General features: G+C 39.9%; 7 protein-coding genes across 8 annotated transcripts; all 7 read left to right on the top strand.

The window, feature by feature from the left end:
* The first annotated feature begins 2821 nt into the window (after positions 1-2821).
* LOC132762906 (alpha-1-antitrypsin-like) lies at positions 2822-11435 on the top strand. Of its 2 annotated transcripts, none has more exons than XM_060756150.2 (5): positions 2822-2930; positions 5324-6013; positions 7678-7948; positions 9568-9715; positions 11004-11435. In XM_060756150.2, exons 2-5 carry the CDS (start codon positions 5344-5346, stop codon positions 11205-11207), a joined length of 1293 nt encoding a protein of 430 aa, XP_060612133.2. In that variant the 5' UTR covers positions 2822-2930; positions 5324-5343; the 3' UTR covers positions 11208-11435. The 2 variants fall into 2 exon arrangements, with proteins under 2 accessions (XP_060612133.2, XP_060612142.2); XM_060756159.2 differs by having other exon boundaries at positions 2844-2930; positions 5327-6013.
* A 2018-nt stretch (positions 11436-13453) lies between these two features.
* On the top strand, positions 13454-21028 carry LOC132762920 (alpha-1-antitrypsin-like). Its single transcript, XM_060756171.2, has 5 exons — positions 13454-13554; positions 14892-15564; positions 17165-17435; positions 18430-18577; positions 20765-21028. Exons 2-5 carry the CDS (start codon positions 14898-14900, stop codon positions 20960-20962), a joined length of 1284 nt encoding a protein of 427 aa, XP_060612154.2. The 5' UTR covers positions 13454-13554; positions 14892-14897; the 3' UTR covers positions 20963-21028.
* Positions 21029-22362: 1334 nt separating this feature from the next.
* Positions 22363-31521, top strand: LOC137095833 (alpha-1-antiproteinase-like). The gene is made up of 5 exons (XM_067462973.1): positions 22363-22457; positions 26002-26685; positions 27276-27546; positions 27920-28067; positions 29758-31521. Exons 2-5 carry the CDS (start codon positions 26022-26024, stop codon positions 29959-29961), a joined length of 1287 nt encoding a protein of 428 aa, XP_067319074.1. The 5' UTR covers positions 22363-22457; positions 26002-26021; the 3' UTR covers positions 29962-31521.
* Positions 31522-33385: 1864 nt separating this feature from the next.
* On the top strand, positions 33386-54272 carry LOC132762197 (alpha-1-antiproteinase-like). The gene is made up of 6 exons (XM_067462971.1): positions 33386-33473; positions 34776-35459; positions 35978-36248; positions 40101-40248; positions 41318-41667; positions 54202-54272. Exons 2-5 carry the CDS (start codon positions 34796-34798, stop codon positions 41519-41521), a joined length of 1287 nt encoding a protein of 428 aa, XP_067319072.1. The 5' UTR covers positions 33386-33473; positions 34776-34795; the 3' UTR covers positions 41522-41667; positions 54202-54272.
* Positions 45978-54272, top strand: LOC132762929 (alpha-1-antiproteinase-like). The gene is made up of 4 exons (XM_067462972.1): positions 45978-46690; positions 47222-47492; positions 49707-49854; positions 53262-54272. Exons 1-4 carry the CDS (start codon positions 46030-46032, stop codon positions 53466-53468), a joined length of 1287 nt encoding a protein of 428 aa, XP_067319073.1. The 5' UTR covers positions 45978-46029; the 3' UTR covers positions 53469-54272.
* Positions 54273-66658: 12386 nt separating this feature from the next.
* LOC132762949 (alpha-1-antitrypsin-like) lies at positions 66659-77862 on the top strand. Its single transcript, XM_060756216.2, has 5 exons — positions 66659-66677; positions 69443-70063; positions 72704-72971; positions 75077-75224; positions 77614-77862. Exons 1-5 carry the CDS (start codon positions 66674-66676, stop codon positions 77803-77805), a joined length of 1233 nt encoding a protein of 410 aa, XP_060612199.2. The 5' UTR covers positions 66659-66673; the 3' UTR covers positions 77806-77862.
* Positions 77863-88965: 11103 nt separating this feature from the next.
* SERPINA10 (serpin family A member 10) lies at positions 88966-102302 on the top strand. Its single transcript, XM_060756204.2, has 5 exons — positions 88966-89063; positions 93826-94551; positions 100867-101140; positions 101483-101630; positions 102090-102302. The coding sequence occupies exons 2-5, from the start codon at positions 93852-93854 to the stop codon at positions 102279-102281; spliced, it is 1314 nt and encodes a 437-aa protein (XP_060612187.2). The 5' UTR covers positions 88966-89063; positions 93826-93851; the 3' UTR covers positions 102282-102302.
* Positions 102303-102830: the final 528 nt, after the last annotated feature.

Below are 102830 nucleotides of genomic sequence, written 5' to 3'. Positions count from 1 at the left end.
GGAGAGGTAGCTGGATTGAAGATAAACAAGGATAAGACTCAAATTATTACTAAAAACATGGGAAAGGAAAAAAGAGATGAGCTTCAAGAGAGAACAGGAATCAAAGTAGTTTCAAAAGTAAAATATTTAGGAATAATAATTGCACCCAGCAACTCAAACCTGATAAAGAACAATTATGAAAAAAGTGGATAGAAATTAAAAATAAAGAAATTGGAACATCTAAACCTCTCCCTTCTGGGAAGAGTGGCAATCATTAAAATGAATGTCTTGCCGGACGTCTTATTCATCTTTCAGTCGCTCCCAATCTTAAGATCAAGCATAATGCTTCAGAGAGGGCAAAAAGAGATAATCAAATTTATATGGAGAGGAGAAAAACACAGGATAAGTGCTAAAAAACTAATTGACGATAAAAAAAGAGGAGGACTTGCCCTACCAGAATTACAACTGTATTATGAAGCAGCAGCCTTAAGTTGGATAAGAGATTGGGGAATGTTGGAAAAAAAGAAAATCCTTGTTCTGGAAGGCTTTGATATTGTTCAGGGTTGGCATGCTTATCTCTGGAGAGGGAAGGGAAAAAAAGAAAAAAAAACTTCAGAAACCACCCAATACGAGCAGCACTCATACAGACATGGAACAAGTATAAAGACAGATTTTACCAAAAGACACTAATGTGGTTCTCCCCCAATGAGGCCTATCATAAAAGAGAACTACCCAGAAAGAAATGGCTGACCTACAAACAAATAGTCAAGATCAAAAACCAAGAAGTAACACTTAAAACACAAGAAGAACTTACATCAATAGACCCCTCCATCTCATGGTTTCAGTACCATCAAATAAAAGAAAATTAATTAAAAATATACAACCTATTATTAGTGTGGATCAAGGAGACTGAACAAATAAAAGACAACATGATAAACTGGGCGAAAGATATTGGCCGATCTATACCTCTAATGAATTGGGAAGAGATTTGGCAAAAAAAAAAAAAAAACCCAAATATACCTATGCAACAGACCTCAAGGAGAGTTGGTATAAGATCTTCTTTAGATGGTATCTAACACCAGAAATTTTGGAAAAATTAACAAGGGCAAGATGAAAGACCTATGCTGGAAATGCGAAAAAGAAAAAGGCAACTTCGTTCACATGTGGTGGGGCTGCAGAAAAGTAAAAAATTATTGGCTACAAATACATAAAAAATGGAAAAGATTCTAAACATAAAATTTAACCCAAAGCCGGAGACACTACTGTTGTGAATATTAGATTCTAAAATAGAAAAAAAACAAAGATAAAATATTTTCCTATCTAATAGCAGCCTCTAGGATGACCTTAGCAAAAGTATGGAAAACAAAGGAAATCCCCACAATAGAGCAGTGGATAGTGAAAATAATGGATATAATTAGCATGGATATACTGACACAAAGAATTTCACATAGCTATACAAAACCTCAAAAAACTAACTGGAAAGCAGTTTTAGATTTTGTAAAGGAAGAGAACAAAAATATATATATTATGGACTTGTAATTGAAACCCAAGGAAAATATAATTAAGAAGATAAAAACAAAAACAAGCGAAGACAAAAATATGTTTGTGTGAGTAAAATAATCACCAATTCTTTCTTACTTGTTTTTAAATTCAGCTTCGTAGTGTCCATTAATAATGCTAACCTAGCATCCGGCGTAATATTTGATCTATAATGTTGTTTATTTCGATAAATATGTCCTTCCAAAAGCTTTTCACTTGGGGGCATTCCCACCATAAATGAAAATATGTCCCTTTGTGTTTGCCACATCTCCAGCAGAGGTTTCCAAGGAGAGTGCATGTGTGGCATGGTGTGCCAGCAGACACCGAAAAATGTATATGCCTGCCAGTGCCTACAGCCAAGCACCTCTTATTCAAGAGTAGAAACAGCAGGTGCCTGGTAAGAAGAATGGAAGCACACATCAGGAGGGGACTAAGTGGGTGTAGACACACCCCCTCCCATAATTGACTGATTTTCTGGGCCCCTAACCAAAAACAATTCTCTCGATTTTAAACAGATTGGAGTCCCCAACGTAAGCCAGGACGCGAAACTGTGCAATGATTGATTACCCTGAAAGAACATGTCTAAATACTAGTAGCTAGCATGGCCAGTGATAAGGAAAGATGGGAGCTGTAGTCCAACAACATTTAGCTACTAAACAATTTGACAGACTGTAACAACCAATATGAGGCAGTCCAGCCCTTGATATCCATAAGAGAGGTTCTTCTCTCAATCTCATCACAATCACAGGTATAACTGGTGGAAAGAGGGACTGCACAGTAGCTTTGGCTTTGAAGCTTCCTTCCTCTCCATTGGCAAATGAAGACTTTCTTATTTGTATTTTTAAAACTGAAAGCTTTAAACAATTTTTAATAACTGTTATACATAACAATGGTAATGTATAATTTTAGAGATCTTTTTGAAGTGTATGTGTTTAATATGATTAATCATTTAATTTGATTTCACTGTTTACTTTTTGTATCTTTTTTATGTGTAAGCCTTCTTGTGTTCCAGTCTCCAGGGGAAAGTGGATATAAATAAAATTAATAACATCAATAACATAAAACCATGTTTTCCATCCCAGCACAGTAGCTTCTCATCAGCAAAGTAAACTTAACATACAAAAAAGCTTCAGTGAGAAATTGGTTTACTGACAATGAAATGCTTAAGAGCCAAATCACTCAAATGTCTTTTTTTCCCCTTGATCTTATTGACTACCAATGTGCTACCATTGCACAAAGGTCAAAAGCAAGCTACAATTACATTGCATCACATTTTCCTCTGCCTCCCATTGGAAATCCCTATTTGCTCTGCTTAATAGTTAACAATGCATACTGAGTACAAACCTGGTACGTAAACTACAGAAGAGAGAGGGTTGTAGCCTATTTGTACCATAAGATTCCTCTAAAGATATGTAAGTATATTATTTTTCCCCCTTTTGCTCTGCAAGTATATATGTTTCTGTTGGGTACCTTAAAGTCCACTCCAGTTTTTGGTAATCTTTTAATATGATTTTCATTTTGAGATTTATTTGGAAGCTGTTCCTCTAAATCAGGAGTTGTCAAACTTTTTAAGCAGAGGGATGGTTTATGGTCCCTTATATTGTTGGGGGCCAGACTATAGTTTAAAAAAAATGAACCAATTCCTATGCACACTGCACATATCTTGTTTGTAGTGCAAAAAAAATGAAAGAAAAATACAATATTTAAAATGAAAAACAGTTTAAACCCTCATAAACATAACTATTTTAGTGGAAAGTGTGTGCCTGCTTTTGGTCGATGAGATCGTCAAATTGATTAGGATTGTTGTTGCTGTGTGCCTCCAAGTTGTTTCAGAATTAGAGAGACCTTAAGTCTAAAGTTTAGGGTGGGGGCAGTTAAATTACTTTGGAGGGCCACATCCGGCCCGTGGGACTTAGTTTGGGGTCCCCTGCTCTTAATATGGCCCATGGTACTTACTATTCCTTTGCAGTCTCCTTTCCAAGTACTACCCAGGCTTGACTATGCCTGGCTTTCAAGATCAGATGAAAGCTGACACCTATAACATATGTAGGCAGTACATTACTTTAGTGTAAGGGCCCTTCCACATAGCCCTATATTCCAGAATATCAAGGCAGAAAATCCCACATTATCTGCTTTGAAGTGGAATATATGGCAGTGTGGATTCAGATAACTCAGGGCCATTCCACACAGCCCTGTATCTCAGGATATCAAAGCAGAAAATCCCACAATATCTGCTTGGAACTGGGTTATCTGAGTCCCTTGAAATTCTGGGATATGGTACTGTGTAGAAGGGCCCCCAGTTCAAAGTACATATTGTGGGATTTTCCGCCTTGATTTTCTGGGATATAGGGTTGTGTGAAAGGGTCTTAAATCTTATTGCTAGCTCCTTGATAAAGTAGACAAATTCAATCAAAAGACTTTATGTTAATTCATCATTCAACAACAGATTTAATGGATCTATTGTGATTCACATTGTCCAGCAGAATTCATGTCAATGTGTATCTAGTCACAGTTAAATGAGACTTAGTTCAATGTATGTGGGTATAGGACTGCAGCTACTGTTATAGCAGTTGTTATTTGCCATGAAATTATTTTTGACTTATGGTGACTTTATGAATGGGAAACTTCCAAGAACCTTCATCAACAGCCTTGCTCAGATCTTGGAAACTCAAGGGTTTGACTTTATTTATTGAGTCAAGCCATCTGTAAAGTGGTGTTCTTCTTTTCCTACTGGGTTATGCTTTCCAAGCAGTCATGTTGTCTTGTGAAATGCCGAAAGCATGAGAGCCTGAGTTGAGTCATTTTGGCTTCTAGCAAGAGCTGAGATGTGATTGCTCTTAGACTTATTTATTTGTGTTTGTGGCAGCCCATGAAAACCATAGAGCTTTCCTCCAGTACCACATTTCAGAATTAATAGATTTTTTCCATATAATTTTTATTGCAAATATATGAGGAGTGGTGAAGGGTACAAGAGTGGATATAGTACAGTGGCATTTTTAACATATTACATCTTCATCTTCTTCCATTGTTATCTAATACAAAAAAGAGCATTTATTTTCTTATCTAAAATAGATAGAAAACCGGGTGTACGGTGTTTTGAAACAAAGGAGACAGAAAAGTTGAGAAATGGAAAACAGAAATCCCTAACCAGCACTTTCTATCCTGTCTCTGCTGTCTTCTTCACAATCAAAATAATCTATTCTTTTTTTCATAAAATTTTTATATCTTTGGCAGTTTAACTTTCAAAGTTTCCTTGAATATAATTGGGATCCTGAGAATTAATTGCAGATTTCCATTGGTTTTCTAACTGAGCTTCAATACACCGTATAGGCTTTATGCTTTTAAAAAAGAACACAGAGTTAGGAATTTTAAAGACAACACTGAAGCTTCTCAAAGGGCGCCTATTAAGCTTCCCATCAAAACTAATATGAAATAGTCTTGTTGTTGGAAGGTGGCTCCAAAATAATATCAAAATCATATTTTTGAAGAAAGTTTTGGCTAGAATATGTTTAAATATGTTTAAATGCCAAAGAATGTGTGAGTGCTTTAAGATCTAGAAAAACATTCTTATTTTGTGAGTTATGTAAACTGATATTAAAATACTGAGAAGCACAATTTGGATACAGTTTTATAGTCAATTTGTGATTTAATGTGACTAACTTCTAAAATTCTTTCTATGGCTCACAGAAAATGTAAATAATTTATGTTATATAAATGTATAGATCTAGGGCAGAATCCTCCATTATTGCAAAATTCCTATGTATTTCTGGATTGATCTTCTAATGTCTTCTATGGGGACTGTTAGCAGAAGAATTGCATATCCCAATGAAGTCCATCATCAACCTCCCCTTGTTACTGACTAGTCTTCAAGTCTGTTGTCATCATCTACCAGGACATGATGGTTTCCAAGATGATCATGGAGAAAACAATCCACATGAGCATCAGTACAGTCTTTCAAGAGAAGAGCAGGGAGAGAAATCTCCAGACTATCATAAGATAACTCCCAGTAATACTGACTTTGCATTCCGGTTCTACAGAAACATTGCTTCAGATCCAGATGGCAACAACATTTTTTTCTCTCCTCTCAGCATCTCCACTGCTTTTGCTTTGTTGGCATTAGGTGCCAAATCTGAAACCCATGACGAGATTTATAAAGGACTTTCTTTTGATCTGCTGGAAATTGAGGAGAAGGAGATCCATGAAGGGTTCCACCAGCTCCTTCATGTGCTTAACCAACCAAATAACAAAGCACAGGTGAATTTAGGGAATGGTTTATTCATAGAACCATCACTGAAATTCCTGCCAGCTTTTTTGGAGGATGCCAAAAACGTGTATGGTGCTGACGGTTTTTCTACCAACTTCAGCAGTCCCAGAGTGGCTAAAAAGCAAATTAATTATTATGTACAGAACAAAACAGATGGGAAAATAGCCTGTGCACTTGATGAACTGGACGCAAGCACTGTCATGGTTCTTGTAAATTACATATTCTTCAAAGGTAAGTGAACGGTAAAGATGTTCTTTTGTTCAGAGTTTTAGACAGTATGTCATCAGACTTGGTTGCCCAGGAATCTGCTCCTCCTCAACATTACCCCTTTGAACTGGAATATATGGCAGTGTGGACTCAGATAACTCAGGACCCTTCCACACAGCCCTGTATCCCATAATATCAAGGCAGAAAATCCTACAATATGTGCTTTGAACTGGGTTAGCTGAGTCCACACTAAAATAATGTGGGGTTTTCTGCCTTGATATTCCGGGATATAGGGCTGTGTGGAAGGGCCCTTAGTTACACATTCATATCTAAGGAGGAGAAATAGTATCTTATCCTTTATTTTTTCAGCTTTTCTTTCTTTGGGGTTTTGTAAAATTTAGTTTGGCACAAAATAATAGACAAAGTAAGATTTTGTACAAAATACCAGATTTTTTTTTTTAAAAAAAAATAACAAGCAAAATAAAAGTACCTTTGCCACCCTTGATTCATTCATACACACACACACACACACACACAATGTGGCCTTGCCCAGAATACATGCTCAGTAACCTATGGTGGTTCAGATGAGGCTAGACCAGGCATGGGCAAACTTTTTAGTCTTTGCTGCATTGCAGGCCCAGCTGGGAGGGCAGGGCCAGGTGGAGGGGAGCCTAGTACACGTTGGGTAGGGCGGGGCTGGAAGGGGGAGGGTCCAGGAGATGGCCAGGAAGGTGCAGGGCAGGGCCTGGGTCCTCCCAGAATAAGGACAGGGCTACTTGCCCTATCCTTATGTCAGGAGGAAGATGGAACACATGGAGACTGCCCCAGTCCTCCATCCTGATCCCCCTCCCCATCCTCCTCCCCATCCTCCTCCCCAGATCCTCAGGCTGTCCTCTTAGGTGTTATGCCAGGAGGAGGGAGAGACAGGTGGCAGTTGAGAGTGCTCCAGAGGGCTCTCAGACACTGTGTGCCTTCCTCAAGATGTCCTCCCAGTATAAAGATGGGGCTGCTTGCAGCATCCTTATAATGGGAGGAAGTTGAGACAAATTATGGCTGAAAATGTTTCAGAGGGCTTTCAGCTGCTATGTCCCTTCCTCCTCCGTCATCTTGGCATAAGGATGCTATGGGCCACTGTGTCCTTCTGCCAAGAGGACAGGAAAAATGAGGAGGGTCTGAGGTAAGCACCCAGGGTGCTGGATCCAGCCCCCAGGCCTTAGTTTGCCCTTGCCTGGGATAGACGTGTGGAATCGATGGGGTTTATCTTTTTCTTGACTCTCCAGTTGACTCACTGGACATACTTTAGTTGGAATAAAATGATAAAATTCTGGCCCACATTGTTGTAATAAATGTATTTTCCCTAGTAACCAAACTTTTTTTTGTGAAAATGTAACCTTTACAAGATTTTTGGAAATAACTCCTGAGATACAAAAAATATATTTTAAAATTACCCCTCCCACTCCCCAAAACTTTTAATTTCACTCAATGGGGGGGGGGGGGAATCTGGAGTGTAGGGGAGGAGTTGTTCTCAAATATATAAACTTACTAACTTTCATAAAGGTGGAATCCAGAACATTTTATTGGGAATGAACATGGCTGTCTTTGCTATATATGATAAACATATAACTATTGGGTACATTTTGGGTATTAAACATTCACATTGTTCTGATATCTAATCTTTTTCTTCCAAGCTTACTGGGAAAATCCTTTTGATACTCACTTTATCAGGGAAAGAGACTTCTTTGTGGATGCAAATACTACTGTGAAAGTCAACATGATGCATCGAAAAGGCTACTACAAATTTATCTATGATGGAGATCTTTTTTCCTGGGTAGTGGAACTTCCTTACAAAGGAGATGCTACAGCATTCTTCATTCTGCCAGATGAGGGTAAACTTGAGCATGTGGAAAATGCTTTGGCAAAAGAACATCTGAGCAAATGGACACAATCCTTTCGGCATGAGTAAGCCTCTTCTGTGTGCTCTTTTCTTTTAAACTGAATTGAATACATTTGTTTTAAAATAGGCACAAACACATACACGGAAATTCAACTGGAATAATTTGGGTTGGTGTTGATAAATCCAAAACAATACCCTCACCCCCCTTTAAAAAAACTGTTGCTTTCCAATTGATCCCAAACTTTTAGAAAAATATTTAGGGTGTTGAGGGCTAGATTTGTACAGATTGAATATTTCTTATCCAAAATTTCAGGGTGGTTGCTGTTTTTGAGATTTCTAAACATAACATTCCTTTATGTTTCATGTACACCTTATACACACGAGATAATTGTATAGACAATATTTTAAATAGTTTTGTGTGTGAAATTAAGTGTGTGTACATCTATCTATCTATCCGAAAATAAAGATGTCATTCTCTCAGCCGCCCATGTGAATGATTTTGGAGTACTTCCTATTTCTGAATTCCATATTTTGGATTTATTCATTCATTTATTTACTGCATTTATATATAACTTCCCCTGAGGGGACTCAAAGCAGTTTCCAACATAATCGAGGCAGAATTCAATGCCATACATATGTGTAGAAACCAAAATATAATTTCTATATACTATAAGTTAAGAACCTTAACTATATTACACATATCAGCATAAAAGAACATATACATTAAAATCACATCATTATTGAAAATCACACAATCCAGGAGCATAAGTCAGGAGCCATTCCAATTGTCATCTGTAATTGTTCATTATTGCACTGAGATATCAATTGTTGCCCTATCACTGTGCAACTCCAGTTAGGTAAAAAAAATAGACAAACAGACTGACATTTTAAGTTAAAATATAGTTATAACAAACAAGGCTCTGGGCACAGATGCACTGACACTATAATGCGGCTATCAACCGGTTTGGCAGAAATTAGTTTTGCTGTACAAGTGATTAGATTGCCATGCCAAGAACTGGTTCAAGGCCTGGATGATGATGACACTGCATTTGGAAGATCACTTCAAACCACTCTGCATTGTATTTTTTTTTCTTGCTTTGCAGAGATGCACATAGGCATACAGGGGGCAAAAGGGGGAAAGTGACATTTAGGAGCAGAGATAATTAATTACACCTCTTAGAGGGTCCATTAGCCCTCTGTTGTCCAGTCATATCCTTGGAGTGTTCTTTGACAGTTCCTCCATTTTTTAGTCTATAATATGCTGCCATAGAGCAGGTGTCAAAGCCCGTAGTCTGGGAGCAGCAACCAAAAGAGCCCTGTCCCATCTTCCCACCAAATAAGGAAGCAGTAAAACAGAATAAAGGACTGCTCTAATGGGCTAACCACAGAAAAAGTGGTCACAGTGCAGCATTTTCAGCATATAAAATAATATTTCTATGCAAGAATATTATTTTCTGGGCTGTATTTTCTGGGAAAATGCTGTTTCTTATGCAGAGAATGCTGTTTTTTGAAAACACACACACATTGTGAAAAGTCTTTGGAAAATGTGTTGTTTTTAAAGATTTTCTCGTGGTGAGATGAAAATTGCTAAAATAATTTGTTGCTTCCTTTGAAAAGAAATCCAGTAAAGAATTACGTCCATAATGATTAAATATTTGGGCTGTTTTTGCTTATTGTTAACTAGGAGTATACGTCTAATCATCCCCAAATTTTCCATTTCTGCTACTTATGATGTCAAGGACTTGTTGGAAAAAATGGGCATAACTGCTGTGTTTAATGATACTGCTGATCTGTCTGGAATTACTGGAGAACAGAATCTGAAGGTTTCAAAGGTAAGAATGGGAGTCTATTGCTTAATATTTTCATGCAGTTTCTCTCAGTTTAAATAAGTATTTATTGCTTTGTTCCAAGCATTGTTGGTGTGTTCACTGTCTGGTTTCACTTTACTTCCACATTGCGTATACCTGGGAACCTGGATTTTTAAAAAAAACAAATAAAGATGGAGAGCATTCTAAATAACAGTTGGATCTTTCATTTCCAAAACAAGAGGAATTAATCATTGTTTGTTTTTTCATCCTGACTGTCCTGGATGCAGTTTCAGGTGCCAATTGAAATTAATACAGCAAACCTTGTAGAACTTAATTTGAATGCCTACAACATCTTGCTTCCATATTTCCTCTTATAGACATTATCACACAGACTTTCCACCCAATATCCAATATACTTTAAGCTATGACAACAATCATGTTGGATCCGTTGAAACATTTGCATAAGACGTAGCCTTGGGCTCCTTGTTATATGATTGTCAATCAAATCTTCTCCCACCAAATTAATAAAGAAGAAGCAAAATATGATTATGTGTATACTTGGGTAATGATTAGATGCACTAGTGACTACACTTAGACAACCTATGAAAAAGTACAATTCTTAGTACATCTATTTTTATGCTTGTACAATGCCTCATCATTCTCTTTGCCATCGTCCATCAAAACTCCCTGCTGAAGACACCAAGAGATTTCAAAAGCTTGTACATTACCGCCTAAATCCTATTGTTAGCCTATATTTAGATTTACCATTCAAAAATTGATTCAGTTAGTCTCCTCTAGTTGGGGTTCACCAACAAAATACCAGAATTTTGCATTTTTGATCTTGGCCAATACATACATTGGGCTAAATCAACTGCTACTCCCAATCAGAACAGTCCCATTGAATTAATGGGATTTACATAAACATTGTCTGTTCTAAACCCCTGATTCAATTGACTGAATTTAGTTGGAATCAAGAAATTGGATTAAGGGCATATGGGGGCTATCCAGATATAGTTGGACCGCAGCTGCTAGGATTTCTCACAATTGGCCATCTACATCTTGGAGGCCACACTTTACTCAATCTTCTTTTGGGGCTGTTAGTGAATCTATTTGGGGATTAGTGTTTTGTGTGCTGGTTAGATCATTTACATTTACCTTAACCCCTGGAGAAAAAAAAATCACCGTCCCTGGACATGTAGTCCACCAACTACCACTATATACAAACAGCAATTATTACAAAGCTTTCACAGTTTCATCTGTGAAATATGGACAGATATGACCTGTGGGCAGTAAAAATATTATTTCCTTACAGGTTATTCATAAGGCTGTGTTGGATGTTAATGAGAGTGGCACAGAGGCAGCAGCTGTCACCACTATAGAGTTTATGCTCCGTTCTGCTCAGCTTCAACCTCCGCTTACCATCAGTTACAACAAACCGTTCCTGGTGATAATTGTTCATCAATCAACAGAGAGTATCCTCTTCATTGGGAAGATTATGGACCCTACCAAAAAATAAATAGCAAAAGAAAGTAAAACCTTGTTCAGGTGACTTTAAAATTGCTCACTTTTTTTAGCAGCTAGCTCAGGCATGGGCAACCTTCAGCCCTCCAGGTGTTTTGGACTTCAACTCCCACAATTCCTAACAGCCGGTAACTAGCTGCTATCACTCTGAACCTACTGTCGTCCCTTCCAACCTCTTATGTGATTATTCTCAAATGCATCATTAAACTGGTTTACCATCCAAGACCTATTGGAAGTGGCAGAACATTTTGGGAATGTCAGGGGAATATATTAAATTTCAAAATCTTGATACTCAACCTTCACCAGCATTTCTACCATCAGAGATAAATGCTCAAGTTGCTGTTAGCCCTTGATGATATCTTGATGATATTCTGTTTCAAGTCCTGAAACCATCTGATCAGTTTAGTATATATGTTTGTGGCCATTCCTCAGACTTAAATTGTCTCTGTTAAAATTGTTAGAAGATTTCCAGACAGCTAACTCCTACACCATATACATTGGATACTTTGAAGCTCGGGTCAGGGGGTGAGTGCCCGACCTTCAGCCCAGCTCACTGCCCACCTAACAGATCGAAAACAGCTGTGAATAGACTCATATGTACCACTTAAGCAGGGAAGTATTTTAATGACACCATAAGGAAATGCCAGAAAATGACAGAAATTCAATCAAACAGGAGGAAGTCTGTGAACAGGGCTCTTCGGCATGGAGGATGGAGCGACAGCATCCCCCCGTGGCTGAAATTGAGCACAGCATCCAAGATGCCAAAGATGGGAAAAGCCTATATACCTCTATCTGTACTGTTGTCTGTCCTGTCAGGGTATATCGGCATTGAATGTTTATATGTGGTCTGTGATCCACCCTGAGTCCCCTTCGGGGTGAGAAGGGTGGAATATAAATACTGTAAACAAACAAATAAATAAATAATACTTAATTAATGCTGTTTTGTAAACTGCCCTGAGTAGCCCTCGGGCTGAAAAGGGCAGTATAAAAATAGAGTAAATAAATAAATAAATAAAATTAACCATTATTAAGAACTCATCCCAGGTAGTTTTCAAAAACTGTATGTTTCTCTGTCAGATAAAACAGTAAAGCAAAATGTGTGCAAGGGGAACCGTGCTGGTGTTGAAATGGTGTGGAGGAACTGCTCTGCAGACTATCAAATCATGGGTCACATGTACTCCTCAAATTACCTTGAGCTCAGTGAGAATTGCAAAAACAATAAAGGAGAGGAATAAAATTTCTTTCTTCTTTTGGAAAGACAAAAAAAAGTTTCACATTTTAAATATCTCTATCCAGTGCAAAGTTCACATATGCAACAATGACAACACTCAGAAAAACTCAATGGCTTCCTTTGCTACTCACTTGAAACTAGTTAGCATTTCCTGCTTTTAGAGGAAGAGAGCAGGGATATCAACATCATTCCAAGACAACATGGAGATTATGTCTCTGTAACAACTTCAAACAAAACATGCTGTTAGGAGCCAAATTGGGTAGCCTTATCTTTGGTTGGAAAGAGTAATCTCTCAGAGAAATTACAGTTTTATATACACTTCTTTTCCTCGAACATGATGCTTATATGCGCTGAACAGACTGCGCTCTGACACCACGAGATGCAGAGGCAACCTTAAGAAATGGGGCCACAAAGTAGAGTCCATGACATGGGAGTGTGGAGAAGAGCAAACCACAGACCACCTATTACAGTGCAGTCTGAGCCCTGCCACATGCACAATGGAGGACCTTCTTATAGCAACACCAGAGGCACTCCAAGTGGTCAATTACTGATTGAATGGCATTTAATAGAATGCCAAGTTTCTAAACTTTGTGGGGTTTCTTTAATACATTACAACTGTACTCTTGGCTCACTCCAGATATGATAAATAAATAAATAACTATAAAATAGGAGAAACATGCTATCCAATATTTCAGCTCATCTTTGGCTTTGATAATGAGTACAACAGCTATTTCATTGTTCCCTAAATTCTTTGGAGATGCTCTTCATATCATACATATAAACCTGGGCCATTGGGTCTTCACAAGGATGTCCCTATTTTCATCTGTGAATGCTTGGAGGAAAAGCCCCACACTTTGAAATCATGAAACTGAAATCCCATACAAATGATTTCTTGCTTACATTGACTGTTGATGGCCTTGCAACAAAATGCGGGGATAAGTTACAAATCCATTGCAACACATTGTGCCCTTCTGTCCCCTTTGATAACCTATATTTGTTTTGTTTAATGATTAATACTAAATATTTGGTGCTATATAAGGCTAACACAAAAACAACGAAGCACGGAGTAGCATAGACCAGTGCGATACTATAAGATTCTTTTAGAGCATCTGTAAGTATGATCTACATTTTTCTTTACCTGTTTCAGTTTTTCTTGAATCCTCACCAAGTTTGTTCCATTCCCCCCAACACACCTCCCTAATGATTTCTCTCACTCCTCTCATTATAGTAACTTAAAATGTCATCAGAATATTTAGAAATACAATTTAAGCAGCCAAAGAAAATGGGGAAGGTAAAGTTATCGAGGGAATGTGAACATAACAAACAGAAGAATTCAAATTATTAATTAGTTTTAGAGTCTCACCATCTGCAATGCTAGAAATTTGTGGACTGAAGAAAATATCCAAGTGTGGACAGTCTTCCTGCATTTTGCCTCCCTTGCATCTATACTTTTGGCTCCACACTTCATTGGGTTTCTTTCTTTGGTTTTTTCTTTATTTTAGTAAAAAAAAATCCTAGGCTCTTGTTTCTTTTGATTTGACACATAAGGAGGAAAACAGATTAGATTGCTCTCTTCCTCATGTCATCACTGTGCTCACACAGATAGCAAGAGGTATGATAAGAGAGGCCCTTTGCTACATATGGAGGCTTTCCAGCCAGTTAGGATTCCCATTTATGTGCAGAGAGTGTCTACACATAGCATCAGCATGTTTTAAAGAACCACCAAATGGCTAGTTGCCTTTGTGGACCAATAATGATTTTTTAAGAACTTCTTTGGGGGTTTTGAGGGGAAAGGGGCTCACCTGCACTGCAGACAGCAGAAAGCGTTTTATTTGGTGGTTGCAAGTTCATTCAGTTATTTCAACCAATTTTGCAGAAAAGTATCAAACATTAGCAAAGTTTGGCAAGCCCCATGATGTACTTTTATGATCAGCTATAAGTGTAGCAGTTACTCAAAGCTATGTAATAAACAGGAGTGAACTGTGGGGCTCAAATAGGGTGGAAAGGCAAGAATAATAAAATCATAGAACCATAGAGTTGGAAGAGACCACAAGGGCCATCCAGTTGAACTCCTTGCCATGCAGGAAAAGCACCATCAAAGTACCCCTGACAGATGGTCATTCACATGTACTGTTGTCGCTCCAGGTGTCATCCATTCGACATCTGTGCAATTCATTTTTTTCTGCCTAAGTGTAGTATCCTACATTTCTCCTTGCTGAAATTCATTTTGTTAGCTTTGGCGTGGCTCTATAATCACTCATACTATGCTTTTTTATTTTATTTATCTTCGGAGGTCGAGAAGACCAGGTTATAAAAGCTCTAAATAAATAAATAAATAAATAAATAAATATTTCTAAGTCTCTTTCATAGTAACTTCACTTGAGAATAAAACCTTGCTCTTTAAAGAGGTTTAATGTCTGTAAGATTTTTTTGTTTTTGTTTTCACAGACCTCCATGAAGCCCATTTACCTTTCCTGGTTGCTTATTGTTCTTCAAGTATATTGTCAACACCACCCAAGACAAAACATTGGCCCAGATGGTCATGGAGATAAAATCATATTTGAGGATCAGGATTCTCCTCTGGAAGAAGAACAAGGAAAGAAGACTACATATTATGAAAAAATAGCTCCCAATAATGCTGATTTTGCATTCAGATTCTACAGGCACATAGCATCCAGCACAGCTACTAAAAATATTTTCTTCTCTCCCTTCAGTATCTCCACAACTTTTGCTATGCTGGCTCTGGGTGCCAGATCTGAAACCCAAAACCAGATTTATGAAGGTCTTGCTTTTAACCTGTCTGAGATTGAGGAGCATGAGATCCATAAAGGATTCCACCAGCTTATCTACACGCTTAACCACCCAAATAACAAAGCACAAGTGAAGATAGGGAATGCCATGTTCATAAATGAAACACTGAAAATACTGCCAAAGTTTCTGGAGGACATTGAAAGTTTATATACTGCTGAAGGGTTTTCTTCAAACTTTGGCAATTCAACAGCGGCTGAAAAGCAGATAAATGAGTATGTCCAAACCAAAACTCATGGGAAAATAGCCCAGGCAGTGGAAGATCTGGATCCATTGACTGTAATGGTTCTTGTAAACTATATTTTCTTCAAAGGTATATTGAAAACAAAACAAATGATTTGGGTCTGGTGAAACACCCAGGAATCCAGATAAATAAAGTTGACTTCAAGATCTCTTTATCTAGGATGGTGGTTCTTAACCTAGGGGGTCACCAGATCTTTTGGCCTTCAACTGCCAGAAATCCTAACAGCTGGTAAACTAGGAATATCTGGGAGTTGTAGGTCAAAACATCTGGGGATTCACAGGTTGAGAACCACTGATCTAGGGCCCTTCTATACTGATTAGTAAAGCAGGATCAATCTTGCATTCCAGACATTGGATTAGCCCCACACGTTGGCCCAATTTGGACTCCCTGAGCTGTCTCAGAAGCAGCAGAGAATCCTGCTTGCCCAGCCACACTGAACATGGTTGGGCACCACTAAGCAACCACCCTAGAGGACTCCTTTCACCTCTCATGTCACACCTCTCCCAGCTACAACACTCACCTCCGATGTTCCTGGGGATTCCGGCTGACATCAACCAGATCACCCAGGAACATGGTAGAAAGTGTAATTGCTGGGAATAGCCATGACACAGAAGGAGAGGACAACTGGAGGCTGCTACCCCACATCCCTCGGCTACGTGAGACAGGGGAGCACAGGATGGCTATCAAGACAACTGCTAGAGTTGCCCCAACTGTCTTGATAGTCTCTAACTAGAATCAAAATGAGCCCAGTCATTCACATCCCCCCACTTTCCCCCCCAAAGCATTCCATTAAGCCTTTCTTAACATGGGGGTAAAATCAGGATAGTCAAATCTACCTCATATTAGAGACCAGAAGTTCCTGGATGTTGCCCAGGAATGACTTGGGATATGTGAGATATGTGGCTAAGGTAAACAGGCTCTTGGTGAGGATCCAAATGAATGAAAGGGAGAATGTCAGCTTATAACAGAATACTGTATCTCAGAATTAAATTCAAAAAGTAGCATCTCAAATTTTCATTTTTTTAAAAAGGAGGAGGAACAGACCATTTTCAGTCTTTGCTGGTTGATGAGCCCAGTATTTCAAGAGTGATTTTTTTAAAATTTAAAAGACCGTGAGATAAGGAATGTTTCTTGCAGGATGTAAATTGGAGTCCCGTATACACAATATGGTGTTTACCCTAGTGTTCATCTGTTTTAACTACTAGTGCTGTTGCCACCTTGTTTTATATTTCCAAAGAAATTTCCACAGTTCATTTGATTAGATCTGGATTTTTAAAAAATGTACCATTTTATGTTTCTTGGAATTTTTTTTGCTTCAGGAGCGACTTGAGAAACTGCAAGTTGCTTCTGGTGTGAGAGAATTGACTGTCTGCAATGATGTTGCTCAGGGGATTCCTGGATGTTTGATGTTTTACCCTCTTTCTGGGAGGCTTCTCTCATGTCCCCGAATGGAGAGCTGGTGCTGACAAAGAGAGCTCAACCTGCTCTCCCCAGATTCAAACCACTGACCTGTCAGTCAGCCGTTCTGCTGGCACAAGGGTTTAACCCATTGCGCCACCGGGGGCTCTTTGGACTGACGTATATAAACACATAAATATCATAGATATAAATTTGCATTTTTGATCATTAATATTCACACTAACCTGTGACATTTCTCTATCCCACAAAGCTCACTGGGAAAACCCTTTTGATCCTTATTATACTAAAGAAGCAGACTTTTTCTTGGATGCCAACACCACTGTGAAAGTCTCTATGATGTATCGACAAGACTATTTCAATTTTCTCTACGACCGCAATCTGTCTTGCTGGGTGGTGGAAGTCCCATATAAAGGAGATGCTTCTGCGTTTTTCATTCTGCCAGACAAAGGGAAAATGGAGCAAGTGGAGAGCGCCTTATCAAGTGAAACTCTGGCTAAATGGCAAACATCCTTAACACTTAGGTAAGTCTTCTTATCAGTGTCTTCAGCACTTTTCTTTTCTTTATATTCAGACTTTTGTTTGTTGAATTATTTTGCGTCTTTATCCGAAAAACTGGATTCAAATTCAGTTGCTGTGAGTTTTCCGGGCTGTATGGCCATGTTTCAGAAGCATTACCCTCTGATGTTTCACCCACATCTATGACAGGCATCTTCAGTGGTTGTGAGATCTGCTGGAAACTAGGCAAGTGGAGTATATATATATATATATATATATATATATATATATGCTAATCAAGGTGCTTGATTGCAACATTCATACTTGTCTCGAACAGACAAAAGTTCTTTCTCCCACCCTGTACATTCTACAGATATATAAACCCCACTTGCCTTGTTTCCAACAAGCCTCACAACCTCTGAGGATGCCTGCCATAGATGTGAGTGAAATGTCAGGAGAAAATGCTTCTGGAACATGGCAATACAACCCGGAAAACTCAAAGCAATTCACAATCGTCTTCGGGCTGAAATGGGTGGTATAGAAATAATGTAAATAAATAAATAAATAAAACGTATCAGGCCACTGTTTCCTTTTTTTTCAAGCAAAGAAATCAGACCACCATAGGTATAAATCCTATAATGGTCTATGTCCAGATAAGGTAATTTGGCCAGCACACATCCACAGTGGCTGGGGAATAGGCAAGATCCAGTTGCAGTAGTGCAGCTGGGAAAACCCATCATCCACGGCAAGTATTGTTTGTTGATAGGGTGTGAGTTCATTGAGCTAGAAGATACTAGGTGGCTCCTACATCAGTGATTGAAACAGTACATATGCTGGTCTACTGAGAGGTTATATCAATTGATGTTACCAGAGGTTTTCAAGCAGATGGAGACATATTTATCTAATTACTCATGGCTCTGTCCAACTTTATGTGTATACCCTCAAGTTTTGACAACACCTGGATGTGATTTAATGAAAATTATTTAATATTTGGAATGTTGTTGTTTTTTTGTTAACCAGAGAAATTCATCTATTGATTCCAAAACTGTCAATTACTACATCTTACAATGTGAAAGATTTGCTGCAAAAAATGGGCATGACTGATGTCTTCAGTGAAAATGCTGACCTGTCTGGAATAACTGGGGAACCGAATCTGAAGGTTTCCAGAGTAAGTATGACATTCAGAATAATTATCAGTCTCTAATAACTAACAGCAAGCAGAATTTAGCAAGTTATAATGTGACTGAATCTAATGTTTCATCTGGAACAGTATTTGCAACTTTGCATTACCACACATATCTTCAGAGAGACTATATCCCAGGAAGTTATGAAGTATTAACAGGCATTACTGGCACAGTCTTGTATTTAAAAAAATATGGCAGAGCCTTGTCATAAGGTAGAAATAGTAAGCAACCACTTGCTTGTGTCCACTAACAACTGAAGTATATAATACCTTGGTGTTCCCTAGAACCCCAGAACTAGAACTAAGCCATGACTGTAGCTACAATCTGTCTATGACATATGCCAAATCTCTCAAAGTATGATACCTTTTAAAAATTAAGGCCTCATGCACACTGGACAATTTGGCCTAGTGTAAATCTGTCTCAGAGGAAACTTGGATTCTGAACATTCAATCTCTGCTCCTTCATGCAGGCAATGCCCCTCTTCCTTGCTAATGAAGCAGACACTCCATTCTGACATAAGGCAAAGGTGCCCCTGATGGCCAGGCATTTGCACTGAGCTCTGTGGTCAACTAGCATTGACAACAGTGGCATGGGCATTATCCATGGAAGAGTAATGGTGCTGGTGTCCAGTCTGAACAACAGATTCAGGCTAAGTCAGACTAAGTCCTGCTGTTTGTTATAGGTAACAAACAGCACTTCGTATTTAGCCCAGAAGCAGATCCTGCCTCCAAGGTGCAGGATACTCTAGGTGCAGGATACTCTAAAGTTTCTAACAAACCCTGAAGTATCCACTGACTTTGCTTATAGTAGGGCACTGACTTTGCTTATAGCAGGATACTCCAAGGTGCAGGATACTCTAAAGTTTCTAACAAACTCTGAAGTATCCACTGACTTTGCTTATAGAGGGCAAAAAAAGGACAAAGTTTGCCCCAGGCACAGTCAGGCCATTGTATGCTAATCAAGGTGGTCAGTTGAAACATTCACACCTAGCTCCAGCAGAGAAGAGTCCTTTGTCTCACCCTGGTCACTCCACAGTTATATAAACCTTTTTGCCTAGTTCCAACAGACCTCACTACCTCTGAGGATGTTTGCCATAGATGCAGGCGAAACGTCAGGAGAGAATGCCTCTAGACCATGGCCATATAGCCCGAAAAAACCTACAACAACCCAAAGTTGATTTAGAGTTTCTTCTCTCATTTCCACCAGCCATACTTGAGATGGGGGTGAGACCAAGAGCACGGCCTCCTCCGCAGATCTCAGTGCTCGAGCTGGTTTGTAAATGAAGATGAGAGTCTGCCAATAATCCGAACCTGAACTATTTAGGACTTTATAGGTAACAAACAGCACTTTGTATTTAGCCCAGAAGCAGATTGGCAGCCAGTGGGGTTGCCACAGCATGGGAGTCATCCTCTCACTATAAGGTGCTTTGATCAGAAACCTAGCCTCTGATCTCTGCACCAGTTGAAGCTTCTGAGCTATCTTCAAAGGCAGCCCCACACAGAGAGCATTGCAATAGTCCATACAGAAAATAACCAAGGCATGGACTACCATGGCCAGATCTGACACCTCAAGGTATAAGCACAGCTGGTGCACAAGTTTTAACTGTGCAAAGGTACTCCTGGCCACCGGCGACACCTGGGGTTCCAGGAGCACCCCCAGACTGTGAACCTCTGTCTTCAAGGGGAATGTGTCCCGTCCAACACAGGTTGTAATCCCACACCCTGATCCACCTTCTGACTGACCAGTAGTACCTCTGTTTTGTCTGGATTTACCTTCAACTTACCATCACTGAGGACAGGCACTAGTTTAGGGGCAGGATGGCATCCTTGGCATTATTTGGAAAGGAGTAATAGGTGTAAATAAGGTGAATAATTTAAGATATATATATATATATATATATATATATATATATATATATATATACACACACACACACACACACACACACACAACAACAACAACAACAACAACAACAACAACAACAATATTGGACTTCATTGACCTTTGGTTATATTCATTAGGAGTCACTATTGCAGCCCACCTCCTTTTATTATAATTTCATGGAACATAGAGATGCTTTATTCCTAGCACTAGAGGTAGAGTGCCAGATCCCAGGACATTCCTGTGCCTTCTGCATATGTAAACAATAAAATATCTTTATTTCCATACAGGCTGTTCACAAGGCTGTCGTGGATATTCATGAGAGTGGCACTGTGGCAGGGGCAGTCACTGCTATACAGATTACAGCAAGGTGTTGTCCTCCTGAAACTTACATCAAATGCAACCACCCTTTCCTCTTCCTAATTGTTAATAAAGCAACACATACCATCCTCTTTGCAGGGAAAATTCTAAATCCATCTGAAAAATGATCACTACCTGATCAGCTACCTGATCACATCTTACATCATAAATAAAAGTTGATGTAATTCCAATAAGATTTAAACTCAGTTTGTTTTGACATTAAATAAGAGGTGTCTAAAGCATCCATTGTGTGAATAACATTATTTGAAAATGTAAATTGATTTTCTCCACTACCATATGACTTATTAAACATTTGTTTCCATGAAGGAAGCTCATTACTCCATTGGTGAATGGTGAGGTCTGATAAAGTGATTGTTCTTCTGAAATGTAAACCTCATGGAGCAACATCAGTAGATGGATGTGCAATTCTCAAGGTATGCAATCAGGAAAACTTCTGGGAAGGGGTAACTAGAATAAACTAGTAGGCATCCAAAATATGAACATGGATTTTGGGACAAGACTTGGATAGATACCTCCACAAAACCCTAATCTAAACACAGCTTTAATGCTGCAGAGTGACAGCCATCCTATGCATGAAGGCCAACAGTTGCAGAATAATGTCTGTTGACGTTTTACCCAGTATGTACACATCCAGAAATGTTTTAGGGGGATTATTCTACACAAATCATATGGGTGAATGCTATGTTATAATCCTAGATTGCTCACTTAGGATGGTTCTACAGCGATAAATGTTGTCCTGTGTGTTGAGTTAAGCCCACTTGATGGCCTGATAGGGACTCCCTGAGCCATCTCAAAAGAAAGTCCCCATCTCCCCTGCCCAGCTTTCTTAGTGAGACTGCAGCCTGGCAAAAGCCTGGTGGACTGCCCTGGAAAAGATAGGTGAGGTGTCCTGCCTGGTAACAATAAGATGAGGGGATAGGAAGGCAAAGCCAGCCTGCATCCCTAGGCCACTTGAAACTAGGGATCATGAGATTACTGTCAAGACAGCTGCTGGTGGTTCTGTTTCAGAACTAGTCAAGCTATCTGGACACCTTCTAGTTCAGGGGACTATTTAAATCCCACCTCAGAATTTGAGATTTCCCCTGGATTAAGCTAAATCAGTCATTGTACAGTATACTATCATGGGGCTGATCAAGCCATAGAAGTCAGTAATATCCCCAAAAAACTGTTATTCCCTGAATAAGAGAAATTGATGTAAGAGTATCTGCATATCCCTCTGAGACATACTTGCCATGTGATGACTGTGGAAGAAAGCCCTGATTCTATGATAATGCCAACCTTACAATCTCTCTATCAATGTTTAAATAAGACTTCCTCCAAGAACAAAATATATTTAGCTGGGACCTAAAAGGGACTGTTGTAAGAGACAAATGTTATAAAACTGTGCACTTACCAAACGTGCAAAATCAGCACTACATACCATATCCATTGCATCATGGTTTACTTTCTGTCTCTCCTGTGCAATCCATATTTGCTCTGTTTAATGGTTAATAGGAAGTATTATAATCATTCATAGGGAGTACTATTTAAAGTTAGCATATAAGTGACAATGCACACACTGGTGTTTTCTATTTTGGAGCCATAGAAATTTGCTGAAACTCTGTAAGTATACTACATTTGCTTTGTTTATGAGCTATCTAAGTATACTGACCACCAGGTTCCTGTATTGGAAAACATATCCAACAGGCTGAACTATCAGATGTCCCCCTTTTACCCATCACAAAAAAGCCAAATTACCAGTTGGAGAGAGAGGAATCAGCAAAGAGACACCCAGCTCTGTCTGTATAGCTGGATGCACAGCTACTAGCATTATGCATAAGTCCATAGGCTTTCTCTAGACATCCTGGAGGATGATATTATTGTTTTTCATCCAGAGATAGGAAGTTGGATAGATGCTTTTCCATTTATTTGCCACTGATCTGTATTAGCTAGAAAATGTCCACTTTTGATGGGATTGCAGCAGCTAAGGGCTGGTCTTTGGAGAAGGTTTGGTTGCTGTGGCATTGGTAAATGTTTCCAACATCCACAATGACCAAAACAGGAGCTGCAAAGTTGTAAATTTGATTATAGCTACATAATTCATCAATAGGGGTTCTAGCCATTATTTTAATCACAACACAACATTTGAGATGGAGGATCACAAAGATTATTTTTGCATAGGAATGTCCACTCACATCAGTGGAGCACTCAGTGGCGCTCATAGATTGTACAAAGGACGGTACAGAGAAGAACAACAGAGTCTGATATCAAACATAGTTCATGGAGTCAGAGGGTAGATGAAACTTCTGATGTTAAATCAGGGCAGAGGGCAGATTAAACTTCTGATCTAAAAGAATGAAATAATTCCTTGATAAAAACAAACCCTAGGCGAAACTATTTAACTATTGGTAACTATTTGCCTTGGTAAAATTAGTTATTCAGCATTTGTCACTGCAATCCAATAATCACTGAAATTACTTTAGAAGATCTCATTGACTATAATAGTTAGGATCCATCAAGGCTGCATTCAAGAAAAAAAAAACCCAAGGCTGACGAGACATAAAAAGGTTAAGCACATTTCAAGGTAATTTTTAAGGAAAGAAAACCCTAGATTTGGCAAAAGCAAACTTGGTAGCCCATACACTACAGTTTGTTCATGCATGAACAGTTGAGATGGTAATATATCAGTGCATTTCTGTGTGAAAAATGCAGTTTCTTGGAGTAAAGACAAGAGTTCAGAAAGGGAGGTGGGTGTTGGGGAGATGACTTCTTTGTTCGTGAGTATGTATACCCTGCTCCTCCTCTAGAAGGGCCCCCTGGTGGCACAGCAGGTTAAACTGCTGAGCTGCTGAACTTGCTGACTGAAAGGTCAGTGGTTCGAATTTGGGAAGCGGGGTGAGCTCCTGCTGCTAGCCCCAGCTTCTGCCAACCTAGCAAGTTTGAAAACATGCAAATGTGAGTAGATCAATAGGTACCACTCCATGCAGTTATGCTGGCCACATGACCTAGGAGGTGTCTATGGACAATACCGGCTCTTTAGCTTAGAAATGGAGATGAGCACCAGCCCCCAGAGTAGGGCACAACTAGACTTAATGTCAAGGGAAACCTTTACCTTTATTACCTCCTCTAGAGCTGCCCTATTCCCCTATGATCTGGAACTACTTTGTCTGACATCTGGAAAGCAGGCAATACCTCTTCTGCTCAAAGGCAGTGAACTGTCACCCAACCTCAACAAGAACAATCTGTACATATGCCCACTTTAAATGAAACCCAAATACACTGGGGGGAAATGATTTAGGAGATTTGCTGCTTCTTTTTATTCCCAGAAATTTGGGCATATAATTGCAGTTGTAGGAGATATAAGTGAGCCTTGATATCTTCCATGTTTCAATGCAACCATTTTGAATTGGTTGGCTGCTTTCATTTGACTGGGCTATATTCTGCCTCAGTAAAGGATATGGATTCACTTCTTCTTGAATTTGGCCATCATGAGATTACACCATGAGCATTTATCTGCTGTTTCCAGTTATAAAACCATCCAACACAAGATTTAGATGCAAATGTGATCAGATTTTTTTTACTATACCTTCCTTAAATTGTACAGTGTATGCAGTAAATACAATTTGTGCAAAATTTCCAGTTGTTGGAAGAAAATATAGGCTGCATATTTTGAAGTTATTATGTTTTTTCCCCTAAAGAATGATGCAAGGATTAAGGATCCATCAAATACATTTAATCTTATGTAGTTATGCTTCTATCAATGCAAGAGTTTTCAATGGAGCTGATTTTACTAAATATACAAAGACATGGTGCAATACAAACACTTGCAGAAGAGGGGACAAGAGCGAGAGAAAGGAAAACATGACTTTTCACAAAGTTTACATAAATGTAACTAATTGGAATTTGCAACCATGCTAATTAAAAACATAATACTATAAAAACATATGCCTAAAACCAATTAAAATAAGATCCAATAAAATCCTCCTAAAATCATATTCAGTTAAACATATAACTATGTCAGAATATCTTAGTTTAGTACAACACAGGTTTGAATGAATGTCTACAGGTGAAGTAATAGGTTATGTCATTAAAAATCAGTTTTTCACTAATGCCAGGATTCAAAGTGGGCTCCCTAGTGGTGCAGCAGGTTAAACCACTAAGCTGCTGAACTTAATGAGCAAAACATTGGCGGTTTGAATCCAGGGAGTAGGGTGTGCTCCCACTATTAGGCCCAGTTTCTGCCAACCTAGCAGTTCAAAAATTTGCAAATGTGAGTAGATCAATAGGTACTGCTTCTGCAGGAAGGTAACGGCGCTCCATGCAGTCATGCTGGCCACATGACCTTGGAGGTGTCTACGGACAACACTGGTTCTTCGGCTTAGAAATGGAGATGAACACCAACCCCCAGAGTTGGACACAACTGGACTTAATGTCAGGGGAAAACTTTACCTTTATTTTAGCATCCAAACCATTGTTGTATTTCTAGCACTAGCATTCAGAGCCCAAAAAATGTAAGACCTTTCAAAGCTCTTCCTGCATGATCTTCAGTGGATTTTAAAACAATTTATTCCACAACCAACAGAATACTGTTGGCCAAAAACATCACAAAGTGTTTACTGAGGGAAAAAAAGTTAACCCAAAAATTCACCTATTTGTGCCAGCTTCCCTTAGCACATAATATTTATTTCCCTCTCTCATTTTGGATACATGCTGATATTCTTCACAAGGAGATGGAACAAGTTGGTGAATTGTGAATCAACACATGGGTAAATCCAGTTGAATAACTCTAGTGTCACTGAGGCTTACATTAGGATATAAAACCATACGGTGATATTGTCTAAACCACACTCCACCATTCTTGGACACATCTCATTAGACAAGAGTTGGACTCCTGAACTAAAGCAATGAGTGTGTGCAGAAGCTGTGCATTGGCTAAAATTCAGTTACTTGGGAGCAAGTATCATTGAAATAAATATATTATTCAATTACTTCTTAGTCCGATATAAACTAGGGCAACATTGATAACCTGCTTATGTCTGCTGTGGGATTCATTGAAATAAATCTATTAATTAATGATTTCTTAGTCATATAAAGACTAATATAGGACAACATTGATAACCTGCTTAAGTCTTCTATGGGATTCTGTCTATTTATCTACCTATTGTAGCAGAACAATTTCAAGAAATAATGAAGCACATCATCTACCTCTTCTTATTGTCAATTGGCCTTGTTGTCCATTGCCATCACCTCCCAGGACATCACAATGATCAGGAGACAGATGAAAATCCAGCAGAACATCAACATCAGCATTTGGAGGAAGGACAAGACAATAAGACAGCAAAATGCCATAAGATTGCCCCTAGTAATGCTGATTTTGCATTCACATTATACAGACAAATTGCTGCTGATGGGGCTGGAAGAAATGTGTTTTTCTCTCCGGTGAGCATTTCCACATGCATGGCGATGCTCAGCCTTGGTGCTAAATCAGAGACTCAGTCTCAGATTCATAAAGGACTTGCCTTTAACCTGTCAGAAATTGAAGAGAAGGAGATACATGAAGGCTTCCAGCATCTCATCCATATGCTCAACCGTCCAAAGAACAAAGCAGAGATCAACATAGGGAATGCCTTGTTCATAGAAGAATCCTTAAAAGTTCTGCCTAAGTTTTTAGAGGATGCCAAAACCCTTTACAAATCTGAAGGCTTCTCTTCCAACTTCCAGAATGCTACCCTTGCTGAAAAACAGATAAATGATTATGTAAAGAACAAAACCCATGGGAAAATACCCCAAGCAGTTGACGGTCTGGATCCAAGCACTGTGATGGTTCTGCTTAACTACATCTTCTTTAAAGGTACATCACAGATAAATAACTTAAGAAAAACATAAAACAATAACAATGTTCAGTCAGCAAAAGATAAATATTAAAAGAGTAGGCTGATAACAAGATATGGTTTGGATCCAGATTACACTTAAATTGATTCCTGATCCAAAATTGAGTCCAAATCAGAATCTGGATTCAGAAATTAAATCTTCAGGCCTTTTTTGCCTGGCATTGAGAACCAAATGTGTATATTTTTGCTGTTCTTATTATCAGAATTACATTAAAGTTGTAGCTATAGTAAAAAAAATAATTTCTAAATTCCATTTACTTATGATCCTACTTGATTTGGAGGGGCCCAAATCAAAATCTGGATTCAGAAATTCATGCCTCTTTTGATTGGCATTGGGAACCAAATGTGTGTATTTTATTGTTATTATTATCAGAATTAGTTGAAAGTTTAAGATATAGTAAACACTTAAGATCTCATTTTTAAGGATAATATGTCATATTTTTATTGCACTCATATGATTGTGTATGTCACATTTATTTATCTGAATACTGGACTTAATAGAAAACCCCAAAAAATAACCCCAGCCTTTGTCTTTTCTTTGTATGTTAAGGATTCTGGGAACACCCTTTCAACACCCGATCCATTAGGGAAGAAGATTTTTTTGTCAATGCAAACACAACTGTGAAAGTCAACCTGATGTTCCAAAACGGTCACTACAAATATCTCCATGATGATGACTTGTTTTGCACAGTGGTAGAAATCCCATACAAAGGAGATGCTTCAGCGTTCTTCATTCTTCCAGACGAAGGGAAAATGCAGCAAGTGGAGGATGGTTTGATGAAAGGGCATCTATCAAAATGGGGAAAAGCCTTTCAATACAAGTGAGCTTTTTCTTTATGCTGTTCCTAAATGTTGCTGCTGCTGCATTATTAATTCTTATAGCATTAAAGGCAGTTCGGGAAGTGCTGCACTTCCATTGTCAAAGGACTCCAATTTCATGTTATTGATGATGCTGAAAGTTCTTGCCTAACAAATTGAGGGTGGGGAACAAAGGTCCCAGCACATGAATGCTTTGCCAGCCCTTACCCCCCTCTATTTCTCCTGTTATTATGGTGTCATCCTCAATATCACAGGCTGGAATCATTACATATTAGATAGGCAAGAAGCACATAAGTCCTATACAACTCAGAAATTATGAATATTATTTACACTGTAGGATGAGTTCTAAACATTACATGTTTTTCTCTTAATCAGACAACTTGATGTGTACATTCCAAAATTCTCTCTGTCTAAATCCTATGATGTCAAAGTCTTGCTCCAGAGACTGGGTGTGACAAATGTCTTTGATCAAAATGCTGATCTATCTGGAATTGTTGAAGAAGGCGACCTGAGAGTTTCTAAAGTAAGTGCAGAGATGGAGTTCTTGTCCACTATTGCCATACAATTTCCTGAAACTCTATTTGGCCATGAAAACAAAGTAACTTCTTGGGAGACAAGTACCAATCTGACAATGAGTGTCCAACTCCCTCCCCCAAAGGACATGCATTTCATTCTTCCTTATTTAGCTTCCCCAATTTCATCTTCACTTGCCGATGTTTCCTCCTAGCTCTGCATTGGCCCTGCTGAACTGTCATTCCACATCACTGCTGCTGCTCCTTGCAAGCTCCATGCAAATGTCAGCCCTTGCCTCTCACATCTGCTAATGTCCCAGGACCCTTCCACATAGCCCTATATTCCAGAATATCAAATCAGAAAATCCCACATTATCTGAGTGTCAACTTAGATAACCCACTTTAAAGCAGATATTGTAGGATTTTCTGCCTTGATATTCTGGGATATAAGGCTGTGTGGAAGGGGCCTCAGTGGGATGCCTGTATTGTTAGTAATCATGACAGCAACGGCCAAGTGTTCACATGGTACTCCATGGCCAAAAGGGAAACAGCAATGTGGGGACTACAGTTCTGGGCATCACTATTCAAGAAGGATATTCACAAGCTAGAACATGTCCAGAGAAGGGTGACTAAAATGAACAAGGATTTGGAAACCAAATCAGGCTTAGGGAGTTGGATATGTTTAGTTTGGAGAAAAGAATGCTGAGAGGGCACATGACAGCCATTTTTAACTATTTGAAAAGAGGAGGCAGGCTTGTTTTCTGCTGCTCTGGAGATTGGGCTTAGAGCAATCAATTCAAATTACAGGAATAAGAATTCCATCTAAATATTTGAAAGAACTTCCTGACAGTAAGAGGCGTTAAGCAGCGGAATATGCTGCCTTGGATTGTGGGGGAGGTACTTTCTCTGGAGGCTTCTAAGCAGAGCTGGATAGCCATCTGTTGGGGATGCTTTGATTCCATATTCTTGCATGGCAAAGGGTTGAGTCCGTGGGGGTCTCTTCCAACTCTATGATCCTATTATTCTATGGGCCATCCCCCCCCCTCCCCTGCACTGATCAGTGCAGGGAAAGGCTGATGGCACAGTGTTTGTGTGGACAGGAGATTGGACTGAAGCTGATTCAATCAAGCTGTCCAGACTGCCACAAATCCCTGGGCCACTCCAGAGTTTCCTGTAAACTCATCCCCAACCATGCTTAAAGTGAGATAACTTCAAATTAAGGCAAGAAGTCAGAATATGATGATTATAATTTGAATGGTTTTATATGGATTTTATTATGTTATATTAAATGTTTTTAATTGATATGTATATATGTATGCTGTGGCATGAAATTGTTGCCAATCTGTATGCCACCTTGAGATACCTTCGGGCTGAGAAACGTGGCAAATAAATAAATAAGATAAGATAATCACCAGAAGACCTCCTGCATGAATTGAAGGTGAATCTGGATTCCTAGTGTTGACTCGCCCTTAGGGTCACCATATATGTGAAACAACAACTTGAAATACACAAGACAACATCGACCACAACAATATCAATAGGGTTGTGGGCCATGTTTAATATTTCCCTGGAAGTTTTACCACCATAACAACTGAAGGCCCAACTCAAAACTGATATCTATTCCCATTTAAGGGCTGGGGCATAGGCAGGCTTTTCTTCACATGGTATGAAGACAATGATTTTACTGTTCCTTCTTCCCAGGCAATCCATAAGGCTGTGGTGGATGTTCACGAGTCTGGAACTGAGGCAGCAGCAGTTACCGTGATACAGATTACACGCATGTCTGCTCACAGACCTCCTCCAACTGTCTTCAGATGTGACAAACCTTTCCTGTTTCTCATTTGTGATAAAATGACAAACAGTATTCTATTCTTTGGGAAAGTCATGAACCCAACTGAAAAATAAAAATAAAGCAAACAGCCAATCCTTCCAAGATACTCCCTCTCTAAATGTATGTTTCCATTACAATGTATTTCTGCTGAAAATATCTTCACTCCCACAGCTTTAAAAAAACTCTTTGTAGAAGGGGAGAACACCAACTCGAATCTAGTTAGGTAGCCCCTAAAGCGGGCACTGAATCCATTGCTAAATGGTTGAATCAACCTGTAGGCAAACTTAATTCATGCAAAGGCTCTATTTTGTCAAGACTATCAATAGGATCTAGGCTACTGATTGACTGCAAAAGCTTCACATAATAGCATATATGCACACACACATTCAAACATACATACATACACACATAATTCAGCCATTGGATCTTGAAGTGTAATTCCTTTCTCATCATTAACACAGGTGTAGTGATTGTGTGGCCCTCTACATATTGTAGAACTGCAACTCCTAGCATTATCTGATACTGGCTGTATGAGCAAGAGCTGCTGGGAGTTGTAGTCTAAAATCTGTGGAAGGCTCTTGCCCATTTCGTCTCCTTTGTGGGGCCTCACTGCTTCTTTGGTATATTACAAAGTGCTATACAAAGACTAGCATCTTGAAGAAGAAATTATGAAGAATGAAAACGAGTAAATGATCTTGTTTCAGGTGCTTTGGGTGAAATATTGTTAGTCAGCTCTAATGGAAATGCATACTTTGATATTAAAGATAAATCTTCCCCTTTGGCTGTAACGCAGCTCAGAATACTTAACATTCTGTATTAAGATGAACCCTTCAGAAAAGTATAATCCAACCCACCCCTTCTTAGGGAGATACATCTTCACTGACTGTTTCCTTCACACAAGAAATTGCAAGTATTCAAAACATTCCTTCCCAGCCAAAGCAACTGAGAGATTTTGCAAAGCTTGTAATGATTTTTCACACACTTTTTTCATGTCAGGAGTGACTTGAGAAACTGCAAGTCACTTCTGGTGCGAGAGAATTGGCTGTCTGCAAGGACGTTGCCCAGGGGATGCCTGGATGTTTTGATGTTTTACTATCCTTGTGGGAGGCTTCCCTCATGTCCCCAAATGGGGAGCTGGAGCTGACAGAGGGAGCTCAACCCACTCTCCCCAGATTCAAACCGCTGACAAATCGGTCAGCAGCCTTGCCAGCACAAGGGTTTAACCCATTGCTTCACCGGGGGCTCTAAAATTTTCACCCACAAATACTTTGGAATTGATAGATTTCTCCGTTTCTGCATTTTTCAGTTCCTTTTCATTTTCAATATTATATTTCCTTTATCCTAAAATTTAAAAGTTTTAACAGCCTGAATTGTGCACACAATATGAATAGCTTTATGTCTCATTATGCTGTTGCACAATGAAATTGCATGCCTTCCCACACAAACAACACAAAGCAACACATCAATTCCTCCACACCCTCACCATCACCACACAGCCCCCAATGCCGCATCAATGCGAAACCACAGAGTTCACCATAGCCTCAGCGGTGGGATAAAAACTATCCTTCAATCTGTTTATCCTTGTCTTTGTCACCCTGTTCCATCTGCCAAATTACAATAATTCAAAAAAAGAATATGGATCCCCAAGAATGCTCTGAGGTTTCTTAAGCCAGTGGGAATTATAAAGTTCTTCCAACAAGGGGAGAGGGCAGCCAATGATTCACTGTGCAGAAGTGGTGCCCCTTTGGTGGTGCCACTGTGCAGCAAGCAGGGGTGGCTTAACCCATTACGCAAAGTAAGCATTTGCAATATAGTTGATTTTGCCCAGGGACGCTCTTGAGGCACTCTTGGGGAAAAATAGACCTTGACATATGTGAGTTGTAGTTACTAGGATGTATAGTTCACCTAAAATCAAAGAGCATTCTGAACTCCACCAATGATGGAATTGAACTAAATATGGCACACAGAACTCCCACAATGAACAGAAAATATAAATCAGTGATTGGTTGGGGGGGGGGCATCAAATACTGTTTGCTTACCATTGAAAATTACCTAGGGCCACCTCTGGCAGCAACCAAACTATGTTCAGGTACACTAGGTTTTGACACTGCCTATAGTACAGTGTTAGAAAGTCTAATTCACAATTTTCCATGCAATCTACCTAAAAGAGTGCAATTCGGTGTGATATTGCCTCCAATATATACATTACTGAGTGGACTTTCCTTGAATATACTTATTAGTTTGGAGGCTATCAACTTTAACACTCATAAAAGTGCAAATTCCAAACAACAACTGATTTGCAATGCATTAATTTCTTCAAAAATGCTAGATCCAAAAGGGAACTGATAGACTTTGACCAACATCAGACCAATATGTTTTACAAATTGATGACAAACATGTATAGGGATTGGGAACTTATAAAGAAAATAAAAATTGAAAACAACACTTTATGTCTGTGTTTCTCAGTGTTTTATATATAGACCATTGCTTACATACATGTACATTTTGTCCCATACACTCACATATACATACGAACACAGATACAGAGAAAGAAGGAGATCAGTTCATGGTTGCCCTGTGAATCAATTCTTGAATCTATCCCATGGTGTAATATGAAGTTCTAATGTACTACCAAAGGTAATGAAAATATGTTAAAATAGAGTTCAGCACCAGTGAAAGGCCCCATAGAGTTCTGACTAAAACCAGGAAAGGGTGCACTATCTCATTGACACAGAACTCACTCGAAACCAGTATGTATGCATTTCTAGAAAGTATATCTCATATTCACAACAATTGTAGAATCCACCTTCCTTTCTATTCTCAACCCTATTTTCCTAAAAAGTTGGCCACATAATGGCTTACAAACTAAAACACAACACAGTCTGTCTACTGTATCCACAAATTCTTCATCACTAGAAACCAGGGTGCACCACACTTCTGTAAAACATATCTCATGCCAACAAGAGTTCTAGAATCGTTCTTCAGTTCTACCCTCAAACCTGTTTTCCTGAAAAGGAAGGGCACAAGATGACTTACAAATCAAAATACAACGCAATCTGCCTTCTGGGTCCATAGATTCCTTACCCAAAGAATTAACCATCAATGACTTGAAAATGGATTTTTTTAAAAAACCTGAAATATAAACCTTTATTTTTGTCCTTTTTATAGAGGGACAACATTTTACTATGCCATTGCATTGAATGGGTCTTGTGTGCATCCATGAATTATAACACTGGAGGACAAAAGATATTCCAACTGTACAATCTTTCTGTGAACATTTATATAAGATTTCCTCAAAGAGCACAGGATCAAACATTTAGCTGGAACTTAAAGCGTACAGTTCCTAGGAGAGCCCCAATTTTGGAAAACGGTATACTTGCCAATGTGTGCAAAAACAAGAGCAACATGTCTATTGCATCATGGTTTACCTTTTGTTCATCTTGCGTTATTCATATTTGATCTGATTAATGGTTAATAGGAAGCATTATAATGATTCATAGGGAGTATTATTTAAAGTTGTTGTGTAAGGGACAATGCAAGCATTAGTATTTCCCACTTTGGACCGGTAAGAATTTGCTGAAAAACTGTAAGTATAATACATTTGTTATCTATCATATTCTTTGTGAGATAGCTGTGTATAGTGGCCAGGTTTCTGGATTGGGAAATGTCTCATAAAGTTTCCAACAATGACATTTCTCCCCTTCACTCCCCACAAAAAACCCACATTATCCGCTGGAGAGAGGGACCAGGAAAAAAGAATCCACTTGTGCCTCTAAAACTGGATGCCCAGTTACTGGCATTCTCCATAAGCTCCTGGGCATCCTCTAGAAGAGTTGGAGAATTACATTATTGCTTTGCATTCAGCAATAGGGAGCACAGAGTCTATTTAATTTCTCTGCAACTGCTACTTATGAGCTAGTAAATGGCCATTTCGAAGAGACTGCAGCAGTTAAAAGCTGGTCTTTGGGGAAAATTAAAGTTTGGAGCTGCCGAAACTACAGCAGCATCTTCATGGGGTACAGACCCTTCCTCCCCTGCCTCCCTCACTACCCAGACTCTTCTCACTGCCCAGACCCTCCCCCGAAGCTTTCTTTGATTCCAAAATGCTATTGCCCTCCCACCTCTCTGGGAGTGCTTTGATTGTGCTTTTCCAGCATGACAGAAGGAATTTGGGTTGCTCCTATTATTATTATAATTATTATTACAAAGTCTGGATGACTATCTGTTGGGGTGCTTTGATTGTGCTTTTACTGAATGGAAGGAGGAGGTTGAACTGGATGGGCACAGGGATTTTCCACTGAAATACTGTTAAGTTTATGTTGGTAAGTTTCCTTCATTGTAAATATAGTGTTGTTCTTTGTTTATTTTTTTCTCTTTGCACTACAAATGAGGGTACATAGGAATTTGTTCATTTTTTTTCAATTAGTTAACACAAACACTATCAATTTGCCACTGGCCCAGTCCATCTGTCAAATTTTAAAACACAATGTGGTCCCTGTGTCCAAATGTTTATCCATGCCTGATATATATACATTTCTGATATAAACTATATGTATCTATAAAAATATTTCGTGGGGCTCCATGAGAAACTTTTGCTTCAAAAAGAGCTCTGAGGCTGAAAATATTTGAGATCCCCTGCTCTCAATCTTCCACCACACTTCGAAACATCTCATTACACAAGAGTGACACTCCTAAACTAAAGCAACAAGGCTGTAAAGAAGCTGTTCATTGGCTAACATTCAATTACCTGGAAATAAGTGTCTTTGAATTAAATAATCAATTATGTCTGAATAGTTCTATATCAGACAAACATTAATAACCCACTTATGTCTTCTATGTGATTCTACCTACCTACCTATCTATCTATCTATCTATCTATCTATTGTAGCTGAACAATTTCCAGGAATAATGAAGCCCATCATCTACCTCTTCTTCTTCCTGATTGGTCTTCATGTCCATTGCCATCACCTCCCAGGACATCACAATGATCAGGAGACAGATGAAAATCCAGTGGAACATCAACATCAGCATTTGGAGGAAGGACAAGACAATAAGACGGCAAAATGCCATAAGATTGCCCCTAGTAATGCTGATTTTGCGTTCACATTATACAGACAAATTGCTGCTGATGGGACTGGAAGAAATGTGTTTTTCTCTCCGGTGAGCATTTCCACATGCATGGCGATGCTCAGCCTTGGTGCTAAATCAGAGACTCAGTCTCAGATTCATAAAGGACTTGCCTTTAACCTTTCAGAAATTGAAGAGAAGGAGATACATGAAGGCTTCCACCATCTCATCCATATGCTTAACCGGCCAAACAACAAAGCAGTGGTCAACATAGGGAATGCCTTGTTCATAGAAGAATCCTTAAAACTTCTGCCTAAGTTTTTAGAGGATGCCAAAACCCTCTACGAATCTGAAGCCTTCTCTTCCAACTTTCAGAACACTGCAATTGCTGAAAAACAGATAAATGATTATGTAGAGAACAAGACCCATGGGAAAATACCCCAAGCAGTTGATGATCTGGATGCAAGCACTGTAATGGTTCTGCTTAACTACATCTTTTTTAAAGGTATATCGCAGATTAATAACTCAGAAAAATACCAAACAATAATAACAAAGATTAATAACAAAGACATAAAAGATTGACAATGTTAAGTCAGCCAGCCGAAAAATTTGTGGATAATTTACACTTCCAAAATGAGAACCTTATCTTTACAAAAGCGAAACATTTGTGTAAAGTGACCACAAGTTTTGATTTAGATTTAGCTAGAATTGATTGGGAGGTTCCCTGCGCTACCTTGGGTCCAAATCAGAATTTGCATTCTGAAATTGAATCTTCAGGACTCCATTAACTTAAATTGGGAACCAAATGTGTATACTTCTGTTGTTCTTAGTAACAGTAGTAGATATGAAAACACTAACTAATTTCCAAAGTCCATTTACTTAAGATCCCATTTTAAGGATAAATAATATGTATTATTTTTATTGCACTCAAAGAATTCCATATGTCACATCTATGTAATGGAATACTAGCCTTCATAGAACATTCAGAAAACAAGAACATTTGTCTTTTCATTGCATCCTAAGCATTCTGGGAAGACCCTTTCAGTACTTTATCAATGATGGAAGAAGATTTTTTTGTAAATGCCAACACAACAGTGAAAGTCAACCTGATGTCCAAAGAGTCCTATTACAAATATCTCCATGATGATGACCTGTTTTGCTCAGTGGTGGAAATCCCATACAAAGGAGATGCTTCAGCGCTCTTCATTCTTCCAGATGAAGGAAAAATGCAGCAAGTGGAGGATAGATTGGGAAAAGGACATCTGTCCAAATGGGCAAAGACCTTGGAATACCAGTAAGCCTTTTCTGTATGCTGTTCTGAGATGCTGTAGCTGTGTTATTAATTCTCATAGCATTAAAGAAAGTTCTGGACATGTTGCCCTTCCATTGTTGTTGGACTCCAAATACCATCAGTTCCATCCAGCACCCTTAGTGAACCTGGAACCCCGTAGTCCAGCAAATTGAGAATGGTGACAAACATTCCAAGCACTTGTATGCCTTGCTTTAGGGAAAGAATTTCATTCAAGTAACATTTTAAGGGAAATATTTGAATACTTTCAGATTCAATAGTGGAATAAGATAGTAGCTTAACCTAATCATCATCATCATCATCATCATCATCATCATCATCATCTTTATTTATACCCCACCACCATCTCCCCAATGGAGACTCGGAGTGGCTTACATGAGGCCAAGGCCAAACAACAAATTACAAAAAAAAAACCCTGAATACGCAAACAAACGCAAACCTTAGCAATTTATGGAATGACATAATGTTTGGTGGAGAAATTGGATTGCTTGTTCTATCCAGAGCAGGCATTTTAACCAACTTTACAAAAGTTTTTATTATAAAAAGGGAGACGGAGCAATTAAAAAACCAAGGAGTATGACAAACATAGGAAGTCACCAATAAGTAGCAGGCACTATTTCCATAAAGTATGTCACACTTGTTCTTTACATCTTCTATCTGTGTTCTAGTTGTTATGATATCAACAGAACACATCAGGATACTTTGGTAATTGTCAGAATGTTTTGTATTTGCTTAACCTAGCTTGAAATCTCTGCAACCTCCAACATTTTCTCTGTCAAAGCAAATAGTTTTCTTCCACATGTCTCTATGTCACTTAGGCCTTAGAGCAGTGGTTCTCAATCTGTGGGTCCCCAGGTGATTTGGTCTACAATCCCAGAAATGCCAGCCAGTTTACCAGCTTTTAGGATTTCTGGGAGTTGAAAACCAAAACATCTGGGGACCCGCAGGTTGAGCACCACTGTCTTAGAGTCACTTCTCTGATATTTCTCTTTGTGTTCCTTAGAACCTTTTTTTATGACTGTTGATGCTGGATATTTGCAGAACTTTGGAAATCTAAAGTAGTGATTCTGTAATGAAATATGAATGTCTGGAAACTGGCAATGTCCAGGACTACATTGTTTTGTTTTTAACATTGCTAGCCATTTTGAGTCTTTTTCAAGAGAGAAAACGGTGAGATAGTGACAAGAATAAATGGGTTGCTGTGAGTTTTCCAGACTGTATGGTCATGCTCCAGAAGTATTCTCTCCTGACGTTTCACCCACATCTTTGTCTCAGCCCTTAAAATATTTCAGAGTAAAGTTATAGCCCAGATTTTGTATGGTGCTGCTGTCTGGGGATGGGATGAGTCTCAGACAGCAAAACTGGAGGCTCTCCAGAACACATTTCTTAAGAAACTACTGAGACTCCCACCGGGCACCCTGGCAGCCTTGGTCCGGGCAGAGGTTGGTCTCCCCTCCATTAGATCACGTGTTCATTTTACCCTATTTAATTATTGGAGAAATGTAAAAGACTCCTCAGTTAGGGTTCTTCCCAAGGGATGTTTTGAACAACTAGCAAAATGCAAAGTCTGGAACACTAGATACCAGAAGCTGCTGGAATTTCACCCCACTCTGTCTGATAAGCCTTCTATCTTGAACTCAAGGGAGAAACTCCAGGAATATTTTTTTAATAATTGTGCCCACCATGATAGGCAGGCCATTAATAACTCCAAATTCTCCCACTGGTTTAGACTGTACAAACTTGACCATGATAGGGCTATCTACCTGACTAGGCTCACATTTCCAAAACTTAGACAAGCCTTCACTGCCCTTCGTTTTCAAAGTATGCCCACAGCAGTGATTGATGGCAGATATACGGGCACCCCTCTGGCTCTTCGTTTATGTGTTTGCGAGGCCCCGGAAATTGAGGATCTGCCTCACTATTTGCTTTTCTGCCCTTTGTATTTTGATCCAAGAACCAAAACACTTGGGTTTATTCTCCACCTCCTTCAGACCAACACTGTGTCCAAAAAGATTTTCTACCTCTTGGCTGACACTAACCCCGTGGTTACTCAAAAGGTGTCTCTTTTTGCCCTGGCAGCACAGAAAATCCAGGCAAAACTAATCTCTGATATTGTAGTTGACTGTGCAGGGGATGCTTTCAACTATTAGTGGCTGTTTATGTAGTTTTAATAATGCTGTATCTATTTGCTTTTACTTGGTTTTTAATTACGCAGGTATGTGTCTACACATTATGTAGTATTTTAAAGGTGCATCTTGCTATTGATATATGTAGCATTTTAATGATTTATAGGATCTTATTGTGTATGTTATATTGTATTTGATAATCTGGTGTTCATGTATTTATTTATTTGCCTTGACTTGTATGTGAAAGACCTATGGTCTAAGCATCGAATAAACAAACTTGGAAACAAACTAAAAGTTGAGCTGCTCCAGAAGTATTCTCTCCTGACGTTTCACCCACATCTTTGGCAGATATCCTCAGAGGTTGTGAGGTCTGTTGGAAACTAGGCAAGTGGAGTTTATATATCTGTGGAATGTCCAGAGTAGGAGAAGGAACTCTTCTCTATTTGAGGCATGTGTGAATGGTGCAATTGGCCAGCTTGATTAGCATTGAATGTCCTTTCAGTTTCAAACCTTGGCTGTCTCCTGCCTAGGGGAATCCTTTCTTGGGAGTTGTTAACTGGCTCTGATTCTTTATTTACTGTCCTAATTTTAGAGTTTATTAAAATACTGGCAGCCTGAATTTGTTCATTTCCATGTTTTTCTCCATTCCATTGAAATTGTCCACATGTTTGTGGATTTCAATGGCTTCCCTGTGTTAAAGTGATCTGGCATTTCTTTGTTCTGAAATAAAATACTGCGTCCAGGTTGGTTCATCAACTGCTCTGCTATGGCTGACCTCTCTGATTGAATTAATCTGCAGTGACTTTCATGTTCCTTGATTCATGTTTGGGCAATACTGCATTTGGTGTCCCTATGTAGACTTGTCCACAGATGAATGGAATATGGCAGACTGCTGCAGAGGTGAGAGCATCCCTCTTTTCTTTTGCTGAATGTAGCATTTGTTGAACCGCCTTGAGTCGCCAACTAACCAAGTTGAGTTGCTGTATACAAATACAGTAAATAAATGAATTTTCTTTGTAGGTCTGTAGATAGTTTGTAGGTTATGATTCTTCATCAGCTTTCCTATGCAGTCAGTGGTTTCTTTGATGTATGGTAAGAACACTTTTCATCTGGATGGATCTTTGTCTTTACTCTCATGGCCTGTTCTTGGTCTTGTAGCACTTCCGATGTCCTTGGTGAAGTATCCATTGGCCTGTAGAGCCAAGTTTAAGTGGTTCAGTTCAACATTTGAGGAGATGAGATTTGCAGATTCTTTCTGCACTGTCTTCCAGGGCTTTGATTGTGCTTCTTTTTTGACCTGGGTGATTGTTGGTGTTTTTATGTAGGTATCTATCTGTAAGTGTTGGTTTTCTGTAAACTGTGTGGCCCAATTGTTGATTGGAATAAGAATAATAAGAATAACAAACAGCAACTTCTACTACTATCACCAATGCATAATGTGACGAAAGGAATATGCATGGGATCTCTGCTCCTTTGAGTCTCTAATAAGAGAGAAAAGAGCATAATAATAATAATAATAATAATAATAATAATAATAATAATAATCAGCAACAGCTACTACTCCTACTGCCACCAATGGAAAATGTACCTAAAGGAATGTGCATGGAATCCCCATCCTTGTTCCCCTCTATTCAACAGCTCAGAATTTTAAAATATCATTTACACTGTTAGATGAGAACTAAATAACACAACATGTTTTTCTCTTGGTCAGAAAAGTAGATCTCTATATTCCAAAATTTTCTCTGTCTACATCCTATGATGTCACAAGCTTCCTCCAGACAATGGGTGTGAAAAATGTCTTTGGTGACAATGCTGATCTGTCTGGAATTGTTGAAGAAGGCGACCTGAAGGTTTCTAGAGTAAGTTCAAAGGTGTTAATACGTCTATCCCATTTCTTGAAAATCCATTTAGCTTTGAAACCGAATTACTTTTGAGGGATAAGCCCAATTTCAGCAATGAGCATCAAAACGCCTTCCAAAGAACGTATTTGTCTTCCTTTCTTATTAAACTTCTCTTACTTCATCTTCCTTTGCCAGTGTGTCCTCCTTTCTCTGCACTGACCATGCAGGATTGTCACTGTATCCCCCACCCCTTGTCACTGCCACTGCTCCTTGCCAACTCTGTGTGAATGCCTAGCCATCCCCTTTCACAACATTTGATGTCTTAATAGGATGACCATATGACCAACAATGAGGGGGCAATACTCACCATCTCTATTCCTGTTGATTGTATGAGCATCACATTCTGACATCAGCAAACATGAGTGTGATGGCTAGGTGCTTACATGGTGCAATACAGGGATCAGTGCATGGAAAGGATTGATGACACAGTGTTCATACAGATAGGGCCTTGAGGGGGCAAAATCCGACCTCCACAAAGTCCCAAGATGTATTTATTTTATTTTGAACACTTTTACCCCACCATTCTCAACCCCTAGGGGGACTCAAGGCGCCTTCCAATTGGCAACAATTGAATGCCGCATAATAAAATACAAAACAGCAATAATTATAATAGTTAAAAGCATAAAACATTAAGACATAAAGCATTAAAACAATATACTTATTCTAGAGTATCCCTAACCTAATGTCAGGCAACATCAGATTAAGGCAAGAAAACACAGGTTAATCACCAGACGTCCCCTGAATGGATTCAAGGGGAGTCTGGGTTTTCTTCCTAGTTTTAGGCATATGGTGACCTTTAGGGTCAACACATGCCTACAACAACTTGAAGGCACACAACAACAATAGCAATAAGGTTCTGAGCTTCATTTACTATTTCCCTGTTAGTTTTACCATAATTACAGCTAAAGGCTCAGCTCAGTTGGGTGTTTATGTTCATTTAAAGGGGGGAGGCACAAACATACTTTTCTCTATATCTCCATATCAATATTATCACAAAGATAATAATTCTGCGGTTCTTTCTTTCCAGGTTATCCATAAAGCGGTGGTGGACGTTCATGAGACTGGTACTGAGGCAGCAGCTGTTACTGTGATAGAGATTCAGTACATGTCTCTTCAGATTCCTCCTCCACCTGTCTTCAAATGCAACAGACCTTTCCTGTTTCTCATTTTTGAAAAGATAACAAACAGCATCCTCTTCTTTGGGAAAGTCGTGAACCCAAAGGAAAAATGAATAACAAGCAAACAAACAAAATGTTAGTGTGGGAATTAAACTCCTGCAAATTGTGGTTTTTATTTTGGAAAGAATTGGATGAAATGCATAAGCATAGTAGCAGCCCCTTCTGAACTGATGGATCTTGACCAATGTCAGACCAATAGGTTATACAGATTGTGACAAATTGAAGACAAATATGTACAAGGAACTTATAAAAACTAAAGAAAGGGCTCTGTGCCTGTGTATCTTTGTGTTTTATATAGTCCATTTCTTACACATACGGTTCTGGCCCAGATTACCTTTCCGAACGTATCTCCTGCTATGAACCATCACGAAGCTTAAGATCATCAGGAGAGGCCCTGCTCTCGATCCCACCACTCTCGCAAACACGGTTGGTGGGGACGAGAGACAGGGCCTTCTCGGCAGTGGCCCCCCGTCTGTGGAACTCTCTCCCTAAGGATATCAGGCTAGCCACTTCCCTCCTGTCCTTCAGAAGACAACTGAAGACCTGGCTCTGGGGCCAGGCATTCGATTAGAGGCCAGCTGCAATAGGAAAAGGAAATTTGGATTTTGCAGTATGGATTATCCCGGCTTGACTTAGTTTTACTGGCACATTAATCTATTAATTTATTGTTAAATTTTACTGATGATGTTGTATAATGTTTTAAAATGATTTTATTGTGAATTGTAATTTTTATGGTATTTATGCTGTTAGCATCCTCTGATGCTCATGTGAGGCCGGGCTGAGTCCCTCTTGTGGGGAGAATTATATGAAATAATAATAATTTGTCCCTTACTCTTTCACATACATCAGTGGTTCACAACCTTCCTAATGCCGCCACCTCTTAATACAGTTCCTCATGTTATGTTGACCCCCAACCATAAAATTATTTTCATTGCTACTTGAAAACTGCAACTTTGCAACTGTTATGAATCCTAATGTAAATATCTGATATGCAGGATGTATTTTCATTCAATGCACCAAATTTGGCACAAATACCAGACACACCCAAATTCAAATACTAGTGGGGTTGGGAGGATTGATTTTGTCATTTGGGAGTTGTAGTTGCTGGGATTTCTAGTTCACCTACAATCAAAGAACATTCTGAACTTCACCAATGATGGAATAGAACCAAACTTGGCACACAAAACTGCCATGACCAACAGAAAATACTGGAAGGGTTTGGTGGGCATTCACCTTGAGTTTTGGAATTGTAGTTCACTTGATCCAGACAGCATTGTGGACTCAAACAATGATGGATCTGGACCAAACTTGGCACAAATACTCAATATGCCCAAATGTGAACACTGGTGGAGTTTGGGAAAAATAGACCTTGACTTTTGGGAATTGTAATTTCTGGGATTTCTAGTTCACCTACAACCAAAGAGCATTCTGAACCCCACCAACTTCCCACACAGAACCCCCATGACCAACAGAAAATACTGGAGAGATATGGGAGGAATTGACAGTGATTTGGGGGAGACCACACCTGCTCTCCCCTCCTCGCTTGGAGTATCAGAAACAGCCCTCCCCTGGCCTGAGAGGCCAGCCAATCACAGCAGGAGGAGAACTTTTGGTGAGAAGATTTGCTGTCTGTTTTCAAAAACGAAGAGAATGATAGACAGAGAGATCTTCAGCTTTCTCTGCCAAAGAGGTTCCTAAGACCATCAAGAAATATGTGTTTTCTGATGGTCTTTGGTAACCCCTCTGAACCACCTCATGCCCCCCCCCCAGTGATCTCGACCCCCAGGTTGAGAAACACTGACATACATAAACACACACACAAATACAGAGAAAGAAGTAGGTTGATGTAGGTTAGTATTTACCTACTACTACCTAGTATTTATCTTTTTACCATTGTCATGCTATTGCTCTTTCTGTATTACATCAAATATATTTTCCACCTGCAAATCTTGAGTTCAAACACTCTTCTGATATATCCATAATCACTCAGTATGATCATATTCTTATAGTCCATTTTTTAAAGAACTTTCCCTGATAGCTCCTGAAGGCCAGGTCTCTTAAACTTCTCTTTCTAAAGTTTTTGTTCCCACTAGACCTTCTAGTCTACTTTTATATCAATCTGTCTCTCTCAAACACTCTTTATATATACATACATAAACACATTCATATATGCACACACACACACACTTGTGTATGTGTGTTTCTAGTTTTTTTATATATATATATATATAGAGAGAGAGAGAGAGAGAGAGAGAGAGAGCACCAGGAGTAGTGGCTGAGAGATCTGGAAGTAGGCCAGTCCATGGGAAAGCTTCTCCAACAGTGTACCTTCCTCAGAGCTGCTGCTGTTGGCCTTTGTGTTTTTCTCTCTGAAGTCAGTTCTCCATTGTTCCTGGCAAACAGGGCTTCTTCCCATGTCCCCATTCTCTCTTTCCAGAAAATAGCAGAAAAAGATGGAAAACCTGGACTCCCTCTCTCTCATTCTCTTTCTGGAGATGGAGCAAGAAGGGGATGGGAGATAGAAGAAACCCTGTATGGCATGAGTAATGAACTGCTGCTACCACTCCTGATGTATAGGGTTTCTTCCCATCTCCCCATTCCCTCTCTCCAGAAAGAGAGTGAGACGCTAGATACAGATCTAGAATCTAGGTCCACATTCTTTGACTCCCTACTCTCACTTGACTCCCTTCTCCCTTCTTTCTTCGATGTGTCATCTCTCTGCTCTGCATACCTGCCTCCCTCCCTCCCTCAAGCTCTCACCTCTCTCCTCCCACAATCCTTTCCAGGATGCGAATTGAGCCTACTCCAATGCGCTCTAGAATTTAAAGGCAAAAGGGCAGCCACTCTGCCTTTAATATTAATACAAAGTTGTCCTGTTACCGTATTCTTAATTGCAATGATATGAAATTCACAATAAAAGAATCTATGTAATCTGACTATTATTCATAAATAAAGAACATGGGAAATGAACAAATACATTTAGGCATGATTTACACAGGTATAACAAACATTATGTTCATGTTTGAGTACTTTCCAAAATAACTTGTTGGTTTTTCTATAGTCTCTCTAGTAATAATTTTAAATTAATACAGTACAGTCCCATGTAAGTTCCACATTGTGGTAGAAAACCTTTTTGATGCTAGTGGTGATCAGGAACATGATCAGGAATTATAAGGGTTCCCAGGTACTTTTATTCTTAGGTTCTTGTGGGTTTTTTCGGGCTATAGAGCCATGTTCTAGAGGCATTTCTCCTGACGTTTCGCCTGCATCTATGGCAAGCATCCTCAGAGGTTGAGAAGGTCTGTTGGAAGTAGGAAAAATGGGTTTATATATCTGTGGAATGGCTGGGGTGGGGCAAGGAGCTCTTCCCTGCTGCAGTTAGGTGTGAATGTTTAGCTGATCACCTTCATTAGCATTTGAAGGCCTGCCTGAGTCTGGGAAAATCTGTTGCTGGGAGGTGTTAATCTGTGCCTGGTTTTTTCCTCTCTGTTGTTTAGCTGTTATAATTTTAGAGTTTTTTAATACTGGTAGCCAGATTTTGTTCATTTTCATGGTCTCTTCCTTTCTGTTGTAAATAAGTTGTAAACACTAAACTAATCTGGGAATCTACTATTGCAACACATCCAATGACGTGGTTTAAAACCAGTATAAAAAAAAGATTAGAACTAAGTACGTTCCAGTCTACTTGGAATACAAGAGGTGCTTTGATTGTGCTTTTCCAGCATGCCAGAATGAGGTTGGACTGGATGGCTCCATGGGTTGCTCTTCTTCTTCTTCTTCTTCTTATTATTATTATTATTATTATTATTACAATATCTGGATGGCTATCTGTTGGGGTGCTTTGATTGTGCTTTTACCGAATGGCAGAAGGGAATTGGACTGGATGGCCACAGGGATTTTCCACTGAAATACTGTTAAGTTTATATTGTTAACTTTCCTTCATTTTAAATATATTGTTATTCTTTCTTTCTTTCTGCATTACAAATGAGATATATTCAGGGTACATAGGTATTTGCGCAATTTTTTCAATGAGTTAACACAAACACTCTCCATCCATCTGCCACTGACCCGGTCCATTTGTCAAATTTTACAACGCAATGTGGCTCCTGTGTCCAAAAGTTTACTCATTCCTGATATATATATATATATATATATATATATATATATACACACACACATACACACACACACACACACACACACACATTTCTGATATAAACTATGATATAGTTTCTCTTGGGGCTCCTAGATAAACTATTGCTTCAAAAAAAGCTCTGAGGCTGAAAATATTTGAGAACCCCTTCTCCCAACCTCTATCCACCACACTTCAAACATCTCATTACACAAGAGTTAGACTCCTAAACTAAAGCAACGAGGCTGTAAAGAAGCTGGTTGGCTAACATTCAATTACCTGGAAATAAATGTCTTTGAATTATATTTCTGAGTGGTTCCATATCAGGCAATATTAATAACCCACTTTTGTCTTCTATGAGATTCTATCTATCTATCTATCTATCTATCTATCTATCTATCTATTGTAGCTGAACAATTTCCAGGAATAATGAAGCCCATCATCTACCTCTTCTTCCTGATTGGTCTTCATGTCCATTGCCATCACCTCCCAGGACATCACAATGATCAGGAGACAGATGAAAATCCAGCAGAACATCAACATCCACCCTTGGAGGAAGAGCAAGGCAATAATATTGCAAAGTGCCATAAGATCGCCCCTAGCAATACTGACTTTGCATTCAGATTATATAGGCTAATCGCTTCTGATGGGGCTGGAAGAAATGTGTTTTTTTCTCCGGTGGGCATCTCCACTGCCATGGCGATGCTCAGCCTTGGTGCTAAATCAGAGACCCTGTCTCAGATTCATAAAGGACTTGCTTTTAACTTGTTAGAGATTGAAGAGAAGGAGATACACGAAGGCTTCCACCATCTCATCCATATGCTTAACCGGCCAAACAACAAAGCAGTGGTCAACATAGGGAATGCCTTGTTCATAGAAGAATCCTTAAAACTTCTGCCTAAGTTTTTAGAGGATGCCAATACCCTCTACGAATCTGAAGCCTTCTCTTCCAACTTTCAGAACACTGCTATTGCTGAAAAACAGATAAATGATTATGTAAAGAACAAAACCCATGGGAAAATACCCCAAGCAGTTGATGATCTGAATCCAAGTACTGTAATGGTTCTGCTTAACTACATCTTCTTTAAAGGTAAATCACAGATTAAAAACTAAGAAAAATATAAAACAATAATTAATAAAAGATGATTAACTAAGACATAAAAGATTGATAATGTTAAGTCAGCCGAACATTTTGTGGATAACTTACACTTCCAAAATGAGAACCTTATATTTACAAAAAAATAAACATCAGGAGTCTAAACTGACCACAAGTTTTGATTTGGTTTTAGTTAGAATTGATTGGGAGGTTCCCTGTGCTACCTTGGGTCCAAATCAGAATTTGGATTCGGAAATTAAATCTTCAGGACTCTATTAACTTACATTGGGAACCAAATGGGTATATTATTGTGGTCCTTAGTAACAGAACTAGGTGAAAGTAATAGATAAAGAAAACACCAACTAATTTCCAAAGTCCATTTACTTTAGATCCCATTTTAAGGATAAATATGTATTATTTTTATTGCACTCAAAGAATTCCATATGTCACATCTATATATTGGAATACTAGCCTTCATAAAACATTCTGAAAACAAGAACCTTTGTCTTTTCTTTGCATCCTAAGGATTCTGGGAACGCCCTTTCAACACTCTATCAATCATGGAAGAAGATTTTTTTGTAAATGCCAGCACAACTGTGAAAGTCAATCTGATGTACAAAGGGTCCTATTACAAATATCTCCATGATGATGACCTGTTTTGCTCAGTGGTGGAAATCCCATACAAAGGAGATGCTTCAGCGCTCTTCATTCTTCCAGATGAAGGGAAAATGCAGCAAGTGGAGGATAGATTGGGAAAAGGACATCTGTCCAAATGGGCAAAGGCCTTGGAATACCAGTAAGCCTTATCTGTATGCTGTTCTGAGATGCTGTTGCTGTGTTATTAATTCTCATAGCATTAAAGAATGTTCTGGACATGTTGCCCTTCCATTGTTGTTGGACTCCAAATCCCATCAGTCCCATACAGCATCTTTAGTGAGCCTGGAACCCGTAGCCCAGCAAATTGCGAATGGTGGCAAATGTTCCAAGCACTTGTATGGAATTTGATTCAAACAACATTTTAAGGGAAATATTTGACTTTCAGATTAAATAGTGGAATAAGATAGCAGCTTAACCTTAAACATTTATTTAATGACATAATGTTTGGTGGAGAAATTGGATTGCTTGTTCTATCCAGAACAGGCAATTTAACCAACTTTACAAAAGTTTTTATTACAAAAAGGGAGAAGGAGCAATTAAAAAAACCAAAGAATATTTATTTATTTATTTATTTCATTTACTTATACCCCGCCCTTCTCACTCCGGGGGGGACTCAGGGCGGCTTACAGTGGGGGGCACAATTAGATGCCCAAGACAATTCACAAGCAATACAAATACAACAGTTAATTAAAAACATCAATACATAATAAAATCATATAACAATCTCATGCTCAGGGTTTAGAGTCCATGTATCCATTCTATTCCATTTGTCCTTGTCTATCATCAGATCCTTCAGTTAGCTTTCAGAATGACCAAAGGCTTTATAAATTTATAAATAAATTTGCTTAACCTAGCTTGAAATCTCTGCAACCTCCAACATTTTCTCTGTCAAAGCAAATAGTTTTCTTCCACATGGCTCTATGTCACTTAGGCCTTAGAGCAGTGGTTCTCAACCTGTGGGTCCCAAGGTGATTTGGTCTACAGGTCCCAGAAATCCCAGCCAGTTTACCAGCTTTTAGGATTCCTGGGTGTTGAAGGCCAAAACATCTGGGGACCCGCAGATTGAGCACCACTGTCTTAGAGTCACTTCTCTGATAGTTCTTTTTGTGTTCCTTAAAACATTTCTCTGACTGTTGATGCTGAATATTTGCAGAATATTTGGAATTATAAAGTAGTGGTTCTGCAAATATTTACTGTCCTGATTTTAGAGTTTTTTAATATACTGGCAGCCTGAATTTGTTCATTTCCATGTTTTTCTCTTTTCCATTGAAATTGTCCACATGTTTGTGGATTTCAATGGCTTCCCTGTGTTAAAGTGATCTGGCATTTCTTTGTTCTCAAATAATATGCTGTGTCCAGGCTGGTTCATCAGGTGCTCTGCTATGGCTGACTTCTCTGATTGAATTAGTCTGCAGTGATTTTCATGTTCCTTGATTCGTTTGGTGGTCCCTATGTAGACTTGTCCGCAGATGAATAGTATATGGCAGACTGCTGCAAAGTTGAGAGGATCCCTCTTATCTTTTGCTGAATGTAGCATTTGTTGAATCTCCTTGAGTCGCCATCTAACCACATTGAGTCGCCCACTGGCTGAGAAAGGTGGTGTACAAATATAATAAATAAATAAATTTTCTTGGTAAGTCTGTATTTGTTTATAGTTTATTGGTTATGATTCTTCATCAGCTTTCCTTTGCTGTCAGTAGTTCCTTTGATGTATGATAAGAACACTTTTCTTCTGGGTGGATCTTTGTCTTTACTCACAAGGCTTGTTCTTGGTCTTGTAGCTCTTCTGATGTCTGTGGTGGAGTATCCATTGGCCTGTAGAGCCCAGTTTAGGTGGTTCAGTTCACCTTTGAGGAAATAGGGTTTGCAGATTCTTTTTGCACTGTCTTCCAGGGCTTTGATTGTGCTTCCTTTTTTGACCTGGATGATTGTTGGTGTTTTTATGTAGGTATCTATCTGTGTGTAAACTGTGTGGCCCAATTGTTGATTGGATTAAGAATAATAAGAATAACAAACAATAACTACTACTACTATAACCAATGCATAATGTGCCTAAAGGAATATGCTTGGGATCCCCGGCCTTTTGAGTCTCTTTTAAGAGAAAAAAGAGCAGGATGATAATAATAATAGTAATAATGAACAGCAACAATTACTACCACCACTAATAGATAATGTATCTAAAGGAATGTGCATGGAATCCCCATCCTTGCTCCCCTCTATTTCTCCCATTATTACGGCATAGTTCAGAATATCAGCTATAAGACTAGTTAGATTCAACAGTTCAGAAATTGCAAATATCATTTACACTATTGGATGAGAACTAACTAACACAACATGTTTTTCTCTTGATCAGAAAAATAGAGCTCTATATTCCAAAATTTTCAATGTCTACATCCTATGATGTCACAAGCTTCCTCCAGACTATAGGTGTGAAAAATGTCTTTGGTGGCAATGCTGATCTGTCTGGAATTGTTGAAGAAGGCAACCTGGAGGTTTCTAGAGTAAGTTCAGAAGTGTTAATATGTCCATCCCATTTCTTGAAAATCCATTTAGCTATGAAACCGAGTTACCTTTTGAGGGATAAGCCCAATTTCAGCGATAAGCATCAAAATGCCTTCCAAAGAATGTATTTTCTTCCTTTCTTATTAAACTTCTCATACTTCATCTTCCTTTGCCAGTGTGTCCTATTTCTCTGCACTAACCATGCAGGATTGTCACCCCGCCCCCACCCTTTGTCACTGCCATTGCTCCTTGTCAGCTCTGTGTGAATGCCTAGCCATCCCCTTTCACTACTTTTCATGTTCTAATAGGATGCCCATGTGAACAACAATGAGGGGGCAATACTGACCATCCTTATTCCTGTTGATTGTATGAGCACCACATTCTGACATCAGCAAACATGATTGCAATGGCTTACATCAGGGGTCCTCAAACTATGGCCCACGGGCCAGACCCGGCCTCCCGGGGGCATTTATCTGGCCCGCCGGATGCACTGGGCCACCGCGCCCTGAAGGGTTGCCCCTCAGTCTGGGGCGGCTGAACCAATAAACATTTGCTGAACCAATAAGCATTTGTTTAGGGCGCTGACCCCAAGGGCACTCTTGAGGCAAGAGGAACAACTCTATATGCCCTTCCAACATCAGCAGAAAGTTCCTTCTGCAGCCTTCAGTCTTGCTGGGCCTGGCCCAGAGCGGGCAGGAGGCGCTTTTCAAGGTGGACCTTGCTCGTCCTGCGCAGCCACAGGACACCTTCCAGGCAGTGTCACGTGAAAGGAGTTTGTTAATTAAAGGTGCCTTTCACGTGACCCGTTTGCATGCCCACCTACCAAACAGGCGGGAAGGCACACCACGGTCATGGCAGAAAAAAGAAGGTACTGGCAGTGTTGAAACATAATGAAGCCTGGCATCCTGCTAAAGCACACAGAGAGAGAGAGAGAGAGCTTCCTTCTCTGCATCTATCTCTCTCTCACACACACACACATGCCAAAATGAGCCACTAACTTCCCAACCAACGCATCTCCCAAATCTTGGAACTAAACTGCTCAACAGGAACTATGATCAGGAGAGAGGGAAAGTGTCTCAAACCCTCCTCCAGCCCCCTCTCCACCTCCCCTGACTTGGGACTGAATGGCTTCTGATCCCTTCCAAGGAAAAGTGAGTAAGACCTTATCCTCAGCCCAATGACCCTGTCTCAAACTTCTCCTTCCAGCCTTTCCATCCGGCATGCTTTTCTCCCACTCTTCCCCGGCTTTGAAAAGGGGAAGAGAGGGACAAAAAAGGGAAGAAGTCATTCAAACACCCCTGCCGTTTGTATGCGCTTTAAAGCTTCTCTTTCCGTGTATTGGGGGAAGAGAGAGACGGGGAGGAAGGAGTCAGGGACATGCAAATAATAAGCAAAGGAGACAAAAAAGAAACATGAAAAACATGTAAAAGGAAGGAATTTCTTCCCTCTCCTCTTTCGTTCTATCCCTTTCTTTTGTTTTCCACTCTTTCTCCCCCCTCCTTCTTTCTCCCTTCCTTCTCTCTTTTCCCCTCTTTTTTTCTCTCCCTTTCTCCTCCTCTCCTTTTTATATCCCTTTTCTCCCTCCTCCTTTTCCTCCCTCCCTCCTTCTTTCTCTGGTACTTCCACCTCCACAGAGGCAGCTTTCAGGAAGAAGGAGAGGAGGGAGGAGGAGGAGAGGAAGGCCGGTGGGCAGCCAAGAGGAGGAAGGCTGCTGCTGCTTCTCCAACAGTGCTGCTTCTGCTGCTCCTGGTGGCTAGTGGGCAGGTGGGACCCACTGTCCTCCTCTTCCTCTCCTTCCTCCTCTTCCAAAGAAGCAGTGATGGGGGCAGCAGCAAGAGCAACACGTTCAGCCTGCAAAGAGTGCCTTGATTCTGCTTTTCCCTTATGGCAGGAGGTTGGATATACATCCTGAATATCCGAGATTTACATGATGATTCATAACAGTAGAAAAATTACAGTTATAAAGAAGCAACAAAAATAATGTTATGGTTGGGGGTCACCACAACATGAGGAACTGTATTAAGGGATTGTGGCATTAGGAAGGTTGAGAACCACTGTGCTACTAGCTGTTAGGAATTGTGGGAGTTAAAGTCCAAAACACAAGGAGTGTCCAAGCTGCCCCATGCCTGCTTTAAAGAATAGCAATGATATTTAATTCTATTGTAATGTTTCACATATTTATAGATTTGAAATTGTATTGAAATGTAAACTGCTTTGGCCCCTTCCACACAGCTGTATAAAATCCACACTTAACAGGCTTATATGGCAGTGTGGACTCTGATAATGCAGTTCAAAACAGATTTTGTGGATTATCTGCCTTGATATTCTGGGTTACATGGCTGTTTGGAAGGGCCTTTTCAGAGCCCTATATCCCAGTATCTGATCCTAGATTTTCTGTTTGTCCCAGATTATCTGGCAGTACAGACTCATATAATCCAGTTTAAAGCAGAAAACCTTGGATCGGTTCCTGGGATATAGGGCCTTTCTGGAAGGGCCCAGTCTCCTTGTGAAGACAAAAAGTGGTGTATAAATAAACATAATAATTTTGTAGAACAGAAATCTGTTCCTGGATTGAAATTGTTATTTCCTGTTTAATTGTGCGGCTCTTACTTTGAAAGTAGTAGTTCTCCAGAAACTTTGTGTGGCTGCCACAAACTATGATGACAATAGGTCATGGGAATTCAGCTGATAGGCTGATCAGTAAACATATTAATGGGTTCCTTGCTGTTATAGTAAGCCTGTTACCCGTGCTACAACATGCTTGAAGTCAACATTTCATTTATTTGTAATTAGAAATAAATGTTTCAGAATATGTAAAATAAATGTTTCACAATATTCCCATGTAAACTATAGTCCAGTCTTCCAACAGTCTAAGGTTCAGTGAACTGGCCCCCTGTTCAAAACGTTTGAGGACCCCGGCTTACATGGTGCAATACAGGGATCAGTGCATGGAAAGGATTGGTGGCACAGTGTTCATACAGATAGGGCATTGAGGGGGCAAAATCTGACCTCCACAAAGTCCTAGGATACTCCAAACTCTGGAGTATCCCTAATCTAATGCCAGGCAACATCAGATTAAGGCAAGAAAACACAGGATAATCACCAAATGTCCCCCTGAATGGATTCAAGGGGAGTCTGGATTTCATTCCTAGTTTTAGGCATATGATGACCTTTAAGGTCACCATATGCCTAAAACAACTTGAAGTCACACAACAACAATAGCTAAAGGGTTCCAGGCTTCATTTACTATTTCCCTGTTAGTTTTGCCATAATTACGGCTAAAGGCTCAGCTCAGTTGGGTGTTTATGTTCATTTAAAAGGGGGGGGGGGCATAAAGAGGCTTTTCTCCACATCTCCATATCCATATTATCATGAAGACAATAATTCTGCTGTTCTTTCTTTCCAGGTTATCCATAAAGCGGTGGTGGATGTTCATGAGAATGGTACTGAGGCAGCAGCTGTTACTGTGATAGAGATTCAGTACATGTCTTTTCAGATTCGTCCTCCTCTACCTGTCTTCAAATGCAACAGACCTTTCCTGTTTCTCATTTTTGAAAAGATAACAAACAGCATCCTCTTCTTTGGGAAAGTCATGAACCCAAACGAAAAATGAATACCAAGCAAACAGACAACCTTTCCGAAATATTCTCCCACTGAATGTATATATGCCTTCCATTAGAATGTGTTTCTGCTGAAAACATCTTAGTTCTCACAGTGCCATGATACATTTCTTTGTAGATGAGCAAGATAATCGTTTGTGTTTGGGTTTAATTAGGTAGTCCCAACCATAGCAAACCAGCTGAAGCAATAGGTGAATGGCTAGTCAACATACAGGTAGACTCAATTGATTTTGCCTAAATAACATTTTTGCATAAAGTCTTAAATTTCATGTATCCTGAAATCTGAAAGTTTTAATAATCTTAATTCTAAATGTAATTTTGTCTAAACTACAATTTTTCATGCATACACCCAAAAGAGTGCCATTTTAGCCATTATTGTCTCCAATATACACTTTACTGATGTATACTCTCTATCACATTACTTTCCCTGAATATACTTTTTAAAATATTTTAAAAGTTATTAACTCTAGCAGTCAGAGAAGTGTAAATTGCAGACAGTAGCTGAGTTCAAACTCTCCTGTCAATGAAATTCCTGTCAATGAAATCTTAAACCACTTCCACGCTGCAATATGATGTTCAAATGTACTATCCATTCATGCATTTCTTTTAAAATGCTAGTGTGGGAATTAAACTCCTTCAAATTGTGGTTTTTATTTTGGAAAGAATTGTATGAAATGCATAAGCATAGTAACAGCCCCTTCTGAACTGATGGATCTTGACCAATAGGTTATACAGATTGTGACAAATTGAAGACAAATATGTACAAGGATCAGGAACTTATAAAAACTGAAGAAAGAGCTCTGTGCCTGTGTATCTTTGTGTTTTATATAGTATATTTCTTACACACATATACATTTGTCCCTTACTCTTTCTTACTTACTCATCAGTGGTTCTCAACCTTCCTAATGTCACAACCTCTTAATACAGTTCCTCATGTTGTGGTGACCCCCAACCATAAAATTATTTTTGTTGCTACTTGAAAACTGCAACTTTGCAACTGTTATGAATTGTAATAAATATCTGATATGCTGGATGTATTTTCATTCACGTCACCAAATTTGGCATAAATACCAGATATGTCCAAATTTGAATACTAGTGGGGTTGGGGGAGGTACTGATTTTGTCATTTGGGAGTTGTAGTCGCTGGGATTTATAGTTCTCCTACAATCAAAGAACATTTGGAACTTTACCAATGATGGAATTGGCACACAGAACTCCCATGACAAACAGAAAATACTGGAAGGTTTGGTGGGCATTGGAATTGAGTTTTGGAATTGTAGTTCATCTGCATTCAGAGGGCATTGTGGATTCAAACAATGATGGATCTGGACCAAACTTGGCACAAATACTCAATATGCCCAAATGTGAACACAGGTGGAATTTGAGGAAAATAGACCTTGACTTTTGGGAGTTGTAGTTGCTGTGATTTCTAATTCACCTACAACCAAAGAGCATTCTGAACCCCACCAACGATAGAATTGGGCCAAACTTCCCACACAGAACTCCCATGTCCAATAGAAAATTCAGCCCCCCCCCCCCCCAATTCTCATGGTGGTCTGCGAAAAGGCCTTACTGGTACATTATTTAAACTGTTATGGTTATTCATATCATGATCTGATCACCATGCTCAATATATCTAATATGCATGGGGGTATTGGGGGTAATTTATTATTATTTATTTATTACTTCGCTTATATACCGCAATTCTCAGCCTAATGGCGACTCATTGCGGTGTACAACATAGAAAAACAGGTGCAAAAATACAACATACAAAAAAATAATACACAGTACATCATTATCAAAACATCTCATCAAAAACATCAATATAACTACAAGCCATTCCGAGTCGTCTCATCGTCAAGTTCACAATCCAATATCATTTCCGTTGTTCCATTCCTATGGTCGAGTTACCCGTCATTGCACTACTATTCAAATGCCTTCTCAAACAACCAGGTCTTTAACTTCCGCATTGAGTCGCCGAATTAGGCTGAAAAATGCGGTATAAAAATAAAGCAAATAAAAAATAAAATAAAATAAATTCCTGAGGAATATCAACAGGGAAGGGGCTAGCCTGATGTCTACGGGAAGGGTGTTCCACAGCCGAGGAGCCACCACCGAGAAGGCTCTATCTCTCGTCCCCGCCAGCCGTGCCTGTGACGCAGATGGGATCGAGAGCAGGGCCTCCCCGGAAGATCTCAAAGTCCTCGTGGGCTCATAGGCCGAGAGGCGGTCAGTTAGGTATCTTGGGCCGGAACAAAAGTTTTGCTAGGGTAGACCCTCTTTCACTCAGACTCAGCCCCCCCCCCCCCCAAAATCAAAATCCTGGTTATGGGCCTGACTTGAATATATATGGTAACAATGTATAACACATTTCCAATCTTCCCTTTTAAAAAACTGAAATAACACAGCTATTTGTCTGAAAATAATAACTTGCAAAGGTGAATTCATTTATTACAGTAATTTATTTATTCCTTACCCCCAATTCCAGAATTCTCATAAAATTGAGAAGTTGAGAGAGTGGCTTTTTGTTGGTTCAGTTCACACCAACTTTGTACATGGCCATCAACAAAATATCGGAGGAACTGATATTTCCTTTCTTGTAGGAAGGATTGCCTTAAAATCTCATGTATAGGGAAAGCGGCGCCATCTTGTGGGGAAAGTACAAATATGCATTTACATGAGACATCTTCTTTATATAATGGAACTATTGATAACAGACCTCTTTTTCAATATGTATTTTTGAAATGAAAATGGGAATAGGAGAGGCACAGGAGGGAAAGAATGAGGAATGGCTCTACTATAAGGCAGAATGAGGCAATTGTCTCGGTGTACCAATTTGGAGTGTTGTGATTCCAAATTGTTTTCCATTCAGAGGAGAAAGAGCAATATTTTGCTTTAGGACAGGGGTCCCTCAAACCTTTCAAACAGAGGGCCAGGTCACAGTACCTCAAACCATTGGAGGGCCGGATTATAATTTGAAAAAAATGAATGACTTCCTATGCACACTCCACATATCTTATTTGTAGTGCAAAAAAAAAAAACACTTTAAAACAATATAATAATTAAAATGAAGAACAATTTTAACAAATATAAACTTATTAGTATTCTAATGGGAAGTGTGGCTGGTGAGATAGGGTTGTTGTTGTTGTTGTTGTTGTGTGTGCTTTCAAGTCATTTCAGACTTAGATTGACCCTGAGCAAGGGCCGGGTAAATGACCTTGGAGGGCCGTATCCGGCCCCCGGGCCTTAGTTTGAGGACCCCTGCTTTAGGAGATGAATTGCTGTAACTATCTGGATCAAATACCACTATAACATGGTTGGCCTTGAGTAGAGTGTGTTTTGATTTAGGTAATGGATATCATTTCTTCCTCTGCCTAAGAAACCTCTTGTAAGGTAGAATTTAAAGACAAAACCATGTTAATCTGGAATATCTGAATGCAAAGGGATTTTTAGCACATTAGAGACTCAGAGAAAGAGGCTGGTAACATAGGCTTTCTAAAACTAAGGATGCATCTACACGATAGAATTAATTCAATTTGATATCACTTTAATGGCCATAGTTCAGTGTTATGGAATCCTGGAACTTATAGTTTGGTGAGGCGCTAGCACTCTTTGGTAGGGAAAGCTAAAGCCTTTGTACAATTCTAGCTCCCATGATTCCATCCCATTGAGCCATGTCAGTTAAAGTGGGGACAAACTGCACTGATTCTACAGTGTCAAACATACTATTGGTGGCACTTTCAGTTGTTCGTGCTTTAATGTGATATGTGCCATTCTCTATCAGTGATGCCTTTCAGCACTCAGCACTAGGCAAATAGGCCAGCCAAATGCACAAAAATCAGATGTTAGTAATGAGAATACTCAAAAGCTAGTTGCAGATCACTTTAGTATTCCTGGACATTGCATCTCTGACCTCAGAACACCTGTCCTTGAACTTGAAAAAACTTCAAAGAAAAGTTAGAAAGTGAAACAGCAGGCATTGAATATAAACCACAAATTCCAGTGTATCGAAAGTTGGTTGAACAAAGCCAACAGTTTGGTGTTAAACTATGCATATTGTAACATTAGTTAATACCCCAGGCTCAGGCATCTCCTTGACTAGTTTATCACACTTCTTTCTGGTTCCCGGCCAACATTGCACTACATTCCAGTCTCTCCCTCCAGACATCTAATCACCCTGGCTTCAGGCAAGATCTTTCCTCCGATCTTTGTCCTCTAGTGATCATTTTTTGATCTGAAGATGTAACCTAGTTACCACTTGGATGAAAGAACTAAAGGTATGCTCATTCAATTTTCTGATAACTCCAAATTGAGGAAAGGATTTCAGGAGGAGGAGGAGGAGGAGGAGGGCGGAAGGAGGAAGGAGGAAGGAGGAAGGAGGAAGGAGGAAGGAGGAAAGAGAAAGGAGAAAGGAGAAAGGAGGAAGGAGAAAGGAGAAAGGAGAAAGGAGAAAGGAGGAAGGAGGAAGGAGAAAGGAGAAAGGAGAAAGGAGAAAGGAGAAAGGAGAAAGGAGAAAGGAGAAAGGAGAAAGGAGAAGCAGAAGCAGAAGCAGAAGCAGAAGCAGAAGCAGAAGCAGAAGCAGAAGCAGCTTTGTTTATACCCTGCCTCCTCTCCCCAGGAGGACGGGGCGGCTTACAACACAACAGATAAAATAAGTGATGTACAAAAATAATGACATATCAATTGATAACAAAATAATAAAATAATTTAAGTATCAACGGCAGCCAAGGGGCCTCCAAAGCCAGCAGGAGCACAGGCGGTGAGGAAGAGGAGGCCTGGCTCTCCCTCCCCTACTCCTCTTCCTTCTCCTTCCTCCCCCTCCCCTGCAATATGGCGAGACCACCTAAAACGAACTGCAAAGTGGCAAGGGAACACTGTATACCTACAACAATAAAACCTTTTGATAACATATGAATTGAACCTTCTCATATGCATGTGTTCCAATCAGAACTGTTTTATATTGTTATGTACAGTTTTATACTGTTATTATTATACTGCTGTTAAATTGTATGTTTATGTTTTACTGATGTGGGCACCATGGGGTTCCGATTTGTTAGCCGTCCTGAGTCCCTCTTCGGAGGTTGAGATAGGACGGGATATAAAAACCCGAAATAAATAAATAAATAACTGTCATGACCACCCACTGCAATGACACTTCAGATCACATGATTTCATCTGGACATGCTACAAGCCATGAAGGAAAAGCACAATCAAAGCACCCCCAACAGATAGCCAGCTAGTCTCTATTTAAAAGCCTTTAAAGAAGGAACCTCTACCACACTCCGAGGCAGAGAGTTCCACTGTTGAGCAGGGCTTATGATCAGGAAGTTCTTCCTAACATACCGGTAGAATCTCCTTTCCTGTAATTTGAACCCATTACTCTGAGTCCTAGTCTTCAGGACAGCAGAAAACAAGCCTGGTCTGTCATCCTTATGACATCCTTCCAAATATTTAAGTATGTCAGTCATGGTTTGATCAGAAGGAGTGTGCCTTTGCCTTCATCTGAGGCTGAGAGAGTGTAGTCTTCCCAAGGCCCCCTCAGGGAGCTTCCATGGCCTGTTTTTCACAACCTACTAAGTATTTTGTAACTCAGTTCCTAAGTATTTTGCAACTCAATAAATGTGAGTGGGTGGCTGAGCTAGTGTATTTTATCATTGTTTGTTCTGCTGAATAAATAATCCAACTATCTCAAGCAGAACATTCTTCTCGGAAACACTTTACTTATGAGGCTTAAGAGATTCAGGGGTAACTGGGACAGTGAATTCCTTCTGGATTTAAATCTGAATTTTTAAATAATTGAGCCAGAGTTTGTTGTTCTTCTTCTGTGCCTTCAAGTAATTTCTGACTTGCGATGATTCTAAGAGGAGCCTATCACAGGATCTTCTGGCAAAGATTTGTTCAGAGGGTGGTTGCTGAGAGAGTTTGATTTCTCCAGGGGTGACCCAATGGGTTTCCATGGCTAAATGGGGATTTGAATCTAGAGTCATTGTCCAATGCTAAATATCCCAAATACAGGCACTGAGGGGTTCTATTCAGTAACACCAAAAAGAAAAATGGGTTCCCCCGAAACCGTGGAGACCAAAATCCACCGATTGCGGCAATATGAAAACAACCAAACCAACTCAATGTATACACTACAAACACACACATCAAAAAAAGTCCTCGCTTGAGAAAATGTCCTGCTCTCCACCACACATGAGTAGACTCCAGCAGTCACACGGATTGACTCCAACCTGCAGCCGGCCTCGACCCACAAGAGCCTTCGCCAGGCGGCTGGGCCCAAACCATCAAAAAAAAGCTCAACCTTTGAGGCAGCCAACAGTCTTCTGGAGGGGTGGATCCTAAGGGGACATAGAGCTATTCTTTGTTGAGCTTACGTGTGATGGAGAGCAGGACATTTTCTCAAGCGAGGACTTTGTTTTGTACTTTGGGAGAGAAACCAGTTGTTTCTACTTGGTGTGAGTGTGGCAGTTTTTTTGATGTGTGTGTTTGTAGTGTATACATTGAGTTGGTTTGGTTGTTTTCATATTGCCGCAATCGGTGGATTTTGGTCTCCACGGGTTCTGTTCAGTGCCATTGTTCAGTTCACCTTTATGGCAACATCAGAGTGGTCAGCTTCTGAAGCCATCAAAGCATAGGGAGACAAGCCAAGAGATGAGTATGGGAAGTTCTCAATGCAAAGGCCCACCTGGCAATGGAGTGCACCAAGTGACACCATTAGAAAAGTGACACACAAATGACAGCCCATAAAAATTGTTCAGTATTTAACTAGAAATTTATTCTTTAAAAATAAATAAATATCCATGTAGTTAGATATAACCATAAAAAACACTTCTGTAAGCCCAGTTTACAGGCACTGTATCAATATTCCTACTAAGCTAAAAGTCTATGCTAATTTACCTTTGAACTGTCTATTGTGCATGCGCACCAGTCAGAGCTGTCATTATTCCCACTTGCAATGATGCTTCATATCACGTGGTTTCATCTAAGCATGGTATGCACACACCCTGTTGTTTTCTTTGCTGTTGCAAATCAATAAATGTATGTGGGTGGATGAACCAGTTTATTTTATCGTTGTTTGTTCGGCTCAGTAAATAATCCAATCATCCCAAGCTGAATATTCTTCTAGAAGAGCATGGCATTATTTACTTAAGAGACTTAAAACATTCAGTGCTGCCTGGAATGGTGAGTTCCTTATGGGTTTTAGTCTGAACCTTTCAGAATCTATCCAGAGATGGTGGTGGTTGTTGTTGTTGTTGTGTCCCTTCAAGTCATTTCTGTCTTATGGTGATCCTAAGATGAGTCATAATAAATTGTGGCAAGTTCTTTGTGGTATGGGCATACCAAATCACCTTGTCTCTCTCCTGAGGAATCATAAGGACCAAGTAGCAACAGTAAGAACTGACCACGGAACAACAGACTGGTTCAAGATTGGGAAAGGCGTACGGCAGGGTTGTACTCTCACCCAACCTATTCATCTTGTATGCAGAACACATCATGCGATGTGCGAGGCTTGACAAATTCAAGGCTGGGGTAAAAATTGCTGGAAGAAACATTAACAACCTTAGATATGCAGATGACACCACTTTGATGGCCGAAAGCGAGGAGGAGCTGAGGAGCCTTCTAATCAAGGTGAAAGAAGAAAGCACAAAAGCTGGGTTGCAGTTAAACATAAAAAAAACCAAGATTATGGCAACAAAAATGATTGGCAACTGGGAAATAGAGGGAGAAAACGTGGAGGCAGTGACAGACTTTGTATTTCTAGGTGCAAAGATTACTGCAGACACAGACTGCACCCAGGAAATCAGGAGATGCTTACTTCTTGGGAGGAGAGCAATGCCCAATCTCGATAAAATAGTGAAGAGTAGAGACATCACACTGGCTACGAAGATCCGTATAGTTAAATCAATTGTATTCCCCGTAGCAACCTACGAATGTGAGAGCTGGACCATAAGGAAGGTTGAGCGAAGGAAGATAGATGCTTTTGAACTGTGGTGCTGGAGGAAAGTTCTGAGAGTGCCTTGGACCGCCAGAAGATCCAACCAGTGTATACTTCAGGAAATAAAGCCCGACTGTTCATTGGAGGGAAGGATAGTAGAGGCAAAGATGAAGTACTTTGGCCACATCATGAGAAGACAGGAAAGCTTGGAGAAGACAATTATGCTGGGGAAAATGGAAGGCAAAAGGAAGAGGGGCCGACCAAGGGCAAGATGGATGGATGGGATCCTTGAAGTGACTGGATTGACCTTGAAGGAGCTGGGGGTGATGACGGCCAACAGGGAGCTCTGGCGTGGGCTGGTCCATGAGGCCACGAATAGTTGGAAAAGACTGAACGAATGAACAACAACAAAGATGAGTCTATCACAGGGTTTTCTAACAAGATCTGTTCAAAGGGGGGTTGCTAAGAGAATCATCCAACTGGTTTCTATGGCTGAGCAGGATTCAAATTCAGAATCATAGTCCAATGCTTGCTACGCTCAGTGCAGACCCTATTTTAGGGGTTCTCTTCAATATCTTTCTTCGTCTGCCTTAAAAAAGGAGAGGGAACAAAACACTCTCACCTATTTCATTTCTTTCTTGCCTTCATGGCAAGCACACCTTACTTCTTAATATCTTTTTCACCATGTTTGTCTGGGTGTCCATTCTTCCCTATTTTCCACCTTTAGTGAAGATAAGGAGAAAAGAATTAGACCAATGTTTTTCAGTTTGGGCTTCAGAACCCCCGGGGAGGTCGTGAGGGGGTGTCAGAGGGGTTGCCAAAGACCATCACAGTCTTTTCTGTTGGTCATGGGGGTTTTGTGTGGTGTGGGAAGTTTGGCCCAATTCTATCGTTGGTGGGGTTCAGAATGCTCTTTGATTGTAGGTAAACTATAAATCCCAGCAACTAAAAACCCCAAATGTCGAGGTCTATTTCCCCCAAACTCCACTGGTGTTCAAATTTGAGCATATTGAGTATTCATGCCAAGTTTGGTCCCGATCCATCATTGTTTGAGTCCACAGTTCTCTCTGGATGTAGATGAACTACAACTCCAAAACTCAAGGTCAATGTCAACCAAAACCTTCCAGTATTTTCTCTTGGTCATGGGAGTTCTGTGTGCCAAGTTTGGTTTCATTCCATCATTGGTGGAGTTCAGAATGCTCTTTGATTGTAGGTTAACTCTAAATCCCAGCAATTACAACTCCCAAATGACAAAATCAGTCCCCTCTCCGAACCCCACCAGTATTTAAATTTGGGTGTATTGGGTATTTGTGCCAAATTTCTTCCAGTGAATGAAAATACATTTTGCATATCAGATATTTACATTACGATTCACAACAGTAACAAAATTACAGTTATGAAGTAGCAATGAAAATGATTTTATGGTTGGAGGTCAGCACAGCATGAGGAACTGTATTAAGGGATCGCAGCATTAGGAAGGTTGAGAACCACTGAATTAGACTTTGTCCATTTCGCTGGTAGTTTGGCATACTGCCTAAACCGGTTTTATTCCACGTACATCTTTCCTAAGTGGTGATTTCTTGGTGATTTTTTTGCTTTCTTTCTTTCTTCAACTATGCCTATGAAGAAAACAAGAACCAGATCGCTTACAAAGCTTTGATTTGCCAGTTTCTTGAATAACATTTTAAAAGAAATACATTGCTTTGAATAGATTTGTTTAATGCTCTGAATGGGTGGAGATAGGAGCCATGCTGGATCTTTCACAAAAGCCTTTTCTTTTGGTGAACTTTGAGGCCTCTTCCCAATTTGGGAAAGCCTTGAAATTCTCAATCGAAAGCAACTAGGCCTCTAAGTAGAATAGGACCACGGGGCATCTACACTGTGGAATTGATGCAGTTTAACACCATTTTAACTGCCATGGATCAATGCCATGGAGTCATAAAAGTTGTAGTTTGGTGAGGCAGGAGCCCTCTTTTGACAGAGAAAGTGAAACAACTTGTAAAACTGTAACTTACATGGATCCATAGCACAGAGTCATGGCAGTTTTGAATAGTGTCAAACTGCCTTAATTCTGTACTGTAGATGCATCCTTGGTCACATAGTTTCTCCACTCTGAAAATACATATTTCTATATACATTACAATTATCGAGCTCTGAGGATTACCTGGGAAGGAATCCCACTGAAGCATTGCAGCACATCCAAATACCTGGGAGTTACCCTGGACCATTCTCTGACCTACAAGAAGCACTGCCTGCATATCAAGCAAAAAATGGGTGCTAGAAATAATATCATACAAAAGCTGACAGTCACAACCTGGGCATCACAACCAGATACAGTGAAGACATCTGCCCTTGCACTTTGCTACTCTGCTGCTGAGTACACATGCTCAGTGTGGAACACATCTCACCATGCTAAAACAGTGGATGTGGCCCTTAATGAAACATGCCGCATTATCATGGGGTGTCTGTGCCCTAAACCACTAAAGAAATTACACTGTTTAGCCATTGTTGCACCACCTCATATCCGCCGGGAAGTCACAACCAACAGTGAAAGGACCAAGGCAGTGACATCTCCAGCCCATCCCCTGTTTGGATATCAGCCAACATTCCAACAACTTAAATCATGAAATAGTTTTCTAAGATCTACAGAGACATTTGCTGGAATACCTCAGCAAACAAGAGTCCAAAAGTGGCAGGCTAAAACCAGAACCTCAATCAATGGCTCATACCAAATAAAAGACTCCCTCCTGGGCACACAGAAAACTGGGCGACTTGGAAGGCACTGAACAGACTATGTTCTGGCACCACGAGATGCAGAGCCAGCCTTAAGAAATGGGGCTACAAAGTAAAATCCATGACATGCGAGTGTGGAGAAGAGCAAACCATCGACCACCTACTACAATGCATCCTGAGCCCTACCACATGCACAATGGAGGACCTTCTTATAGCAACACCAGAGACACTCCAAGTGGCCAGCTACTGGTCAAAGGACATTTAAGAGAATGCCAAGTTTGCAAACTTTGTGTGTGTGTGTTTAAATACAATACAACTGTTTGGTTCGCTTCTGATGCAATAAATAAAATAATTTTAAATGTGTATGCAATGTGTATGCATGCATACAAAAAATATGTTCACTCAACCTGGGTAATGCATTGTCTCTTCCAGAGAAATGTGCAACTGCCCACCCTCCTTCTTATCTCTGTGGCAGGGTAATTTCATAACTTAGTATTTGTGAAAGACTTTACTACCAAGGCCATTTTATAGCTTTTCGACATTCCTATTTTGCAAAAGCTTTTTTGCTTGCCAGTCCATATTTGGACAATACTTTAAAATAAATACCTTGAACATCCCTGGTTACTCATTAACGGGACACTCCGTGTCCTCAGGACATTTAATGGATATAAAGAGAAGAGTATTAGAGTCAGAGGCCTGTTTGCATGCTAGAGGTTTCTCAGCCATTGCTGTAAGTATTCTTCTTTTTCTCTTAATGATTTATGCCATTACTTTCATAATGCTGCTTACTGTCCAGCACTTTAACCAAATTGCCTTTAAAGTGAGAAGCAGCCCTACATATTAGAGCAATATCAATAATGTTTGTGGTGTACATAACTAGGCTCACAATTCTGCTTGGATACGTTACATTTCTGTACTGCATCTCACACAATCTCCAAGCCTGCAAGGCAGCGGTTCTGGGACATATAATCCAAACAAGTAACTTTCCCAAAGCTTTGTTTTTAATATGGTTTAGAGAAAAGCAAGTAAACGAATGGTGAGTCATGAGTCAGAGTTTCCAGAATACAGGCTTCATTCCTGAGGACAATCTTGTGGTGGAACTCAAATAGAAAAGCAAGATCTACAACAGGCATGGGCAAACTTCGGCCCTCCATGTGTTTTGAGCTTCAACTACTACCAACTGTTAAGAATTGTGGAAGTTGAAGTCCAAAACACCTGGAGGGCCGAAGTTTGCCCATGCCTGATCTATAAGATTGGCCCTACCATTAGGAAGAGTGAGGTAACTACCTCAGACAGTATTGTGGAGGCAGCTATAGCCACTTTCCTTTCCACAGTCCCTTCTCTTAGGCCCTTTCTACATAGCTGAATAAAATTCCACATTTTCTGCTTTGAACTGAAATATATGGCAGTTTGGACCCAATAACCCAGTTCAAGGCAGATATTGTGGGAGTTTTGCCTTGATATTCTGGGTTATATGGCTGTGTAGAAGGGCCCTTAGAAGATATAGTATGTGCCATATGATCTATTCTGAGCCACCAAGACAAGCTAGATGCCTTTAGGTGTAGCCAAAATAGTGATCTTCATTTGTTGTTTATGCTGAAATAAGAAGTAATTCCAACTGTTTTGAGGTTCTATATGGAGTAGGACACAAAGGGCCCTTCCACATAGTCCTATATCCCAGAATATCAAGGCAGAAAAATCTACATTATCTGAGTGTGGACTCAGATAACCCAGTTAAAAGCAGATATTGTGGGAATTTCTGCCTTAATATTCTGGGATATAGGGTTGTGTGAAAGGGCCCAAAATATCTTGAGGTAGGAGGTAGGGAGAAGTTCAGTTTTTATTTTTTTTTTTTTATTTGTGGTATTTATATACCGCCCTTTTCAACCCTGAAGGGAACTCATAACTTTGCATATAGGCTACAAGTCAGTGTGTAGTCATAACTTTGAACCACATTACTATCTTATCAACCATTTCTTCCAAGGTCCCATACACACTAACTACTAAGGCGAGTGTAGAAGAAGATTGGCTCCATTGTGACTCCCAAATCTAAAAACAAAATTCATTTATGGGTTGTTGTAGGTTTTTCGGGCTGTATAGCCATGTTCTAGAAGCATTCTAGAACATGGCCATACAGCCCGAAAAACCTATAACAACCCAGTGATTCTGGTCATGAAAGCCTTCGATAATACAAAATTCAACAATACAACAGCCTTTGACAATACAAAATTCATGTATGTTTCATACATTACTTATTCACATAATCTAATAGTAATTTTAAACATAATACTTTTAAGAATTTTGCACATGAAAAAATGTGCACACTTCAGCAAAGCAAAGATGGACACCCATGTGGACAATTTTGAAGCATTACAAATTCTCAGATAAGGGATACTCAACCTGTATTGCGTATACCTGAACCCGAATATCATAACTTTTTCCATTTGTATAAATCTCTCACATTGTCATGCATCTTGTTTTAATCTTCTCCCTTATCAGGAGAAAAGTGAAATAGACATTAAATAAATGGGTAAGTAGAGAGGGACTCCAGAACTATAAATCTGACTAATTTTGTGTAAGTTTTTGCAGAAGAATTATAATACAAAATACATTTACTTAGAGCCGTCGTCACCATTCCGCCAAAGCAGTTAACAGTGACTACAATGAAACTAATGACAAAACCATGGTGACAAAATAATGACAACATTCATCCAAAGTGTTACTTATGATTTTTCCAATGAAAAGTCAAAGTCATGTTGAATAATCTTGAGAAATAATGAAAACATAGTGTTCGTCAAACCCTCTAAGCAGTTCTGATTCATGTCATGAAAGTGATTGGTTGGTGCTTTTGTGACTAATTGGCTCTCAAGAGCTTGCTTTTTCCTCACCTGCTATAATTGCATGCATGTCACTTTAAATCATCCCATCCACATATACAAAACAGCTCAGTGGCACCAGGCATGTTATCCAAAGGCACCGCCGCCTTTCCAAAAATGATGCTATAAAAGACGCTTTTCAAAGTGTTTTCCAGAGTCAAATATTTGTTTCCTGCAACAAATATCTGTGGTTGCACCCAAGGGAGCAAAGGGTGAGTTTGAGTAAGGAGCATAGGTCTTATTTGTTTTTTCAAAAATTTCAACATGTCCTGATTAGTTTGTTGAGATTAGCCTGCTAGAAGGCATGTTAGAGTTCATGCCCTTCAAAACTGAACCAATGGCTTAATTGACACAGAATTGCTTTGAGATTAAATCAATGTGAGCTATCAATGTAAGAGTTGAATTTTTTCTCTCATTGTACAGGATGAGCAAAAATCCAAGTAGTATATGTGTGACATGACTAAAAAAAACCCCTTACTGCAGACATTTTGTTTCAGCCCATTTTTTTATATAATGCATTAATGCACAACCTTTACATTGAAACACTTGGCAGTTTCTGCTCATGCTTTACACCAGGGGTCCTCAAACTAAGGCCCGGGGGGTGGATACGACCCACAGAGGTCATTTACCCGGCCCTCGCTCAGGATCTACCTAAGTTTGAAATGACTTAAAAACACACAACAACCACAACAGCAACAACCCTATTTCATTAGCCAAAAGCAGGCCCACACTTCCCATTGAAATACTAATAAGTTTGTATTTGTTAAAATTGTGATTTATTTTAATTATTGTATTATTTTAAAGTGTTTTTTTGCACTACAAATAAGATATATGCAGTGTCCATAGGAATTCATTAATGTTTTCTTCAAATTATAACCCGGCCCTCCAACAGTTTGAGGGACTGTGACCTGGCCCTCTGTTTAAAAGGTTTAAGGACCCCTGCTTTACACAGTATTAGCCAAACAATTTGATATTAACTTTTAAATACTTATTAAAAAGTTAATATCAAACAAGGGGATGGGAGAGATACCCTGACAACCGCCCAAATATGTAGATTTTGACCCTGATCTATTCTAGGGTGGATCTAAACAGCCTATTTATTGCAGAAACTTTTGCAATAAAAGGGGGCTGTCCAGACAACGTTCTGAGCAACCTGGAATTAATTCACCACAAACCAGGAAAACCCTGGTTTGTGGTGAATTAATTTGATAGTGGGTTTATTCTGCTCCTTCTTGGAAGGTGCAGAATAAACCCACTACTTCTGGTGTCTGGGCTGCAGAATACTGCAGTATAGACAGTATTCCCACATTTTTCCGGGCTAAATAAGCCTGGAAAACTGTGGGAATATCAATCCCAAAAGCCCCGCTGAACACAGTTTTTAAAAAGGAAAAGTACTCACCCAGCCTCCATGGGATGGCTGCCGAAGTTCTCCTGGTGCATACAAATGACATGCCAGCAGAAGGGGGGAGGAAAACCACTCCTGCCCCCCTTTCTCCTGATGTGTCATTTGTACATGCCAGGAGAACTTTGCCAGCCATCCCATGGAAGCTCGGTAAGTTCTTTTCCTTTTTTACTGTGTTTAGGGGGGGGGGGGTCTGGGATGGGGGTTAAGTGTCACAGTGTTGTATTGGGAAGTCCCACTACAACATCTGGACACCCACCCTAGAAAGTGCACACTTTCTGGGGTGAGTGCAGATGGGCCCCCACAAACATCCATGTTTTTTAAACACAGATGTTCCTGGGATAACGGACTGTCTGGAATGGCCTCTAGATACACACCTGTAACTTGCATTGATTGAAAAACAAGACATTGCAAATAAACATTATAGCTGAATCAATATCAGGATTGTAGGACAAATGATTTATAGCTATGGTTCTTTCTTCTATGACCCCTTCCACACAGATGTACATTGAACTGGATTATGTGGCAGTGTGGATTCAGATAATCCAATCCAAAGCAGTTATATGACTGTTTGGAAGGGCCCTAGATATCTGGGATCTGTGGTTTAATGAGAAAATTCTCTCTGCTAGAGAGTTTCAATTCTGTAGATCAGGTGGGGGCTCACTAGCGATGTATAGTAAAGAGAATCCTCCATACCTCAGAACTATAAATCCTAGGATTACAGAGGATGGCAATTAAAGTGGCATCCAAATAGTTTAATTGAGTGATAAATGTAATTCATGCACTAAATGATTGATGTCTATTATGTGTTAGGAACAGAACATGAAAGGTATAAAAATTCCCAGGCTGAAATTTGACTGAAATGTGTCAGGTTGCTGTGCAGTGCTTTTTCCATCTTTCGTTTATGTTAGCTTTCAAGATAAGAAACTCTGAGTCTTTGCATGCTACAACTTCAAGATGGTGCAGCAAGTGTAGTTTTTTAAAGAAAAATATTTCATTCTTTCTCTTCATTCACAGACAAACCAAGAACAACAATGAAATCTTTGCTCTCTGTGTGTTTGTTAACGGTTGGCCTCTGTGCTATCAGTCATGGCCATCACATCAATGGCCATGATAATACAAGTGTTGCAGCTACCAAGATCTATACCAACACCGCTCAGTTTGGGCTGAACATGTTGCATCAGATTTCTTCAGCATCACCTGGCAAGAATGTTTTCTTCTCTCCCCTCATCATCTCTTCTGCCTTATCTGTCCTGTCAATGGGGGCAAGATCAACTACCCACACTCAGATTCTGGAGGGACTCACCTTTAATCTGACAGAAATCCAGGAAAAAGAAATTCATGATGGGTTTCATAACCTCTTTTCTGTGCTGACTAACCCTACCAATAAGGTCAAACTCGATATCGGTCAGGCTCTGTTTGTGAAAGATGACCAAAAACCATTACAGACATTTTTGGATGCTGTCCATGCCTCATATGAAGCAGATGTGTTATCAGCAAAATTCCAGGAGCCCACAGAAGCTGAAAAGCAAATAAATGAATATGTGGAGAAGAAAACCCATGGGAAAATTCCACAACTGGTCAAGGGTCTCGATCGAGACACTGCAATAGTTATAGTGAACTACATATTCTTTAAAGGTAAATTATGAAAATCTAAGATAACAGTCTAACAAGTGTGTAAAGAGTGTAAATCAGTGTTCCTTCACTTATTGCGGGTGTTCTGTTCCAGGACCACCCGCGATAAGTGAAAATCTGCAAAGCGGAGACTCTATATTAATTGTAATATGTATACATTATTTTAGCATATGTATAAGAAGTGTGCATGCGCAGTCTAGCCCTCACACTTCCTTACCCGCCTCCGGAGTCACACAGGAGGCAGCAGGCCAGGGAGGCAGGCCTTCCACACCATGCCTCAGGCCGCCGCTCTACTGGGGTCCGTGGAGGCCAGGGAGGCAGGCCTTCCCCGCTGTGCCTCAGGCCGCTGCAGATAGGTGCTCTCAGGATGGGCCAGGGGAAGGAGCAGCGGCATGAATGCTCCAGGTCGCGGGAGTGCAAGCAGAGCCAGTAGATGGAGTCCTGGCCCACACACCAGCCTCCCTTTCTGAGGCTCATTGTAATGTAACTATTTTATATTAATATTTATAAAAATCCGTGAAACAGCAAATCCACGTATAGCAAACCATGAAGTAGTGAGGGAACACTGTACTAACAATGACAAACCATTAATGCAAATGGTGAGAGATATGAGACAGGTAAAAGAAGATACTTCTTTCCCCAATGCTAGGAACTTTGGAACTCACTACCACAAGATTTAATGATAGCTGCCAACATGGGTAGTGTCAACTCAGCAGCTTTTCAGAGAAGAGATAAGGTCAAAAGCTGCTTGAGATTGAAGTCAGCATATGTTTCAGAGTTTAGCTTCAGATCAACAAACAGGCAGTAGTCAAGCAATAAGCAATAAGCATGTTCCACAGCAGCCCAAATCAAAAGGAAGTCCATCCAAGAGAAAGACACGCAAATACAGAAGATATGTTAGTAATTATGTTTATATATTATTTACAATTAGAGAAGCAATATGAAGAGCAGGAAGCAGTGGGCTGGGGGATAAATACAAAAAGGGCTAGCTAGGGCTTTGGAGCTCTTGGAGCTCTTCTGGTATCCTTTCATATTACAGCTGAAGAAACCGAGGGAACTCTTTAGGTAGTGAAGGCAGGGTGGGAACGCACACAGTCCCCAACCCACAATGAACTAGGTAAATCTGATCTCTCAGTAAATAATACAATTTATTGCAATTGGTCTCTGATTTAGTTATACAATGAAGTTCTTGCTGGTGCCTGGATGATTCTAGGAGATGTAATTCCCCAAAGTAATATTTCCCAGCCCTACCATGCATGCAGCTCCAACACTAAACTATTCAAACCCAGACTTGGTGACTAGTTGGGTTGTGAGAAATGGAAACCACCTCTGAGAGTCGGGTATCAATACTATAGTGGGTTTTATTATCCAGGATTCAGAATGTAGTTTGATAACTCCAAACTGGATCAGTAGACACAAGTACCTGTAGAAAGACCAGTGCAATAAACACAAGAACTTTGAATCTTCTAATGGTCTGTCAGAAATGTCTACACATTTCTTGCACAGAACCCTTTAGTCCAACACAGGATATACAGGTTTTTGCACAGGTCCCCATACAGGTTTTCAGTTCGTCCAGTTATCACTGCTGATGCTAGTGTGCAAGACAATAAATTAAAGCCTGTTTATTTATTTATTTATTTATTTATTTATTTATTTTAAACATTTATACCCCATCTGTCCGAGGGGGGACTCAGGGCGGCTTTACAATAGGCAACCATTAGATGCTGAACATCAACTAACAATCATAATTAAACAACAGTCAAAACAATTATAAACATTCAAAGATTTAAAATTATTTAAAATCCTGCCAGTTTAAAATCATGATCCAAGATCAGTCCATTGCCAGTCGCATAGGTCATTCTCATTCAAATGGCTGTATCTATTGCTGAAAGGCTTGACCTCAAAGCCAGGTCTCAAGTTTTTTTCAGAATACCAGGAGGGAGGGATCAGATCTGATATCATTTGGGAGGGAGTTCCACAGCCGAGGAGACACCACTGAAAAGGTCCTGTCTCTCATCCCCACCAACCACACTTGCAAAGCAGGTGGGACCAAGAGCAAGGCCTCCCCCGATGATCTTAAACTCCTTGATGGTTTGCAGAGGGAGATACGTTTGGACAGGTAAACTGGGACGGAACCTTATCTTTGAAAACAGGACAAACCTGTAGGTTGAAGCTGTCTAGACAAATAAGCATCTAAGATATTTTATATATTTTTCTATTTCAAGAAAGAGTGATCCATGTTGCTTAAACATTATCCTTGTAGGACAAATCTGTAGGTTGAATCTGTAACCTTCCCTGTGTTTTGAACTTTAGCATCCAGAAGCTCAGGTCAATGGTGAGGAACTGTATGAATGGTAGGCTAAAAATCAAATCATTCAATCTCTTGCTGTGAGATAGTCTTCTATGGTCTGCTCTAAACACATGATCTATTTGATAGTGATATGTTATTATTGCTCTATGTTAGGCTTTATATGTATGTGAGGCATTAACATTTGCCATAAATATGTTGGAAACAGTTTTGACCCTGGGGTGAGGAAGGTGGTATACAAGTGACGTAAATAAATAAAATCATTCCCATTTGATAGTTGAAAAAGCTGTATAATTCTTCCAAAATATGAGCATGTATCCTTTATGCCTCTTTAGGCAACTGGGAGAAGCCTTTTGATCCAGAGATGACAAGAGAAGGGGACTTCAAAGTGGATGATAAAACAACTGTCAAAGTACCAATGATGCAGAGAATGGGTTGGTTTCACTACTATTTTGATCGTGAGCTGTTCTGCACAGTGGTACGAATGCAGTATAATGGCACTGCTACCTCATTTTTCATTCTACCTGATGCTGGGAAGATCAATGAATTGGAGAAGGCAATTTCACTTGATGTTTTGTCCAAATGGGCTGAACGTGTTCACCGGTAATCCTTGTGTTACTACTAATGTATTCCTCTAGATAGTTATAGCAGAAGGACTTTTACAAACAGTACCATGTTTCTTTCTGATTTGCACTTGTAATTGTACATTAGTGTAATGAGCTCCTAGACCAGTGTTTCTCAACCTGGGGGTCGGGACCCTGGGGGGGGGGTCGCAAGGGGGTGTCAGAGGGGTTGCCAAAGACCATCAGAAAACACAGCATTTCCTGTTGGTGAAGGGGATTCTTTTTGGGAAATGTGACCCAATTCATTGATGGGGTTCAGAATGCTCTTTGATTGTAGGTGAACTATAAATCCCAGCAACTACAACTCCCAAATGTCCTGTCTATTTTCCCCAAATTCCACCAATGTTAACATTTGGGCATATTGAGGATTCATGCCAAGTTTGGTCCAGATCCATCATTGTTTGAGTCCACAGTGCTCTCTGGATGTAGGTGAACTATAGCTCCAAAACTCAAGGTCAATGCTCACCAAACCCTTCCAGTATTTTCTTTTGGTCATGGGAGTTCTGTGTGCCAGGTTTTGCCAAATTCCATCATTGTTGGGGTTCAAAATGCTCTTAGATTGTAGGAGAACTATAAATCCCAGTAACTACAACTCCTAAATGACAAAATCACCCCCCCCCCACTACACACACACACACACCAGTATTTAAATTTGGGCGTATCAGGTATTTGTGCCAAATTTGGTCCAGTGAATGAGAATACATTCTGCATATCAGATATTTACATTACGATTCATAACAGTAGCAAAATTACAGTTATGAAGTAGCAACAGAAATAATGTTATGGTTGGGGGTCACCACAACATGAGGAACTGTATTAAGGAAGATTGAGAACCACTGTCCTAGACCATATTGACTCATCAGAAGGCAATTCACAACTAAGGTTGTCAGTTCAGCTTTCTGGGCCAAAATTTGAGAGCCACAAAATAGCTTCTAATGCTATAATTAAATATTACATGAAATACCAGCCACAGTTGACATTTTGAAACTGGAGTTGGGGGGGGGGGGGTATTTTCCTGTTTGGACATTAAGACATACAACTTATCTAAAGGAGTATTCCATAATCATGGAGAAATAGGTAGATTACTCTTTCTCACCTACCTAAGGAGATGTAGTAAGAAACATTTAATCTAGTGACCTTATTTCTAGTGGACATAGAGCAGAGCAGAGGGTAAGCTTGGCACCTAAACAACTGGGAGGAAATTAGGAAACTAGAACATCATATATAGACTTTCTGGAAAGTTGATTCAATTTGAAACAACAAATCAAAAGTCCTTGCACACTGTAGCAAGTTACTGCTCTATTAGGTGTGGTGGCCCTTTCCTGAGCCCAACAAAAATGGATAATTTACATCCTTGTCTCCCACCTGGAGATGAATACTGTAAACTCAGGTCCAGACCTTGAGATATGACAACCGTTACATTAGCTGAAGAATCTGAATTGTTAAAAAGGGCAGTCCTACATAAACTGTGTTAATAGTAATCAACAGGCCTGTAGCGAGAGGGTGGTTTTAGGGGTTCAACCCCCCCCCGAAATGTTTCAGATTTTTTAAAAAAATACCTGGTTTACTCATGAATTTTAACTGGTTAAGCAAATCCCCATGCTAAGTCCATGAGATGCAAAAAATTAAGAGTCCCTCCAGAACTGCAAGCACTATCTCAGGCAAATATTGACAATTTGTTCACACTGTCATTACTTGCAGCAATAGCTGATGTAGCGAAGCAACCAAGTTGGGGGGGGGGGTGTTGAATGCTCTCATTAAAGAGGCCAGACTTGGTGGTGGTGGTTGACAGGGGTCAGGGGCGGAACTGCAGGCTATTGAAGGCTGTTCTGCCCCCTGCTGTGCTCTTTGCTTCAGCATGAGCTAGGAGGCAGGTTTCAACCCCCCCCCCCCATGAAATTTTCAACCCCCCCAAAAAATTTCAATCCCTCCCGAATTTTTTTTCTGGCTACGGCCCTGGTAATCAAGCAATGGTATAAATCCACTCCACTCTTAGCAGCGCAGTCTGTGAAATGTTGTTTTAGCTCTATCCTTTATATGGGGAAAATTATTGGATCATTTTCTTGCCTCTCTCTTTTTTTCCAGTGGCACAGCACATGTACATCTCCCAAAGTTTAATATTTCTGCCAGCCATGACCTAAAAGGTCCCCTCACCAACCTGGGCATTGCTGATATGTTCTCTGACCGTGCTGATCTGACTGGAATCACTGGGCAAGCTTTGAAAGTATCAAAAGTAAGTCTAACATTTAAAAATCCCAGTATTTATGTGATTTTATTTGAACCAAGATCTTGGTTTAAATACAATAGTGTAGGTACTTGTTTCCTAGTTTTCCCCACCACATGTTATAACTTATAATTTTTAGCTATACTTTGTTTTAAAGGTTGTGGTAAGCTGCCCTGTGTTCCTGCATGGAGCAAAAGATGAGATATTAAATCAATACAATAAAAATAAATATATGAGATGAATATTGTGTTCAGACCTTTGATTATCTCTGGACACATTCCAGCTTATCAATCACCTTTTTGAACTATGGTTTCAAATGTTTAAAAGCAATGCTTTTGGCTTTGGAAAGATTAGCCGTTTACAAGAAACTTTGCCCGGGGCACGCCCGACTGTATTTACTCAGTCTTTGAGGAGGTTTTTTCCATGTGGCCAGACCTGAACATAGTATTCCAGATGAGGCTGACCAAAGCAGAATAGAATGGTATTATTACAACCCTTGACCTATATACATATTCTTTCTGACATATCTGAGAATTTGGCCCTGCCATCCCACTGTTGACTCACGTTTGGCTGATGACTCCCAGAACTCACAGTTTTTCTGTGACGGTCCCCCTGAATGGTTATTCCAAGCCTAGTGAGAGGAATCAGTGATGTACCTGGTGATGACCTGTAGACAGATGCACACTGGTGACTAAGGTTGAGCCATGTCCCATCATAAGTCAGATCAATTTCATTATTTTTTCCACTTACAACGCAATATCCGATGCTCACACATGGTCTGCGCCACAAATTAAGAAATCGAACCTTTAGATGCCTTTGTATATTAAGTTTCAATTTCTTCATAAGGCCTCTGTTACACAGTTAAAATTCCCTGGTTAATCAAGCCTTGTGAGAGGTGAAGCAAAACATGTTGGCATGCCTCTCAGTCAATTAGGGCTGACAGAGGACGGAGGGGTGGTAGAGCAGCCACCATTTTGATTTTAAATTTCAGACCATGGTGGAGCAGGCTCCATTTGCGCTCTGGAAAGAATCGAGGGAGGAGGGCAGGCAGGCAGTCAGAGTAGAGAGAGAGGGAGACAGTGAGGGACACATTGGCTAAGGAAGGGAGAAAGGAGTCAAGTGAGACAGAAGAGAGACGGAGAGCATCAGAATAGAAAGAAAGAAAGGAGGAGAGTGAGCTGGCTGTGGGCCCAGTGGCTGTGTGGGTGTTGTGCTGGCTGGCTGGTGGCTCTTGTGCAAATGGTCTAATGGCTGATAGTACTTTGAAATTATTTTGAGTTTAATTTTTATAGCATTAATAGAATTAGGCTGCCCCAGTGCCCACAGCCTGGAGAGGCCATTCCTAAATGAATGGCCCTCGGGGGTCCCTCCAACTCTAGGATTCTATGAAAATGTAGAATGGGTTAGTATTGGTTTCTTCTATTGGTTAATACGGGAGACATTTGAAGAGATAGCTGTTGTGGCTTTCTAAGGAAAAAAATCCCAAAAATCAGTAGATGTACGAATATTTTTGCAAGTTGGGAGGAATGATCCCGTTATCTTGTGTTATCTAGTATTATCTAGAAAATTCAAGGTGATAGCTCTTGTAGGGTTTTGTTAAAAATGTTGTTTATAAAAGCTTTGAAAATTCCCCAAAAATCATGGATAAGTGAAACTTTCTGAAATTTGGTGGGCTAACAGTGGTAAATGTGTTCTACCATTGTAGCAGGTTTCATCCCAATAGCTGTAAAAATGAGGGAGAAAGGAGCCCCAGAAGTTTCCCCACTTGTGCAATTTCTATAACAAAATAGTAACAAAATTGCATTACTCTCATTACTGTAACAACATGTTCACTAACGATACTTTAGAAACAATTTAGAAATGAAGCACCAGTACAACCCCCCCCCCCCATACCCCATATTTTGTAATGACTTTTGAAACATTTTTTAATCAATCACAGAACCCTACTGGTGACATCTCCTATTGAGATTTTATGAGTCATCCTGAGTTCTCATCAGATTATGTAAATCAATCTGCATGTGTGTACATGAACAGAGCCAGATGCTTCTCTGAACATCTGCTTTGTGCATTTGTCATGGAACAGCTGTGGATTATTGTTGTGTGGGCTTTAAATTGTTGTGACAGGTAGAAGAGAATGCCAACATCTACAATAGTCAAAAAAGGAGCTGTGCAAGTGTAAGCTCTGTGAATGATACTAACAAGATCCCAACCGATGAGTGTCCAGGGTACTTTTGCAGCAAATGTAGTTATTAACTAAAATCATGCTGGTTGTCAAAACTGAACAGACTGAATGATGAGAAGGACAATGTCCTTCAGTAAGAAAACATCCGTTTCACCTTCACATAAGTAATCCCATTCATTTTCCTGAACTTTAACCCATCTTTTTGTTTCTTCTCAGGTTACCCATAAAGCTGTGTTGACTATTGATGAGAGAGGTACCGAGGCTGCTGCAGCCACCGCAGTAGAAGCCATTCCTATGTCTCTGCCTCCGACCATTATGTTCAACGAACCTTTTCTGATGCTGATATATGATCAAGTTACCAACAGTACACTTTTTATGGGCAAAATAGTAAACCCTACTGAGTCTTAAGCAATAAAGTACAATTTTGAATGCAGCATTCCAATAAACAAGACTTTGCAACCTGAAGCCATTCTCTCAACCCCAATTAACTTTGCTGCAGTTCAAATGTGCATTGATACTGTTCAATGCACATTGCATTGGTCCCAATACACTTCAGGTACCCATGTGCATTGGGCACTCTTCCTAGGGCACTCTGATGCATTTTTACAACTAGGTAAAGGGTTTCTTTGCTACATAGCTGACTATAGTATCACCCCATATCTGCAAAACCAATATATGTGGATTTATTTATCTATGTCCAACAAAATATGTCCTCTCCAGGCATTTCCTAGTTTCCTCCAGTATAACTCTATAGAATCCTTGGGCCAGAGGGCCTTCATTTCAATAGGAGATTATTGTCTGTGGTTTTTCAAATACACATGAAGTCTAAGATGGCTGGAAGCAATGTGGGGGGAATATGTGTTTAAGTGTATGTGTCACGTTATGTATAGTAACATGTCAGATAGGATTGTGATGTGGCTTTTTAATGCTCTTCTCCACTGGAGATCAAAGTCAAAAATGGCATTGCCTGCCAGGGTATACATCTTCAGTAATGTCATTCCAAAGAACCAACTCAGAAACACATGTGATGCTGTTTAATCCTTCAAAGGTTATAAAGAAGGCACAAGTGAGCACCTCACACAGCACTTTAGTATTTTTAAAATATCAAAAGGGCTGGGATTACTCTTAAATAATACACCATTTTCCAGGAATAACATTAGTTTGATGGCAGGTGCATAACTGACAGATAAATCCTAGCGTTATCAGTCTTCCAAGCTGGGCTTCCTGCCATTAACACCTACAGAGACTGCACATATGCTACCTTGACTGTCAGCTCCTTCTCATGCTAGCAACCATCTGGTTGAGTAGGATTACACAAGGACATCTATACTGTCCAAGAAAGAGAGAGATCTACATGCAAACACTGCTGCCTCAATAATTTGGTTCCTGAGATTTTTAACAGCTCTTGGAAGAACTAGCAAATCAGTGTGTGAATTTCAAAATTTATGAACACTTCAGGATGAATTACTGTATGGGTTTGCTTGCTTACTTAGGTGATCCCTCGTTGTCCAAGTAAGTTTGTCCTCCAAGTTCAGTGTCCTGGTGGTGGGTACATAGGTGTTTGTGGAGCGCTATTCTTGATCTGCATCTTCTCCCACAGTGAGGGCATCAGTTTCCAGGTGGAAGACAGTCCCGGTCGGGATTGGCTTGACGTGCCTTCCTCTTGGCACATTTCTCTCTTTCGCTCTCCATTCGTGCCTCTTCAAATTCTACAGCACTGCTAGTCACAGCTGACCTCTAGCTAGAGCACCAAAGGACCAGGGCTTCACAGTTCTCGATGTCAATGCAGCAGTTTTTAAGGCTGGCTTTGAGCTCATCTTTAAATGTCTTTTCCTGACCTCCAACATTTCATTTTCCATTCCTGAGTTTGAGTAGAGCAACTGCTTTGGAAGATGGTGATCGGGCATTTGACAATGTGGCTGGTCCAGTGGAGTTGATGGCGGAGGACCATTGCTTCAATGCTGGTGGTCTTGGGTTTGCTTGAGGTAGCAATATTAGAACCAACCAACTAATAATTTAGTACTATATAAACATACTTTGGCTACATGACCGAACACTGAGGTTCATCTTAAAATGAAGAATGAAATTTGGGAGGCAATCATAGGATACATTGGAATAATACTAGACTAGTTTCAAAAGGTAAAGAAAGCATGCCCCATAACTGACATTGTTGGGATGGCTGAAACACACTGCAGCAAGCACTGGTAATAGCACACTATTTCCAGAAAAATTGGAAGAAACAAAGTACAAAAACACAGCTCAAAGAGTAAATAATTATCAGTAAGGGTCAGAAGGGTGTCTGTGTGATATAAATAAAGAATAGGTTCGCTGATACAAAGATGAATTATTTGATCCATGGTGGTAAAATTCAAAGACAGCTGGGTAAGTCTGGGTCAGTCTGGATCTCTGCATATTTTTGAGACTGAGAGGAGTTGGTGGCATAACTTTTATTATTTGACTCATGTTGATAAAAATTCAAGTTCTGATAAAGAACTTGAATCTTATCTACATGAGTCAAATAATAACCATTGTTCCCTAGAACAATTAACTTACCGAGGAGGAGGAAGATCCTGGTCTTAATCCTAAATGGAACCAAAAATGTGATAGAAGAAATAAATGCTGTTGGAATAAAATGGAACAGTGATCACAAAGCTGTGTCAGATTCAACATATATTGAAACAACCCATTTTCAAAGATGATCAGAAAAATCATGCATGTTTTCATATGAAGAAACTTGAAGTACAGAAGAGAAGGTTAAAATGAAAGATCAAGAACATTGTCTTCAAAAATACATTTTGTTCATTATTATTATAGTAGTAACAGTTGTAGCAGTAGTAGTATCAGAATCCAGCCCTTCTCACAAAATTGGGACCCAAAGCAGCTTTCACATCAAGAAGAATACATTAAAACATACAAGAAGTGAACATTAAAAAAGAGTTATAGAAACTTGAAATCATATGTCCAATCCAGGAGGCCATAGCTGCAGAATCTGCAGACCTCCAGTTGCTGTTGGATTTCAACTCTCGTTATCCCTGACCACTGGCCTATCTTGGAGCAATCAGAACTATCTTCCAAAAAAATCTGGAATTTTGCAAACTTCCCATGCCTCCTTTTCCAAAAATGTCCCTTTGTTTTGTCTTGCTAGAATCCAAAATCTTGATAAGAAATCTTCCCCTGTCCAAAGTCCAGAAATTCTGCTTAGCTCTGTTTTTGTTGGTAGTTAATGTAGAGCTGCTCTTTCTATCTGTTGTCCTTTGGATGGACTCTGTGCTTAAACAACAGACACTTCATCCATCCTTTTTTCCCTGCCAGTACATTGGTCACAGGTACCATCGATCATAAATGAGCAACAAACAGTATAACTTGTACTTTCTCTGCCAAAAGGCTCACAGCCCATTTCAATTAGTGCTTGTATTCGATTCTCTCTTCTCTAATTGTTGCCTTGTATTCCCATCTCTTGCCACCTGGGAGGAACACATTTCTCCATCACATTTGTTCTTCGAATTTCCTCTCTGTACTAGCTCTTCTTCACACCCTCCCACTCTATCTCCCACATTGTTACAATTGCTTTCCCAGTACACAGCCATTTGTACAGAAGGTGGACACTGTTGGCTCTGCAGTTGCACCACCCACGCTAGATATCACACATTTTCATGTGCTGCTATAAGAGACTTTCAGATCTTACCCAGTGTGAGGCATCCCATCCCCCCACACACAACCATAATTCAAAATTCATGTCATCCATGACCAACCCAAGGACATTTTGTTGCCTTGGACAAAGGACAAGATGGAATCCACTAGCATATTGCATACAGTTGATTGGGCTGATTACACAGCCTGACACAAAAAAAATTTTAGTATCTTGTTTTTTAGATCTGTTCCTGAGGTTATTTGGGGCACTGAATTAGAAAATTGCATATGATAAACTACATCAGCTCTGATTTCTTAAATATGGTTATCTATGATTTTCTGTAGGCGAGGAGATGAAGAGTGGTAGATACGTTCTGTATCTCAAAAACTAGAGCTGATGGTGGAAACTGGTGCCATTTTTGGAATCAGTAGATCAAGTATACCAGAAACGGGTCTAACAAAGACAACTAGAAACAAGTCCAACAATGTATGAAGGGACTGCTCCAGCTAGATTGCTCCAAGGTGAAGGGATTGCTCCAGCTGTATCTGACAGTTGTCCCCTGAAACAGTTGCCAAACTCTGCTTAACTAGATTCAATAGCTTGATACTAGACACCTGGATATCTTTCATGATGGACTTTATCACATTAAGCTGCTGTTCCATGGCAGTCTCATGTGGAATATATCAAGATAAGCAGCCTTGCTATTGTACATCTCCGCATTTGTGCAACAATGCCAATTTGCCAATCTTTAGTCCTTATCTGGGAAAGATCATTTTCTTCCACCCAATGCACAGCTCCGGAAAGGACACACATAAAGAAAAGGGACACGCATCCACATAGCCCAATCAGCCAAATCAACTCTGGCAATCAACATAATAATAATAATAATAATAATAATAATAATAATAATAATAATAATGTATAGACCACCTTCTCTCCCCAAGGGGACTCGGTGTGGTTTACACACAAAAAAGACAAACATTAAATGGCCAGACAAACACAAGTTTTTTTTTTACAAAAATACAACATAATAAAGAATAATAATAGGTAACAGATGTCATAGCCAGACCACTCCCACATACTGATCACATTCATGTATAAAATGTTTAATAAATATTTTTAGTCTGATCTTTTTAATATCCTTATGCAATGAAAGGGGTGTCATATAATAATTAGTGGTCAGACCCAAATGTAGAGGTAGAACATTTGCTAAGGCTATCCTCCAATATCTTGCCTCTGAAGTCTTGCAGCTCCCAAACCCAAATACAGCCATTTCTAAGGTTCAGAAGAGCAGGACAAGAGCAATGACATGTTTAGCCCTCTCCCAGTCTTTGCATGCTTGAGATAGGCAACCACGAAGACAACTGAAAGGTCTTGTGAAGATACAATCTCAGGTGTCTGTCTCAGGGCACCTCACAACCAGGAGAGGTCATGATATGTCATTATTCACTGTCTTGTAATTGTCTCGGAAATGACCCTGCTTGAGAGGCTGTGAGGCTTCCAAAGCAAGCTATCATCAACTGCCTTTTCAAGTGAATATGTCTTCTCATGAATGTCCAAAGAATGACAGTCTTGGCTTCTAGCGTGAGTTTAGGTTTGATTTGTTCTAGGAACCATTTATTTGGTTTTTTTGTAACTGGTTATTGCTCACCTTCAGTTGTATCTGTAGTGTGGTGTTGTTGAGAGGATTTTGACACAATACCTTGTGTTTGAGTGTGAGAGACTTTGGTCTGTCTATCTATTATATGGGTGGTCTTTTGCAGTAGAACTATTCTGCAGCACCTCAAATGAGTTGGTTTTCTTCCTATTAGCTTTCTTTACAGTTTAGCTTTAACAATCATATGAACAATCATATATAGAAATAGGAAATATGATGGCATTACTGAACAAGATGCCAGCGTATTTGTCATTTGCTGTTATTGTTCATTGTCATACATAAATCATTTAAAAAATAAGCCCAGAGATCACTATAAGTTCATAGTTACTCCTAGTCCTCAAAGCCACGTAAGCTGTAAAACCTGTTCAGTGTTTGTTCTTTTCCATATTTATGTAATCATAGGTTACATTTTCATTATTCTGGCACCATAACCACTGTTTTCTGAAAACCTATGCGTCTCCATTAAAAGAAGTGTGGGCCTTAAGACAGCAAACCAGTGGACACCAGATTGGGAAAGGTTGCATCATTTCAACACTTCCGAGCATTAAAAAAATCTAGTTGTGTCCGGCCAGGAAAGAGCATCTAATCAATCTGGCTCTGCAATGCCAAATACTGAGTAAGGGAGATCTGTGTGACACCTGGCACCTTCAGCTGACTCTGAAAAGGAAATGTCCTTTCTATTTCAAAACCTGAAAAAAATGCCTAAAAGCAAGGTGTTAAATTATAATAACATCATGATGGCCATTTAAGGATTCCATCGTAGGGAAGTGGAAACTGGCACAGAAACAGGACCATCACCCTTGATGATGATCCCTGCCACATGACATTTTGCAATACGACCATCTCTCTGTAATGAAGCTATCACCGGCTATTGTTGGGCAAAATCAGAAGCTCCTGAATTGTCCCATAGCCCTAGGATTTATCTGGTGCACATCATATTGTCCTCTCCCTTCACTGATTTTTTTTCTTATTTGAAAAAAGGTAAAAAATAAAAAGTGATGTGACACAGCAGTGGGATGGAGTTATTTTTCCCCACCCATAACTACAGGACCATCACAGTCATACAACGAAGAGCGGCAGTGAAATAAGGACAGTAATTACACTGGTAAATGTAATATATCAGCTTCATCTGGTAATGTCCCATGTCTTATAACCTGATAACTCACTTGGAAAAAATTTTATCTCTGGAAAACATTCTGTCTCCCAGATTTCAGTGGAAACTGAAGGGTTTTCTTTTCTTTTTTTTCTTTTTTGAACTGGTTGAACTGGTTGTTGCTCACCCTTGCTTGCAAATAATTACTATATTTCTTCCAATCGTGCCTGTGAAAGAGGCAGGACTGAGAGCAGGACCTCCCTTGGCAATCTTAAGCTCTGAGATGGTTCATAGTGGGGAGATCAATTCAGACAGGTAAGCTGGCCTGAAACCATTTAGGGCTTTATAGGCTAAAGTCAGCACTTTGAATTGTGCTCTGTAGCAGACTGCATAACAGGAGGGTTGTATGCTCCCTGTATGCCAATCCGGTGAGCAGTCTGGCTGCCATCCATTGGACCATTTGAACCTTCCAAACAGTCTTCAAAGGCAACCCCATGTAGAATGCTTTGCAGTAGTCTGGACTGTCATGGCCAAGTCTGACTTCCCAAGGTACGGGCGTAACTGGCGCAAAAACTTTACTTCTGCAAATGTTCCCTTGGCCACCACCAAAACCTGGGGTTCCAGACTCAGCTATGAGTCTAGGAGAACTCCCAAGCTACGAACCTGCTCCTTCAGGGGAGTGTAACCCCATCCAACACAGGCTGTAACCCTATGCCCTGTTTGGCCTTATGACTGACCAGGAATACTTCCATGTTGTCTGGATTCAATTTTAATTTGTTTACCCTCATCCAGACCGTCACCGCTGCCTTAGTAGCAGGTGGAAAGGACCTGAACAGCCTCCTTAGTAGCAGGTGGCAAGGAGAGGTCCAGCAGAACCAACAGGGACACATTCCCCCTGTCCAGTTCCCAGCATAGATCATCCACTAAGGCAACCATGGCTGTTTCAGTTCCATGACCCGGCCTAAAGCCAGACTGTGCCAGATCTAGATAATCCTTGTCTTCCAAGAACATCTGGAGTTCTAGGACTTTGCCTAAAAAGGGGGGATTGGAAACTGTCTGAATGTTGATGAACTGATGCCAAGAAATTCCTGTAAATGGTTTGCCTTAGGATCTCCATAGACTGGAAACAACCTGAAGACACACAACAGCAAAGGATTCAAAAGTTCAAAACTACAACATTTGCCCAACTGGGAGATTCAGGATAAATGTGAGGGAATATCAAAACATTATATTCTCCTTTTAACTTACTTTCCAAAATTATGCAACAATCTTGAAGTGCACCGTCAGCCACATTGTCTACTGGTGGCAATATTCACAATAGTTTTACTATTTATTTATTTATTTATTTATTTATTTATTGAATTCATGTACTGCCTTCCTCCCAAGATTTTTAGTAAGAGTACATGGGCTCCATTTTCTAAAGTAGTTTGCATCAATTCAAATGGAAGAGCTATTATATTATATTGCACCTTTGTTAAGAGTTAAAACTGTGTAGTTTTAAATGTTTCTGTTCCAGAATTATATAAAGCTAAACAAAATTATAGCTTTGTCCAGCTGACTTTAGTGAGATGCAATGTGCTATTAAAGGGTAACAGCAGAGATCTGTGGATTTGAATGCATCCTTTTACAAAGAAACTGTAGAGTGTGATTGAGCATGATGCAATTTTAAGAACCACAAAACTGCAGTTTCCCTAGAAACAAGGCATAAATGGAGGCATTTTAAATTGCATTTCCAGCTGTTTTAATAAAATGGTACTTAATCTTAAAGCTTGCTGTGTCCAGCTTTTGAAGGATAAACCCACCACTTGCTTATACCAGAAGACAAGAAATGTGTGGTCTAATCCTTAGAATTAATCTTTTAACTGGTTTCAAGTCCAATCTTTCCTAGACTCCAGCCTGATTGCTGGATTATGTTTGCCCTAGACAAAAGCCACCAAAAATGTTGCTACTTCCTCCTCCTCTTCTCTTCCTCCTTCTTTTTCTACTCCTCCTTTTATCATTTTCTCCTCTCCCTGCTCCTTCATGTCCTTTATTTCTAAACATTTACCACAATCACTTTCTTCTCAGTCACAAACAAAAGGAAAAGAAAATGAGCATGGAAGAAGAAAGCAATAACTGAAATACCCACCAGTGCTTTACTTGTAGACTATGGCAAGGAGCCAGTTTGCAAGTTGTTAGTCAAGTGGTTGTTAATACAGAATATGTATTTATCCTGAATGATCATTTGCTTTTATAAATGGCAAAGCTTATTGACTGGCAATTGTGGAGATGAACGCCTTAGTTGGAGCCCTGTTTATGGAACTTAACAAGATTCACCTTTGCTTAGGGAGAACATTTCAAGAATCCTGTTTAATCTCACCAACAAAAGTAATCCAGTTCATTCTGAGTGTGTGTCAAGATGCGCTCACATAAAAAGGGGCATCATGAAGCTTGTCCTAAACTCCACATTCCAGTAGCAAGCTCACAGTCAAACCCATTCCTCTGCCCATCATTCCCTCTTTCTTCCTGCTTATCTCTTTAAGGACTTTCTCACACCAACTCACTGTACTGCTACCGTAGTGTTAGCATATATAGTTGATGCATTGTAACTCTCTTCAACCTAGTGTTTTTGATCTTAAAGCAGTGAAAAAAGTGACAATATTAGCTTTATTTATTTATTTATCGCATTTGTATACCACCTTTCTCAGCCAGAGGCCACTCAAGACAGTTCACAGTCGGCAGCAACTCGATACCATAACAAATATCCAAATACCGTTAAAACAATTATAAAAACAATTCAACATTTAAAATGTAATATAAAAAGCAAATATATCTGTAAAAACAACATCCTCGGCATCTCCTTACTAAAATCGTTGTCCAGTTTCATCGTCAGTCATTCCATATATTCGTTTATATCTAATTATGCTCCAGTAGAGCTTTCAGGCCAGTGAACAGCTGTAGCTGCAAGGGGAGTGGGCATGCAAATGAAGCTGTCATTTGTACTGTGCAGTAAGTCATATGTTGAGAGAAGCCTGGAGTCTTCTTGCACTGGTTAGACTGTATACAGCAGGCAAAGCTGTCATTGGTACAGGAAGCCATGTGATGAGAGAAGCCTGGTCTCTTTTTGCAGTAGCTCATCATCATCAGTGATCACTCGTGTCCGAGAATTATTGTCTTCCAAATGTTGGGTCTTGGAAGTGGGTCTGTAGGTGACTGTAGAGACGTATTCTTCCACAGTGAGGATATCGATGTCCAGGTGAAAGGCAGTCCTGGTCAGGGTTGGCTTGATGTCCCTTCCTCTTGACACATTTCTCCCTTTTGCCCTCTATTTGTGCCTCTTTAAATTATTTATCTATTTATTTATTTACAGCTTTTACATTCCACCCTTCTCACCCCGCAGGGGACTCAGGGCGGATTACAGTGTACACATATATGGCAAACATTCAATGCCAATTTTTGACATACAAACATAAACATATACAGAGGCTATTTAACTTTTTTCTGCGACGCTGATGAAGCACTTCCGCATTCCCCGCATGCTTCCCCGCTGGAATGCTTTGCTGGAGTCTTCTTTATGGCCTCATAAATCAGTTAATTTAGCCTCCCCTCACTTTAAGGTGGTACCTTATTTTCCTACTTGACAGATGCAACTGTCTTTTGGGTTGCAAAGGTCGACAACAGGCTACACACAATTGGTTGGAAACCCACTCCAACCCGGGCTGGCTTTGAACTCATGATCTTTTGGTCAGAGTGATCTTAATGCAGCTGACACTCAGCCAGCTGCGCCACAATCTTGGTAAATTCCACAGCACTGTTTGTTAGGTTTTACTATGTATTGAGTCATGCACTGATAATGAGCTAATGAGCTTCTGTTGTGAATGCTGAGAATATATTGATTGTATGTGGGGAATCATTTGGGAAATGTGTTTTTGCCTACTCAGAGTGATTGTCAATGACGCAATCCTGGGTTTGGGTTGGGTCAATTAGTTGGTAACCAATAAAGGATTACTATGTGTAAATGTATTGTAAATGTATTGTATATAAGGAAACCATGTACAATGTATATCCCCCCCCCCCCTTGATGTTGTGCTGTTGTGATGGTATTCGTCGAAGACTATAAAAGAACCTGTCTACTTGGACAAGATACTGCGTACTGTGGTGAGTCTGTAATATCATCTAGACTGGGGGAAAGACAATGGTAAAAAGTGATAATGGCCGGGCATGTGCTCAAGTGTGTACTGTGGAAGCAGAAGACTGAAAAGTGCTGAGCAGGAGGAAAGCTGTTGGAACGCGCTGAGGCTGTGCAAGTGTGAAGTTAACTCTTATCATAACACTGTTGGTCATAGCTGACCTCCAGTTAAAATGGGCCAGAGCTTCCCAGATCTTGGTGTCTATGCCACAGCTTTTAAGGTTGGCTTTAAGCACATCTTAAAAACTCTTTTCCTGTCCACCAACATTTCATTTTCCATTCTTGAGTTGGAAGTATAGTAACTGCTTTGGGAGATGGTGATCGGACATTCGGACAGCGTGGCTACTTGAGCGAAATCGATGGCAGAGGATCATCATTTTGATGCTGTTGGTCTTTGCTTCTTCCAGCATGCTGACATTTGTCCACTTGTCTTCCCAAAAGATTTGTAGGATTTTTTTGGAGGCAACACAAATGGAATTGTTCCAGGAGTTGAGTGTGACATCTGTAGACATTTATGAAGACTAATGCTTCACATTCTTGAGAATCAAAGTTCTAAATGCAGTAGTTTTTATTTCAGTTTATTGTTGATTTATGGAGACCCAAAGATAATCCTATCATGTGCTTACCTGCTATTGCCCTTCCTTATACTGAGATAGTGGGCCAAGATCACCAAGTTGGTTTCCATGGCCAAGCAGGGATTCAAACCTGGTCTCTAGAGGCATAGTCCAATGCTCAAAGAACTACACCATGCTGACTCACTTAAATGTGTTTGCCAGCTGAACACACACAGTTCCTGTAAGTACATAGATGAGAAACTAAATCAAGGCTATGTTTCCCAAAATGCTGCCTTCATACTTCTTTACAGACTTATATTTTATTACTCATCTTAGTCCTTACTGGAATCCAGCTATTCCAGCATTTTCCACACTTAAAACAACACCCCTGGTCTATCTCTGTTTGTCCTTCGGTTAATTTACAACAGACAAAAGTATGGAGCTATACTTTGGAATAGCAAATATTTACCTCTCAAGATCCCACTCACTGGGAACAACATCTTTGTAACATGTTTTATTTTTCACCCAGTGGACTCTGAAAAGTAAAAGAAGCGGTCCTCTTGGTAAGAAATAAATATATTTAAATTCATTTTAAAAGATATAATAGAGGGAAACAGGTTAACAGTAATCATTGGTTAATGTATTGCACTGTTCAAAATACTGAGATTTTTCTTTTTCAAACATATCCTACTTTAAAATGGCTTGATATTTTAAAGAAATGGAATATTAATAGTCCCAAGGGTTTGTAAGCTTCAGGAAAAGAAATTCCCTTAAAAGCTATCTGTAAGAAAATACATCAAGATTACTTTGTTATTCAAATTGCTCTCTTTTTCAAAGGTAATAATAGTATATTCTAGATAAATCCATTGTTTTATTCTCACATGCAAAGATAAATAATTTCCATAACTATCCACTACTATTAGAGAAGAAAACTGATGGTCAGAGGCACATGGAGAAACAGAATGAAGTTCTCCTCTGTCTCTCTGCAATATTTTTGTTTATTTTTTCTGTATATATGCATGCATGATGAGAAATATATATGCCAAAATCTCATTTTGCACTCATAGCCCCTGTATGTATTAATGTGCAGAACAATTCCCAAAAACTCTTTGGAAAGGGCATATAAGTAGTTTTTGTCTCCGTGTTATTCTTTCCAACTAAGTTCCTCATCATTAGGCCAGGAAATAAATAAAGCTGAATAGCCTTTTCATTCCCAATTTCAGACTATTCTGAAATTAGATTTAATTTTTAAAAAATCATGATCTGATGTTAAAAAAATCCTAAGAGGTGAACTGAGGAAACTCTCAAAAATAAAATTTAATCATGTTGTGCATCAGTTGTTATCCATTAATAATTTTTGGCACAGAAATCTTTCTGGTTTTCATGTGTGTGTGACACACTGGAGTTCTGGGTGGGTTCCAGATAAAGTTAACCTAGAGGAATATGTGGCCTTCTAGATGTTGATGACCTCAACCTTCACCATTCTCCAAGCTTACTGGGTTTGATCAGAATTGAAGTGCAACACCATTTTGTGGGCCACCGTTCATTCAACCCTGAACTCCCAGGACAGGCTAGAATTATGAATGGGACATGCAACTGCATGAATGCCACTAAATGTGCTCAAAATTGGAGTGACTATAGACCCATGAGCCAGGGGCACTCCAAAGCACATCTTGACACCAGCTAGGAAGTGTCAAAACAGAATACATATCCCAAAACATATCAGAAGTGTGTGATATGTGTTTCAAAAGTGCTCAATACACATCAGAGATTACCAATGTCCATTGGAACATTCTTACTGATGCTGATTTGAACATCTGTGCAATTCAGTGACAGGGTTTCATTGTGTTTCTACAATGTATCTACAGATTCATATAGTTGTGAAATGTAACCTGTGCTAGAAGACGTAGGTCATGACTGAAATAATTAGTTCCTCTAGAAAAACATTTGTGGCTCAATAGCTTGCAAACATGGCATAGATTTGTTGCTATGATATGGTGGTGATGGAACATAAGGGTTGTGTCCCTGTTTCATTCTGGGTAAAAAGAATGTGTCCCGTGTAACTATTTATTTATCGTCCCTTTCTCCCAATATGGGACCCAATGTGGCGTACAACAGATTAAAATGAAATACAGTTAAAACCATTTGAAACACAACTGTTAAAAAAAAAAGTGATCATGTGAAAAGGCACCTATATTAAAACAAAGTACTTTCATTTAAATAAACTTCTACAACAGCATGAAAGAGCTCCTTGGTACATAGTTCTTTCCTGGAGGAAACCAGGAGATATATGAGGGGACCATTCATTCATTCTGAGTATTCCTTTCCTAAGAAAACCATTTGAAATTCATGGAGTCGCTATACGAACTGAAGAGAAACCAGAGGATGTGAGGGCGATCTGGCTGTGACATATGTCACCCCAGTGATAGCTAGGGTTGATTCAGCTGATCTGGCTGGCTAGATGGGTTTCCCCTTCCTCCCTCACTGCTCCATGTGAGTCACTATACATAGACAAGCAGGTTGAAGGCATATACACATCATATCAAGATTCTAGTTTATCAAACTGCTATTTTCTCAAGATATAGATCAGCCCCCTTCCTCCTGACCTTTCGTAAGAGAGTGAAAACCTGGCTCTTTGAGCATTCAGAACCCCGGAATAGATAAGTCAAGCTTGAGATGGAGAATGACCCAGGAACGGCCAAGACGATGAAATGGACGAGGATTGGAATGAGAGGATATAGCTTTTTTTGTCTAAATGCACTTAATTGTTTTTGCTTTTGTATTGTATTGATGGCATCGAATTGTGCCAATATGTAGACCGCCCTGAGTCGCCTGCGGGCTGATATGGGCGGGATATAAGTGATGTAAATAAATAAATAAATAAATAAACAGCAACTCACTCCTCCACCAGATCTATATAAATATCTTTGAAGCCACCTTAGATATAGAGAAAGAACCACTTCTTAGCACCGGACTTCCTTTCGCAATGTTCTTGTCCTGAGTAAATTGAAAAATGCATCCTGTGTAGAGATGCTCTTTGAAAAGTTGCCTCAAGCTATAATTGAAGTAAAGATGAGAGATTTCCCCAGAGATGAAACATCTGAAGAAGATTTCAGAAGGTCAAGGGTTTGGAATACCTAATCTTTTGTATTTAGAAGGGCTAAATGCTTTGAGATCTTTTGTTTTTAAAAAAGGTTTAGGAGAGAGTGAGAAAAGGTTTCTATAATTATGCGCAGTGTGGAGAAAGCAGGCAGAAAGTTGTTTTTCTCCTCTTTCCCTAATAAAAGAACTGACAGTCAACTCAGGAAAGTCATTGTGAGAAGATTCAGGAAAAAGAAAAAGAAAGTCCAATGGAAAAAATCACATATGGGGTTTATTGAATAAACAATGAATCAGTATATGACATCTGCCTGTCAGTTTCACATGTATTCAGATTTTAATTTGCTAAATTCAATTTCATAATACGTTTGTCTTTTTTTTAAACTTTTTAAAAAATTGGGGTTCCTTTGACTTTATTGAACTGTTCAATAAATCCCTTTGATGTTTTAAACAGTATACATTCAGCTCACTCTCTTTAAGATAAGCCCTTTGTTAATGTGCATTATAACTTTCCCAACAAATATTAATCTTTATGTACAATCAATCTGAGGATTCTATCATCCATAACTTGAAAATATTTTTTTAAAAAAATTCAAAACAGAAATGATTTTGCCATCTTGTATAAGGGATGCCATTTTATTACACCACTGTATATAATGAGATGACCATCCATGCATTTTGGTATCCAGGGGGGTCCTGAAACCAAATCCCAGATGATATGAAGGGCATACTATACGCACTTCTGTGTGTGCATGTTTGTGAGTTTGCATTACTGACCAACTTATGGCAACCTCATGAATTTCACAATGTTTTCTTAGGCAAGAAATATTCTGAGATGGTTTTTCCAATTGCTTCCTCTGGAACATAGCCTGACATATATTCCTTCATCTGAAAGTTAGCCTAAAGCACCCAACATTCATTAGTTACCTGCTATTCATACTTCCAGGATCAAATGGGACCTGGTCCCTTTATGTATTTTTTTTAAAAAAAATTCATGATAGCAACACAAAGTTCACTCAGACTGGTCAAAAGACTCAGGATTTGGAGGAAGTTGTGTCTATATCCATACTTACTCCGATTTTAAAAATATTCATACCAAATAATGCCTCCTTTTCTGACTTATTACTTTTGAGGCCCCTTCCACAGAGCTTAATAAAATCCCACATTATTTGCTTTGAACTGGAATATATAGCAGTGTGGACTCAGATAACCCAGTTCAAAGCCTTGATATTCTGTGTTATATGGTTGTGTGGAAAGGCCCTGAGCTTCTGGAACTAGTTATGACTTTTCAATTCTAGGGTCAGGGGTGGATTTTTTCCTCCTGTCTGAAGAGTTCTCATATCTGTATTCATTGTCTGGGTTCCCTCTGTACTTCTTTGTGGCCCCACAAATAACACAGGCCTGCAAAATTAGGGATCATAAAAACTTGTATGTCGGTTTCACTGGAATTTGGTGTCTAAATCCAAACATGAGCTCACATTTGCTCCATCACACACAATTTTTCACAAGTTGCTTTAAAAAATTTCCTTGTAACATATGACTATGATTTCTTCATAGTGACATTATTTGGAAGCTATACATGTCTTTCCTATTTGAATATGCACCAGGAGGCTTAAGACTTAAATGCTTTCCTTTTAAATAACGAATATTTGGGACAATGTAGCATTGTCTCTGATCAGCCCAAGGCCAAACACATAAGGCTGGATTAAATTTGCTTTGGGCAAGTTTCTCACATTACTTTCTCTGAGAGCCCATCCAAACAGGGCACTAAATGCATGTCCTCCCAGATATTTGGGTTAGGGTGACTCCCCCCCCCCCCTTTCTCTTGGCATGTCATTGGTGTGATCCAGGAGCCTTTTTAAAAGGCTTTTCTAAAGGGCTTTCTTTTCTGTCCTGGTGCCCTGCTGGAAAGCCTGGCAAGGCATGTGGACACCCCACCCCCACCCCAGAAAAGCACACACTTTCTGGGGCGGGGAGTGGACTAGAACCCAGGAACAACCGCGTTTTTAAAATTGTTCTCAGATTAAAGGGCTGTCTGGAAGCACCCTGAGTAGATTGTTAGAACACTAACACAAACCTTAGAAAAAGATTTGGATTCAAAGTGTAATTATTAACACGGGTCAGGCATTTAGCATGTCTCCAAAATACCTGTTTTCAGGCTTATCTTGCTTTTCTTTTACTACAAATAATTGCTTTTTCTCTGTCTGTCCCTATTTTATTACCCAGAAAGAAGCTCACTGCAGGATTGCAACATGAAAACTGTTTTTTTACTTGTCATATTTGAACTGTGTGTCAACATGTGTTTGTCAAATGAAAAATCTGGAACGCCAGTGAGGGAGACACAGGAAAGTTCCATACCAAGCCTCTTGCTTTCAAATTACACTGATGAACAATATCCACATAATACAATGTCAGATCCATCCAGAGAAAAGTCTAAACCAGCATTCTCTATGCACAACTTCACAGAAATGAACACCAATTTTGGATTCAATCTCTATAGGAAAATAGCAATGAAGCATGACAACAACATCTTTTTCTCTCCATTGTCATTATCCTTTGTTTTGTCAATCTTCTTGTTGGCTTCCAAAGGGGAAACTCACAACCAAATAATTCAGTCTTTGAACCTCCACCTTCTGAATGGAAAAGAGAACCAGCTCCCAGCATTGTGCCAACAGCTAAGGAACAACGTCACCAAGAACCAAGAGTTCACCCTTTTGCAGAATAGCTTCTCTTTCATCCAGAAGGACTTCCAGATCAAGGAGGCTTTTCATAATTTATCCAAGCAATATTTCGATATGGAATATTTGACCGTGGATTTCCACAACTCCACTCTTGCCACCAACATTGTCAATGAGCACATCAAACAAAAGACAGGAGGGAGGATACCAGCATTGTTTGATGCATTTGATCAGCAAGCTAAAATCATTCTGGTGAATTACTTTCTCTTTAGAGGTAACTTTTTATTTTGTTTTAGATTCTCGTTGTTTTGTGTGAAACGGTGAAATTAAAAACAGATCAGACAGAAACATTTCTTGCTGGAAAGAACTGAGCCACAACTTTACTTGATTACAGGTATAGATAGGTTGGGCCTCATATGGAACTGGATCTAGGCATCAACCAACCCATTGTTGATCTGTGGTTCCAAAGCCATTGGCAGAACCCTTGGAATGACATGGAAAGGTTCAGCTGTGCAGATCCTAGCACAGACTCACAGACACTAAACCGGGCTATCTCAACACCACACCCCATAGGTTCCCCCAAAGGGGACCCACAATCCTGGATCCATGGCCCATGCCAGCTATCCCCCAAAGCTGTGAAAATTGGTAAGATATGGATGGTATAACATAGCATATAGGGAAGAAGGAAGGGGGAAAACGTGGAGTGTACTATCTACAGCTCTATCTGCAGTTTGACATCACTTTAACTGCCATGGCTCAATGCTATGAAATCATGAGAATTGTAGCTTCATGTGGCACCAGCAGAGACAGCGAGAAGGTTAAAGACCCTGTAAATCTACAGATTTCATGATTCCATAGCAGCAGTGTCAAATTGTGTTAATTCTACAGTGGACATACACCCTTTGACTCCAGGAGACAAGGGCTGAAATCTGCATAGGAGCACTGGGTGCCCTTGGGCAAATCACTTTATCTTCAGCCTTAGAGCAAGCCAACATAGCACAACAATGGTAACAACAACAGCCGAGCTGCAATTGACAGAACAAGAACATTTTTTTTGTTTTGTTTTTGTTTTTGTTTTTTTGCTGTTAGGGAGAAAGAGGGAAGTAAGCCATCCTACTTTTCCTGGCATGGGAGTTCGAAAATCTGTGAGCAGCCACCAATAAGATGATCGAAAGTGCATGCAGTAGTTAGGGATCATAATTAAGGAGTAAAGACACCAATGGCTCGGAGAAACAAACTAAAGACTGTAAAGGGAAGTTAATCAGGCTGCTGATTTATGACCTCATCATAAAGGCCAAGCAAAGCATCCCATTTCGTTGCTGTACAGGGGGGACAGTGGAGCAAATCTGTTGCCCCACATACAGCTCCCTTGTGGTGACACTTCTCATACAACACGTGGGAAGCATCATCCCCCCAGCGAGGACCCATGTGGGCCCCATTGGAGCCAGCACAACATGGGCAGGATGCTTCCACTCCGGTTGGAAGTGGTGCCACTGCCAGAAGTCACATGACATTGTGTGGTGATCAGAGTGGGGCTCCGTTTCCAAAGACAGGGTGGAAGCATCCTAGGATGCTTAAATTGCCCTGTCTCATGAGGTCCCTAATGTAGCTTTGTTTTAGGCAAGATATGAGAACTGCCTTGTGGGAAGAGAAGAGATGAACAGACATGGTTGAGAGTAGGAGTTTACACCACAGAGAGGTCCAGATACCCAGAGAAGGGTGATCAAAAGAGTAAAAGGTCTAGAAGCCATATCCGATGAAGAGTTGATTTGGGAGCTAGCTATATTTAGCTTGAAGAATAGACGGTAAAGGGAAGCACATGATAGTCATATTTAAATATTCTAAAGATGGAACAAACTTGTTTTCTTTTGCTACATTCCCATTTGTTTAGGGTTTCTGGTTGTTTGCAATTGAAGCTTCAGTTGTACAGTTCCATTCAGGTATTTGGGTACTTCCTTTACATTTAATTTGTAAGTTGGTTCTTCCACACAGGATCCCAACCAATGCTGATATATATATATCTGGTCTTCTCACCAGATACATCAGAAGTTTCCCAGTAGCTTCTCTATACTGACTATCATTTGATAATGTTTCACTTTCTGTGGTGTGCTGTCTGTTTTAAATGCTTTTATTGTGTATTTCTGCATGAACTGGATGGCCCTTATTTCTATGAAACCATCCCTTAGATGCAGACATATTACAACTTTTCCTTTAGTTTTCAGAGTAGGAGCTGGCTGTGTCAAAAAGACATTGGCTGACTTTTAATGGCCTCTGTGCATGGCAAAATTTTACATAATAATGAGAATATCAACTCTCTCCACAACCACCCATATAATCTGTCTACCCCTTTAATAATTGAAGGTGGCACAGAAAAGGAACATTTCCACTGTTAGATATTGCTTGCCAGGAATATTTTTAAAGGGTTCCATGGCAACCAAAAAAGACTTTGCAATTAAATACCCCCCTAATTTCACTTCTGTATTTTTAGCTCCCGTTCTGATTTCTCAGTCCTTCACTAATTGCTGAGTTGCAAGAAAGTGTGCTGGGGAGGCAAGAGGAAGGACAAGTGTCGCTTCTATCTGGAGCACAGGGAAGCTGATTAAAACCCCTTCACTGCAATTGAAGCAGCCTCAAATGTGCAGTATGCTCCCCTTTTGCAATTAAACAGCTAGTTTGGAAGATACAAGGTGACTAATTTTAAAGCAATGCTATATAGGCTGAGATCCTAGATTGCCCAGTGCAACAGAAGAGTTCTTCAGGCAGAACTTTGCTTCAGTTTCCCACTCATCACCCTCAGGACTCACAGTTGTGGTGTGATAGATTCTGTGGTCAAACATCCAGTGCCTGGTAGAGAACACAGTGGAGGGAATTAAAGGAACATGTTTAGGTACATTCCATAACAGGATGCAAACCAATAACATATGTGAAGATAAGCTGAGTTCCTCTGGAGCAGTTCCTCTGAGTTCCTCTGGAGCAAACTAAGACCCACAGGTTGGAGGCGGCCCTCCAAGGTCAACTACCTGGCCCCCACCCTAATCTTTAGACTTAGGTTGCCCTAAGCCTGAAATGGCTTGAAGGAACAACAGCAACAATCCCAATTATCCTGACTCTTTCATCAGCCAAAAGTAGGCCAATATTTCCAATTGAAATACTAGTAAGTTTATGTGCAGTGTGCATAGGAATTCATTCGTGGTTTTCCCCTCTCAAACTATAGTGTGCCCCCCCCCCCCTCACAACAGTTTGAGGGAATGTTAACTGGCCCTCTGCTAAATGTTTGAGAAACCATGCTCTGGAGGATCTAAAGATTAGGGCGGGGGCCAGGTAGTTGTTTTGAGGCCTTGGTCTATGTAAGCCGCATCGAGTCCTGCGGGAGATGCTAGCGGGGTACAAATAAAGTTATAATAATAATAATAATCTAGCCAGGCCATAGGTGAAAATAGCCAAATGCTTCTCTGATCTTTTCCATTTATCAGCCACTAGGATGTGGAGCCCCCAGTGGCACAGTGGGTTAAAATGCTGAGCTGCTGAACTTGCTGAACGAAAGGTCATGAGTTTTAATCGGGGGAGTGGCATGAGCTTCTGCTGTTAGACCCAGCTGTTAGCCAACCTAGCAGTTTGAAAACATGCAAATGTGGGTAGATCAATAGCTACCGCTTCTGTGGGAAAGTAATGGCACTCCATGCAGTCATGCCGGCCACATGACCTTGGTGGTGTCTACAAACAATGTTGGCTCTTTGGCTTAGAAATGGAGTTGAGCACAACCCCCCAGAGTCAGACACGTCTGGACTTAATGTCCTTTACCTAGGATGCAGAGTGACAAGATATTGCAGCACAACTGTGAGCTTCTAGGTGTGCTTTTGACAATCAGGAGGGTGAAAAAAATGACCAACCTCCACAACAGCTAAAAATAGACATACAGGGGTGTAAAATTGAGTTACACAAATGTATGTCACTAACAGAATGCCAGCCATAGAGTTGGGAAGGCATGGTTCAAACTAAGATTAGCCAGACCTACAATGTTTAATTAATGAGATTCATGGTAATGCTGTTGTCAGTGATGAATTTAGGACAACTGAGACCCTGTGCTGGTTATTATGAGGCCCTTACTTGGGCTCCAAAGGAGGGAGGCCTGGTAGACCTACATTGCATGTTTTGTGGCACACTCCCATGGACTAGAACTATATCATTATTTCTAGAACCGCTCCAGAACAGAATGTCTTCAAATTTAGAATTGCACGACATTAGCAAAATCAATCGTAAAAATTGATTTGGAAGGAAGATGCCCCCCCCCCCCCCCCGGTCAACAGGATTCTTTCTGTGCTTAAGTACACCTAAGCACAATGGCAACTCTGGTACTGGCTACTGTTCACTCCTTTCCCATGTTCTGATTTCTTTTCCACTCAAAGACGTCTTTGAGCTGCAAGACCTGTTTTACTAGGGATAACAGCTGAGATCCTGAACTGGAAGAAATATTGTAAAATTCCACACATGTAGAACACCCTTCTCATCTCCCTTTAATCACTGCACGCCCCCACCAAAAAAAGGTCTAATTTACCAACCAGTGAAGAGCAGGGGCTTGGCAGAGCAGTGTCCATGATTTTCGATACCTGAATGTATAGTGATGTGGCATCCTCAGGTGCTTGATGCCTTCATAAATCACTAACAGGATGGCAACAATGGGATCATAGCATGAGAGAATCATAGAGTTGGAAGAGACTGACTATAGGGCTTTCCATTCCAACCCCTTGCCATGCAGAAATACAGAATCCTAACAGGTCACTATCCAGCCTCTGCTTAAAAACCTGCAGAGAAGGGGTTGCCATCACACTTTGAGGAAGTATATTCCACCATTGAACAGCTCTTACCACCAGGAAGCTTTTCCTGATGCTTTGGTGTAATCTCTTTTATTGCAATTTGAATCCATTACGCTATATCCTAGTCTCTAAGCATCATAAAGCAAGCTTGCTGCCTTCTCAATGTAACTTAGGGCCCTTCCTCGCAGCTCTATATCCCAGAATATCAAGGCAGAAAATCCCACATTATCTGAGTGTGGACTCAGATAACCCAGTTCAAAGCAATCGTGTGGGATTTTCTGCCTTGATATTCTGGGATATAGGGCTGTGTGGAAGGGCCCATAGTTGTGTTGTGCCAACAACGCTTAGGGTATGCTATTTTCAATCCTCAGATACTTTTAAAGTTGTCTCTTGTGCCAGATATGGCCCTATCATTAAGGAAAGTGAAGCATCCTTAAAGGGTGAAGGATCAAATACACAATGAAGAGGGGTTGGCTGTTGGTTCCGAACATAGCAGAAAGTTATGGAGCAGCTGACCCAACTTATCCCTCCTAAGCCTGCTGCCTTCACATGAAGTAGTAAATAAGGTTAAATCACCGGGGTGATTCTGTAATGAAATGAGTGACACAATTTTCAAAATTTCACAAATGAAAAATATGACACATGTGGACATGCAACATTAGTTATTAATTAGGAAGAACACAGAAGCTTGGAGAGACTGCAGCAGTTTATTTTGGCCGAGAGTATTGGAAAACTATTTTTGCATAATTCATTTTTATTTGCACCAATGGAAGTAAGCTGAGGAAAAGGAGGAAAGTGAGAAGAAGAGAAATTGATTTTTCAAAAGGGAATGAAAAGGGGGATGGCAAAAGATGAATTGGAACCTTAAAAACCAGAACACCTAGAGGATATGTTATGATGATGGTGGAGGTGGTGGTGATGAAGTAGCAGGTGATAGGTTGGTTTTTAGCTTCATGCTAAGTAATCTGTTAGGGATCCTGGGAGCTTCTTCACATGCCATTTTGTGGCCTCTAGGTTGATAAAATAAATGGATTAAAATTGTGTGGACTGTGGGACAAAACAGCAAGCATATGTATATTTCACTGGCCAGACATTGTGATCATCTGCTCCTTCATTTCTGTGGGAAGGCTGAAAACTGTGCTTGAGTGTGAAATATGTGCCATTTTGATTGCGCTTTTTGTGCATATTGGGGGTGTTATATGTTCAGACCTGAGAAGTCATGCAGCACGTGTTTCCCACTGCTCAAGGAGAGATCACACAATTTGAGCCTGCAGCTATATGAAATGGATAAGTACCAGGCTTTCAGTTTGTGTCTGTGTGCCTAAATGTACACAGTTTGAATCAAGAGAAACTGCCTAGAGATAACAGTGAGAGGCCTTCCTTCAGTGGGAGGCTCTTAAGTTGATTTTCCCGCTCCTTGCAGTTCTCTGCTTCCAAGAAATCTACTCCAGAAGATCAAGAGATCCTCCTCAACAATGGAGGACAGAAGAAAAACTTCAATGTCCTCATTTTCCCCCTGCAGTGTTCCATGGGGAAGCACTCAAAATAGGGTCTCTCGGGCAGATCTGAAGCTTCAGGTAGGTCAATTTAATGTAGTTATGAGTTGGCCAAAGTTACCCCCCTTGTAGGCTTCACTGATTTCAGAAGGCAAGTTCAAAGCATTTTTAAACTGAAGTACATTGGACTTTCTCCAGATGACCTTTAACAATTCTCACAAGGTGTACCGATAATGTCCATACTATAAAGTGAATGGTTGTATTTATCTATATTCTCAGGGAAATGGCAACAACCTTTTTCTATGAAGTTTACAGAAGTAGAAACTTTCTATATAGACAACTACAGGAGTGTCCAAGTGCCAATGATGTTCAAGACAGAGCGGGTTGCCTCTACATTTGACAAGAACCTGCAGTGTGTTGTGCTAAAGCTTCCTTATAAAGGGAGTGTGCACATGCTGATTGTCATGCCAGAAGAAGAAGCTGACTTTATGGACCTTGAAGACCATTTGACAATTGAGCTTGTGGATTCTTGGCTGAAAAACATGGAAACCAGGTACAAATCATGTCAGGAATGGCCTGCTTGTCTTTGTCAGGTTCCAGATTGAAATACTGATCCAAATGGGATGATAGGTTTAGTGTGTAAAGAAGGGGAGAAGTTCCCCACACTCCCTGACAGGCACCATCGGATTTGCCACGATCTGTGGTGATTCCGGCATCCAGTATGATAAGGTCATTGGTCTCAGCAGCTTTCACAATCTTCGCCTTACTAGGATCAAATTTGTGGCAGTTCCCCAAGAGTACATACACCTCCATCTCATGGACAATATGCATATTTCAATTGGTGTTTGCAGACATTCTCCACAACCCCATTCTCCTTTTCTTTTTTGTATTGCAGTAAAAAGGACATTTATTTTCCAAAGTTCAAACTGGATCAGTCTTACCATGTGGAAGAGTTGCTTCAAGATATGGGCATTAAAGATCTTTTTACTTACAAGGCAGACCTAAGCCACCTCTCAGATCAGAGATTCATGAAAATATCACAGGTCAGTATGTATTCTCACCTATTTGCTACTGCTTGCTTTTCTGTAAACTCTCCAGATGTTCATATGGTTCTCTCCTCCCCTCTCAAACTGTCATCTCAGGCTGGTCTTCACAGGTCAAGCAACTGATAAGCACGTATTTCTTTGAACAATGGACTCTGAGGAATTGTGGTTGATGATTCATGTATTAGGCTTAATCTCATCAGCAGGGACCATCCATAGGTCTCAGATTTTGGCCTTGAAATTTCAGCCCCTGAGATGCTCCTCATTTCAAGTGGATCATCAGTAAATTCCTGTTTCGTAAGGAAAATGGTGTGGTATGTTTGTAGATGTGACACAAGAAGATGGGACTGCTCATATTTAAATCAGTTAAATAAAAATCAGTAGCAGCGAAGAGCCAGAATGCTGACAAGAAATACAATCACTTTGCTGAGAGTCCTCTTATATTTCCAATCCTTATAGGTTCTCCAAAGAGCTGTTATTGAAGTGGATGAAAGAGGGACCGAAGCCGCAGCAGTCAGTGGCTCCGAAATCCTGGCATATTCTTTACCTCCTACAGTCCGGGTGAATCGGCCATTCCTTTTCATGATTTATGAAGAGATATTAAATACCTTGCTGTTTATGGGCAGAGTTATCAACCCAACTGAGCTGTGAATAAAAGTCAAACATTTCCAAGTAATGTTTGTTATTTTGGTACTCCTCCAAGAGTCAAACTATCTGTTACCCCGAGAATGTTTTTTAAAATGGGTTTAGCACTGACCATATTGTGTTTTCTGCCCTCCCTGAAAAAAACATGGTGTGGGACTCTGATGCAGGCTGCAACCATAGCTTGTGGGAAAGGGGTCACCTCATTCTTTTGGAACACATTTTTTCTGCTGAGAATCTCCCACCCACCCACAAGTGCTCTTTGACTCTGAAGGTGCTATTCTCAGATAAGAGCAAATGGGAGGTGGAGAGAATAGCAGCTTGGAAAAGAGTGCAATTTTTGGAAGAAATTGCATTTTGGATCAAAGGATTTAACCTCCTCCCATGCATGCATTATTCATGATACAAATCAGGGTCTGCTTCTTCAGGGGTGAGGTGAGTACACAGTATTAAGCAAACAAGTACACATGTAACACAATATATAATTTGATTCATTCTATTCATACTGGGATCAGAACACAGCTGTTTGAGAAAATCAGATGGCATACCTGTTCTATG

The sequence above is a fragment of the Anolis sagrei genome, chromosome 1, assembly GCF_037176765.1.
Source record: "Anolis sagrei isolate rAnoSag1 chromosome 1, rAnoSag1.mat, whole genome shotgun sequence".
NCBI classification, from domain to species: domain Eukaryota; kingdom Metazoa; phylum Chordata; class Lepidosauria; order Squamata; family Dactyloidae; genus Anolis; species Anolis sagrei.
Note: the sequence above shows the minus strand (reverse complement) of the source record. Positions and strands in the feature narration are given on the sequence as shown.

What these genes read in the sequence shown, in the direction of transcription:
- LOC132762906 (XM_060756150.2), top strand. Translation starts at nt 5,344, where the DNA reads ATGAAGTCCATCATCAACCTCCCCTTGTTACTGACTAGTCTTCAAGTC. An exon ending in AAATTACATATTCTTCAAAG is followed by an intron (nt 6,014 to 7,677) that starts GTAAGTGAACGG and finishes TTTTCTTCCAAG; the next exon opens with CTTACTGGGAAAATCCTTTT. An exon ending in AGAATCTGAAGGTTTCAAAG is followed by an intron (nt 9,716 to 11,003) that starts GTAAGAATGGGA and finishes ATTTCCTTACAG; the next exon opens with GTTATTCATAAGGCTGTGTT.
- LOC132762920 (XM_060756171.2), top strand. Translation starts at nt 14,898, where the DNA reads ATGAAGCCCATTTACCTTTCCTGGTTGCTTATTGTTCTTCAAGTATAT. An exon ending in AAACTATATTTTCTTCAAAG is followed by an intron (nt 15,565 to 17,164) that starts GTATATTGAAAA and finishes TATCCCACAAAG; the next exon opens with CTCACTGGGAAAACCCTTTT. An exon ending in CAAACATCCTTAACACTTAG is followed by an intron (nt 17,436 to 18,429) that starts GTAAGTCTTCTT and finishes TTTGTTAACCAG; the next exon opens with AGAAATTCATCTATTGATTC.
- LOC137095833 (XM_067462973.1), top strand. Translation starts at nt 26,022, where the DNA reads ATGAAGCACATCATCTACCTCTTCTTATTGTCAATTGGCCTTGTTGTC. An exon ending in TAACTACATCTTCTTTAAAG is followed by an intron (nt 26,686 to 27,275) that starts GTACATCACAGA and finishes TTGTATGTTAAG; the next exon opens with GATTCTGGGAACACCCTTTC. An exon ending in GCGACCTGAGAGTTTCTAAA is followed by an intron (nt 28,068 to 29,757) that starts GTAAGTGCAGAG and finishes CCTTCTTCCCAG; the next exon opens with GCAATCCATAAGGCTGTGGT.
- LOC132762197 (XM_067462971.1), top strand. Translation starts at nt 34,796, where the DNA reads ATGAAGCCCATCATCTACCTCTTCTTCTTCCTGATTGGTCTTCATGTC. An exon ending in GCAAAGACCTTGGAATACCA is followed by an intron (nt 36,249 to 40,100) that starts GTAAGCCTTTTC and finishes TCTCTTGGTCAG; the next exon opens with AAAAGTAGATCTCTATATTC. An exon ending in GCGACCTGAAGGTTTCTAGA is followed by an intron (nt 40,249 to 41,317) that starts GTAAGTTCAAAG and finishes CTTTCTTTCCAG; the next exon opens with GTTATCCATAAAGCGGTGGT.
- LOC132762929 (XM_067462972.1), top strand. Translation starts at nt 46,030, where the DNA reads ATGAAGCCCATCATCTACCTCTTCTTCCTGATTGGTCTTCATGTCCAT. An exon ending in TAACTACATCTTCTTTAAAG is followed by an intron (nt 46,691 to 47,221) that starts GTAAATCACAGA and finishes TTGCATCCTAAG; the next exon opens with GATTCTGGGAACGCCCTTTC. An exon ending in GCAAAGGCCTTGGAATACCA is followed by an intron (nt 47,493 to 49,706) that starts GTAAGCCTTATC and finishes TCTCTTGATCAG; the next exon opens with AAAAATAGAGCTCTATATTC.
- LOC132762949 (XM_060756216.2), top strand. An exon ending in GAACTACATATTCTTTAAAG is followed by an intron (nt 70,064 to 72,703) that starts GTAAATTATGAA and finishes ATGCCTCTTTAG; the next exon opens with GCAACTGGGAGAAGCCTTTT. An exon ending in TGGGCTGAACGTGTTCACCG is followed by an intron (nt 72,972 to 75,076) that starts GTAATCCTTGTG and finishes CTTTTTTTCCAG; the next exon opens with TGGCACAGCACATGTACATC.
- SERPINA10 (XM_060756204.2), top strand. Translation starts at nt 93,852, where the DNA reads ATGAAAACTGTTTTTTTACTTGTCATATTTGAACTGTGTGTCAACATG. An exon ending in GAATTACTTTCTCTTTAGAG is followed by an intron (nt 94,552 to 100,866) that starts GTAACTTTTTAT and finishes CTATATTCTCAG; the next exon opens with GGAAATGGCAACAACCTTTT. An exon ending in GATTCATGAAAATATCACAG is followed by an intron (nt 101,631 to 102,089) that starts GTCAGTATGTAT and finishes CAATCCTTATAG; the next exon opens with GTTCTCCAAAGAGCTGTTAT.